The sequence below is a fragment of the Ambystoma mexicanum genome, chromosome 1p (genome assembly GCF_040938575.1).
Source record: "Ambystoma mexicanum isolate Mex_15411 chromosome 1p, UKY_AmexF1_1, whole genome shotgun sequence".
Taxonomy (NCBI): domain Eukaryota; kingdom Metazoa; phylum Chordata; class Amphibia; order Caudata; family Ambystomatidae; genus Ambystoma; species Ambystoma mexicanum.
In genome coordinates, this window is record NC_090921.1 from 318991807 (window position 1) to 319135985 (window position 144179).

At 48.3% G+C, this 144179-nt stretch overlaps 1 protein-coding gene across 1 annotated transcript; it reads right to left on the bottom strand.

Annotated features, from left to right (window-relative positions):
* Positions 1 to 43595: 43595 nt before the first annotated feature.
* On the bottom strand, positions 43596 to 107399 carry FGF22 (fibroblast growth factor 22). The gene is made up of 3 exons (XM_069612324.1): positions 107267 to 107399; positions 61776 to 61879; positions 43596 to 48096 (listed from the first exon to the last, which is right to left on the bottom strand). Exons 1-3 carry the CDS (start codon positions 107397 to 107399, stop codon positions 47884 to 47886), a joined length of 450 nt encoding a protein of 149 aa, XP_069468425.1. The 3' UTR covers positions 43596 to 47883.
* Between the last annotated feature and the right edge of the window lie 36780 nt (positions 107400 to 144179).

Below are 144179 nucleotides of genomic sequence, written 5' to 3' on the forward strand. Positions count from 1 at the left end.
TATATTGACTTGGACGATTGTGATATTTGAAATCATTCACTGGTGATGATTGCTTAAACTTTGTGAGCTAGCAGGGCATCCAACAGGTGGAACAATTACTGTTTTTGTTTGACGTGGAGTAGGTTTGAGGTGCTTACTTGTTCCACAAGTGTGCAGCAGCTAGAACTAATGGATTCAAGTGGTTTTCATATATTGTGACACGTTCAAGCGCCTCCATAGTCTGGCATACCTCAACAATACGGTTTATTGTAAAGAGACTAGTAAAGTCAATTTAACTTTACATGCTCTGGGATACAGCAGTCAGTCCCAGAGAAAGTATTTAAACCTTGGGAAGTCTGAAAGACATCCCCATGTCACTGCACTGAAGGTGCTCTGTGACACACAGAAAATGATGATGCCTATGGAGTTGTTTTAAAACTCCATAACCAAAGAACACAAAAGTAAAACACACATCAAAATACATGGAAGAGTGGGAACAAGGCTTACACTCTTCCCAGGTAAAAAAAACATGAAATCCTAGAAATCCAACAAAGTTGCTGGGTGTCTCAAAAGGTAAGGGAAATTAGCACATTCTTGAGAATTCTCCCTAACAATCGCCCCCCCTCCAGACTAAGGGACTGGAGGATTTAATTCACTCCTGGATGAATCTCCTTACTTCAGTCGGTCAAACATCCTGGAGAGACCATCAGCATTTTGGTGGTGACACCCAGACCTGTGTTCAATGGTGAAATCAAACCCCTGCAGGCCGATTGACCATCTCAGTAGTTTAGGGTTTTCCCCTTTCATTTGCATCAACCATTTTAAGGGTTGGTGGTCAGTCTGAATCACAGAAGTAGATCCATAAACGTATGGTCCAAATTTCTTCAGTGACCACACAATAGCAAAACATTCTCTTTCAATAGTTGCCCACCTTGGCTCAGGTTCTTTCAGCTTCCTGCTGATGAAGCAAATGGGGTGCGCCCTACCTTTCTCATCCAGCTGACTCAGAACTGCACCTAGACCTGTATTTGAAGCAGCTGTCTGCACAATTAAGGTTTGGTTTTAATCAGGAGCTCTTCTGACTAGAGCTTGACAAAGGGCTTTCTCTAGCCCTTCAAATGCTTGAATGCACTCCTCATTCCACCTGACCTTTTTCGGGAATTTGGTAGAGGAGACCACATTCAAAGGAGAAGCTATGGTCCCATAGTTCTCTATGAAATTCCTATAGTAACCAGTGAAACCTAGGAAGGCTCTCACTTGGGTTTGAGTAGTAGGGGTGGCCCAGTTTTGTACAGCTTGTACTTTGCTAAACAATGGCCTGATTTCACCTTCTCCTACCTCATGTCCAAGATAGTTCACTTTACTCTGACCAATTTGACATTTACATGCCTTTATGGTCGGATGGGCCTGCTCAAGAGCCTGCAAAACATATCCTAAGTGGTCAACATGTTCTTTCCAAGTAGGGCTGAACATTGCAATGTCATCCAGGTATGCCATGCAGAAGTACTCCATCCCATTCAGAACCTGGTTAACTATCCTTTCGAATGTAGCAGGTGCATTCTTTAGTCCAAAAGGCATTACCTTAAACTTGTAGAGGCCTGCTGGGGTTGAGAATGCAGTTTTCCCCTTGGCATCGTCTGTCAGTGCTATTTGCGAATAGCCTGACGTGAGATCAAATGTACTGAGGTACTTGGCCGAACCAAGTCTGTCCACCAGTTCATCTTTCCTGGGTAAAGGGTGGGCATCAGTCTTGGTGGCTGCATTAAGAGCTCTATAGTCCACACAGAATCTCAACTCCTTGGATCCTGCCTTTGGTACTAGAACAACTGGACTAGACCATGGACTGGTTGAGGGCTCTATTACCCCGAAATGAAGCATCTTGTTGACCTCCTCCTTTATGTGGGATCTTATATGATCTGACATCCTGTAACCTCTGATTTTAACAGATAAACAGTCACCAGTGAGAATATCATGCTGGCCCCAAGGGGTCAAGCCTGTTGATAGTGAAAACAGCGGGGCAAAATCATTTAACAGAAACTTGCACTCCTCCTGTTGTTCAGGCGTCAAATTACAAGAGAGATTAACTCCTATTTTCTCATCTAAAGGCTGGCCTGTGAGTAGGTCAGGTAGGGGTTCACTCTCCTCTTCCTCTTGAGCTGATGCTAGAAGCAAAGCTCCCACTTCTGGTCTTGAGAAATAAGCTTTTAGACAGTTGGTGTGAAAGACTCTGGGAGCCTCCTTGGGATTGGCTAAGTCCACCAGATAGTTGACCTCTCCAAGTTTACCCACAACCTTGAAGGGTCCTATCCGTTTGTCCTGTAAGGCCCTCTGCCGTGTAGGTAACATAACTAGAACTAGCTGATCTTGAGTAAACTCAACCATGTTGGCCTTCTGGTCATGCCAATGCTTCACCAGAGCCTGACCTGCTTTCAAGTTATCTAATGCTTCTGCCATCATGTGTGACATTCTCCTCCGGAGACCTATCACATAGTGAATCTCACTGGCTTGGGGAAAGGAGCACTCTCCAACCCCTCCTTAATCAGGGCCAAGGGGCCTCTAACTGGATGGCCATAGAGAAGTTCAAAGGGACTAAATCCAACTCCCTCCTGACGGACTTCTCTATAAGCAAATAGAAGGCATGGCAGTAGAAGGTCCCGCTTTCTTCTAAGGGGTTCCTCTAAAGCACCTATCATGCTCTTCATTGTACGGTTGAACCTCTCTACCAATCCATTTGTCTGAGGATGGTAGGCAGTTGAGAACTTGTAAGTTACTCCACAGTTGTTCCACATGGCCTGCATGTAATGGGACATAAAATTGGATCCCCTGTCAGAGATAACTTCCTTAGGAAAACCTACTGTAACAGTTCTCATAGGTATTGCTTCAGGATACCTAGTAGCATGGTCTACTACAACCAGGATAAACCTGTTTCCTGAAGATGTTGGAGGGTCTAAGGGACCAACAATGTCGATTTCTACCCTCTCAAAAGAGAATCCCACCACTGGGAGAGGCACCAAGGGTGACACATCCTTGGCTCCACTCTTGCCAGAGGTTTGGCAAGTGTGACAGCTCCTACATAATTTATCTACATCCAACCCCAATTTAGACCAGTAGAAATATAAAGAGAGCCTTTCCTCAGTCTTCTTGAAACTCAAGTGACCAGCCAAAGGTATCTCATGCACTAACTGTAGGAACTGGAGTCTGCTTTCAAGAGGCACTACAAGTCTTCTGTAGTCCCCTGGGATAGACTCAGTTGGTTCACTGTAGAGGAGGCCATCTTCCTAGTACAACCATTGCTTCCCTGGCTCTTGCCCATCCAGCTGGGAAGCTGACTGTTGGTGAAGACCTTCAAGAGTAGGAGACTTTGACAACTGCTGAAGTCTGCCCTACAGGGTCCTCTTCTGCCAGTAAAGACTGCAGCTCAGGATGATCTGCAGGATCCAGATCTCCAACAGGAGCAAAGTCCTCTTCCAGCTCTGATTCCTCAGCAGCTGATTCAACCACACAAGGTTGTTCCACACTCTCAGCCTCAGCAGGTGGAGGAGTCACAGGTGTGGCTTTGGACAGTCCTCTCAGGGATGTCCTTGTTGGTAGCACAGGAGTGCTGGCTGGTTTCTTCCTGGAGGTTTTAGGTTTCCCCTTTTCCTCCTTTTTCCTTGAAATTGCAGTCAGTAAGTCCTGTGGACTGTGAGTTATAGTTTGCTCTATAATCTCCTCTTCAGAGCCCCTTAAGGTAATCTCTCTGGCCTTCTTAGTGTGCTCCTGTTTCCTTTTGCTGGGAGACCTGGGGGTGCCTGATAGAACTCCAAGAGTTGTTAAGTCATTCCCCAACAAGACTCTCCCAGGTACTTCACTCTGCACACTTACAGGTATCTTGACAGTCATGCCATTGCACTGACTGGTAACTTTGGAAGCATTTGGAGAGGGCCTCCAGCAAACTTAGTTAGGTGCCTTAGCAACATCCTCTACCTTGGAAAATGATTCATCAACTACGGTTATGCTGGCTCCAGTGTCTCTGATGGTAGGGGTCTCCTGACCATTCACAAGAACGCTGTCTTTGTAATACTCTTTAGTATTGTCTGGAATGGAATTGTAGACATCTAAGTTCTTCTGTTCCCACAGACCCAGGGATACTAAAGAAATACTGGCTGAGACTTTCATGGGTTCCTTAGTCAGTAAGTGAAAGTTTCCACTTGCCATTGGTACTTCATCCTCTGGGGAGAAGGCTAATGAGAAAGTGTGGATCCCTGAAGGTTTACCCTTACATCTGGGATCCCCTTTCACATGATCAGTTGACCCACAAGCATAACATTTTCAAAATGTCTTTATGAATGAGGGTTTGTTCTGATCTCCTTCTGGTTTTGGTTTTGCACCTGGAGGTACACTAGCCTGTTTCAGTTTCCGTTGTGACTTACCCTTGTTATGTTTGGGGCCCTCTTTTGGAGTGGAGCTATTTGAATTCTCTTTGGTATTTTTCTTGTGCTGCTTTCCCTCCTCCTTTTTCTGAGTTACCCCAGAATTCTTGTGAGTAGCCCTGCTGGCAACCCACAAGTCAGCAGCCCTTGCTAACTTCTTTGGATCAATTTCCTTAGAGTCAGCCAAGTGCTGTCTCAGCTCAGGGGAGCAGGCATCATAAATAGATTCCAACATAAACAGATTTCTCATACCGTCATAAGTGTTAACTCTGTAACCCTTAGCCCATCCATCTAAGTTTTTCAAATATTCAGTCACCCAGGTAGCCCAGGGGGTACCATCATGCTTTTTGAGGGTTGTAAACCTCTTAAGATACTGAGAAGGGGTCTTCCCAAACCTAGCTATCAAAGCTAGTTTCACAGTTTCATACTCCTTTCTTTACATATCCCCCAGCTCCATTAGCGCATCAGTTGCAACAGGGGGTAGCCTAGAAAAAAGCCAGGGAATCAGCTGATTCCCTGTAATGTCTTGAATCCCATGGTTATATTCAAAAGCAGCCAACCAATCCAAAAATATCAAGCTTAACCTCATACATACCTACTGCTTCTTTGAGCATGCAAGGCCTCTTAGGACTGGAAGACCCAGAAGACTCTGCGAGAGAACCAGTTTCAAGAGAAAACTTTTTCATTTCAAGTGCATGATTCAACTGCATTTCTCTGAGCTTACGTTCTTGATGTTTGCTTTCAGTTTGGGATTGGATTCTTTTAAATTCTAACTCAAGTCTCATTCTTTCCAAAGAGACAAGTTCGGGGCTTAATTTTGGACCTGGTGGGGTCCCTGTGGTCAAAGGTTGAGGACCATGAGCAGGTAGGGGTAAAACAGGGCCTACATTGTGATACTCTTCTGCCTCATCTAACTCATCCATAACATTAGAGCTGGGCTCTGACATATTATCATCCTCATCAATATTTTCCACATTTGCTGTAGGGGTGGGTGTTTCAGACCCACTCCTCATACTTTGGTATTCCAACAACTTTTCTATCAATTCTACCTTTTTTGCCTTTTACAGTGAGGGTCCTAGCTTTACACATAAATGTCAATTGATCAACTGTTAAAGTAACTAGGGTCTCCTGTCTGTAGCTTTTCAGGCATGATAAAACAATTGCTTCTCTAGTGTTGCTTAGCCTTGTGAGGGTTATTTGAACAAAGGTAACAGTAGCACTCTAAATGTAACAAGTATACTTTATCCTCAACACTGTACACCAGTGTTAGGCAGAATCACATGCAGTACCCTTGGGGAACACTACATGCAATTAAGACTACAAGTGTCAGTACAATTTCACCTTTGGTACAAGCCTGTACTACACAGTAATGTGGTAGCAGTGGCTGAGCAGCCAGACTTATCTCAACAGTAAAGTGAGCAGCATAGCAAGTTACACAAAGGACCTACAAATACAGTGATTCAAACAAACACATATTCAAGGTTTCTTGTTAAAAGAATATACATTTATTTACACAGTCAGTTTGAAAACATTACACTACCAAGAGCAGCTCAATATCATATACTACAATACTACAAGTACACAACCAATAAGTTACTGAACAAGTTCAGCTCCCCTGAAAAGGGAACAAAATGGCACTTCACTTACTTTAAAAAGGGGTAAAAAGACAAGGTTATAAGAATCAACGGCACAAATACTTTCATAGGCAGGGCAAAGGTTTACAGTTAACTACAACCAGCAATTCAGTTCATAGGTCTGGGCCAAAGTCAATGGTTCAGAGTCTTTGTATAGGATAGCATAGTTCTGGTAGTAAACGGTTAAGTATTCGCCACGGATCTTAGAAAAATTTGGTAAGACGAAAAGTTAGATGTTGGTTTAGGGACGGATAAGCCTTCAAAGTCGGGAAAGTTTCACAAACGTTCACAGTGGGCGAAAAGATTTCCGGAACGCGTTTGCACTGTAGTTTTAAGGAAAGAAGAGCTGTAGCTGAGGCAGTTGTTCCTGGCAGTTCGAGCACATCTCGCTGTTCCTGAGCTTCAGTCATAGGGACAAGAAGGAGGACGTCGGGAGGTTCCTGTACTGCCCAGGGAAGAGGCCACAAGCTTGGCAAAATGTCGGTTTAAGGTGTGAGTGCCTTAAAGTCCACAAACTGGTTTCCTTCCCGCTGGCTATCCGGTTTTCAACAGCACTCTGAAGAAAATTCGACCAGGAAGGGGACGTTGTCCAGGTGGCTTGTGAGATGGTTGTTCCCAGCAAACTCAAGGGAAGAAGTTAACCTTGAAGGGCTCGTCTGTCGATGGAGTTTCAGGCAATTCGGACCTGCAGCAGGGCTTCACCGGTCGTCCAGGAGTTGCAGCAGTCGTCTTCCTTCAGCTAGTCTTCGGTTCTTTCGTTCCAGTGGTAGACTCTGCTTTCCAAGTCCCAGAGACCTGCTTTTAAACAGTTTTCCCCCATTCATTCCAACCTGGCTGTTAATCACACAGCAGGGTGGCTGTCCTTGCCGGACAGCCAGCCGGCCAATCAAGTCAGAGTGCATTCAGGTCCCCTAGGAGACTAAGCACAGGAAGTTTCGGGCACCTCCCCCACATCCTGTCCACCCCAGACACTCAGGCCCCAGAGGAGGGCTTCAGCACTGAAGTCCACCAAAGGCCAACGAATAAAGGGATGAAACCTGGTTTGGCACGCAGAGTTAAACACAAGAAGGACCTTTCCAAAAAGAAATGGCGAAAGAATTTGTCCGGAGTCCGTTTTTACAGATAGGTCTTGGGCGCCAGATTGAAAAACATGGCTGACCTGATTTTTAGCTACCGTTGTTCGCGGTCGGGAAAAATCATGGTAGTTTTATCTAAACCACTGCCACCAGCCATTTCAAGTAGGAAAGGGTAATATTTGACTGTTACATGAGTGTTTTGACTCAGTGGATGCTAGGCAACCCCTCCAGCACTCTATAGGAAGATAGTGTCTGCTGGGTCTGTAAATTTAAATAGACTAGTAAAGTTAATTTAACTTTACATGCTCTGGGAGACAGTAGTCAGTCCCAGAGAAGGTATTTAAACCTTGGGAAGTCTGAAAGACGTCCCTGTGCTACAGCACTGAAGGTGCTGTGTGACACATAGCCAAAGATGGAGTTGTTTTAAAACTCCATAACCAAAGAACACAAAAGTAAAACACACATCAAAATACATCGAAGAGTGGGGGTACACTTTCGCTCACCCCACTTCTGTCAAAGGGGACCCCACTCCAAAAAGACTCAGATGGTTGGTCAAGTCATCCATTTATTCAATTTCAGCATTCCCGAATGGGCATGACTTCCTGCACATTCAAAAGACTGCGCAGGAGTGAGCTGATAAGCATTAGGTCTGCATGGTTTATATACATTTTCAAATATCATTGGTTCCAATCTCTAGCACGTGCACAAAGAAGGAGTTTACATAAGCATAGCTGTTAGTCAAGTAATCTTCCCCCCCCCATCCCGCCTTCGTGCAGAAGAGTTCCTCGTAAACACACTCCTGGGTGAGCTGATAAGCCTAAAACTGCACAGTCATCACACCCTTCTCTGCATCTCAGTGGCACTCTTCGGGAATTCACTTCTGCTGTTCATGACTATTTTGTATCTGTCATGTCAGGCCTTTACCACCCTGTGCCCTTCCCTTCTTCTTGGAATTTGACATCTGATTAACAAGAACACAAACTTTGCAACACTGCCTAGTCGCACGCAATCACCCTTTTCTGCTCTGAGGCGCTACAGGATTCATCTTGCTACAACATGGGCAAAACCTTACTAATTTGTGTATCCCCAATTTGCCCCTTTTGCTTATGTTGAGCAAGATTATACGTCAATCTTATTCAAATCCTCCATTTCCTTCAACCACATTATCCGCAAATGCTCCTTTTCCTGATGAGAGGGGTATCCTGTACCTTGCGGGCTGTCCTGCTACAGAAATCCATACAACCTCCAATAAGCATTGGAGAACATTGTATGCACAGTCAGCAAACCAGGGCTAATCCTATCACTACCAGTATTGGGGTTAGCAACTTCCAGCCAAGATCTTTCAGTAACTTCACCCACCAACTATCTCCGACCCCTCCCTCATAGTGGATTGTCTCAGCTATCTTATGTAACCTGGATATCCCGGACAACACTCCCTCACTTGCATCGAGAAAATACATGCAACATTGGGAACCCACCATAGGACAAAACTCTGCCCCTTTTTGCTGTCAACACATCCAACAGGTACCTATTCTGTAATGCAACTAACCGTATTACCTTCATCTCATATGTAATATTAGTGAGTATATCAGCTGTTTCACTAATCATGGTCTCCACTGCCCTACTTAGTCTGCGTACCTCTTGGGAGTTTTGGAATATTCCTACAGGGAGTGTCATTGCCTTTACTGTGTCAATAAATATATCCAGATCAGAGTCTGATTGGTCAAGCCCTTTCCTTATCTCTCTCTTATACCGGTGTTTAGCATACATTTCTTTTGGGTTATAGATCATAGCAGCAGGTATTATCCTGGCAAAATAACATCTTCCCGAAAAGTTCCTGGGAAGCCATAGATAAAACCTTTTTATTACAAACATAAGCGTACCCTTCAAGCTCACCTATACCCCTACTATACCTAGAAAGATCGTATATTATACTACATCCCAAAATAGTTTCTCCTTTCATTCCCTTGAAACAAATACTCTTCCTTGAGTACTCTCTGGTTACCATCAAGGGGGGTGGAGGTAATTTCCCTACCCTTGCCTGACCTACAAGGTCTTTTAAAGAGTAGGTTACTCCCTCCTGTTTCATATTATGAACTATACCTGCTGATATGTCTGACCATTCCATTGTAAAGCACCTGGAAGTATTTGGCATATACTTGTCTAGTGAGAGAACCCTCACCCAAAGCAAAATACACCTGTCAACTTCTGGTACCGCAAAATCATACATAGGTATTCCATCTCCTGCATGGCGGGGAACATGACTACATATCCAACAATTTGACAAATTCAACGCCTTCTGTGTTGCATTCATTAAGCGTATATATGCATTCCTACTATACTCTTCATCTTCATGACCATCATGCTCATGCCTGTCTCTACTATATACATAATTGATATTGGTATCATTTGAGGAGTTTGCCACGGGAAACATATTCTTAAATTCATACATTGAAGGGTGTTCCAGATACCATAAAAAATACACCAAGCCCTGTTACCACCAGGACACCTGCCATACATAAAACAGTCTTTTTTTTATTATTATTTATTTGTTTTTGGTTTTACCAGAAAACCTTTACAAAGCGAAAATCAGGATTCAAATATCATATAGAAAACAGTATTTTACGTTTCATACTTAAAAATAAAATAGAATAAAGGCACAGAAACCAGGGATTTAACTGAGTCTGGTCCAAAATAATCGAGGAAGCTCACTGTTTTAGCCTGTCTATTATTAGTTCATTAATATGAAAAAAGTCTCCAGAACTTTTACTGTCGCAGCAGTGAGCATAACTTCTTGGCCAGAGATCAGTCTATCCCAGAATGCATCTTGGACTAAGCTCTCCTCTCTAGTGACAAATCTCCCCAGTGATGACACTCTAGTGAGCCATGTACCTTTGCACTCCATCAGCAGATGTTTGAGAGATTGTAAGTTCGGAGAGTGGCAGATCTTACAGAGTCTCATTGCCTTCTCTCCCTGGTTTCTTTGAGCCAATATTACGCCCGTGTGGGCTATGTTCAGTCTAAGAAAATTGTTTCTTATTCTTTGATCAGGAAACTTTCCCAAATAGCGTGGAATGGTGTTGAGTTTTCTGTCCTCTTTCAGGAAATGATTTGGGGGAAAACAGTCTTTTTCTTCCTTGTACACCCATATTTGTCCACCTTCATCCATCCTTGTGGGTGGGCAGGCAGAGCTAAATCCTGCAGTTCAATCTCACTTATCATTGTTTCTGCCACCTTACCTGAGCTTATGCTGACACTTGCAGGTTAAGTTCTGTGGCTTGGCTGGGTCCTAGCGCCTAGCATTCTTCCCTAGTGAGCAGCCTCTCACTCTTACAGCTTACGTTCCCAACCCTATTTAAAGCTCCAGTGTCTTTGTACCCTAAACGTACAGGGTGCACCAGCAGCCCTTTCACCAATCTGTCCCACGCCTCGTTTTGCCTTGTCCAGGAGGGACGCCGGAGGCCCTTCAAGCAACTGCTCATTGTCTTCGGCAAGGCTGTGCACTGCTCTGACCGACAAGAGTCCGTGTCTCTGTAACAATCAAAGTTCAATTCACAGTCCTTACTCGTTGCCTGGCATATGTACTTTCCATGAACTTAGGTTGTACCTGAGGACATCCATTGGGAGAGGGGTCTGGGATGATTCCAACAGGCTCGTTTGTACCCCGGATGATTGCAATGGTTCTATAGCAGCAGCTTTCTTCACATGACTTGCATGTTACCAGTGTGGTTTGCCGTTAACTTTCAGTGCTTTCTGTGTTGTCAGCAATACCTGGTAGGGTCTTTTCCAGCGCGGCTGCAGGCCGCTAGTTCTGTCAAAGGCTTTAATTACAACCCAGTCCCCGGGTTTCACATCATGGCCTAGCCCAATTGGTGGTACTGGGGCAGCATTTTTCACCTGCGTATGTATAGAAAGAAGCCTGTTAGTCAATGCAATACAATATTGTTGCAACGCTGGCCAGGTTTGTTCAGACAATCGTTTTGGGTGTTCAGTCCATGGGTGCGTTTGGGCACAGCTCTCATGCTCAGCAATGCCAGGGGCAAGGCATCAGGCCACTTCAAAACTGTTTCTGCACATACCTTTACAAATTTGTTCTTAAATATTTTATGTATTCAATAATTCCTGCTGACTGGGGGTGAAACATGGCATGGAATCTTTGATCAATCCCCAGTGCCTTGCATACCTTTTCCACCACCTTGGCCATGAAATGCGGCCCATTTTCTGACCATAGATAGGTGCGGACCGTATACAGCGGTACCCAATGGTTCAATATACACTTTGCAGTGGAGGCACCCCTCCTGAATTTCATTACCAAGCAGTAAGCAAACTTGTTTACAGGTTCCAGATGTACATAATCCATATACCCCACTTCAAAGGGTTGTGGGGGCAGTTTACAGTGCCCTGCTGGGGCCGGCACACCCTTTCCAACATTGTACATTACACAGATTTTGCCCTGCTTTGCCCATTGCCTGCAATAGGGATCAATTATTGTGTTCTTCCAGACAGTTTTTAGCACACTTTCAGTGTTCTAGCATTTACATGTGTTGGTCCATGTACCACGCTTACTATAACAGGGAGGTATGCATCTGAGAACAACCAACTCCTTGTGTTCACATTTGCCCATGCCCCACTCTCCAGTTGTCTTATATTTTCATCCGAGTGCCAGGTTTTCCTTTCTTCCTCTGTTGCATCTTCCTGGATTCTTACTACCTGCTCCCCCACACCCAATTCCCCTCCTTCAGTTTCACAAATATATTGTCCAAGTGCCGCTGCCACCGCCCTCATACATGGCGGTAATCCTCGGACAACTGCATCCAATCCAGTTGAGAAGTAGGCACATGGCCTTTTCCTCCCACTTTGTTCTTGGGTTAATACAGACACAGAACACCCATTCACCTCATCCATAAATAAATAAAACATTTTCCCATAATCGGGTGTCCCCAGATCTGGTGCGTTACACAAGGCGCTCTTCAACGCCACGTACCCCTCTTCCATCTCTTTGTTCCATTCGAAGGGTACGTGGTGTTTCTCATCCTTCAATGTTTTTAACAGTGGTTTAGCTATTACTGAGAATTCTGGTATCCCAGTGCCTACAATATGACAACATTCCCCACACCTTTCATGTTCTGGGAATCGGCATAGACTGAATCAACTCTACTCGGTCTGTTGACAATGACCGCCCTTCTTTTGACCAAACATAGCCCAAATAGTCAACTCGTCGCTGTACATATTGCATTTTTGCTAAAGGCACTTTGTGATTATGTTTTACCAGGTGAAACAGTACCATAACAGTTGCTTCCCATATATCATCTATGTACTGGACCGAGGATGTCCCTGTTGGTAGCATTTACCCACTCAGCAGATCTTCCTCACATCACCAAGCTGCACAATGGCTTCGCTGGCTCCTGTAAGCACCATTGCCTCACCCCAAAACTGTGTTTTGCAATGACAAAAACGGCTGCACCACCTGGCCAAGAGCATATTGCACAGGATGGAACAAGGGGGCACTTTGAAAAGGCTTGCCAGGGTGTCCTTACATGTACAAAAGAAGGGGAGCGAAAAAAACACAGCGCCGCTCCACTGCAAGCCCAAAATTCCCATTGAAAAAGGGAATATTTCACAGTCAAAATAATGCCGCTCTGATGCCATTTGTCCCTGTCCTTCATCACACCACCTTTATAAAAACCCTGTCATGCCCAGCCATATTCACACTGTGCTCCATCAGAAAAGATCCTTATTCCTGAAAGACAGACTGTGCCAGCCAAACCTGAGAAGATCAACAAAGGCTTTCCTTTAGCTACATGAGAAATGCTTAAATTGTGCTACAAAATGTAAAAATCACTGCTTGAAAGAAAGTCATAGCTTTCTGTGCACATGTCATTTTCATGAAGACATTTGCCTTGTACAGACTGTTGTGTAAAATAAGCTCACTACAGCAACAACAAAGCTGACCATATTTCACTACTAGGCCAAAGCATAGCTGACTCCACTCCAGCAAAGGCCTAGTTTAAGAAAATCGCACAAAAAAATACCATTAAAAGAAAGGGGGGGGGGCAGACTGTGGTACCTTAGCATCCTGAGACCAGACCGGCTTGTCCACTACCTGTGCCCTCCAGTGTCCCGAATTGCCCAGCCGCCTCTCCACCAAGAGAGTCTGCCACCCGGCGACCCGAGCAGTGCAGTGACCAAACCCTGCTGACTGCTCCAAAATTCCCAAACCCCAAGCGTAGACTGTGAGCATCCCACACACCACAACACACAGTTTACCCCATCCTGATCCGTGTGTCCCTGTTCCACTTCTCCAAACAATCCCATCCCCACCCCGGAAACCCACTTAAACTGCTAGAATTCTCTGCGCACCCTGCCGCTGAATCTCCCAGCGCCAGAGCCACTTTCCTATTTTCCTTTTGTTCTGCATAAATCATAAGTCATTAACGATATTTTGTCCAAACAAATCAATTCTCCACAAAGAAAAAGGAACAGACCGCACAAAGGGCCACAACTGCAGCGCCCCCTGATATTCGCAGGTGGTGCCCCTGCCCTCCCAGCCACCAAATCCAATCCAAGTAAAACCCGTCCTTCACCTTAAAACTGACCCTCTCTTCTTTACTGCGACACCCTCCCCCAAACAAACCTCACTCCACCTTCCAAATCTCCCTCAAACCACCAGCTAGAGATCTATTTCCATCTATTTCCACCTCTATACCATCCCTGCGATGTACATCTATCCCCCAGCCCAAAAACCGCATTAAGAATTCAAGTATTTCACCCGTTTTCCTCAAATTCGTTTGTGTCATTTTTAAACGGGAATTAGGTAAATTGCAAGTTTTCCAACGTGTCATTTGACTGCTGCATGTTCTAAACTTTCTACTTGTTTTCAAATTGTATGCCTTTTGCTGATCGTTGCCTTGTGGTTGCCAGTGATACAACATACCTGCTATTGTGATAAAACATATGTATATCATAATTTTGACCACACACTAAGTAATTATTTGTAAAATTTGAGTGCCATTTTAGACCTTTGCAAAGGGTTTTGCCTCTTATTGTATGAGGGAAGGTCAGATTTTGATTCTGTTTAGTGCCTCCTATTCCTGACTACCTGCTGCTTCTTTCTATCCACTCAGAATTTGATTACTTGTGGGTTGAGGGAACATTGCCGGGGGGAACCTTAACTTGGGTGCTATCTATCCTAATTCAAAAAGTGCTCCTATTCACTTGTGCTTCATATATGTTTCAGGAGAAGGTCAATTAAGTGCATTGCTTCCATTTTCATTGTAAATATCACCCCATTGGTGATTGCTGCCCCACCACATAAAAACTGCATGATTTCTTTGAATTATTATTATTTTTTTATAAATAAATATTGTTTTTTTTTTCAGCAACCAGCCTGGTTCACGGTCCATTGCGACCCGGGGTATTTGAAAAAGGGGTGTAATACGAGTTGTGTACCATCTCAAATTGAATCCGCATAAAAATAAAGAGAAAGGCATCTCAGTTGTGCGCTACATACTAGGCTGAGACCAAGGTTTCACACATTTGAGACAAGGTACACATTTGAGGCATCCTGTCACTGTACCCTGTGGCTTCTTATGACTGAACCGCATTGGGACTTTACCTTGGATCCACTTGTATGTAACTGATAAACGTGATTGTATCATTAGCCTACTCACATATCACGATCCCTGTACAATACCTATCATGCCTGTACATAACTTTCAGTACTTTCACCTTCATATGCCTGTAAACCTACCTCACTGCAATGTACTTTCATTTATGGCATGTATGTAAACTACCTTTCTATAACATGTATCTTATGACATGCGCCCAGATGCCTTTGGCCAGGCGCACTATATAAATAAACAAAATACAAATACAAAATAAAAGGCATGTTACCTGATTGAAATACTTAAACTTAACAACAAATTCCCCATGACTTTTGTTTCACTTGTAACTTCTACATCTGGACCGGTCCTTTACATCAAACATCCATCCTTCCTTTCAGTCTTCACAACAGACCTCATCATTAATACGTACCATACAACTGATACTCTTGTCCCAAAGGCCTTACCAACCGTTTCTCCTACCTGCACTCACCTCTTGTGGGGTCTTCGCTTCGAAGTCTGCTGGACGCAAAGAGCGGCAGCCTGCCTGCTGTCCTGTCGTCCGGCGGGGCTGGCGGAGGAAGGGTAACGCGTCTGTGCAGTCAATGGTGCTTCTTCATTCATTGGGGCCCCGATACCATTACTCCTCCAGCCTCGCCCTGGAAGGCCTCTCCTAGTGAAGGGCTGCCACACCTTTGGGTCCCTTCGTGGTCGCCAGTAAATGGGGGTACACTTTTGCTCACCCCACTTCTGTCAAAGGGGACCCCACTCCAAAAAGACTCAGACGGTTGGTAAAGTAATCCATTTATTCAATTTCAGCATTCGCGAATGGGCATGACTTCCTGCAAATTCAAAAGACTGCGCAGGAGTGAGCTGATAAGCATTAGGTCTGCATGGTTTATATACATTTTCAAATATCATTGGTTCCAATCTCTAGCACGTGCACAAAGAAGGAGTTTACATAAGCATAGCAGTTAGTCACGTAATCTCCCCCCCCCATCCCTCCTTCGTGCAGAAGAATTCCTCGTCAACACACTCCTGGGGTGAGCTGATAAGCCTAAAACTGCACAGTCATTACGCCCTTCTCTGCATCTCAGGGGCACTCTTCGGAAATTCACTTCTGCTGTTCATGACTATTTTGTATCTGTCATGTCAGGCCTTTACCACCCTCTGCCCTTCCCTTCTTCTTGGAATTTGACATCTGATTAACAAGAAAACAAACTTTGCAACACTGCCTAGTCGCACGCAATCACCCTTTTCTGCTCTGAGGCTCTACAGGATTCATCTTGCTACAACATGGGCAAAACCTTACTAATTTTTGTATCCCTAAGAGTGGGAAAAAAGGCTCACACTCTTCCCAGGTATAAAAATCAAATCCTAGAAATCCAGCAAAGTTGCTGGGTGTCTCAAAAAGTAAGAGAAATTAGCACATTCTTGAGAATTCTCCCTAACAGGCCCATAGGCCAGTGCCTACTTTGCCTATTTGATAATACAGACCTGAGCACACAGTCTTTGCTCCATTGGCAAGTAGCATTTATAAAAGCAACTGTTGCCGGGATACTGGTGCTTTGCTCATCAGCACTGTTACCAGTTTCTTCACCAGAGAATGTTGGGTCTTTCTGTCTCGTATTCGTGACCTCTTTCCCTATATTTGCCATGAGAGCCAGCAGGGTGGCTTTGGTAAAGGGCCGTTCCTTTCTTTGGATGAATAGGGGAGGGGGGAGACTGGACCATGCATATTCAGAGCTCCACTTGTGCTAGGCCAGGCAATCACCCCCACTCACAATGGCCTAACCGGTTGGGACTCGCACTCGACAGCAAAAGGGTCTAGGTCATCAAGGGCAGGGTCTCTGCAACCTCTGCAACCTCTGCCTACTCAACTCGACAACTGGTGCAGACATAATGATGCTGTGTGGCTAGCAGCTTCAAAGGAGCCTCAAGCATCACCCTCAGACCCTCAAAGCACTACACTGGGTTTTCTTCAATACTCACGAACCACCTTCAAGGCCGGCTTCCTCTGCCACGTGCACAGTTATGCACGTGAGGGCCTACAATTACTGCAGCAAGAAAAAAGCAGCACAAACCGCTTCTACTCCAGATACCACTGAACGTTTTGCCAGTTAGTAACACCACTTTTTCCCAGACTCTCAGTCCCCTCTTTCCCCTCTTTGATTCTGAACATTTTAGGTTTGTGCTCACAGGCAAATCTTACAATCTGCTTCTCTTTTCTCTTGGTTCGTTTTTAACATTCAGTTTTTTTGTCATTTATGGTCCACTCATTTGAAACGCTGCCTTGGTTGTCCTGGAAAATGCCCGTTCCCGATGGACACGTGAAATTCCTGCTCTCGCTGCTCACAGACCTGACCGATGTTGGTGCATTGGGTAGTTGGATCTCAGAGCTGACAGACAGACAGCTGCGCTTGATTCCCACTGATGAGCGCCAGTGGATGGAAGCTGGTGTTGCCTTTGGCGGGACACATCACAATGGCTGACATCCCATCCTCTAGTTTCATAGCCTGACACTGAGCACTGTAGGAAAGTTAGCACTCATCTTCTGGGCAGAGGCTAGGCCAGCCCTTAAACAGTGTCAACCATGAAATGGTGTCCCACGCCTGCCATCGACATTCTTAGCGCAGGCTTGGCAGTCTGTCACGATCTTTCTACCCATAGAGAGTTGAGAGAGAGAGTTGAGTAGTCCTTAATTTCCTTTTAAACTTTCTTCTGTAACGTTGAACTAAATGATATAAACACAGAGGCGCTCATTATGAGAATTGGGCAATATTGAACATGTGCGGGAAGTTTCAATGTTGCATGTTTATGGGCTCTGCTCAATAACAGTATTTCCATTTGTAAACCCTCAACATGTATGAGTGCCAGAGTGCCGTGCTTGCATCATTCCGTTATATCAATGGAATGAGCACTTCTGCATTAATAGTGGACCGCATGTGAGGGCCAACAATGTAGTATACCTGATAGGACAGGCTGATGCTGGTTGGTTGCCTGTGGGGTTTCAAACAAAGCTCTGACCACAAAAAGTGCTTGACACTGACATGAAGAAAACACAGAGTTTCACAACAAATCAGTGCTCAGTCTATATGATGCGTCATTCCGCTAAACACTTCAAAGCATGGGGTGCCAAAACTATTTTAATTCGAAGCTATGCTTAGCTTCCTCATGGGGTGAGGGGGACCTCAAAATGTTACAAAGCATATTTATTTGGGGGGGGGGAGATAGCCTAAGTCACGAGGGAACTTGCATAAGAGATGTGGCCTATGGACATTAAGGAGTGGCCAGACATTGTTGTACATTCTATCTCTTAACAAATATCCCTTGAATGAAAGTGAACAAATATTTGCGAAGATCTCATGAGACTTTATAAGACGCCCTTCGCTATTGTACTTTATGCAGAAAAGAGCATTTGACGAACTTGAATGGGAATTTCAGTGGCCTTTACTCGATCATTAATCACTGCATTCGAAGATCTGTGTCTTAATTAAAACAGATGTGAGGCTTTCCCGAATCTACATGGTCCTATCAGCGTTGCCCATTCTCCACTTATTTTTCGTTTAGGCTGTTCGGTGGTGTCTGCGCCACCTAAAAGCCGAAACTTTTCCATTAGAGTACAGATAGGGAGAAATGGCATATGAGGAGGGACACGAAGCTTGTAGTTGTGTGCTTATTTGCCCACCCATTGACTGCCCATGGCCATGCTAATCCATATGGCCATTCCCACCCAGTTCCTGCTCCTCCCCACCTAAACCACTGCCTCATGGAAACTCTTTTTAGCTAGCTTCATTCAAGCCTTACCATCAAACGGTGCACTCAAAGTGTCTGCCAATGTTTTTTCAAAGCAATCTTCCGAGTTAATTACTTAATTGGAGCTGTAAAAGTGCTACTGGTGTAATACAAATGCCTTAACGAGGTGTGCCTTCAGCCACTTGATTCATAAGCACTATGCATGTACTTCACTGAAGTCCTGTTTAAAACGAGCACTGGCAAAGCCAACAGATTTGGCTTGTGTATAAGTATTAGGCATTTACCACATACTGCTATTAGATGCCCAGGTACTTGCACCATGTTCTTACCTGCTACCACCAATGGCCAGTTAATACCACTATGCCTTTCCCATGCCTACACAAAAGCCCAAACTGTTGGCATTGCCAATGCTTGTCTCTTTTCCCATTGAGCTCCTGACCTTTCAACTGTTTATAGACCCAGCAATTCACGCTTGTTCTATACCCAGCACTCTGGTCACTGAACGGGTCAAGGTTTTTATAGGTGGCATTGCCATTCTTACTTTGGCTCCTGAATCTGTGCTTAAAACCGTGACATCGCCGTTTGGTTCTGTGTCCAGTTATAAACTCAATTTGAAAAAAAAATAAAAACAAGCCCCTGACCATCAATCTACCCATAATCTCCAATACCCACGGACTATAGGAAGAAGTTCTCTAGGCTTTGTCACTGTTCATCATCATCGCAATCCAGAACTAAATAAAATACCCAGCTGAGGAATGGAGCGGGGTCCTTCATTTCCACTGGTTATGGGGAGGCTGACCTAGGCTAGAGAGCAGGGCCATCATCGGCACCGGTGAAAGTGGGAAGTCTACAAGAGACAATCTTTGACCTGCCAGTGACGAGAAGCTCCCTGAAGCGAGGCTGAAGAGGAAGGTCCACTCGCCACTCCATGGTGGTGCCATTCAGTGTGAAAGAGTGCGCACACGCCGCTGAGCAGAGAAGGAATCACAGACCATCAGCTGAACACCTGTGCCAGCGCTGCAAGATCCAGACATGTGGGAAGCTGCAAAGGAACCCCTTCGCCGCATGGAGAGGGGGGGGGGGTATGCCGAAAGGAGAGGTGAGGCCACCACACCCTCCTACAGAGCCGATGGGAGAAACATAAGCAACAACGCCGACACCAAGCCTGAAAACCAAAATGGCAGAGGGAGTGAATTTTCCTCATGTCAAGGAAGTAAAGCGGAGTAATGGGAATTAGGGGCCTTAAGACCCTTGACCCACTCAAAGGCAGTATGCTGGCAAGTTGTGCGAGTGGGATGGTGCGTGCAGGGAACATGAATACAGAAGATTTGAAGAAGAGGGAGAGAGGCAGAATCTCCCGCTGACCCGGAAGTGCAAATGAATAACAAGACTGAGGGGTCCGAAGCACTAACAAGACTGAGGGTACCCGAAGCACTAACAAGACTGAGGGGTCCGAAGCACTTTGACCAAACCCAGTGCCACCTTGACAAGATGAGGGCATGGAACGCGACCTGTTGGTACAGTGACTGTGAGGTTCGATCACATGAAGGACGAGAGCAAGACAGACTCTCTAGGAAGTCCTGTAAAGCTGCGTAGCTGCATTGAGGAACCCGAAGCACCTTTACCCAGAGGAGTATGGGGGCAGCTGCATGGAGGAACCCGAAGCACCAGTACCCGGAGGAGTATGGGGGCATCTTCATTGAGGAACCCAAAGCACCATTACCCGGAGGAGTATGGGGGCAGCTGCATGGAGGAACCCGAAGCACCAGTACCTGGAGGAGTATAGGGGCAGCTGCATTGATGAACCCGAAGCACCTTTACCCAGAGGAGTATGGGGGCAGCTGCATGGAGGAACCCAAAGCACCATTACCCGGAGGTTATGGGGGCAGCTGCGTTGAGGACCCCGAAGCACCAGTACCCGGAGGAGTATGGGGGCAGCTGCATTGAGGAACCCGAAGCACCAGTACCCGGAGGAGTATGGGGGCAGCTGCATTGAGGAACCCGAAGCACCTTTACCCAGAGGAGTATGGGGGCAGCTGCATGGAGGAACCCAAAGCACCATTACCTGGAGGTTATGGGGGCAGCTGCATTGAGGACCCCGAAGCACCAGTACCCGGAGGAGTATGGGGGGCAGCTGCATGGAGGAACCCAAAGCACCAGTACCCGGAGGAGTATGAGGGCAGCTGCATTGAGGAACCCGAAGCACCAGTACCTGGAGGAGTATAGGGGCAGCTGCATTGATGAACCCGAAGCACCTTTACCCAGAGGAGTATGGGGGCAGCTGCATGGAGGAACCCAAAGCACCATTACCTGGAGGTTATGGGGGCAGCTGCATTGAGGACCCCAAAGCACCAGTACCCAGAGGAGTATGGGGGCAGCTGCATTGAGGAACCCGAAGCACCAGTACCCGGAGGAGTATGGGGGCAGCTGCATTGAGGAACCCGAAGCACCTTTATCCAAAGGAGTACGGGGGCAATTGCATGGAGGAACCCGAAGCACCAGTACCCAGAGGAGTATGGGGGCATCTGCATTGAGGAACCCGTTGCACCAGTACCCAGAGGAGTATGGGGGGCAGCTGCATGAAGGAACCCGAAGCACCATTACCTGGAGGAGTATTGGGGCAGCTGCATGGAGGAACCCGAAGCACCATTCCCACGGAGGAGTATGGGGGCAGCTGCATGGAGGAACCCGAAGCACCATTACCTGGAGCAGTATGGGGGTAGCTGCATGGAGGAACCCAAATCACCATTACCCAGAGCAGAATGGGGGCAGCAGCATGGAGGAACTCGAAGCACCAGTACCCGGAGGAGTATGGGGGGGCAGCTGCATGGAGGAACCCAAAACACCATTACCCCGAGGAGTAAGGGGGCAGCTGCATGGAGGAACCTGAAGCACCAGTACCCGGAGGAGCATGGTGGCAGGAGGAACCCGAAGCATCAGTACCCAGAGGAGTATGGTGGCAGCTGCATTGAAGAACCTTGAAGCACCATTACCCGGAGGAGTATGGGGGCAGCTACATTGAGGAACCTGAAGCACCAGTACCCGGAGGAGTATGGGGGCAGCTGCATGGAGCAACCCGAAGCACCAGTACCCGGAGGAGTATGGGGGGCAGCTGTATGGAGGAACCTGAAGCACCAGTACCCGGAGGAGAATGGTGGCAGGAGGAACCCGAAGCACCAGTACCCGGAGGAGTATGGGGGGCAGCTGCATGGAGGAAACCGAAGCACCATTCCAGGGAGGAGTATGGGGGCAGCTGCATGGAGGAACCCGAAGCACCATTACCCGGAGCAGTGTGGGGGTAACTGCATGGAGGAGCCCAAATCACCATTACCCAGAGCAGTATGAGGGCAGCTGCATGGAGGAACCCGTTGCACCAGTACCCGGAGGAGTATGGGGCAGCTGCATTGAGGAACCTGAAGCACCAGTACCCGGAGGAGTATGGGGGCAGCTGCATTGATGAACCCGAAGCACCTTTACCCAGAAGAGTATGGGGGCAGCTGCATGGAGGAACCCAAAGCACCATTATCCGGAGGAGTATGGGGGTAGCTGCATTGAGGACTCCAAAGCACCAGTACCCGGAGGAGTAGGGGGGCAGCTGCATTGAGGAACCCGAAGCACCAGTACCCGGAGGAGTATGGGGGCAGCTGCATGGAGGAACCCCAAGCACCAGTACCCGAGGAGTATGGGGGAATCTGCATTGAGGAACCCGTTGCACTAGTACCCGGAGGAGTATGGGGGCAGCTGCATGGAGGAACCCGAAGCACCATTACCTGGAGGAGTATGGGGGCAGCTGCATGGAGTAACCTGAACCACCATTACCTGGAGGAGTATGGGGGCAGCTGCATGGAGGAACCTGAAGCACCAGTACCCGGAGAAGCATGGTGGCAGGAGGAACCCGAAGCATCAGTACCCGGAGGAGTGTGGTGGCAGCTGCATTGAAGAACCCGAAGCACCATTACCCAGAGGAGTATGGGGGCAGCTACACTGAGGAACCTGAAGCACCAGTACCCGGAGGAGTATGGGGGCAGCTGGATGGAGGAACCCAAATCATCATTACCCAGAGCAGTATGGGGGCAGCTGCTTGGAGGAACTCGAAGCACCAGTACCTGGAGGAGTATGGGGGGCAGCAGCATGGAGGAACCTGAACCACCATTACCTGGAGGAGTATGGGGGCAGCTGCATGGAGGAACCTGAAGCACCAGTACCCGGAGAAGCATGGTGGCAGGAGGAACCCGAAGCATCAGTACCCGGAGGATGTGGTGGCAGCTGCATTGAAGAACCCGAAGCACCATTACCCAGAGGAGTATGGGGGCAGCTACACTGAGGAACCTGAAGCACCAGTACCCGGAGGAGTATGGGGGCAGCTGCATGGAGGAACCCGAAGCACCAGTACCCGGAGGAGTATGGGGGCAGCTGCATGGAGGAACCCGAAGCACCAGTACCCGGAGGAGTATGGGGGCAGCTGCAGTGAGGACCCCGAAGCACAATTACCTGGAGCAGTATGGTGGCAGCTGCATGGAGGAGCCCAAAGCACCAGTACTCGGAGGCTTATGGCAGCTGACCATCCCTTGTGGCGCTTTCCACCATGACGCCCCCCCACAAAGTGGTGGTCTGTGGAGCTTATTGAGGACCCCGAAGCACCAGTACCCGGAGGAGTATGGGGGCAGCTGCATGGAGGAACCCAAAGCACCATTACCCGGAGGAGTATGGGAGCAGCTGCATTGAGGACCCCGAAGCACCAGTACCCGGAGGAGTATGGGGGCAGCTGCATTGAGGAACCCGAAGCACCAGTACCTGGAGGAGTATGGGGGCAGCTGCATTGAGAAACCCAAAGCACAAGTACCGGAGAAGTATGGGGGCAGCTGCATTGAGGAACCCGAAGCACCAGTACCCGGAGGAGTATGGGGGCAGCTGCATTGAGGAACCCGAAGCACATTTACCCAGAGGAGTATGGGGGCAGCTGCATGGAGGAACCCGAAGCACCAGTACCCGGAGGAGTATGGGGGCATCTGCATTGAGGAACCCGTTGCACCAGTACCCAGAGGAGTATGGGGGCAGCTGCAGTGAGGATCCCGAAGCACCATTACCTGGAGCAGTCTGGTGGCAGCTGCATGGAGGAGCCCAAAGCACCAGTAATCGGAGGCTTATGGGGGGCAGCTGCATTGAGGACCCCGAAGCACCAGTACCCGGAGGAGGATGGGGGCAGCTGCATTGAGGAACCCGAAGCACCAGTACCTCGAGGAGTATGGGGGCAGCTGCATTGAGAAACCCGAAGCACAAGTACCGGAAGAGTATAGGGGCAGCTGCATTGAGGAACCCGAAGCACCAGTACCCGGAGGAGTATGGGGGCAGCTGCATTGATGAACCCGAAGCACCTTTACCCAGAGGAGTATAGGGGCAGCTGCATGGAGGAACCCAAAGCACCATTATCCGGAGGAGTATGGGAGCAGCTGCATTGAGGACCCCGAAGCACCAGTACCCGGAGGAGTATGGGGCAGCTGCATTGAGGAACCCGAAACACCAGTACCTGGAGGAGTATGGGGGCAGCTGCATTAAGAAACCCAAAGCACAAGTACCGGAGGAGTATGGGGGCAGCTGCATTGAGGAACCCGAAGCACCAGTACCCGGAGGAGTATGGGGGCAGCTGCATTGAGGAACCCGAAGCACATTTACCCAGAGGAGTATGGGGGAAGCTGCATGGAGGAACCCGAAGCACCAGTACCCGGAGGAGTATGGGGGCATCTGCATTGAGGAGCCCGTTGCACCAGTACCCGGAGGAGTATGGGAGGCAGCTGCATGGAGGAACCCGAAGCACCATTACCTGGAGGAGTATGGGGGCAGCTGCATGGAGGAACCCGAAGCACCATTCCCCGGAGGAGTATGGGGGCAGCTGCATGGAGGAACCCGAAGCACCATTACCCGAAGCAGTATGAGGGTAGCTGCATGGAGGAACCCAAATCACCATTACCCGGAGCAGTATCGGGGCAGCTGCATGGAGGAACTCGAAGCACCAGTACCCGGAGGAGTATGGGGCAGCTGCATTTAGGACCCCGAAGCACCAGTACCTGGAGGAGTATGAGGGCACCTGCATTGAGGAACCCGAAGCACCAGTACCCGGAGGAGTCTGGGGGCAGCTGCATTGAGAAACCCGAAGCACAAGTACCTGAGAAGTATGGGGCAGCTGCATTGAGGAACCCGAAGCACCAGTACCCGGAGGAGTATGGGAGCAGCTGCATTGAGGAACCCGAAGCACCTTTACCCAGAGGAGTATGGGGGCAGCTGCACGGAGGAACCCGAAGCACCAGTACCCGAAGGAGTATGGGGCATCTGCTTTGAGGAACCCGTTGCACCAGTACCCGGAGGAGTATGGGGGCAGCTGCATGGAGGAACCCGAAGCACCATTACCTGGAGGAGTATGGGGGAAGCTGTATGGAGGAACCCGAAGCACCATTACCCGGAGCAGTATGGGGGTAGCTGCATTGAGGAACCCAAATCAGCATTACCCGGAGCAGTATGGGGAAGCTGCATGGAGGAACTCGAAGCACAAGTACCCAGAGGAGTATGTGGGGCAGCTGCATGGAGGAACCTGAAGCACCAGTACCCGGAGGAGCATGGTGGCAGGAGGAACCCGAAGCATCAGTACCCGGAGGAGTATGGTGGCAGCTGCATTGAAGAACCCGAAGCACCATTACCCGGAGGAGTATGGGGGCAGCTACACTGAGGAACCTGAAGCATCAGTACCCGGAGGAGTATGGGGGCAGCTGCATGGAGGAACCCGAAGCACCAGTACCCGGAGGAGTATGGGGGCAGCTGCATTGAGGAACCCGAAGCACATTTACCCAGAGGAGTATGGGGGCAGCTGCATGGAGGAACCCGAAGCACCAGTACCCGGAGGAGTATGGGGGCAGCTGCAGTGAGGATCCCGAAGCACCATTACCTGGAGCAGTCTGGTGGCAGCTGCATGGAGGAGCCCAAAGACCAGTAATCGGAGGCTTATGGGGGGCAGCTGCATTGAGGACCCCGAAGCACCAGTACCCGGAGGAGGATGGGGGCAGCTGCATTGAGGAACCCGAAGCACCAGTACCTCGAGGAGTATGGGGGCAGCTGCATTGAGAAACCCGAAGCACAAGTACCGGGAGGAGTATGGGGGCAGCTGCATTGAGGACCCCGAAGCACCTGTACCGGAGGAGTATGGGGGCAGCTGCATTGAGGAACCCGAAGCACCAGTACCCGGAGGAGTATGGGGGCAGCTGCATTGAGGAACCCGAAGCACATTTACCCAGAGGAGTATGGGGGCAGCTGCATGGAGGAACCCGAAGCACCAGTACCCGGAGGAGTATGGGGGCATCTGCATTGAGGAACCCGTTGCACCAGTACCCAGAGGAGTATGGGGGCAGCTGCAGTGAGGATCCCGAAGCACCATTACCTGGAGCAGTCTGGTGGCAGCTGCATGGAGGAGCCCAAAGCACCAGTAATCGGAGGCTTATGGGGGGCAGCTGCATTGAGGACCCCGAAGCACCAGTACCCGGAGGAGGATGGGGGCAGCTGCATTGAGGAACCCGAAGCACCAGTACCTCGAGGAGTATGGGGGCAGCTGCATTGAGAAACCCGAAGCACAAGTACCGGAAGAGTATAGGGGCAGCTGCATTGAGGAACCCGAAGCACCAGTACCCGGAGGAGTATTGGGGCAGCTGCATTGATGAACCCGAAGCACCTTTACCCAGAGGAGTATAGGGGCAGCTGCATGGAGGAAGCCAAAGCACCATTATCCGGAGGAGTATGGGAGCAGCTGCATTGAGGACCCCGAAGCACCAGTACCCGGAGGAGTATGGGGGCAGCTGCATTGAGGAACCCGAAACACCAGTACCTGGAGGAGTATGGGGGCAGCTGCATTAAGAAACCCAAAGCACAAGTACCGGAGGAGTATGGGGGCAGCTGCATTGAGGAACCCGGAGCACCAGTACCCGGAGGAGTATGGGGGCAGCTGCATTGAGGAACCCGAAGCACATTTACCCAGAGGAGTATGGGGGAAGCTGCATGGAGGAACCCGAAGCACCAGTACCCGGAGGAGTATGGGGGCATCTGCATTGAGGAACCCGTTGCACCAGTACCCGGAGGAGTATGGGAGGCAGCTGCATGGAGGAACCCGAAGCACCATTACCTGGAGGAGTATGGGGCAGCTGCATGGAGGAACCCGAAGCACCATTCCCCGGAGGAGTATGGGGGCAGCTGCATGGAGGAACCCGAAGCACCATTACCCGAAGCAGTATGAGGGTAGCTGCATGGAGGAACCCAAATCACCATTACCCGGAGCAGTATCGGGGCAGCTGCATGGAGGAACTCGAAGCACCAGTACCCGGAGGAGTATGGGGCAGCTGCATTTAGGACCCCGAAGCACCAGTACCTGGAGGAGTATGAGGGCACCTGCATTGAGGAACCCGAAGCACCAGTACCCGGAGGAGTCTGGGGGCAGCTGCATTGAGAAACCCGAAGCACAAGTACCTGAGAAGTATGGGGCAGCTGCATTGAGGAACCCGAAGCACCAGTACCCGGAGGAGTATGGGAGCAGCTGCATTGAGGAACCCGAAGCACCTTTACCCAGAGGAGTATGGGGGCAGCTGCACGGAGGAACCCGAAGCACCAGTACCCGAAGGAGTATGGGGGCATCTGCTTTGAGGAACCCGTTGCACCAGTACCCGGAGGAGTATGGGGGCAGCTGCATGGAGGAACCCGAAGCACCATTACCTGGAGGAGTATGGGGGAAGCTGTATGGAGGAACCCGAAGCACCATTACCCGGAGCAGTATGGGGGTAGCTGCATTGAGGAACCCAAATCAGCATTACCCGGAGCAGTATGGGGAAGCTGCATGGAGGAACTCGAAGCACAAGTACCCAGAGGAGTATGTGGGGCAGCTGCATGGAGGAACCTGAAGCACCAGTACCCGGAGGAGCATGGTGGCAGGAGGAACCCGAAGCATCAGTACCGGGAGGAGTATGGTGGCAGCTGCATTGAAGAACCCGAAGCACCATTACCCGGAGGAGTATGGGGGCAGCTACACTGAGGAACCTGAAGCATCAGTACCCGGAGGAGTATGGGGGCAGCTGCATGGAGGAACCCGAAGCACCAGTACCCGGAGGAGTATGGGGGCAGCTGCATGGAGGACCCCAAAGCACCATTACCTGGAGGAGTATGGTGGCAGCTGCATGGAGGAACCCAAAGCACCAGTACTCAGAGGCGTATGGGGGGCAACTGCATTGAGGACCCCGAAGCACCAGTACCCGGAGGAGTATGGGGGCAGCTGCATTGAGGAACCCGAAACACCAGTACCTGGAGGAGTATGGGGGCAGCTGCATTGAGAAACCCGAAGCACAGGTACCGCAGGAGTATGGGGGCAGCTGCATTGAGGAACCCAAAGCACCAGTACCGGGAGGAGTATGGGGGCAGCTGCATTGAGGACCCCGAAGCACCTGTACTGGAGGAGTATGGGGGCAGCTGCATGGAGGAACCCAAAGCACCATTACCGGGAGGAGTATGGGGGCAGCTGCATTGAGGACCCCGAAGCACCTGTACCGGAGGAGTATGGGGGAAGCTGCATTGAGGAACCCGAAGCACCAGTACCCGGAGGAGTATGGGGGCAGCTGCATTGAGGAAACTGAAGCACCTTTACCCAGAGGAGTATGGGGGCAGCAGCATGGAGGAACCCGAAGCACCAGTACCCAGAGGAGTATGGGGGTATCTGCATTGAGGAACCCATTGCACCAGTACCCGGAGGAGTATGGGGGCAGCTGCATGGAGGAACCCGAAGCACCATTACCTGGAGGCGTATGGGTGCAGCTGCATGGAGGAACCCGAAGTACCATTCCCCGGAGGAGTATGGATGCAGCTGCATGGAGGAACCCAAAGCACCATTACCCGGAGCAGTATGGGGTAGCTGCATGGAGGAACCCAAATCACCATTACCCGGAGCAGTATGGGGGCAGCTGCATGGAGGAACTCGAAGCACCAGTACCCGAAGGAGTATGGGGGGCAGCTGCATGGAGGAACTCGAAGCACCATTACCCGGAGGAGAATGGGGGCAGCTGCATGGAGGAACCTGAAGCACCAATACCCAGAGGAGCATGGTAGCAGGAGGAACCCGAAGCATCAGTACCCGGAGGAGTATGGTGGCAGCTGCATTGAAGAACCTTGAAGCACTATTACCCGGAGGAGTATGGGGGCAGCTACATTGAGGAACCTGAGGCACCAGTACCCAGAGGAGTATGGGGGCAGCTGCATGGAGCAACCTGAAGCAGCAGTACCCGGAGGAGCATGGTGGCAGGAGGAACCCGAAGCACCAGTACCCGGAGGAGTATGGGGGCAGCTGCATTGAGGAACCCGAAGCACCAGTACCCGGAGGAGTATGGGGGTAGCTGCATGGAGGAACCCAAATCACCATTACCCGGAGCAGTATGGGGGCAGCTGCCTGGAGGAACCCGTTGCACCAGTACCCCGAATGGGGGCAGATTCATGGAGGAACCCGTTGCACCAGTACCCGGAGGAGTATGGGGGCAGCTGCATTGCAGAACCCGAAGCACCATTATCCGAGGAGTATGGGGGCAGCTACATTGAGGAACCTGAAGCACCAGTACCCGGAGGAGTATGGGGACAGCTGCATGGAGGAACCCGAACCACCTTTACCCGGAGGAGTATGGGGGCAGCTACATGGAGGAACCTGAAGCACCAGTACCTGGAGGAGCATGGTGGCAGGAGGAACCCGAAGTGTCAGTACCCAGAGGAGTATGGTGGCAGCTGCATGGAGGAACCCAAAGCACCAGTACTCGGAGGCGTATGGGGGGCAGCTGCATAGAGGAACCCGAAGCACCAGTACCTGGAGGAGTATGAGGGAAGCTGCATGGCGGAACCGAAGCACCAGTACCCAGAGGAACATGGTGGCAGGAGGAACCCGAAGCATCAGTACCCAGAGGAGTATGGGGGCAGCTGCATGGAGGAACCCGAAGCACCATTACCCGGAGGAGTATGGGGGCAGCTGCATGGAGGAACCCAAAGCACCATTACCTGGAGGAGTGTGGGGGCAGCTGCATGGAGGAGCCCTTTGCACCATTACCGGGAGCAGTATGGGGGCAGCTGCATAGAGAAACCCAAAGCACCAGTACCCAAAGCAGTATGGAGGAAGCTGCATGGAGGAACCCGAAGCACCAGTACCCGGAGCAGTATGGGGACAGCTGCATTGAGGAACCCGTTGCACCAGTACCCAGAGGAGTATGGGGGCAGCTGCATGGAGGAACCTGTGGCACCAGTACATGGAGGAGTATGGGGGCAGCTGCATGGAGGAACCCATTGCACCAGTACCCGGAGGAGTATGGAGGCAGCTGCATTGAGGAACCCGAAGCACCATTACCCGGAGCAGTATGGGGGCAGCTGCATGGAGGAACCCGTTGCACCAGTACCCGGAGGAGTATGGGGCAGCTGCATGGATGAACCCTTTACACCATTACCCGGAGCAGTATGGGGGCAGCTGCATGGAGTAACACTTTGCACCAGTACCCATAGTAGTAGGGGGGTAGCTGCATTGAGGAACCCGAAACACCAGTACCTGGAGGAGTATGGGGGCAGCTGCATTGAGAAACCCGAAGCACAGGTACCGCAGGAGTATGGGAGCAGCTGCATTGAGGAACCCAAAGCACCAGTACCCTGGGAAGTATGGGGGCAGTTGCATTGATGAACCCGAATCACCTTTACCCAGAGGAGTATGGGGGCAGCTGCATGGAGGAACCCAAAGCACCATTACCGGGAGGAGTATGGGGGCAGCTGCATTGAGGACCCCGAAGCACCTGTACCGGAGGAGTATGGGGGAAGCTGCATTGAGGAACCCGAAGCACCAGTACCCAGAGGAGTATGGGGGCAGCTGCATTGAGGAAACTGAAGCACCTTTACCCAGAGGAGTATGGGGGCAGCTGCATGGAGGAACCCGAAGCACCAGTACCCGGAGGAGTATGGGGGTATCTGCATTGAGGAACCCATTGCACCAGTACCCGGAGGAGTATGGGGGGCAGCTGCATGGAGGAACCCGAAGCACGATTACCTGGAGGAGTATGGGTGCAGCTGCATGGAGGAACCCGAAGCACCATTCCCCGGAGGAGTATGGATGCAGCTGCATGGAGGAACCCGAAGCACCATTACCCGGAGCGGTATGGGGTAGCTGCATGGAGGAACTCGAAGCACCAGTACCCGAAGGAGTTTGGGGGGCAGCTGCATGGAGGAACCCGAAGCACCATTACCCGGAGGAGAATGGGGGCAGCTGCATGGAGGAACCTGAAGCACCAATACCCAGAGGAGCATGGTAGCAGGAGGAACCGAAGAATCAGTACCCGGAGGAGTATGGTGGCAGCTGCATTGAAGAACCTTGAAGCACCATTACCCGGAGGAGTATGGGGCAGCTACATTGAGGAACCTGAGGCACCAGTACCCAGAGGAGTATGGGGGAAGCTGCATGGAGGAACCTGAAGCAGCAGTACCCGGAGGAGCATGGTGGCAGGAGGAACCCGAAGCACCAGTACCCGGAGGAGTATGGGGGGCAGCGGCATAGAGGAACCCGAAGCACCATTACATGGAGGAGTATGGGGGCAGCTGCATGGAGCAACCCGAAGCACCAGTACCCGCTGGAGTATGGGGGCAGCTGCATTGAGAAACCCGAAGCACAAGTACCGGAGGAGTATGGGGGCAGCTGCATGGAGGAACCCGAAGCACCATTACCCGGAGCAGCATGGGGGTAGCTGCATGGAGGAACCCAAATCACCATTACCCAGAGCAGTATGGGGCAGCTGCATGGAGGAACCCGTTGCACCAGTACCCGGAGGAGTATGGGGGCAGCTGCATTGAGGAACCCGAAGCACCATTTCCCGGAGGAGTATGGGGGCAGCTGCATGGATGAACCCTGAAGCACCATTACCCGGAGCAGTATGGGGGTAGCTGCATGGAGGAACCCAAATCACCATTACCCAGAGTAGTATGGGGGCAGCTGCATGGAGGAACCCGTTGCACCAGTACCCGGAGGAGTATGGGGGCAGCTGCATTGCAGAACCCGAAGCACCATTATCCGAGGAGTATGGGGGCAGCTACATTGAGGAACCTGAAGCACCAGTACCCAGAGGAGTATGGGGCAGCTGCATGGAGGAACCCGAACCACCTTTACCCGGAGGAGTATGGGGGCAGCTGCATGGAGGAACCTGAAGCACCAGTACCTGGAGGAGCATGGTGGCAGGAGGAACCCGAAGTATCAGTACCCAGAGGAGTATGGTGGCAGCTGCATGGAGGAACCCAAAGCACCAGTACTCGGAGGCGTATGGGGGGCAGCTGCATAGAGGAACCCGAAGCACCAGTACCTGGAGGAGTATGAGGGAAGCTGCATGGAGGAACCGAAGCACCAGTACCCAGAGGAACATGGTGGCAGGAGGAACCCGAAGCATCAGTACCCAGAGGAGTATGGGGGCAGCTGCATGGAGGAACCCGAAGCACCATTACCCGGAGGAGTATGGGGGCAGCTGCATGGAGGAACCCGAAGCACCATTACCTGGAGGAGTGAGGGGGCAGCTGCATGGAGGAGCCCTTTGCACCATTACCAGGAGCAGTATGGGGGCAGCTGCATGGAGGAACCCTTTGCACCAGGACCCATAGCAGTATGGGGGCAGCTGCATAGAGGAACCCAAAGCACCAGTACCCAAAGCAGTATGGAGGAAGCTGCATGGAGGAACCCGAAGCACCAGTACCCGGAGCAGTATGGGGACAGCTGCATGGAGGAACCCGTTGCACCAGTACCCAGAGGAGTATGGGGGCAGCTGCATGGAGGAACCTGTTGCACCAGTACCTGGAGGAGTATGGGGGCAGCTGCATGGAGGAACCCATTGCACCAGTACCCGGAGGAGTATGGGGGCAGCTGCATTGAGGAACCCGAAGCACCATTACCCGGAGCAGTATGGGGGCAGCTGCATGGAGGAACCCGTTGCACCAGTACCCGGAGGAGTATGGGGCAGCTGCATGGAGGAACCCTTTACACCATTACCCGGAGCAGTATGGGGGCAGCTGCATGGAGTAACCCTTTGCACCAGTACCCATAGCAGTAGGGGGGCAGCTGCTTTGAGGAACCCGAAACACCAGTACCTGGAGGAGTATGGGGGCAGCTGCATTGAGAAACCCGAAGCACAGGTACCGCAGGAGTATGGGGGCAGCTGCATTGAGGAACCCAAAGCACCAGTACCCTGGGAAGTATGGGGGCAGCTGCATTGATGAACCCGAATCACCTTTACCCAGAGGAGTATGGGGGCAGCTGCATGGAGGAACCCAAATCACCATTACCGGGAGGAGTATGGGGGCAGCTGCATTGAGGACCCCGAAGCACCTGTACCGGAGGAGTATGGGGGAAGCTGCATTGAGGAACCCGAAGCACCAGTACCCGGAGGAGTATGGGGGCAGCTGCATTGAGGAAACTGAAGCACCTTTACCCAGAGGAGTATGGGGGCAGCTGCATGGAGGAACCCGAAGCACCAGTACCCGGAGGAGTATGGGGGTATCTGCATTGAGGAACCCATTGCACCAGTACCCGGAGGAGTATGGGGGGCAGCTGCATGGAGGAACCCGAAGCACCATTACCTGGAGGAGTATGGGTGCAGCTGCATGGAGGAACCCGAAGCACCATTCCCCGGAGGAGTATGGATGCAGCTGCATGGAGGAACCCGAAGCACCATTACCCGGAGCAGTATGGGTAGCTGCATGGGGGATCCCAAATCACCATTACCCGGAGCAGTATGGGGGCAGCTGCATGGAGGAACTCGAAGCACCAGTACCCGAAGGAGTATGGGGGGCAGCTGCATGGAGGAACCCGAAGCACCATTACCCGGAGGAGAATGGGGGCAGCTGCATGGAGGAACCTGAAGCACCAATACCCAGAGGAGCATGGTAGCAGGAGGAACCGAAGCATCAGTACCCGGAGGAGTATGGTGGCAGCTGCATTGAAGAACCTTGAAGCACCATTACCCGGAGGAGTATGGGGGCAGCTACAATGAGGAACCTGAGGCCCCAGTACCCAGAGGAGTATAGGGGCAGCTGCATGGAGGAACCTGAAGCAGCAGTACCCGGAGGAGCATGGTGGCAGGAGGAACCCGAAGCACCAGTACCCGGAGGAGTATGGGGGGCAGCGGCATGGAGGAACCCGAAGCACCATTACCTGGAGGAGTATGGGGGCAGCTGCATGGAGCAACCCGAAGCACCAGTACCCGCTGGAGTATGGGGGCAGCTGCATTGAGAAACCCGAAGCACAAGTACCGGAGGAGTATGGGGGCAGCTGCATGGAGGAACCCGAAGCACCATTACCCGGAGCAGCATGGGGGTAGCTGCATGGAGGAACCCAAATCACCATTACCCAGAGCAGTATGGGGGCAGCTGCATGGAGGAACCCGTTGCACCAGTACCCGGAGGAGTATGGGGGCAGCTGCATTGAGGAACCCGAAGCACCAATCCCCGGAGGAGTATGGGGGGCAGCTGCATGGATGAACCCTGAAGCACCATTACCCGGAGCAGTATGGGGGTAGCTGCATGGAGGAACCCAAATCACCATTACCCAGAGTAGTATGGGGGAAGCTGCATGGAGGAACCCGTTGCACCAGTACCCGGAGGAGTATGGGGGCAGCTGCATTGAGGAACCCGAAGCACCATTACCTGGAGGAGTATGGGGGCAGCTGCATGGAGGAACCCGAAGTACCATTCCCTGGAGGAGTATGGGGGCAGCTGCATGGAGGAACCTGAAGCACCATTACCCGGAGCAGTATGGGGGTAGCTGCATGGAGGAACCCAAATCACCATTACCCGGAGCAGTATGGGGGCAGCTGCCTGGAGGAACCCGTTGCACCAGTACCCCGAATGGGGGCAGATGCATGGAGGAACCCGTTGCACCAGTACCCGGAGGAGTATGGGGGCAGCTGCATTGCAGAACCCGAAGCACCATTATCCGAGGAGTATGGGGGCAGCTACATTGAGGAACCTGAAGCACCAGTACCCGGAGGAGTATGGGGACAGCTGCATGGAGGAACCCGAACCACCTTTACCCGGAGGAGTATGGGGGCAGCTGCATGGAGGAACCTGAAGCACCAGTACCCGGAGGAGCATGGTGGCAGGAGGAACCCGAAGTATCAGTACCCAGAGGAGTATGGTGGCAGCTGCATGGAGGAACCCAAAGCACCAGTACTCGGAGGCGTATGGGGGGCAGCTGCATGGAGGAACCCGAAGCACCAGTACCTGGAGGAGTATGAGGGAAGCTGCATGGAGGAACCGAAGCACCAGTACCCAGAGGAACATGGTGGCAGGAGGAACCCGAAGCATCAGTACCCAGAGGAGTATGGGGGCAGCTGCATGGAGGAACCCGAAGCACCATTACCCGGAGGAGTATGGGGGCAGCTGCATTGAGGAACCCATTGCACCAGTACCCGGAGGAGTATGGGGGAAGCTGCATTGAGGAACCCGAAGCACCATTACCCGGAGCAGTATGGGGGCAGCTGCATGGAGGAACCCGTTGCACCAGTACCCGGAGGAGTATGGGGCAGCTGCATGGAGGAACCCTTTACACCATTACCCGGAGCAGTATGGGGGCAGCTGCATGGAGTAACCCTTTGCACCAGTACCCATAGCAGTAGGGCGGTAGCTACATGGAGGAACCCACTGCACCATTACCCGGAGCATTATGGGGGCAGCTGCATGGAGGAACCTGTTGCACCAGTACCCGGAGGAGTATGGGGGCAGCTGCATGGAGGAACCCGTTGCACCAGTACCCAGAGGAGTATGGGGGCAGCTGCATGGAGTAACCCTTTGCACCAGTACCCATAGCAGTAGGGGGGTAGCTACATGGAAGAACCCACTGCACCATTACCCGGAGCATTATGGGGGCAGCTGCATGGAGGAACCTGTTGCACCAGTACCCGAAGGAGTATGGGGGCAGCTGCATGGAGGAACCCGTTGCACCAGTACCCAGAGGAGTATGGGGGCAGCTGCATGGAGGAACCCTTTGCACCAGTACCCATAGCAGTAGGGGGCAGCTGCATGGAGGAACCCAATGCACCATTACCCGGAGCAGTATGGGGGCAGCTGCATGGAGGAACCCGTTGCACCAGTACCCAGAGGAGTATGGGGGCAGCTGCATGGAGGAACCCGTTGCACCAGTACCCAGAGGAGTATGGAGGCAGCTGCATGGAGGAACCCGTTGCACCAGTACCCGGAGGAGTATGGGGGCAGCTGCCTGGAGGAACCCGAAGCACCAGTACCCGGAGGAGCATGGTGGCAGGAGGAACCCGAAGTATCAGTACCCAGAGGAGTATGGTGGCAGCTGCATGGAGGAACATGAAGCACCAGTACCCGGAGGAGAATGGTGGCAGGAGGAACCCGAAGTATCAGTACCCAGAGGAGTATGGTGGCAGCTGCATGGAGGAACCCAAAGCACCAGTACTCGGAGGCGTATGGGGGGCAGCTGCATGGAGGAACCCGAAGCACCAGTACCTGGAGGAGTATGAGGGAAGCTGCATGGAGGAACCGAAGCACCAGTACCCAGAGGAACATGGTGGCAGGAGGAACCCAAAGCATCAGTACCCAGAGGAGTATGGGGGAAGCTGCATGGAGGAACCCGAAGCACCATTACCCGGAGGAGTATGGGGGCAGCTGCATGGAGGAACCCGAAGCACCATTACCTGGAGGAGTGTGGGGGCAGCTGCATGGAGGAGCCCTTTGCACCATTACCGGGAGCAGTATGGGGGCAGCTGCATGGAGGAACCCTTTGCACCAGGACCCATAGCAGTATGGGGGCAGCTGCATAGAGGAATCCAAAGCACCAGTACCCAAAGCAGTATGGAGGAAGCTGCATGGAGGAACCCGAAGCACCAGTACCCGGAGCAGTATGGGGACAGCTGCATGGAGGAACCCGTTGCACCAGTACCCAGAGGAGTATGGGGGCAGCTGCATGGAGGAACCTGTTGCACCAGTACCTGGAGGAGTATGGGGGCAGCTGCATGGAGGAACCCATTGCACCAGTACCCGGAGGAGTATGGGAGCAGCTGCATTGAGGAACCCGAAGCACCATTACCCGGAGCAGTATGGGGGCAGCTGCATGGAGGAACCCGTTGCACCAGTAACCGGAGGAGTATGGGGGCAGCTGCATGGAGGAACCCTTTACACCATTACCCGGAGCAGTATGGGGGCAGCTGAATGGAGTAACCCTTTGCACCAGTACCCATAGCAGTAGGGGGGTAGCTACATGGAGGAACCCACTGCACCATTACCCGGAGCATTATGGGGGCAGCTGCATGGAGGAACCTGTTGCACCAGTACCCGGAGGAGTATGGGGGCAGCTGCATGGAGGAACCTGTTGCACCAGTACCCCGAGAAGTATGGGGGCAGCTGCATGGAGGAACCCTTTGCACCAGTACCCATAGCAGTAGGGGGGCAGCTGCATTGAGGAACCCAATGCACCATTACCCGGAGCAGTATGGGGGCAGCTGCATGGAGGAACCCGTTGCACCAGTACCCAGAGGAGTATGGGGGCAGCTGCATGGAGGAACCCGTTGCACCAGTACCCAGAGGAGTATGGGGGCAGATGCATGGAGGAACCCGTTGCACCAGTACCCGGAGGAGTATGGGGGCAGCTGCATGGAGGAACCCGAAGCACCATTACCTGGAGGAGTATGGGGGCAGCTGCATGGAGCAACCCGTTGCACCAGTACCCGGAGGAGTATGGGGGAAGCTGCATGGAGGAACCTGAAGCACCATTACCCGGAGGAGTATGGGGGCAGCTGCATGGAGGAACCTGAAGCACCAGTACCCAGAGGAGCATGGTGGCAGGAGGAACCCGAAGCATCTGTACCCAGAGGAGTATGGGGGCAGCTGCATGGAGGAACCCGAAGCACCATTACCCGGAGGAGTATGGGGGCAGCTGCATGGAGGAACCCGAAGCACCATTACCTGGAGGAGTGTGGGGGCAGCTGCATGGAGGAGCCCTTTGCACCATTACTGGGAGCAGTATGGGGGCAGCTGCATGGAGCAACCCTTTGCACCAGTACCCATAGCAGTATGGGGGAAGCTGCATAGAGGAACCCAAAGCACCAGTACCCGCAGCAGTATGGGGGCAGCTGCATGGAGGAACCTGTTGCACCAGTACCCGGAGGAGTATGGGGGCAGCTGCATGGAGGAACCTGTTGCACCAGTACCCAGAGGAGTATGGGGGCAGCTGCATTGAGGAACCCGAAGCACCATTACCCGGAGCAGTATGGGGGCAGCTGCATGGATGAACCCAATGCACCATTACCCGGAGCAGTATGGGGGCAGCTGCATGGAGGAACCCAATGCACCATTACCCGGAGCAGTATGGGGGCAGCTGCATGGAGGAACCTGTTGCACCAGTACCCGGAGGAGTATGGGGGCAGCTGCATGGAGGAACCCGTTGCACCAGTACCGAGGAGTATGGGGGCAGCTGCATGGAGGAACCCTTTGCACCGGTACCCATAGCCGTAGGGGGGCAGCTGCATGGATGAACCCAATGCACCATTACCCAGAGCAGTATGGGGGCAGCTGCATGGAGGAACCCGTTGCACCAGTACCCAGAGGAGTATGGGGGCAGCTGCATGGAGGAACCCGTTGCACCAGTACCCGGAGGAGTATGGGGGCAGCTGCATGGAGGAACCCTTTGCACCATTACCCGGAGGAGTATGCGGGCAGCTGCATGGAGGAACCAGTGGCACCAGTACCAGGAGGAGTATGGGGGCAGCTGCATGGAGGAACCCGTTGCACCAGTACCCGGAGGAGTATGGGGGCAGCTGCATTGAGGAACCCGAAGCACCAGTACCCGGAGCAGTATGGGGGCAGCTGCATGGAGGAACCCATTGCACCAGTACCCGGAGGAGTATGGGGGCAGCTGCATGGAGGAACCCGAAGCACCATTACCTGGAGGAGTATGGGGCAGCTGCATGGAGGAACCCGAAGCACCATTACCTGGAGGAGTATTGGGGCAGCTGCATGGACGAACCCGAAGCACCATTACCTGGAGGAGTATGGGGACAGATGCATCGAGGAACCCGAAGCACCTTCATTGGGGTGGTGAGGGGTGCATTCTTCTGTGCTGAGTGGGAAGATCCTGAAGTCAGAACAAAGGAGAACCACAAATGCCGAAGTTGCCAAGCAAGCAGGTGACCTCCATCTCCTAAATCATCTCCTCTGTGGGATCCAGTACTGCATGGGGAGGATCCCAATATCAAACCATTGCATGCGAGTCCCTTCCGTATCCTGAGGAGTGTGCAGTGAACGGATCCGGCCACAGGAGCTTTTCCGCTCTAGCCGCTGGTGACCCTAGAAAGGCAATGGACGGAGGTAGCAACTGATGAAGGAGTGTGCTGTACCCCAGGGGATCTCCAGACGCTGATCTGTAACGGTCCTTTTTGGGCAGGTGCCTGAGCTTGGCCACTTCCCGACGCCCTGCACAAGGTAAACCACGCTTTGGCTTCCAGGGCTGAGGGGACCCGGCCCACATTATAGTACATCAGGTCAGGAGGATATATTTGCTGGAGCCCGAAGCTGCAATTTGTCAGCTAAATACAGTCAACCAAGTTTACGGAGTAAACCCCAACCTCAAATGTGACTCCTGCTGCCACTTGGAGTAAGTGCAGGCAGACCCGAAACTGGAATCTACGACCAGATTAATGAGCCCAAAAAGGAGACTGACTGCTGCATTCTGAGCCTATTGCAATGTGGCGAGGCTGAACTTCACAAACCCTTATAAGGGCATTTAGAGAAACCCACGCCCTCTGCTGGGTAACCCTAGCAATGGCACAGAGAGCGATGGGGAAACCCAGGGGAGTTGCTAGGTCTGGAAAAGACCCGGGGCTAAGCTGCTGTCGGAACTGTTGGGACTGGGGGCTAGCTGGTCTTTTGGCTGTAGCTCCTGAGATTCTATCCGGGGCTACAACCAAAAGATCAGGGGCTATAGCCCCCTTAGCCCCCCCCCTAGCAACGATGGCTGCTCACCATATCCTGGAAGACTTACCTATGATTCCTGACCATGGCGTGATAACCCCAGATCACCCATGCTGCCCACCAGATCCCCGCAGACTGACCTGAGACTCCTGGAGTGGACACCACAGATCACTCATGCTACCCACCAGATCCCCGCAGACTGACCGGAGACTCCTGGAGTGGACACCACAGATCACCCATGCTGCCACCAGATCCCCGCAGACTGACCTCAGACTCCTGGAGTGGGCACCACAGATAACCCAAGCTGCCTACCAGATCCCCGCAGACTGACCTGTGACCACTGGAGTGGTCACCACAGATCACCCATGCTGCCCACCAGATCCCGCAGACTGACCTGTTAATCCTGGAGTGGACACCACAGATCACCCATGCTGCCCACCAGATCCCTGCAGACTGACCTGAGACTCCTGGAGTGGACACCACAGATCACCCATTCTGCCTACCAGATCCCTGCAGACTGACCTGTGACCCCTGGAGTGGTCACCAGAGATCACCCATGCTGCCCACCTGATCCCCGCAGACTGGCCTGTGACTCCTGGAGTGGTCACCACAGATCACCCATGCTGCCCACCCGATCCCCACAGACTGACCTGTGACTCCTGGAGTGGTCACCACAGATCACCCATACTGCCTACCAGATCCCCGCAGACTGACCTGTGACTCCTGGAGTGGTCACCACAGAACACCCATGCTGCACACCAAATCCCACAGACTGGCCTGTGACTCCTGTAGTGGTCACCACAGATCACCCATGCTGCCCACCAGATGCCCGCAGACTGGCCTGTGACTCCTTGAGTGGTCACCACAGATCACCCATGCTGCCTACCAGATCCCCGCAGACTGACCTGAGACTCCTGGAGTGATCACCACAGATCACCCATGCTGCCCACCTGATCCCCGATGAACCAGACTTGAATCCACCGCTTTGCTTGCCATTCAGAGATGTAAGTTGTGAATAAACGCATACATTTGCCATAGATTAATATAACAGGCATCCCAACATCTATCTTTAGCCATAACTCTTCCTAAATCAGTAGTTCACCATGTGAACCACAGTATTGTGCGTGTTTTAGCTTGTATCAAAAATCATTACTTTATGATTAAACACTGTTGATGTAGACCTGTCCTATTTATTAATACTTGGGTCTCACGTGTGTCTTCTGCATCCTTCCTGGTCCTTTCTCTGCCTGATCTATTAAGACATGTCTCGCCTGTTTTATTCTGCTACCGTGGCAAACAGAGGCGTCCTGAAGCCTTAGAGCCACTATGGAGGACGAGGATGGATTTCAGCATCCCCAGCCGGCTTCTGCGAGACTCAAGGGCACCCATGAGTGGGCTAGCTATGGAATTAGACCGAAAAACGACCTGAACCGACCAATCAGAGAACATTCGGATGAAGGATGTCCATTCAAACCCATACGAAATAATGACCAGACATTTACAACAGCAAACTAAGAGAAGGCCTGAACTCTCAACGTCAGGTTCACATGCTGGACAAGTGCTTTGAAGTGGAAAGATGTCAAATGTAGTATTAAAAAGATACCCAAATAACAAAATGAATATTAAGCACTATCCCCCATGCCAGCGAGCAATACAGCCTCTAATATGCCTACAAACCAACGCCTGGCTCTAAGCAAAGGGCGCATAAGGAGGACTGGCTGTCACATAGAAGGCTAAATTGCCTGCTGATGTGGGCAATATAATTCCATGAGCACCTGGGGATACGGTGGATACGGCCCGGTGTATCTGCCTGCCCCTTGGCTCCATCCGCAAGTCATAGAAATGGAGAACAGAAAAGGTTCTCAGCCGCTGAGCAAGGGAAGTCCGTTCTCCATTTCTGCAGCTAGTGGGCAAAGCCACAGGAAATCCATTGGGAAGGAAGGCCCGCCGGAGTGGAGAAAGGAGTGGCCAGCGAGCATGGGTGGTGCTGTAACGAGAAGGCAACTTTTGGGGAGAGGACAGGAAGCGTGTGCCCGAGCGAACCATGGCCACATCCGAGAATATTGCCCAAAAGCCCTGGGTCCTGACTGGCTGTTAGGATTCCAACATTGTGGGCAATTCCTGCTACAGTCACTGATAAAGTTAATTACAATTTGATATGCCCATTTTTTGCAGAGGATTTCTCCAATTATAGATGGTTCATATTTTAACCAGAAGGTTCGATGTATTGGCTTAATTGACCATTACACATCCTTGGACATTGACAGACCTCGTTGAAGCTCTTCCTTCTATCAATCGAAAGTCTCCTGCATCAGCCTGGATGTCCCTAAACATGGGGGCCATGGGGCACAGCTTTAGATTAATAGCACCAGTCATGTGTCCAGGCTCTTATCTGGGGTGGCCCAAGTGGGGCTCTGGCTTATGCAGGGGTGGCATGAAGTACGAGTGGGCACACGCGCACACATTCCTGCTAGATAATGATAATAGTTTAGGATAAGGGGGTGGCACCTGGGGTAGCCAATCAGCTTCCAGCTGTGGCACGTGCCACCCCCAGCCCACTCCCTGGACACGCATATGAATAGCACACGACATCCTTTCAAAGGATGCCGGCTGCTGACAGAGATTTTAGATTGCATTCTGAAAGGAATAACTGGAGAGGGTAGTGTTCCTTGGGAGCCAGTCGATCTCCCCAAGCACACATCCTCCCTCAATGGCCTATGTCAATGTCCCAGTGTCTTGTGTGCCCAGGATTCCAACATCCACACCTACCTACCTCAGGTGGGGAACAGAACACCGAAGACAGCAACCTTTTCCTTTTAGTCAGAATCTAGTTGTGGCTGCTCCAGAGTTGGGCGGTGTTGCTGCCCCCATTATCGGAAGGCACTGCTTCTTGAACATATGAGTCTTGGGCTATAACAGATGTCAATATCTCATTGGCATAAGAGGCAGGTCCCGGAAACTGCACAGGCACCTGTCATTAAGCGACCTGCCCCCATCTGTACTAGATTTGCCAATGGGACCTTTCTACCCGATAGCTGCAGCTCATTCTATGTGGTGCGGTGACCTTAAGTGGTCCGTCCCTGCTAATGGGCATGGGCACTGTTACCATGAAAACAGTGCAGAGCCTTAGTGAGTCTAGCATGACCCCATAATGACTTTTTGTAGTCCTTGGCATAGCCCTTACTCTTTGATGCCCCCTTCTCATTTGGAAGAGCCCGTCATCACTGAAAGCTCCAGTGGGAGGCCTGTTGCTACCCCGTAAAAGCCCTTGACCTGGACAAGTTCTATGGTGATTTGGCAGCAAATGCTAAGAAGGGCAGAGTACTGTGCCTTGGGTGAGCCCCAAATGCTAGCCCCGTCTCCCCAGTTGGGACTGTGAAACTTCTGGTAATCTAAGAGGCTCATCCATTTGAGCACTTCCACTCCCTGCTTCATGAGATGTCTTGACCCAGCCAAAAGGAGACCCACCTTCTACGGATGAATCCCAAAGAGCCACTGCCCCGCAACCACATGTGCTTCTATGGCAACAAGATGCGTTTTATAGGAAAATACGTTCAAACCTTAATAGATTTCGGCCCCAATTGCCTATTTAAGTCTATAAAGAAAAGAGCAAAAAACCCTCCACTTTGCAGCCATCTTCCGCTATCTTATATCAAACCCTTCTTTCCCTGTATGACCTCCACACTGTGGTGCATGCTCTCATGATCTCCAACACTGACAGGGGAATACCCTCTTAACCGGGCTCCGTGCCACGAATCTGGACCCACTCAAGGCTGCCACACTGTAGCCTACCTCATTACAAGCGCCCACAAATTCGACCTTGGTGCAAGCTCCTGGTTTGAGTAGAGTGGCTGGGTTGGCAGAGAAAGAAGATGTCCTCCAGATTAGGAGCACACAGATTGTCCACATCCCTATGGGCATATCAGCTCTTGTACTGCGGATACAGGGTCTCACAATGCAAGGGACCCACTGGAATACAGGATAACGGGCTTTGCAATGCAAGGTGCATAATACAGGGTGTACACATTCGGTTAGTCAGTGAAATGTAGGCTGTACCTTTGATGAAGACACTCGATTCAATAAAGAGGATGTATGGCAACTGGCGCATATGGAATAATACTTTTATTAGTTATCTTGCCATTTCAGCACATGTAATAAGTATTTCCGCTAAGTACATATAAAAACAGGATCCGTCAGTTTGCTGCAGGTCGCGCAGATCCTTGCCCACCCAAGGATTCTGCCATCCTTGAGCGTCGATATCAAGTCCTTATCCTTGGGGTTGAGGGGTGACACGATCCGGTGCCAAGGCCTGTACGTCTGTGGCAGAGAGCGCCCAAGTACCTCTGCCTTTTCTGCAGCCCGTTTTTACAACGAGTGGCAAATGCCATCCTTGCCAGCACTTGCTCAGCGTATGTGTAGTGGGTCAATATCAGCTCACATTCGAGCAGCGTGTCTTTACTTCTGCTGGGACAGTAGCGGGAATCCTCACCAGGGCCTCTAGGCTTGTCATGTGTGCAAAAGAAAAATATGCAAAGTACATTGTGCACACTTAAAAGATTTTTTAATGTAGGGAATTAGTGTTTAAACCAGAAAAGATTGCCCCTTCTGATCAAGAAGTATTTAGTACAGTATTGTTGTTGTTTTTTTTAGGATGTTTTTGGGTCTGGAAAGGGATTTTTTTAGTATATGAAATGTAATGAATTTTTATTTGTATATTTTTAGTATTAGTGTTTCTCGGCAAGGCCTGCGTTTCTCGAGGGTTGTGATGCTTTGAATGGAGCAGTACTGGCTCGTCTGAGTACGGCTGCTATACTGTTAATAGGACAGTACCAGCACTTCTCCGGTTTGGCTTCGAACAGGGTAGCACTAGTACTGTCATTTCATAGTAAGACACCTGTACACTGACTAGGACAGTAGCAGCACTTCTAGGCATAGCTTCTGCAGTTTGAAAAAGGCGGTACTGGCACTTCATAGCAAGACGCCTGTACATTGAATATGACAGTACCAGCACTTCTCGGCATGGCTTCTACAGTTCGACTGGGACAGCACTGTCACTTCATAGTAAGACACCTGCACATTTAAAAGGACAGTACCAGGGCATTTAAAAAGGGTGTCTACTTGAGATAAGATACTGCGTGAGAGCTTTTCAGGTGGATAACTCACAAGTTAAGTGCTGGTCTCTCACATGTCTGAAACCCGCAGAAGCGCCGACTCAGCCCTTCATCTTTCCAGGGTCAATAAACTGAGTAGTAATACATGGGAGAGTAATAGCACCTGTTGCACTATAGAAGAACACACATGATTATAATTATAATAGAACAGCAGCAGGCGTATATAGGGCAGTACCAGCACTTCCTGGCAGAACGTTAGCAGCCCCTTAAGGAAGGCCCCAGCTGTTCTCAGCATTGTTTCTATACCAGCACTTCCTGGCAGAGCTGTAGCAGCCCTCCAAGGAAGGTACTGGCCATTCTCAGCATTGCTCCTATACCAGAACTTCCTGGAAGAGCTGTAGCAGCCCCCCAAGGAAGGTACCGGCCATTGTCAGAATTGCTCCTATGCCCGCACTTCTTGGCAGAGCTGTAGCAGCCCCCCAAGGAAGGTACCGGCCATTCTCAGCATTGCTCCTATGCCCGCACTTCCTGATAGAGCTGTAGGAACCCCCTAAGAAAGGTGCCAGCTCTTTTCAGCATTGCACCTATGCCAGTACTTCTTGGCAGAGCTGTAGCAGCCCCCTAATAAAGGTACAGGCCCTTCTCAGCATTGCTCCTATGTCAGCACTTCCTGGCAGAGCTGTAGCAGCCCCCCAAGGAAGGTACTGGCCATTCTCAGCATTGCTCCAAAACCAGCACTTCCTGGAAGAACTGTAGCAGCCCCCCAGGGAAGGTACAGGCTCTTCTCAGCATTGCTCCCATACCAGCACTTACTGGCAGAGCTGTAGCAGCCCCCCAAGGAAGGTATTGGCCATTCTCAGCATTGCTCCTATACCAGCACTTCCTGGCAGAGCTGTAGCAGCCCCCCCAAGGAAGGTACCGGCTCTTTTCAGCATTGCTCCTATTCCAGGACTTCTTGGCAGAGCTGTAGCAGCCCCCCAAGGAAGGTACTGGCCATTCTCAGCATTGCTCCTATGTCAGCACTTCCTGGCAGAGCTGTAGCAGCCCCCCAAGGAAGGTACATGCTCTTCTCAGCATTGCTCCTATACCAGAACTTCCTGGCAGAGCTGTAGCAGCCCCCCCCCCCCCAAGGAAGGTACAGGCTCTCTCAGCATTGCTCCTATACCAGCACTTCCTGGAAGAGCTGTAGCAGCCCCCCAAGGAAGGTACAGGCCCTTCTCAGCATTGCTCCTATACCAGCACTTCATGGCAGAGCTGTAGCAGCCTCCCAAGGAAGGCACAGGCTCTTCTCAGCATTGCTCCTATACCAGCAATTCCTGGCAGAGCTGTAGTAGCCCCCCAAGGAAGGTACTGGCCATTCTCAGCATTGCTCCTATACCAGCACTTCCTGGAAGAGCTGTAGCAGCCCCCCCCCCCCAAGGAAGGTACCGGCTCTTTTCAGCATTGCTCCTATTCCAGGACTTCTTGGCAGAGCTGTAGCAGCCCCCCAAGGAAGGTACTGGCCATTCTCAGCATTGCTCCTATGTCAGCACTTCCTGGCAGAGCTGTAGCAGCCCCCCAAGGAAGGTACAGGCTCTTCTCAGCATTGCTCCTATACCAGAACTTCCTGGCAGAGCTGTAGCAGCCCCCAAGGAAGGTACAGGCTCTTCTCAGCATTGCTCCTATACCAGCACTTCCTGGAAGAGCTGTAGCAGCCCCCCCAAGGAAGGTACAGGCTCTTCTCAGCATTGCTCCTATACCAGAACTTCCTGGCAGAGCTGTAGCACCCCCCAAGGAAGGCACAGGCTCTTCTCAGCATTGCTCCTATACCAGCACTTCCTGGCAGAGCTGTAGCAGCCCCCCAAGGAAGGCACAGGCTCTTCTCAGCATTGCTCCTATACCAGAACTTCCTGGCAGAGCTGTAGCAGCCCCCCAAGGAAGGTACTGGCCATTCTCAGCATTGCTCCTATACCAGCACTTCCTGGAAGAGCTGTAGCAGCCCCCCCAAGGAAGGTACCGGCTCTTTTCAGCATTGCTCCTATTCCAGGACTTCCTGGCAGAGCTGTAGCAGCCCCCCAAGGAAGGTACAGGCTCTTCTCAGCATTGCTCCTATACCAGCACTTCCTGGAAGAGCTGTAGCAGCCCCCCCAAGGAAGGTACAGGGTCTTCTCAGCATTGCTCCTATACCAGCACTTCCTGGAAGAGCTGTAGCAGCCCCCCCAAGGAAGGTACAGGCTCTTCTCAGCATTGCTCCTATACCAGAACTTCCTGGCAGAGCTGTAGCACCCCCCAAGGAAGGCACAGGCTCTTCTCAGCATTGCTCCTATACCAGCACTTCCTGGCAGAGCTGTAGCAGCCCCCCAAGGAAGGCACAGGCTCTTCTCAGCATTGCTCCTATACCAGAACTTCCTGGCAGAGCTGTAGCAGCCCCCCAAGGAAGGTACTGGCCATTCTCAGCATTGCTCCTATACCAGCACTTCCTGGAAGAGCTGTAGCAGCCCCCCCAAGGAAGGTACCGGCTCTTTTCAGCATTGCTCCTATTCCAGGACTTCCTGGCAGAGCTGTAGCAGCCCCCCAAGGAAGGCACAGGCTCTTCTCAGCATTGCTCCTATACCAGCACTTCCTGGCAGAGCTGTAGCAGCCCCCCAAGGAAGGTACTGGCCATTCTCAGCATTGCTCCTATACCAGAACTTCCTGGAAGAGCTGTAGCAGCCCCCCAAGGAAGGTACCGGCCATTGTCAGAATTGCTCCTATGCCCGCACTTCTTGGCAGAGCTGTAGCAGCCCCCCAAGGAAGGTACCGGCCATTCTCAGCATTGCTCCTATGCCCGCACTTCCTGATAGAGCTGTAGGAACCCCCTAAGAAAGGTGCCAGCTCTTTTCAGCATTGCACCTATGCCAGTACTTCTTGGCAGAGCTTCTTGGCAGAGCTGTAGCAGCCCCCTAAGAAAGGTACAGGCCCTTCTATACCAGAACTTCTCAGCGGGTCTCTCTTAGTAGCATAGTACCAGCATTTATGACCAGGGCTGCTGTATTTCTTTTGTGCCATAAAGGGCACCCCTAAACAGGGCTGATGAACCTTTAATGGGACAGTACTAACAATTCCTAAATGAGCTTCTACGCTTCGGGTCGGACCATAGCTGCATACACTTTTAATGGAACTTTATTGGGATGTGCTGTTTCTATTTAACCCACTCTAATCCGAGCAGCGGTGTTGGGTTCTATTTTCCTAAGCTGTGTTACATCCAGTGTAGCTGACCAGATAATATATTTAAATTCTTAAATAAACATATAATAAATATTAAAAATATATAGATTTGTTTAAAAAAGAGCATAATGTCAGAAAGCGAAGGGTGTTGCAGACACCAACATGGGCAGGAAGTGCGCAGAGACGTGCTTGCGTCGGGTCCGCTGGCCACGCCTAGGGGCTCCTCGCCCATTGAGGGATACAAACATCTGTCGTCCCTGGTGCCTCCAGCGCCAAGAAGCATATGTGTTGTAGCCGTTCTCCTCGATGCGCTCCTTGAACCGGCAGCTCGGGCTGTACTGCTTCTGTGGGGAGGTGGGAAGAGAGGCGAGAGTTTATGATTAATCCAGTTATCGATTACGGCACCTGTCAGTACAGCAGTCCACATATAAATACATCACCTCACATGATCATCCATCAATCCACCTGCCCATTTAGCTTCTCAGCAATCTATAGAGCACCTCGCCTGTCAGCGTATCACCCCCGCGTGACCACCCAGCCCTCTGCCTATCCAGTCAGCACCTCAGCTGTCCATCCAGCAACTTGCCTGTCAATACATCACCCCCACGTGACCATCCAGTTAGCACCTCAGCTGTCCATCTAGTAACGTGCCTGTCAATACATCAACCCCACGTGACCATCCAGTCATCACATCAGCTGTCCATCCAGCAACTTGCCTGTCAATACATCACCCCTACGTGACCATCCAGTCAATACATCAGCTGTCCATCCAGCAACTTGCCGGTCAATTCATCCTCCTCCCCCCACATGACCAGATCAGCAAGATATCTGCTTAAGCCGGCAACTACTGATTGGTCAGTCACCAGTCACATGACCTACCAATCCATCCATCCACATATATGTCGATCCATCCTTCAACTGACATGCGCTTTCATCCATCATGAGACCCGTCCATCCATCAATCGACCAACCAACCTGTATAACCAACCACTGATAAACTGGCCTTTAAATCCATCCATTGCTGACCTGTAACACCATCCCACCCACAACTGACATGTGAAACCATCAATTGACCCCGCAGTTCATCACTTGAACTGCCAATCCATCTATTCGATGACATGTCAATGACCCCATTAACCACCTGTTAATCCATTAGCTCTATATAAATCCATCAAGCAACAGGTTACTTTACCCTAAAACTAATTTTTCAAGCCACTAAATGACTCAACTACCAATCCACTCATCGAATGACCTGTCAATTCACCATGTGACCTTTGAATTCACCAGCCAGCCTAATTTTCAATCTGCCAACCAACTGGCATGTTCATGCAATAATCAGCTGGCCCTAACACAACATTCATCAGCTGCCAGTCTCTCAGCTGACCTGTGAATCGAGGTGATATATTGACTAATCGATTAAAGGACATTTTACCTCTTATTCAACCAGTGAATCAACACATTATCTAACCAATAAAACCGTCCGCCAGCCGACTTGTCTCCCTATCTAATGAAATTTTGAAACCATCCATTTCAGATCCGTCCATCCGTCCGTCCGTCCATCCATCCAGCCACTCATCGATGTATCCATCACCTTAGCTGTCATGCCATCTGTTAATTGAACTGCAACTTCATCAACACATCTGTTAACCCATCTCCCAACCAACCAATCATCCTATTAATCAACCAATATGTTTAACAATCTATGCACAGACCTACCAGTCCAACCAGCAAAGGCCCTGCCAACCCATCACCTAAATGGCACCTTAATCCATCCATCAACCTGTTAAGCAATCTTACACTCTGGAAATAAGATCTGCTGTAAACCCTTGATCTTGGAAGTCACCCTGCTAAACTAACACATTATCAGACATTCCTGTTTCAAACTACCAGTTAACCTAACCACACATAACTGTAACGAAGTGTCTATCACCCAGCCTACATATCACTCCAAGAACCACCAGTGATCTTTTCAATCAGCTGACTAGTCCGTAAACATAATAATCAATCAATCAAGTTATAAAACTGCTAGCTAATGTGTGGTATTATCTTATCCCTGCATAGACTGTGCTCTCAGTTAGTGGCAACGCATCCCTTGTGTCAGGCCGCCTTTTGTGTACAGTTGCACCAGTAGTTACTAGATGGAGGGACACTGGAGGGGCGTCCTTCATAAACCCAAAAGGCCTAACTGCACCCGAGGCGTAAACATGCACTTGACAAGGATTATAACCCAATCGTCATCTGCCCACTTTTCGTGAGAGGCGTCAGATGTCCAGGGCCTGCGAGCAAGAGCCCCTTTTTTCAAAGGACACCTTAGCAGAACTAACTTAGGCACAAAGGTCCTGACATTATTGTTTTGTTAAAATTGCTTTAAAGAAATAAAGCTCCCTGTTCTAAAACTCAGCGGTTTCAGCACACTGGCTGCATCCTTATCCTCGAGCATTGTGAAGCTGGCACGACCCCAAGTCCAGAAGACATGGGAAAGGAATGCAAGGCCAAGGTTACATGGAACCTCAAGGTGTCAAAGGTCACATGGAGCCTCGAAGTATCAGAGGCCACGGTGTTCATGCTTTAAGATAAGGGGACCCGGTTTCAAAAGCCAAGTTCGCCCAAAACAATATTTCACCGTGAGCCCTTTACCCCTGCTAAACAAGAACCACAAGGCAACAATGTTCTAGAGCAGGACCTGTTTCCAACCATTGGCTCTTCAGGTGCTTTGCACTACGCTTCCCATGATTCCACACCATTGACTGGGTGGGCAACGGCTGATTGGAGGTCTATTCCAAACATATGGAGAGCGAAAGGTTGCAACAAGAGTAGCACAGTGGAGCCATTCAAGGGCCAGCTGTTCCCACTCTGGTCAGAACTAATAGATGTTCTGTCTCTCCAGCCAACAACTGCCCACCAATCACTTGTAAACAACTCCTGGATTTCCAATTGCTTGCCTATACATTAAAGCGCATATTGAATAGTTCTCTACAAAATTGGTAATCTTACTGGGGCATTCCAAACTGCATTTTTCACAGAACATTCGTTAGCCACCCACCCGCCGAGGAACATCAGAGCTATCTAACTTTGGGCTCCTTTACAACAGGTCATCACAAACTATAAGACAATTGCAGTGCAACAACTCCATCCCTTCACAGCGACTCATCATCTTCTATGCCATAGATGGGCCGGATACCCCCCAAGCCGCCATGTCATTGGATGGAATCCTTAAGGACATGCATCTTGGGTGACCTGAGACAGGAGGTGGATGCTAACGATGTCAGAGCCGTAGTGCTTCCTGATTGGTCAGTAGCCTTTGAGACCGTCCTACTACTCTCCAGCCTTTACGCAAACTGAATATGAGGATTGGCATACAATTGGGGTAAATACTGTATGTCTGAAAGACATCAGGGGGAGTCCTTTTGAATCCCAAATCAATCCCATCAGTTGCAGGATGATGTAGAATTTAAACCCTAGCGCCCTGTAGCATTCTGCATGCTGAATATTCAGAATACAGAATGCAGAATGCTGTGTTAGAACTGTGGTGATGCGCGTCTTCCATTAGAATGTGTATCTTTGAAAGGAAGAGCAAACAGAAGTAAACCTGTGAAGGTACCGGGGTTGGGGAAGGACCCACGTGTTTGCTGCTGGAGTCTGCATTATCACAGTCTGTGCTGTGACCTCTGGTCTTTGAGATTGTACTTCTGTGGATCTTCGGGCGTCTATCTGCATCGGCCTACTGTGGCTGGTCTTTGTGTTTGTGAGGCTAGAAGGTGATTGTGGACAGCCTGTGTTGCCAGCTGATGCAGTACCTGCTGTTGGCTTTGGTTTGATCGTGAGCATTTTCGGAGCTAATGTGGCTCACTATGCTGGATCTGGAGAGACTTTCTGCTTCTCGAGTGCTTGCAAGTACTTCAGTACCCATAATTTCCCCTGGCGTTCAATTGGGGTGCTAAGGCTTCCTTTTGGGAGTACGGATTTGGCACAAGCAGTCTGGGACATTCAAGCTGTGTGGGCGTTGGGTTGCCATGGTGACTGGAATGGACGTTAAATAAAGCACTGCTCAATGTGCCTAGCGTGGCGGCCATCTTGTTTCTATAGCTACAGCCATCAACATTGAAGGAAAGCAGCCCTCGACGTGCCCAGTGTGGTGGCCATCTACTTTCATTTTTCATTTTCAGATTGCGATTTGGTGCAGATTCTATTGCATGACAGGAGGCTTCATATTATGCATTACAATCTTTACTTCTGAACCACAGCAGGAAAGAAAAAACTTTTACAAACAAAAAAGTTTAAATAACAGAACATAATACAGTTCACGGTCAATGTAAGGGGAGCTCCCCAACATGGAGGACAGTTCATGCCCTGCAGGTGACCAATGGGCAGGGACCCTGTTCTATATATGTCCTTTTCTTTAATCTCAACTCCTCTTTCTTTGCTGCTGACACCACAGCTAAGTCACTCCTTATAGTTGTGCTTTGCATGCTAGTCAGTTTTGGCATAATACTTTCTTTATATTATGTAGTACATTATTATATGGGTGTTTTATTTGGTAATAACGTTTTACTGCTTTGATTGTTTTAAACAAGCTCTTTCTTGTTGTCATTATGGAATGTTAAGGTCGCGTGCGACCGCCGATTGATTGTGGGAGTTTTGGGTCCCTTTATTTAACAACTCCGCTTTTGACAGAGTTATTTTTCCTTTGTTTCCTTGACGCGCGCAGGCCGATCGGAAGCTTGTCCGGCTTCATATCTGACGCGTGTGGGGTTGTGGGCGCTTTCCAGCACTGGACGAGTAGCGGAGCGGGTGGCCCAATCACTCCATGCCGAACACGCGCGGGTAAGCCTTTGGCTTCAGGCCCGTTGCGTGTGGGCCTTTGATGTTGTTTGGAAGAGGCCCGCCCGCTCCATGCCCAACGTGCGCGAGGAAGCCTTTGGCTTCAGGCCCGTCGCGTGTGGGCCTTTGATGTTGTTTGTAAGACGCCCACCCGCTCCATGCCCAACGTGCGCGAGGAAGCCTTTGGCTTCAGGACCGACGCGTGTGGAGCTTGGATGTTTGCATGCGCAATTACCACTTGTATCGGCTCCGGTGAGCAGCCCGCCCCAGACTCAACATGCAAGGCCTGTCGGAACCTTTGCTCCAGGCCCGACGCATGTTGGGGGGGGGTGGGATTTGCATATTTTCATATTCACATTTTACATTTATATTTCAATGGATTTTAGTTCATATTTCAGTTTATATTAATTTATTTTTATTTTAATGTATTAATATGTTTAGATTAGGTGTACCACCCACCCCGGCCCCAGGTGCAAACCTTTCAAAAGCTTTGCTTCAGGTTTGGCACACAGGGGGTGGTTGTTTCTAAGGCAACGTTCGGTCTTGGAAGCAAGACCACACGGGACAACAGGGGTGCGAATTCCATACCCGCGCTTAGAAACCCAAATAGTAGGGGTATTAAGCATGTTTTAAGAAAGATTTAAATGTAGTTTTAACATTATGGCATTTGTTTCTGGAAACTATTGCCACAGCTGTTCGCCTTGCTTTAAGGCACACCAGGGCCTGCTCGACATCAGGCTTTGCCTGAGTTATAATGCAAGATTCTCCTCCTGTTGTTAATGATTGTAAATATATTATTTTTGTATGTAGTATTGTAAAAGTTCTTTATGGACTAAAATACAACAATAAATAAATAAATAATGCCAGATTACTCCTTGTGTGCTGCTGAGTGCCACACCCGGCTAGGGTGAGCAGCTTGGATGTGCGCTTGCGCAGTATGTTTTTTCCTATGTTTCCTCTGTTATGGCGAGAATATGAGATGTATTTGAGGAACATTAACCATTACCTGCTAGGTTTGTGGTTATGTAAAGTGGATTGGTAGAATTTATTTCTTCCAATAAAAGTAAGAGTTAGGATCTAGCCATTGATACCGCAATCAGTCTTCATTGGACAATGTTTGGTCGTTTCTTATTTTCCTCACTAGTATCAGCCTTAGGGGCCTATAAAAGAGTACTTCTAGTTAGGTTTTTTCTGCTTTTCAGATCAAGCTCCCTTTAGGTACATTAGCATATCCAATCAAGTTGCAGGACAACTCAGTCCGTCCCTCCTCTTCTCCCTCTACCCCTACCCCATCCCATAGTAAGGGGTCAGGGAAGCGAGTCGGAATAATACTGACAGTCCCTGTCCCTTTTTTGGATCTGTTAGATGTTTCCTGGAGTTCCTGTTTTTCTTCTATTGATAACCCAGTGGTCTAGGTTTTGCCTACAGAAAGGAGCAAGATAAACTTCGATCTCCCATTTTCCTCCACAAAAAGGGGAGAGGGGTAACATTTTTCATCATTTTTTTCTTTTTTAAGATGGCCTCTTCCAGGAATCGACCACTTCATGGTATCCTTTTGGTTCCAAATAAAGGGAACAGGCCCCAAAAAGGGGCTAGATAAGGCCTTGAGGAGTTGTCAAGGCAAGTTATAGAACGTGTTGGGTCAGGTCACTCAGGCTTAGGTACGGGCTTTGCCTGTTGATGTGCGAGTACTGCGGAATTGGACTTTAGGAACGGTTTGCCTGCTCGGCATCACTTAACACCTTCATTTCTACAGAATGGCGTAAGTCCTTTCCCATGTGACTTCATCCCAATTGGTCATTAGACAAGCTTGCTTTCATTGAGATCTTTGCCCCTCAAGGGAATAGAGCCCGCTCCTTTCACTGTTTTTTCACCCAGGGCTCTACCCATCCTCGACAAGGCACACCAAGAGGTGCACATATTTACTCCTCTGCTCGAGGGGCTTGAACAACATTTTTTGACTCCTTTGGAAAGGTTGTGTCGGCAGGGGTCCTGCTAGACCTAGGGTATCTCCTGTAATGCCTCATGGGCTGGCCAGGGTTTTTTTCTTGGAGGGCGTTCCCCTCAAATCCCCGGGGGTTGCAGTAAGTTAAAGAGGGTTCATTTTGAGTATTTCCTCTCTTTGTCCGTTTATCCCCTGCCTCCTCCGCCAGTGTTCAGTATAGCAAGCAGAATGATAGTGTGGAAGTCAGTGACCTCATTTTCTTGAAGGGACGGTGGTACCAGTGTCCCTCACGGTTTCTCAATTGTGAACGCAATAACTATGCTCCCGCTACATGGGGGTGGAGGGGTGGGGGAGGGTTTTGCCCAATAATTAACTTGCATGTTCTAACATCTATTCTTCAAAATGAAAAGGTATATTGCACCCATGGGCACCCTTCTCCCGGTGGATTGTATGATCAAGTTAGACCTCAGGGATGAGGGCTAGGTGGTTCCTGTTTTTGTTCCTCATCAGGAGTTTCCTCTTCAGTTCCATTGATGGGTTTGCACTTAGCAATGACCCTCCCTTTCAGTTTTGGCCTTTCCCATCAGCCCCCTGGTGCTCCACCAGGTTAATGAAGCTGGGGATAACTCACCTCAGTTCCAAGGGGTTTTCGGATAATTGTTTCAGATTTTTTTTTCTTTGGCGACAGTTAATGGTGTCCCTTCTACAATCATGGGATTTGGTTTTTGCTATAAATACAAGAGGTTAAAGTTCTGCATCTTTATCCTTTCGGGTGACAGACTCTCCTTCGTAAGGAAGTAATCCATCTTCTCCCCCTGAAAGGGAGGATTTCCCTCAGTTTGCTAACCTGCACGGGCATATGGTCAGTTCCATCCGAGTCATAGTTCCAAACATCTTCGTAAGAATCTGTCTCTCTCACAGTTAGGTCTCTGTTCCCCGAGGTCACATTGGCGCTCCTTCAGTGGCTCAGGCTCAAGAATGCCTAGAATGGCACGGCTCTTTTTCGTTCCCTCTCTGGGTGTCTTTCCGGGGAAGATACCAGCAGATTGGGCTGGGGTGCCTGGATAGGAGGTTTTAACAGGTAGAGGTGGTCCACTTTAGTGACGAAAGTGCATGTCAGCAGTCTGGAATTGTTAGCGAACTCTCTTGCACTCAAGAGCTTTTTTCTAGGATCAATGCCAGACATCTCCGGGACAGGAGCAACATAATGTTAAGCAGTACTCTCTCTTTGCCAAGATCTTGTACTTTTGGTTTCCGATTTAGTGGTTCTCTTTCAATTGTCCCTTCTATGCTAGGTTCCCCGGCTCTGCAGTTAGAATGTGGATCCCAGTGCACTTCCTTCAGACTGTTTCCTCCGGGATTGGTCAGTTCCTTGTGGCATTTTTTTCCTCCTTTGGATAGCAAGAGTTTCTGGTTCAGCTACGCATGCAGTCGACATACCTAGTGTTGGCCTTCGCGGAGGTGGATCCCAACCCTATAGGAAATTACGGTGGATATTACTAGTAAAGTCCCTCTCCACCTGTGGGCTTTCTCAGCCCCCACAAATTTTTTCTCTTATGAGTGGGTCCTTCAGGGACCCCCCTCTCTCTTATTTGTTAGATCTTTTTCATCTCTTCCTGGTGCTTCCGAGGTCTTTCACAGGACTCTATCTGTGTCATCAAGGACTTCGGAGCAGCATTTAATAAGTAAGGGTACCTTTCAGCTTGCAACCACTGGGTTAGTAGGTGTGTGGCTCAATTTTTCAGTTCCGTTTCTCCCTTGCAGTATAGATAGGTAGCTTCTGGTGGAGTTGTTTTGAAAGGTTAACATTACATGTTGATGGAAATATTAACTGCCATTATCTCAACCAGAGGTAGTGTCAGTAAGGGTGAAGACAGTGGATAGGCAGTGCTTGGTGCGTAGGGCTTTCAGGTCCATTGGCATTGGGGTTCCACCTAAACTAGGTGTTTTCTTCTAGGGGACATTTACATCGTATTGGATTAGTGTGTTTTGTTTTTTGCTAATGAAGGGTTGTCTGTGCTACAACTGTTTTTCCAAGTTATCCATGTGGAATTGTCTTTCCTGTTAAGATTTTTTTTCTGATAGCAGACCATTAGATATGGACAGTTTAATGTTTCTCCCCAGGGGGGTGGGGGGGGGTAGAGGATCACGGTCTTTGTTGCCAGAAGGGGTAAGCATATGGTTTCCCCCATCTATTATCCAGGTTTTTCCAGAACATTTTCATGTATGAGTTATAAGTGTTTTAAAAATGTTTAAGTGGGATACAGAGGCTCTTAGCCTCCTAATACTTCTCAGCTGCTATTCCGGTGGGAACACTATTGCAGGGTCCCTTGCCCCCTTTGACCTAATAGATTAAGTATGTTTTGCAGAAAGAGGGAGTTAATGCTCCTTTGGTTCTTCAGTTAAAGGTGCTATGGTGTTCAGGACGTTCTCCTGGGGGGGAAAAATTATCAAAGCAGCTGATTGGTCAAGGGAATAATCATTGGAATAATTTTATTTTATCACAAGTGTATTGATCATGTTGGGGTTAGGGTGACACAAGAGCTTCAAACTTGCATAATCTGAAGCCTCCTGTCATGCCATAGAATGACTAATCCCCCGCACTAACGTGAGAGGGGGTTTAGATTCTATTAAAGACAGGAGGCGAGTATTATCCCACCCACCATCCTCTTGTCTGTTTTTTTATTCTACCCACCCACCCTGTTCTGTTTCATATTGTTTCAGCTTCGGGTGAGAGGTACTATACAGAAGAGATTGTTGTAGTGTCCGGCTGCGGAGAGTTTGAGATCCCGTTAGTTTCTCTGGATCCTTTTTTCTCTGCGCTTCGCAGTTGGATCGATGCAATGGGAGTCTGGTGCAAGACAGCTGCAGATAGAAGAGTTGGGATTAAAGTAAAGGACATATATAGAGGAGAGTCCCTGCCCATTGGTCACGTGCAGGGCATGACCTGTCCTCCATGTTGGATTGGGGAGCTCCCCTTACATTGACTGTGAACTGTATTTAGTTCTGTTATTTAAACTTTTTTGTTTGTAAACGTTTTTTTCTTTGCTGCTGTGGTTAAGAAGTAAAGATTGTAATGCATAATACTCGCCTCCTGTCTTTAATAGAATATAAACCCCCTCTCACGTTAGTGCGGGGGATTAATCATTACAGCTGTCAAAGGACAGGGTTAAATCGAAGCGGCCTGAGTGTATCAGTGAAAATCTTTGTGCGGTCATATTGCAGTGTCTGTTAACTACAGCGATCTGTTCATCAATCTGTGGACCACTGCAGCTATTGCTTCCATCCTGCACTTTTCTGAGGATATCAGGTTGTCAGTTTATTCTATGCATTGTTTCCATTCCAAAGTTACGGCAATTGTAATTGCTTTGCACAGTGCAGTTTCCCAATTGCCTAGTGTGAAAAAAGAAAAATGTTTCTCCACACATGGGACATTCATTCTATAATGTACATTACTTTTATTGTGTCTTTAATTCTTTGTGTCACATTGTATATGTAGAGTGTGTGTGTTTCGCTGGGCTTTATAGAATAGACCTCATTTGTGCAGTTTCTTGTTTTTTTTATTGTAGTGAAAGGAATAGTGTACAGTACACCAGTACAAAATTCAAGGAGTACTGCCTCCTAATTACTCCTGAGGAAGCTTTAAATTGGTCAGAAGCAGTTAAGGTAGTGAGAAGTACACACAGGGCTGTTAAAACTTCCGATGGTAGGGTTTGGAATAGTAAAAGGGTTTGTCAGAGTACGACCAAGAGTTCTACTGATGAGAAGTCTAGACCCAGCAGTAGTAGGCTTTGTCAGAGTATGACCAAGAGTTCTACTGATGAGAAGTCTAGACCCAGCAGTAGTAGGCTTTGTCAGAGTATGACCAAGAGTTCTAATGATGAGAAGTCTAGACCCAGCAGTAGTAGGCTTTGTCAGAGTATGACCAAGAGTTCTACTGATGAGAAGTCTAGACCCAGCAGTAGTAGGCTTTGTCAGAGTATGACCAAGAGTTCTACTGATGAGAAGTCTAGACCCAGCAGTAGTAGGCTTTGTCTCGACCAAGAGTTCTACTGATGAGAGGTCTAGACCCAGCAGTAGATGTGACAATAAGAGAGTGGTGTCAAACAGTTTGCAACAAGTACATGTCAATAGGTGTGGTCGTCCAAGAAGGGAGTGTTGCAAGCCTTATACCTGAGGGAATATGTTGACAAATGAGTGGGCCAAAAGAAAAAAGATATTGATGTTCTCAAATGTTGTTTTCAAATCCAATGCACAAATTAATAGGTGCGAAGGGCAGTGAAAGCTATGTTTGGTGAGGTTATGTGTAGTTTTATATGTGAATTATATGCATAGTAGGTAGATGTTCCTTACGCTTAGTTCCTGGTTCTAATACGATGCTCAGAAGGATAAAACATACATCAAACACTGACGAATTACAAAAATGTGACACAGTCTGAATCAGAAATTATGTGACGATACCTTCAAGAACCAGGGAAATTACTTTGTGGGAGAGCATTTTAAAACTCTAGGTGGCATAAAGCAAGGGCTTTAAGTGGGCTAGACCCTGGCAATCTCAGGAACACCCATGCTGGGGCTCTTCCTGGGCCAATCCCTGACTAGCACCAGCCACGCCGACACCTCAGGCAGTCTGTGTAGTCGAAGTGCTGCACGGTTACATGGGATGCCTGCAGGTGTCAGCACTTCCGATTAGAAAAAAATATTTTTCTAAACTGAAGTACTGACACATGCAGACAGCCTGTGTAACCATGGCTTCGGAACACGGGATGCCAGATGACTCTGCACTCAGAAACAGGAGGGCTGGAGGCAGGGTTTTAAGTAGGCTGGGGCTAGCCCAGGCAGGCTCCGAAAATTGTGTTTGAGACAGGGCCCTGCCGGGACCCATGACGTCTCGTGCTAACCCCGGCAAAATGCTGGTATTAGGCAAGGCTTTTTTTGTAAAGTCTGCATGTAAGCAAGAGCTTCAGGCTTTAGAAAAAAAAACATTGCCTTCTTGTTTTGTCACCATCCTCCCTGCATCTCAAATGAAAGGTGTATCTGGCGGGGGTTGGTGACACAATCAAAAGGCACGTATTTTTTGTAAAGCCTGAAACTGTCACGTACAAGCGAGAACTTCAGGCTTTACAAAAAAAAGCCAATTTTTTCATTGCATCTCCAACCCCCTACCAGGCACCTCTTTCATTAGAGATGCAGGGGATCCTCAACTTCCGTGAGAGGGTGACGATCCCTGCATCTCCAGGGAAAGGGGTGCTTGTCAGGGGGTCAGCGCCTCAATTAAAAGATGAGGAAACCGTACCTGACCTGAAGGGTGTTTGTTAGGCTACTCCCCTTGCCCTTTTGCAAAATCGAGCCTGGGCTCTTACAGGGGCATGACCTAACGGCAGCATTCAGGTGAGGTATGTGTTGCCTCCTAATTGTGGCACCAACCCCTTGCCAGGCAACGGCCCCTAAGAGCCCGTACTTGAGTGTGTTATGTTATATGAATTTATAAAGCGCATGTGCAGCGAAGGCAACTTGGCGCTGAAAAAAGTACCAACAGGACAGTAGGATTTCTTGGGTTTTAGAGGGGCTAGATAGATGATCGCCTACAGGCTGAAACAAGACGCTCAGAAAGAAGTCGACAGACTCAGTGTTATCGCATTTCCTTTGACTTGAGGAGTGTGCAGGCCACTTAAAGCACAGGCTCCCCTAGTTTTTCTGAACAAAGAGTCGTCAGGCAGCATGAATACCCTTTAACCATGCGGTTAAATGGCTTTCATGCTGCCTGATGATTCTTTACTCAGAAACAATAGGAAAGCCAGACCCGCCAGCCCGCCTCCTGTTTCTGAGTACAGAGCCATCACACAGCAGACAGCTTATGTTTAAAAAGCACGGGCTCCTTGAGTGAAAGGGCTGCCTGCTGTGTCCGAGAGCTGGGGGGCATTGGTATCACAACTTTGGTGCACCTAGCCCCAAATTTTGTTTAAAAAGGAGGGTCTGGGCGCTCCAAAGTAACTAATGCTAATAATGCCAGTGCGCCCCAGCGCCCCTGCTTTCGCCAACCCCCCAACCCCTTAGTCGAGGGGAGTTCTCGTTAGGGGTAGTGCCTAAGTTGGACACGCCCAGTACCGAGAGTGCTCCCCTACCTCGATTTAGCATCCCACTTAAAGCACTACATAAAGCCCAGGGTCATCCTCCTCTATTATTGTTTACTCCAAAACAAGCAGGCCCAGATATCTGCCAATGGCCTTTTCACACCCGCTGCTCCTTCAAGGGAACAATAGTTGCACTGGTGCCTCCGCGGTATGAAGTGACGTGTGCGTGGCATGTGGGGCATTTTCAGGGGCAACACCTTCAGCCAGTCCCGGCTGTTTTACATGTTGGGAATCAGACGCCATGCTTAATTATGAGTAAGGCAGCAGTGGGGAAACAGGGAGAGCGGTAAAACAGGCAGTGTTTTGAATACCGTCTAATTATTGGTTTCGGCATTGAAACCCATAAAAAAGCACCTGCATTTCAGTCGAATTAACAACCTCCACAAAAATGTGGTATGGGGGTAGCATTGACACATGGGGGATTACCACGTGTGCGTCTATCGCATTTCCTCAATGGGGCTCTAAAATGGGGAATAAACACACCAGTAAATTGCCGTTACTGCATGCGCTAACAGTAATTGTGTTCATTGGTATTACCAGAGGTAAGGCTTCGAAACTCATATCAAGGTCCTTAAAATGGAGGAAACAAGACTACAAGATGGCAAAGTGAACCTGCCATCTAAGGGGTATGGGTGGGTAGGGGGGGGGGGTTGCTTATTCCAGCAGAGGCATGGCTATTCATCATGAGATCAGCACAGAAGACTTGTCCAGAGTAGGGTGGAACGGGGAGGAGGCGGCCAGAGGCCTAAGGTAGTTCACACAAAGAGGAGGGCGCAAATTAGCACCAGCATCCAACAAAGATTCAGAACGTCCGTGCTCTTTCCTGTGTGCATAGCATGGATCTAGCACCAGGGCACAACCAGGGGAGGAATTGGGCCGGAACAAGACAGAGCTACGCGTGGCTCCTGCAAAAACGGTCTTGTCGGAGGGCCGTTCCATTTAGACCATAGCACTTCACATCATTAAGGCAACAACAGGCTTGAGGCAGACACAAGGGAGTCACAATACTGTACAAGCAAAACAAGAGTCGTAGTCGATATGGAAATGCTCAGTTAGTATTTTTGGCTGTGGATAGTGGGGTTCGGGAAGCAGTGTGAGTACAGGAGATGAGGGGGATACTTACCGTCCCGAAGAGTCTCCCCTTTTTGTTCATGGCCAAGTAATGGCCGGTGTGCACAGATTTGATGACGACCACCCCTACCTTCACAGAGCGAATCTCCAGGACACCTGAGAAGAGAAGAAACAGAGTATTAAAGAGGGAAAGTGGGAGAGTTGGCATCAGCCCTACATATCATTGTCGATCTGCTGACTCCGCAAAACCTGTGTTCTTGTCATGACTCGCTTGGACTGCCTCTCAGAGCCTGATACCCTGGCATCTCTCTTTTGTGGATGGTGATGGGGTGCAGAAGCAGTAGATGCTAGCGGTAGATCATGACACTGTTTGGCACATAAAAAGACTATTGCAGTTGCCCAAACCTATGGTGTCCACAATACATGTAGAGCTAAACCATGGCAGAATATTTTCCTTCAAACATAATAATGTCCAACCTAATGATAAAGAATTTCAAATGCTACGGAGAATACTGATTTTAGATACGGAGTATACCGATACTCAAAGAGATGACTTGATTGGCTAGATCAAACTTTAAAAGCAATCAAGATAATATTGAGGCGAAAAAGAAGAGCAACATTTATTTTAATGAGTGTCATGTTACAAAAAGAGACAGGGTCTGTATTTAGACCAAAAAATAAATAGAAAATGCATATGTGATCAATGAAAACATTGTGACATTTATGGGGTATAAAGGGAACGCTAAGAGAGCATGGCCTGTGAATGGCAGCTTAGGCATGGACTAACTCTGCTGTGCAACTGCCCTCCATAGAGGAGGTACACAGTTATGTAGTGGCCACTTGCTAGCAGCCCTTGATGCTGGCCTCAGCCTTTTGGATGTCCATCGACTATAGGAACATGAAAAACCTGCCTGCCCGTTGTGAGGTCTTCCAGACTTTAGCTGGCTCTGGCTGTTTGCACACACTAACGTTTGAGAAGGTGTAGAGCGTGATTGCAGGAGCCTAAAGCGCTTGTCTGTTGCAAATCAGTGCACCAAATGAATTGAAACCAAGAGTGATTAGACACTAAGCCGCAAGTGTCAAGTATGCAAACCTGATCAATGAAAACACAACCACAGTGCGCTGATTTCGAAGTTAATTGCAATTCTTTTGTGTTAATAAACATCAGTAGTAGATGCTGAGTAGGTGCAGTCCTGCAGTCTACTCTGGAGCAGTCTGTTTGCAGTGTCTACTGTGGGTGGAGCAAAGCAGAGCAAATTCAACAGTCAAAAACTCCATTCTCCAGCGGAGCGGAGCAGAGTAGGTGCTGAGTAGGTGCAGTCCTGCAGTCATGCAGGAAGGAAGGCATGAAGGAATGATCCCTATACCTTCTGTGTGTGAAGCTGAAGATGACATCAGGAGACTACGCAGTTCTCGACTACGCCTAAGCTCGGACGTTGTGATTGCCAAGCCAGTCTCTGGCAAAAGAGGTGAGCGATCACAATTGCCTCATAAAACTGTTATCACGCTACCTAATGAAAGCACAAACCATTAAAAACTAACATTGTCACCCATGCAAAGCGCGATACAGACAAATGTCCCAGCGTATCCCCCCCTTGTCCAATCAGCATAATCCTGCGCTGCCCTCCCCCAGCGTGGCTGGCGACCCAGAGCCCACCAGTCCGGGGGCTCTTAACTTGGCGACAGTTGTGGCGGTAACTGGGACTGGCATATGGAGAGAAGAGGAGGGGAACGGAGTGGAGCTGGCAGCAGAGGAGGACGAGGGGGCGACAGGGGGGGCTTCCCCCGCCTGGATCCGCGACCCCAGGAAAATGCATCTCGGAAGCCGCCCGAGGTGCAGGGAAGGGATAGAATACCCATCAAGGAGTTTATGCCATCGAGGGCCGTGGAGGCTTACGAGGGGGGGCTGCCCCCTAGAGCCCTGCCTCCAAACATAAACTGGGAGGAAGGAAAGGAGCTCTTCCCGAGGGCCCCTCCTACAAATCCAAAGAAAATCCAGGAGTTTGCAGGACGAACAGTCTTGATTGAAGCCATGATCCACCTTCCCCAGATACCCTGTGAGGTCAGGGCCGACCAGGTGAACCAGACGGAGAGCGAGCAGGAGCTAGGAGCCCCAGACTCCCTGGTGGTCGAAAGAAACAAATGCCTAAAAAGAAAAAGGCAACAGGTTGACACAGTAAATAGGGAAAAACCTAGGAAAAGACCGAATAATAGGAACTCTTTGAGTAAAAACAAAGCCGCACCAAAAAGAAATTTAAAAGGAAAAGTACCAAATCGAGCGATATCCCGCGGGGGGCCCCAAAACAATAGCATGCTCAAAGAGCAAAATGGGGATCGAAATGAAAGAAATAATTTAAAAAACTATTTCCAACCTTCCCACAAAACACACAGGCCATTGATAGAGGAACTTTCAGACGCAGAAATCCTCCAGGCTGTTAAGGATTGTTGGCCTTTTTTTCGAAACATCGTAGAACGAATGAGCCAGAGCCTCAAACAAACTTTACTCCTCAGGGAGACCCCCCAGACATAACAAGAGGAGAAGAAAACACGGGACCCAAGGAATTAATGGAAAGGCCTTTGATACCAAGCAAGAAAGTGGGATCAAAGTTGAGCTCTGCTCCAACCAGCCAAATCGACGATGTAACACCGTCAAGGGGCGATGCGACAGCCCAAACAAAAGCAGGCCCACAGACAACAGAGGAAGATCTTACCACACACGTAGCCCCTAAAGACTCATCCCCCATAGCGTCCCGCACGGAAAAACGCAGCTGCGAGGAAAACAGATCGACAGGAGCAACCACAGCACCCTTCCAAAGCCCAGGTCCTGAAAACTTGAATTCACCTCCAGAAAGTCAAAAAGATCCTGCGATCATGACACAAAACGACAAGCCCCTTACTGAAGATCGAATCGGTGAGAAAAACATGAACACAGGAACAAATACAACAGCTGTGAAAAATTCAGTCACGAACAAGGGGACATCGACCCCAGTAAACTTAAAAGACCCTGCAAGTTTGGAGAACCTTCAACAAAGACCTCAAAAAAGTAGTAAATAAAATGTAAACTTACCTTTAATAGGTTCTTCAACCATAAATGAAAATGTATGACCACAGGATCCTCGAAGACATTCTTTTGGGGCAGTGGGGAGCCAGGGCATCTACCAACCGATGAGACAGCCCAGGATACAGGAACTCCAAGAGAAAATAAGAAGCAATGGCCAACAAAACCTGTCACCTCCAGACACACCAACGAAGAAAGGTGACATGCTTTTGATAATGTCAGAAATTACAATAGCTTTAAATCCTTTCTTAAAGCTATATGAAACAATCAGTGACAGTTTAAAAGACCACACTAACATTCAAACTACAATGAACAAAAAACTAATCTGCCTGGAGGCTCATATCCTGGCACGACTGCAACTGGAGGCTGCGCTGCTCTCAGGTAGGCTAGTATCACGCTCCTCTGACAAATCCACGCAAGGCGATCTGACACACCTGGAAACTCAAACATCTAGAAGCACTCAAACAGAAATAAAAATTGATCTGACTGAGGAGACTTACAACGTGTGTACAAAAAATTCAAGTATCTGGGGCCCGTGCAGTAGCAATATGAAGGAATGTATTACAGAAGAGTCGACAAACAACAACCTAAGTGCAATAAAGTCTCGAAAAGTAACATTGGGACAACGTGTTCAAACTACCGGTGAGAAAACAACAAAAGCAACTACGAAAGAACGTACAAGTACGATCGTGCTGGCGGGCAAAGAAACTCCATTGGCCCCAATGTTTAAAAAAGTGCCCATCACGAAGGCTACTAGATCCTCTACACCTACAGTTTGTACTTCCAACAAAGGTGATCCTAAACCGACCATGGATGAGAAGAAAGACATTGAATCACAAACTGAAAATCCCAAGGTCATTCTTAGACCTGCAGCCTCCCCAAGGTCGGTAGAGGATTTCCTGGCAGACAAGGAAATGATGAACTTAAGCCAACATATAATGGATGAAAATAGAGGGGAGGCTATCTCATCCCCCACACTTGTGACCTCCTTACAGAAAAAGGAGCCTAGAGAAAAAACTAAAGCTGACGGTTTCTTAACATTGGAAGATCGATGTAAGAAGACAGCTAAGAAGGATGGATGGTCTCAAGGCACATCAGAATACCACAATCGCATGCAAGAAGCGAGACCACAAGAACCTATCCCGAGGGAAATCAGGAGGAAGTCCCGGGAATTACATCAAAAGGAGAACCCTCGAGAACGGAAACGGTCTAACAGAGCTTCGCCAAGTATTTATCACACGCATAAAGTAACAGGTGAAAACAGGAGACATGAGAAGAAAAGGGGAAAGGGTCAGCCTCTAAGAAAAAAGGAGAACATCAAAATAAAGGAGACTGACCCCGAGAAAAAGAGATGGGTGATCAAATTGGAACAGATCCCAGGGAACGAAGATGACGTGATTCTGAATAGAGGGTCAGTTCTAAGGCTCTTTGCCTTTATCCCGAAACTAAGATCTATTAAAACGGATGACCTATTGATTGTCGACCCCAGCAAGATACATCAAAAGGCCATATCTCACCTATACCTCTCTTCCAAAAGGGTGCGCGACCTGTTAAAAGAAGAGACCAAATCGCTGTTACGAATGGGCTATGACATTGCTGACTCGTCAAGGTCGATAGCCTTGATGCCAAAAATTAGGCGCGACGAGGAGCTTAAATCAAGAACAAGAAACTCCAAGTCAGTTCAGCAAGGGACTCGACATGGAAAAAGGTCTCCTACCAAATCTGGAAACCAAGAGGAAGAGATTCCGGCCCAAAAAGACAGAAACGAAACAGTACTTCAAGGACCTATCCAGGATCGTCACTTTGTACAATTCTCAGAAGAAGATGACAAGAGCGTGGACAACAATAAGCATGAGACACAAGAAAACAGAAGTGCCAGAAGAGGGAGTGATAAAAGCAAAGTAATTACGATAACAAGAACCATAAAGAAAGTAGCAGCCAAAGACAACAATGGACCTAATCTAGAGTCAAAATTGTCTCACAGCATTTGGTCCTGGCAACCTAAAGCCCTCCAAAGGCAATCTAAGAGATAGCAACCCAACGATCAAAATCTAAAGAGTGGCGTCAACGACAAAGAAGCAACACACAGGCAAATTTTCCATATAGGCTCATGGAACACCAGAGGCCATACTCATTTGACAGCACAAGGACCTATAAAATTAGCAGACTATGACCTACTGTGCCTCCAAGAAACGTGGTTAACACAAGCACCAACATTGGATGGCTACGAAATAGCGTTCTCTCCAGCAAAAAAAGGACCAAGGGGACGACCATCTTCGGGGCTTCTGATAGCCTGCAGACAGGGAAGTGGCTGCACTTTGGAAAAAACCTTGATCAGTAACCCTTCTTTGCTATTGGTCAAGGCCATATGGCTAGAGGGTATCAAGAAAGGAGACAAAGGCAAGCCACCAGTAATTATAATTGCAAACACCTATTGGAACCCGGCGACCCTCACTGATTTAGAGTACCTGGGAATGCTGGAAAGTGCAATTGACGAAGCCATAGGTGTCCATTTGGCACCCTACCTTATGATTTGTGGTGACCTCAACGCCAGGTGCATACAAGATTCAAACAAGCTAGCACCCCACGATTCCATGAGCGCAACAGCTAAAAGAGGTACGGCTTGGCTCAAATTGATGAAATCTAGAGAAATGCACAACATAGACAGTGTTTTCCCAGATCCCTCTCGCTTGCCAACCTTGAAAAGAGAGGCTACAAGGGCCACAATAGATTACATTTTCATATCCACAACCTTGCTATCAGTTGTGACAGCATTTGAAGTAATCGAAACAGCAGCAAGTGACCACAATCTCCTCTGTGCAACGTGGCCCAGAAAAAGGACGGAAAAATCTACGGGGGAATTACCACTATGTATCGACAATCAACGCACAAGACTGAAGCTATCAGCAGCAGCGATCTGTGACCTCAGGTCAAAGTATAACACCGAGTCAGAGCTTACCTCTGAAAAACAGATCGACTATTCTCCATTGCTACTCGTATACAGCCATAAAACTGGAAATAAGGATCCCAAAAGATCACATGTTCATAGGTATGACCTAAAAGTGGCGACTAAAAAGAGAGAAATGCAAAAACTGAAACGACAAGCCAGTAAACTAGGTACACGACTCGCAATCAAGGCAGCGAACGAAGGTCAACGAGAATATAAAATCTGGGTTCATAACCATCGTTTGGCCTTATACCAACAAGACGCCGAGAACATCATAACTGCAATAACAGCTAACAATACCCGAGAGTTTTGGTCTCTCTTAAAAACGGCCTCTTCTCCATCTGAGCCAGCGTTTATTTCAAACATCGGAGAAGGGACATGGGTGAATTTCGTCCAAACGCTTTTGAGAAGACGCAAACACGGCCAAGACCAGCTAAAGAGACCATTCCAACAGCGTGGAGACCTCTAAATGACAAAAAAGAAATAACAAGACGAATAATGAAATTGAAAAATTCTAGAGCTATGGTCCAGACGGCGTAACCAACATAGATCTTAAAGCCTTTCCAGTGGAGTGGGCAAGCCTCTTGAGTGATATTTTTAAGAGATGTGCAACATTACACTCTATCCCACCCTCATGGAAATCCTCAATTGTGGTACCTGTCTACAAAAAAGGGAACAAAGCCGACCCGGCAAATTACAGGCCAATAGCCTTATTGGACTGTATTGGAAAAGTCTTTGGTTCCCTGCTCTTGGAGGAATTTAACTTATGGGCAAAATCAGCTCCGTGCAGCGATTACCTTCAAACGGGCTTTAAAAAAACCTGGGGACTTCAGCTAACATTCTGTTACTGAGCGCCCTAAAGAGCAAAGTCTTAGAAGGGGGCCCAAGGCTGTTTGTCATTTTCATTGATCTTACACAGGCTTTTGATCGTGTTTACCGAATTCTTCTGTGGAAAAAACTGTAAGCCTGGGTATGTCCACAAGATATCCTGGACCCAATTAAGGCGCTATACACAGGTACCACCATGAAAGTGAAGTTAACTCCACAAAGCCTCCTTTCTAAAGCTATTCCAACGGCCATAGGAGTCAAGCAGGGGTGTCCCCTGGCGCCTCCGCTCTTCCTGGCCTTCTTGGGTGATTTACAAGAAGTAAATTTGTCGACTCAATGCTTTCCGCCCAAAATAGGAAGCGCCCATATAAATAGACTTCTATATGCTGATGATCTAATCTTAATGGATCACACTCCAATTGGATTGCAGCGGCAGCTGAACAGTCTGGAGGAATACATGAGGACAAACAATTTGGAGATAAACGAAAAAAAAACAAAATTCATGATTTTCTCAATTAGCTCCAAAAAATCGGAAAAGATATCACTGCACCTGACGAAAGAACCAATTGAAAAGGTGCCGGAATTTAGATATCTGTGAGTGATCTTAGACAGCTCGAAAAAAGAAAATGCAATGCAGATGCACTTAAAACTGAAGGTAAAGAAACTGATTGGGCAAGGCAAAGCCATTAACAGGAAATTTGTCCGCTTTTCGTTACTGCCTGTGTTGGAATTTTACAAAAAAAAGGTTGTTCCATCATTAACATATGGGGCAGATGCAATGCCAACTCTTCCAACTACATTTTGGCGGAAACTTGAAGCACAATTCTGGAGATCAATACTAGCCCTGCCGGATTCCACCTCTATGGCAGTGATAAGACAGGAACTAAGTTTACTATCTCTGGAAGGCACAGTAAAAATCAATTCCTTGATGCTATTTCGCAAATGCAGAATGGCAGAAGATCAGTCAATTCATAACTTGATACTAAGAGAAATTAAAAGTGGAACCAAAAAAATGTTAAAGGTCTGGTGTACCCGGAATTGTGAATATCTAGCATCAGTGGAATGCGACGAAGAAACTCTGTTCGTAAATCCAACAAAAATACAAAAGAAATTGAAAGAACTGGACTGGATCAAAACTAAAGAAATAGCATCGCAAAACAAACTAATCCAGCACTTGCCACCAAATACAAGGAGGTTAAACGAAGTGCAGCCTTACATTAAGAAATTTCCATCAAAACCAGCGAGAGACCTGATTATGAGAGCGAGATTGAACCTCTTACAAACTAACGAAATCCTATTCATTAGTGGCTTATCATCGAAAAAAGAATGTCGCTTTTGTACTGATCAATCAGTAACGGAATCAATTTGTCACCTGATCCTTGAGTGTCCCAGTACCAGAGGTTCAAGATCATCATATCTTCTGGACATTCTAAGCGAGTTTGCTTTAAGCGACCAAGAAAATTGTTGGGCTAAGTTAATAGGGGGGGACAGAACACAATGGCAACTGGCAACCTTTAACATCGTAAAATATGTAAACTCTGTACTACTGCCACAAAACCCCCCTTGTCAGACACCTAGCAACTAAAAGAACTTCTCTTTTGCTTAAAGAATCTGTGAGAAAGAGAATCTGTTTCTCAACATGATCACTTTGTAAAAAATCTTAAAGATTAAACACAAAAAAATAAAAAAAATAAAAAATAAATAAACATCAAACAGCCGACACTTGTCTCTACCATGGGTCTTCCTCTAGGCGGAGTAGTCCCACAGCGTTATTCTGACAATGTGGTAAGGTTTGACCAATTGCGTCATATGGCTGTTGCTTTAGGGAATTATTCCGCAGCGATAGACAATCTTTGGAATTTAGCCGTCCGGCACCACAGGAGGGGTCACCGGCATGTACTATGTACTGTATGCATGGCATTGGAAGTGTAGTATTTAATATAATTTGGCACAGACAAACCAGACATGCCTCCGAATTTCAGTGGCCAGTCAATGGTAGTTTTGAGATCCCTCGTATTGAATATTTAGAGTCAGTCTTGTTAAAAAAGAAGGCCAGACCTGCAGCATTTGATGTTTTGCAAAATTGGAAAAGAGAAGCGTTGCAGCAGCTTAAAAGTAGGGAAAACCATGTGCGCCGTCATAAAACAAATGCTGAAAAGGCGTTGTTATATGAGTCGGTTAGGAATATGGACAGGGCTTTCTCACTCGGTATTCAGAAAATCTATCCTTCTAAAGATCTTCATGTTTCTGATGAGTTTATCGACAAATTGTTAAATGAACGAAGGCCTGGTGCCTCTGCACCACCTCCGTATGTTCCTCTTCCTCCTGCTGTACCTCTTCCTGCTGTTATTCCTGCTCTTCCTGCTCAACCTGTTGTTCCTATTCCTCCGGTTGTTGTTCCTCCACCTGCTCCTCTGCCTCTTCCCATTGCACCAGTAATAGTACCTCCATTGAATTTGCCTGCACCCTCACTCCCAAGTAGTTCTGTACCGCTTGTAGTTGATCAGGGTGCGGGGTCGAGGATTATTACTCGTAATACTGTTCCTACAGAAAAGAAACAGGATTTGTTTGCATGGGCTAAGCATTGTATGGAGAGAGATGATCGAGCTAATGTTCTTGCCATACTTTCTAATATGGATAATTTTCCTGAGAAAAATGTTTTCATTGAAGGTTTAGGGATTCATTTATGTGTAATGTGGGGTAAGTTAAATAATGCAGACCTCCCACGAGGGTTCAGGGACCTGAATACTTTAGCGTTTTCAAGAGACACTGTGGAGAAGGCATGTTGAGAGGATATTTGAGTATAGAAAGGAGTTGGAAAGGTTACGGAATGAGGATGACGAAGAAGAAAGTATGTATGTACAGAAACGATTTCTTCCGTGTCGTAAATCGACATCTGAGGAGGCGCGAATTTGTACAAAAGATGCGATTAGATGGATTGACATATCGATAACTCCAGTTGAGGTATATGACACATACAGTCAATATACGCTAGAAATGCAGAGGAAAGTGATACAGGTAATGGTAGAGTACCTGCAGGATGAATGTTTAAAGAGAAAGGTTAGTTGTCCCACAGAGTTATTGAGCATTTATAAGAGAGCTTTTTCACTTGACACTTCTTCAACTGCTTTAGCGCTCGACTTAGCTCTGTTGCTTAGTAAGCGTTCGGAGTTGCCTACATCTCAGTTGCCTATGAGAGAGGTTCCTCCGACATTTGTCCCAAAGGTTGAGATTCCTGCTAATGCTGCAGCAGGTACACCTGCTGTGGACATTCCTGCACATTATGTATCGCAGTTTGTTCACGTCCCGTTTTCACGACAGGAAGTGAATACTATTAGACAAACTATTCCTGACATTAGGAAAAATCCGACAGGGTTCTATAAAGAGATACAGTCCATTTTGCAGTCCTCAGTGTTTACCCTAGGCGACATTGATTTGCTATTCCCTGTACTCCTGCCTGTAGATTTGTGGAAACAAGTTAGAACTATAGACGATGTACCAGGGTTGGGAGATACATGGGCTAACATAGTTAGGCTTGATGGGGAAAGACCAGCTGGTGAGAGACCACCTCAGGTGATACTAACTTTGCCTGACCGAATCATTTAAAAACTGAAAACTATAATCCCCGAAAAGAGAATTATTTGGGACAAGCTTACGGCCTGTGTCCAAGGAAAATCTGAGGGTGCTACCGAGTTCTTTAATCGGTTCGAACAGGTATTCTCGGATTTCAGTGGACAAGACTTGGGAAAAGATTATTTGTGGACAAATTTGTACGTGGATTGCTGCCTGACATCCAGTCACAAATTATGTCTTCTGAGAGCGCTTGGCAGGCGAAATCCCAATCAGAAGTACTGCACATGGCTCAGTACTACGAGAACCGTGTCAATAATGAAAAAGATTGAGTCGAGAAGAGAAAAGGTGATTTGAAGACTAAAGTATTATTACAGCAAATTGTTAGAGGCCCCAGAGGGGGTAGTTCGCAGATTAGAGGTCAGTATGTTCCACAAGGGAATGTGCCCTTGGGTCCTGTGAATATTAACCAGTGTGCCTATTGTCGCCAGGAGGGTCATTGGCGTGCACAATGCCCCGTCCTTCGACAGAGGTCGAATAACACATTTGGAAATATGGGTAGACGATCCAGAGGTCGCCCGGGTGTAGGGAGCCCTAGTAGAGGCCAGTTTTCGCAGGATCCCCAACAACCTTTTTCACAGGATAATCAGACTTCGAGTGTGGATACTAGAAACATATTTGATCATCCTTCTGCTGCATATCTATCTGAAGAGCTTCCTTTTGATGATATTTTGTTTCGTTAGGATTGCCCGAAGCAGGGTTTGGAACCTACACCTATTCCTGTTAATCAGAAAGGTCCCTACGTTGAAATGGTAGTGGGAAATAGGAAACCTCAATTTTTGATAGACACTGGAGCACAGAAGTGCTCCATTGATCATTCCCGGGTTCCAAACATTCCACTGTCAGGGCAAACCAATGTTTCTGTATGGTTTTCTGGCACACCAGTTGTTTGTCCGGTTTCTTCACCGGTACCTATTTCTTTGGGTCCCTTTACGGACCACTGTCCATTTCTCTTGACTTCGAATTGTGGAGAGAATTTGCTGGGGTTGAATCTGTTGAAGGAATTAAATGCGGTAATTCATTGTTCTTCTGATGGAGTGCGTTTGACGATTTCACCACAGCAATGTTCTGTTTCGCAATTCTTGACTAGACCTTTTCCGCCAGAATTCAGTAATGTACCAGAGTGTTTGTGGGCAGTTGATGACAATGATGTCGGTGTTTTGCAGATTGAGCCTGTTAAAATAGTTTTGAAACATGGAATTAAGCTGCCCCGTATTCCACAGTATAAGATCTCAGTTGAAGGCGAGCGAGCTTTGAAGAGCATTGTTTCCGATTTTGTGCATCGTGGGGTGATTGAGGAGATTGCATGAAGTTTGTGCAATAGTCTGATTTTACCCGTGTACAAAAAAGGTGATAATGCAATTCCATTTCGTTTTATAATTGATTTACGTGCCAATTGTGCCTGATGTGACGACAATATTAACCATGATTCCAGCTACGGCTACTCACTTCAGTGTTGTGGACCTAAAGAATGCTTTCTTCAGTATTCCTATACATGAGGATAGTAGATACTTGTTCGCGTTCACCTTAGGGGGACGCTCATTCACATTTACTCGTGCACCTTAAGGTTATACTGAGAGTCCTAGTATTTATAGTAGGGCTTTGAAAGAGCAGCTTGATACCCTTGGATTGCCCCCTACTTGTACGTTACTTCAATATGTTGATGATTTGCTTTTAGCCGCTGACTCTGAGAGCTCTTGTAAAGAGGGCACTGTGTTGTTGCTCATCCATCTAGCTAAGCATGGTCACAAAGCTTCGCTTAAAAAGTTTCAATATTGTTGCCAGGAGGTCACCTATTTAGGCTATCTCCTGTCAAAGCAGGGAAGAAGATTGACACCTGAAAGAATAAAACACATTTCTGGCATGTCTGTCCCAAATACAGAAAAGGAAGTTAGAGCCTTGATAGGTATGGCTTCTTACTGTAGGTTATGGATCCCAAACTTCTCACTAGTGATAAAACCGATGTTGGCCTTGACGAAGAAGGGTATTTCTTCGCCATTGCCATGGAATACGGAGCATCAACATTCATTCGAGTTGCTCAAGACTGCATTATGTTCGGCGCCAGTTTTGGGCACACCGAACTATGAGAAGGCCTTTGTGTTGTTTGTGCATGAATGTGATGGATGTGCTTTGGCTGTATTAACGCAGGAACATGGAGGGAAGAATAGGCCATGCGGTTACTACTCTTCCGCCCTTGATCCTGTTGCATGCGCTTTGCCAAGAGGTTTGCGCGCTGTCGCTGCTGCTGCTGCGTCTGTAAAACAGAGTGAGGAAATGGTCCTAGGCCATGATTTAACCCTGATGGTGCCTCACTCTGTAGATATTCTATTGAACAAAACCCAAACGCAACACCTCACTTCCGCACGACTGACAAGATATGAATTAATCTTGTTTGCTCCCCACATTCAAATTAGGAGGTGCTGCGTTCTTAATCCGGCCGAACTCCTACCTTTCCCGCAAAATACTGTTTGCGGTGACGAAGAGTCACATGACTGCCTGTATACTACTGAACAAGATACAAAAGGCAGAGTTGATTTGAGGGACACTCCTTTGGATAACCCACAAGGGGAGCTGTTTTGTGATGGCTCCTGCTTCAAACTACTGGATGGTACATCCACAGCTGCTTCTGCAGTCACTACATTGAGTACGGTTGTGGAGACCAAGAGAATTAAGCATAACTCTGCGCAGGCCGCAGAGATTATAGCATTGACTCAAGCTTGTGAGCTTTCCGAAGGGCTAACAGTAAACATATATACTGATAGCCAGTATGCCTTTGGGGTGGCTCGCAACTTTGGGAGACTTTGGTCAGAGAGAGGGTTTTTAACTTCGCATGGCACCAAGATCCAACATGGCTCCCTGATAGTACAATTGCTTTCAGCGCTTGCGCTCCCTAGTCAGTTAGCAATCATTAAGTGCGCAGCACATCACAAGATTATAGATGATGTAGGGAAAGGGAATGCTTTCGCTGATCAAATAGCTAGACAAACTGCCTCTGATCTCTTCACGGAGATGTATGTTTCAAGGGAGACTGTAGATGACTATGCAATGGATGAGGGTGTTGGGTCTGTACGGGATATCCAAGCCGATGCCACATTAGAAGAATCCAAGAGGTGGGCTGAGGGCTTGGGGAAACTCGATGATGATGGGTGTTGGGTGGCCTTGGTTGAAGGGAAATGGTTGCTTCCTATTGCCTATACAGTAATGATGGTTACCATGGTACACGGTCCCACACATGTGTGCGCTCAACAGATCACGAGAATGTTAGAGAAAGTGTGGGTAAATGATGAGATTTCAAAAATTGCCCAGCATTATGTCCAAAATTGCATGATTTGCCTAGAACACAATGTGGGAAAGGGGACAGCAACTCCAAGAGGTAGCTTTGGGCCTCCTTCTGTCCCGTTTGAAGCGATTCACTTTGACTTTATTGAAATGGAGCGATGTAACAATCTAAAATATGTCCTTGTGGTCATTTGCGCCTTTAGTAAGTGGGTCGAGGCTTTCCCTGTTAAAGACGCTACAGCCATGACCACTGCAAAGACCATGTTAAAGGAATTCTTCCCACGGTTCGGTTTGCCGAGAGTTATCTGGTCGGATAATGATCCGCATTTTATCGCTGCTGTAATTCTACAGATATGTACGGCATTGCAAATTGACAAACGATTCCATTCGGCCAGACATGCTCAGAGCGCCGGATTAGTGGAAAGACACAATGGTATCATAAAAAACAAGCTCGCTAAGACGTGTGCCGGCACCAAACTAAAATGGCCGGACGCCTTACCGATCGTGTTACTTTCAATGCGGACAACCCCTCAAACTAAGACTGGGCTCTCTCCCTTTGAGGTGGTAATGGGGAGACCTGCTAATATTTGGGTTTGCCTAAAAGCTGCGCATTGCACGATGTAGAAAATGTACTTCTCTCCGACTATTGTAACCAATTGACTAAAAACCTGTTTTCAATTTATCATCAGGTGCGAGAGGCATTGCCGGTGAGGTACGAGGGCCCCGGTCACAGTCTACGACCAGGGCATTGGATCCTCGTTAAATCCTTCGATAGAGCGTCTTGCCTCGCACCACGTTGGAGGGGCCCCTACCAGGTGCTCCTGGTCACTCAGACTGCGGTGCGGGTAGGAGGACGTCGCCACTGGATCCACAGCAGCCACACCAAACGGATCCCACACCCAATGCCATACGATACAGAAGACGCAGAACCCCTTTCCGACATTGAAACCAACGTACCCGAAACGGCAGACGGTGAAGAGAGAGTATCGGAGGCCGTTCCGGAAGTTGTAAGGCCCGACAAAATGGCCATCTTGCCTCCTTGCTCTCCCACTGCATCGTTTGTGGATCATCCATCTTCTGATCCAACTTCCGCTCACTCGCCACCTCCTGTGGGAAGTGAGGACATCCTGTCTGCTGATTCTTTTGCACCGGAAACTGTGAAGTATAATCTCCGCCCAAGGAGATAGGTTTGCAATACGGCTCTTGCTGTACAATTGAAAGAATTTGAGGGCTTGCCTTTTTTTTGGCCCAATTGCATAAAGGGTTCTGCTGGCTAAGGGTTGTGGGAAAAGACATTAAGAAGACGCGCGACCGGAGTCGCCAGCAAATGAACAATTGGTGTTTCTCGATTGAAGACGACAATGCCCGCATCCACTACCGTTCGTACTGAACTTTTGGACAAAAATGTGACTAGGAGAGACAATGAGCAGATTTTTATGGGGGCCCCGAAAACGTTTTGTTGTCTACTCGTGATAATCACGGGACCTTTAGTAACTGTTGGTTCTGGGTTTTGGTATTTGGAGAGAATGTACCCTTTGAATGATTTTGTACCTGTTGAAAATATAACTGGTGTTCCCACTCCTTCTGTGCAACTACATACCTTGTCACCTAGAGATCTTTTGCATAGACGGAATTATCAAAATAACACTCTACTTCTAATTATGAATGCTACCCATGCAATCTTTAACAGAACATTTACCGCAACATGGGGATAAGGGGCTAGGTTGGTATATTCACCCTTTACCTTTGACAACTCCTTGTTATGCTTCACTTAGAGCACTGTTCTTTGGCCGATGGAACGATAGCATCTCGGGGAACTTTGATGGCACTAATTTGAATAGTTTTGAGAAACGTGTTCTGACTCCCCTGGGATGCTCGCTTTTCGCAAATAGGAGTAAGCTCAATATTGCTTCTATTAGGCCTTCTGATAGACTGTCTCGTCCTTTCCAATCTTTGATTTCCTTTAAAATGGCTCCGATAGGCAATAAGGATGCTGTGCCTCCTTTTTATACTGTTAACCATAGCCCCGATTCAGTTTCTTTCTGCATGCAGAGGAATGGCACCGGGTCAATGGGAGATTTTAAAGGTTGTGCCAACGTTGCAAATTTGACTGGGGAAGACAGACCTTTGTATGTAGGCAAACCTATCTATTTTGTTTGCGGTAATGTAGCATTTCCATGGTTGCCCAGGGATTGGCAGGGAACTTGTTATCTAGGAATCCTGTTACCTGGGGTGTTTATAGCAAGTACTGTAGAGGTTTCAAAGGCTCGTCCACGGCGGGACGAGAATGGCGACACTCCAGCACAGGTTTTAGGAGATGTAGCGAAATCATTCCTTCCATTCTTTGGGCAGATAGCGAATTCCGAGGATATCAGGAAACTAGCGAGAGTACTGGAGAGAACCATCAACCGGACCACAGATATACTCTATAATATGACTTTAGAGCAGAAAGCGATCAGATTGGTAGCGCTTCAGAACCGGATGGCATTAGATGTCATTCTGGCTGAACGTGGTGGAGTATGTAAACTAGTGGGGTCCGCTTGCTGTGTTTTCGTACCGGATTCCTCCCCAACTATTTTTAAGGCAATACAGAATCTGCACATTCTTAGTTCAGAAGTGCATGTTCCCGAGGGAAATTGGGATTTTAGCGCTTGGTTCTGGGACTTCTTGCGGTCTTGGGGTTGGAAAGTGCTTTCAGTCTTGCTGACTATTTTGGGAATTCTGCTATTTCTTTGTTGTTGTATCCAATGTCTACCAAGTATATGTTCAATGCTAGGGGGATGTTGCGCTCAGGCGATAGGTACTATAGGACATAAAGTGTATGCCCCGGATAAAACCTCTAAGGAGTATGTACTCAAAGAGATCTTAGTAAAAGATCTAATGGCGATAGATATTTCTGACAGCTATTCAGGGTGTATGGACGATGACACATGGAGTTATTTGCAGGGAGATCAGAAGTAGTTTAGCACTTGGCATAGGCCAAAAGGAGGGTTTGTCAAACTAGAAATTATATCGTGCCTCCTATTGCTATGAATGTATGTATATTGGCCTACGACAAGCTGCTAACAAGCTGCTTATAAACTACATGTGAATAAACTCGCATTGCAAGGTCCTGACCTTAGAAACCATGTAAACTGTCATTTTGGGTCAAGCCGCCATTTTAGGTTTTCTTGCTCTATAAAGTCACCATGTGAGCTAAAATGGTAGCCTATGTTATTCAGAACAGAACTCGATTGTCATGACCTCTGTAAAGCTAATGTATAACTTGCCTGCAGGCCACTTGTTAGGGTCATGAGCTGAGACCTTGTCCTTCTGCTGACCTGTGTGCAATGGATTACCTGTATCACCGAAACTGATCTATAATTGAATGAGAACACCTGCTTAACTATATTGTGTAAATTAAGTCCCGCATTGTAATGTTAGGCCTAGAGCATACATTATTACCATTTCTTCTTGTTAATGTATAAACCTAAGATGAACTAGATTTGACCTGGCAAGGGACCCTAGAGCAGTAACTTATTTATGGAATGGTTAACCCAAAGGAGGGCTGAACAGCAGGCTTGAAATGTATAAAAACCTGACTGTTTCAATGAATATTGGCACTCACTGAGCACACCGAACCACGCCGGAGTTCGCTGTGTTGTACTGAGGGTCGATAGCTATCTGAATTTTGTTCTGTTCTTTTGTAACTGGATTCAGTATAAAATAAAGTGCTTTGTATGTTCCTTTGTAACCTGTGTTTGGTGTGTTTCCTTTTTGGTTACCCTGCCTCATATTATTTCCTTGTTTTCACACTGGGGGAGACTACCCCGGACAAGATAAAGCTGGACAGAGTGCACAGAGTGGGCCGCCTCAGTGGAAGCCAGGGCGGTAGACCCAGAGACGTCCTGTCTGCCTTTGCGAGATATGCACAAAAGGAAGCGGTCCTGAGGGCAGCCAGACGGAACGAGCCAATTGTATATAAGGGTCAACGAATCGAACTACATCAAGATTTGTCTAATAGTACCCTTCTAAAACGACGCCAGATGGGGCAAGTAACAGCAAAACTCAAAGAGCAAGGGATCAAATATAAATGGACATTTCCATTCGGATTGTTATTCGACTGGGATGGCACTCAGAGGTGGATAACCTCGCTGCAAGAAGGAGTAGACATTTTACACTTGGAGCCGGACCGCGACCAGGAGCCGGCCCGGGCAGGGAAATCACCCGAGTCTGGAAGAGGGACAAGACCCAGACCATGGGATTGGTCAATGGTGGGAGAAGGGAGAAGAAGGAAATCAGCTCTGCGGGGCCCCATCGGGAAGGAAAAAGGCAAAAGAGCCGACCACGAGAGAAAGAGCGGAATTAGGGGGGGAATAATCCGGATTGCACATAAGATCAACGTGGTGGTGGCCAACAAGGAACAAAATGAGGAATGGAGGAGTGAAGAGCAAACGTCATGGGATCAGAGAGGGCAATGGCGCCCGAGGAGAGGGTGGAGATGGGAAGTCCCAAAGTCAGGGGCTTTAGGGAGGGGGGGAGTCCAGGGGAAGGAGGGAAAAGGGGCACGGGGTGGGAATGGTGCCAACCGGGGGTACGAGTGGGGAATCAAAGCCAGACCTAGGGTCAATGTTACACAGAGGAGGAGGAGCATCAATTGAGGAATTCACAAGGGGAGGGGACAACCAAGAAATCCGCATTCAAGTGGGTGACTCATAACATTAGGGGTCTGAACTCCCCACTGAAGAGGAAAAAATTAGATCTCTTCACGAAAAGAGAAAAGCCAGATTTCCTGGGGCTACAGGAGACACATTTACTACATAAAGACCAGAGCCGTCTTAGATTACGGGGCTTTGATCAAATCCTCCAGGCAACAGGGGTGACTAAAACAGGAGGTGTGGCCCTGGCCATCCGGAATACAGTGAACTTCAGGGTCGGTGAGACCATAAGGGACAAAGAAGGCAGGTATCTAATGGCAATAGGCAAATTGGGTGACGCAGCGTTTACGGTGGCGGTTATCTACGCACCCAACTCTGGTCAAGACGTGTTTTTGCGGGCCTTCCTGACGAAGCTGGAGGAGCAAACACAAGGGCATATAATTATATTGGGGGACCTGAACATAGCCTGGGACAGAGCCAGAGATAGATTGGGGAAAATGGAAACAGGGGGATGGGCTATGGCCACGCCAGAACTCAGGGAGAGAATGTCTGGTTTGGGATTAAGAGATGTGTGGAGGGAAATTCACGGGAGTGCAGAGGTTTATACCTTCCTCTCAGAGGTGCACGGGATGCACTCAAGAATACATTATCAATCAAGAATAGATTATATATGGATATCAGCGGGTCTGGTGGGTAGAGTTCAGGATGTAGGGGTGGGCCCTATGAGGATAGCCGATCATAAAATTATTACAATGCAACTAGATCTGGGAAGTGGAAGGGGGGGTGGAGATGGAAATTCCCAGAACATCTAATGAGAGACCAAGTGCTTAGAGAAGAAATAGAGGGAAAGATGAGACACTTCTTTGAGAACAACAAAAGGGGAGATACAGGGGACGATGCCAGATGGGACGCGTTCAAAGCCACAAAGAAGGGGGGAATTTATAGCAGCTAAAGCAATCAGACGCAAACAACTTCAGGCCCTGGAGATTCAGCTGGAGGGGGAAATAGAAGGGACAAGGAAGAAGGTGGTGAAGGCTCCAACTAGGAATAACCAGAGGGAGTACATAAGGGCGGTGGGTCAGTTGGGATCTTGCGAACTAAGAAAGCGGAAGGGGCCCTACTTAATGTGAGACAAAAATATTATGCAAAAGCAAATAAGGCTGATGCCCTGTTGCCGCGTCTCCTCCGGGGGGCAACGTCAGGAAACATAATCACGGCCCTAAAATCGGAAACTGGCGAGAGAATCACACGACTAGAAGACATTCAGGAGAGTATGGTCAAATTTTACGTGACACTCTATACATCACTGGCCCCCCAAGCTCAGGTACAGGATGACTTCCTGGGAAAAATACAACTACAGATACTAAGTAGGGAAGCCCAAAATATTTTAAATCAAGCGACCTCGGAGGAAGGGTTGAGAGGGGTCAGAGCAAAATTGCCCCCGGGCTTTGGCACAGGGCGCTGACGGCTATTCAGTGTCTTTTTATAAGACCTTCTCGGGGATAGTGACACCACAGCTGACCCACCTCTTCAGCTCCTTCAAGGATAGAGGCCAAATAGCTGCATCTATGAAGGAGGCCAAAATCTCCCTGATATTGATACCAGGTAAGGACCCTGCGGAAAGATCATCCTATAGGCCGATAGCCCTCATTAATGTGGACGCTAAATTATACACAAAAGTCCTGGCCAATAGATTAGAGGGGTTCCTCCTGGACCTGATGCATCAGGATCAGGCAGGATTCATTAAAGGGAGGCAAACTGCGGATAATATAAGGAGGTTGGCTCACCTTCTTGAAAAGGTTGACAAAACAACCACTACGGCGGCCTTACTATCACTGGATGCAGAAAAAGCGTTCGACCGGGTGGAGTGGTCGTTCCTCTTCAAAACCATGGAAAGGATGGGGATCAGGGGATCCTATTTACTAATGGTAAAAGCGAACTATGAGGGCCCTCAAGCACGGATAATGGTAAACGGTATGACATCTTGATCATTCCATCGGCAAAGGAGAACGAAGAAGGGCTGCCCGCTTTCCCCACTCCTGTACGCCATCTAGTTAGAACCTTTACTACAAGCTATTTGGGAAACACAGGAAATTAGGGGTATTCCGTTTGCAGGGAGACAGCACAAAGTGGCGGCCTTTGCCGACGATATGCTGCTTACCCTCACTAGGCCATCTGAGTCCAGCGGAACATGTAAGGCACTCCTAGAGAGGTTTGCGGATTCCTCTGGGTTGCGTATCAATATTGGAAAATCGGAATTGATGTATCTAGCGCTGGGGAAAGAGGAGAGGGACCAGCTAAAAGGAACAAAGCCATTTGCCTGGCACCCAGGAGGGATTACATACCTGGGGATAAGAATTACACCTAAACTCGCAGGTTGGTACGCTGCGAACTACCTCCCACTGATAAAGAATATTAATAAGGACCTGCTTAGGTGGCGAAACCTCTGCATTTCCTGGCTCGGGAGACTAGCAACAATAAAAATGGTGATACTGCCGCGGCTCCTGTACCTGTTCCAGGCTATCCTCCAGGCAGTCCCAGCACGCTTTTTTAAGGAGCTCCAAACTATAACAAATGACTCCATTTGGGAAGGGAAAAGAGCGAGGGTGAGCGTGCTCCAATTTACAGCCCCAAGGTCAGAGGGGGGTCTTGCCCTACCCAACTTCAGACAATATTATGAGGCAACTCAACTCAGGGTTGCAAGGGAATGGCTCCATAAGGGGGAAGAGAAGTATTGGGTCAAGATGGACAGGGCAGTGGCAAAGTATGACTTTAGGGAAGTTTTGTGGCTCCCGAAGCAACACCGACCGTCACATATGTATGAAAGCTCTATCACCAAATTGGTAGCAGATAACTGGGACCGGCTGGTGAAGCATAAGGAGATCACAACATTCCCCTCCCCCTTTACGCCACTATATGACAATAAAGATTGTACACCGGGTCTCGAGAAGGGAGCTTTTAAGCATTGGAGTGACAGGGGCTGCCAAAGGATGCGGGACATGTTGACAGGAGGAGAGATTAGCTCCTTTGTGGACTGTAAAAGGGACTTCGCTTTGGGGGCGGGGGAGAGGATGCGGTACTCCCAACTACGCCACTGGCTTCTGCATCCCAAGAACAAAGAGGCAGCCACGAGGCCATTAACAGCCTTCGAGAAATTTCTAGCGACAAATGATGGATCTAGAGGGCTGATCTCACATCTGTATAAGATACTAGACGGGGCCACCCCGAGGCAAAGTTGGGCCTACATGGGGAGATGGGATCAAATATTGGGCAGAGGTATAGAAAAGAGGGATTGGGAAAAATTGTGGAAAAAGATCCCTAAAATAGCAAGAGCCTCCCAAACTCAGGAAGCCTGGTATAAAATCCTCTATGGGTGGCATTATGCAATAGCTTGTTTGCATAAGATTTACCCAGGAACATCGGGGGTCTGCTGGAGGGGCTGCGGGAAGGCGGGTACGGCGGAGGCACATATGGTGGAGGTGCCCCAAAATAGAACCGTTTTGGAAAGAAATTCAGCTGGTGCAGGAACAAGCATTTGGAAAAGGGTGAAGCAGGGCTCCGGAATGGACATTATTGGGCATCAGGAGCGGGGATGAGCTAGGGGACCCAAGAGCTAGATAAAGAGCTCAAGTATTGCTAACTATAGCAGGTATGACACTTATCGCCCAAAGATGGAAAAGTTAGAATATTCCAACGTTCCAGGACTGGCTGCGAAAAGTGTGGGAGTTAGTTGCGTTGGAATGGGGCTCGTATGCTATGAACAATGCCCTACAGAACTTTGCGAGGGAATGGGGGGAGGTTTTGACATTTCTTAGGGACGATTACAGGATTGGCTGGCGGCCGCAACGCCTTAGACTTTTGGACCTTTGTTGAACCCCTGGAGATAAGACGGACCAAAATGAAAGAGGAAATACTTAAAATGGCACCGAGGTGGGGTGGGAAGGGAAGGGGGACGGGGGGATGTTGGAGTTGTATTGTTTGTTGTTAAATAACCTAATAAAAAGAAGTAAAAAAAACATACATCAGCGCAGTGTGGTTATGTTTATATTGATCAGTTTCACACACTAAGGTGTACCCTTATGCCATAGCCAGCAGCGATCAGAACTTTTGTAAATCAAGGAATTGCTTAGGTGGTTAGCATATGGACAAGCACTTGGCACATCTATAGAATACGAGATCCCTACCCTGCATTCCATGTTCTTAAGAACCTGGGGTGTGCCATGTATTTGGGGCTCTGCTGTTGATATTAAAGGAATGGTGCCAGAGATGCTACAGTTGTGTCCAGAGGAGAAAGCCCTGCATGGGGCAAATGCAAGATCCTGCTTAAAGGGTGGCAATTACAGTTAAAATTACAGCATCAATGTCCTGCAGGGTCTCTGCCACCCCAAACCTGGGACGTTAACAGCACATCTTAGGTAACATGGCGATGTAGGGGGTCAGTGCACTACAGGCCCACTCCTGCACTGAGGGTAAAAGGGCAGTGGTGAGAAGAAGGGATCAGTCCCCCCGCGTAATCCCTTCTACACCAAGAGGGCAGGAAGGTGTATGAAGCAGGTAAAAATGGAGGATGTTGAAATGAGTGCCTGACACTCCCACACTTGAGGCGAGAGTGGAGTGAAGACAGTCTCTTCCACCCCACTCCTGACCTCAAGCATGGACTTTGTCACAGGAGTTACCTGGACTGTGGGTTCACTGCATGTGTTGACACACCACACACACAAACCACAGCCAGTGAATCAGCAGGTGCCTGGAAAATTGCACCTGGTTTTCTTACATCAGCATAACCCAGATGCAATGTGTCATTTTCAATATTTAATGAATGTACTGTCAATTGATGTGATTTTGATTAAGATTAATCCATGGTATCTTGCCCTCATTTATGATAAAGGGGTGGACATGACTGGTTCTAGAGGCATCTAAGTACTCACCATTAACAGAAAGGAAGGAAGCTGTTTTGTGGGATTTTGCATATCTCCTGTACAGTGAGCCAAAACACTCTAAAGGCTAGGGCACCAGATGGTTGGTGATCCCCAGTGCCACAGGAAGTTCCTTTTGGATGGCTCACCAAATTCTTTTAGCGAGCCACTTGGGAATGACTAAGAAATCGGACCAGTTGTCAGCACACTTTTATGTTATGTTATTTGTTGTGTTATTTGGCATTCATATAGCGCTTTATATATCATTTGTATGTCCTCAAAGCGCTGGTAGGTTGAACGCCCTCAGGAACCGTAGTTCTGGTCAGTGGAGAGAGATAGTGGCGTAGGTTGCATGAGTGCACCAGATATGTGTGCAGCTGGTGTAATTGCCGGTTGATAGCTGCGTGAGTGCGAAGTGTATTTTTGAAATGAAAAGTAACTTTGCACTGACAAAAGACACTTTGCACTGTTCCATGAGTCAGGGTGTTTGTTGACAGTGCAAAGTGACTTTTCACCACTGAAAAGTCACTTTGCACCGTGAATAAATTCGATGAATCAGGCCCCAAGTCTTATTGGGGAGTAAAACAAACTTGTAATCTTTTATTCCCGGCTGCACTAATGGTAATCAAATGGGCCACTATTGGTGCTGCTAAAACCACCAATTTCGTAATGAGGCCCCTAGCCTGAAGGTGCTGCAATGCGCTTCACAGGGGACATTGTATTATAACAAGAGCATCTCGAACAAGATATGTGGGAAATAGAAGTGTGTGGTGTCTGGGGTACGGTTGCTTAGAGAACTTACAATATGATGGGCCTCATTACACAGAAGGCGGTAAGGGTTAACGGTCACCGGTAATGGTACCGGTGACCGTTAACACTTACCGCCTTACTACGAGGTCCCTTTGCGGGTTGGTACATTAACGCCTGCTTTTTAGCAGGCGTTAAAAACCAACCCGCAAAGGGACCAGGGTGCTAATTACGGTACCGCAATTTGCGGTACCGTAATTAGCACCTTCCCCACTCCCATTATGCCCTATGGGGCAAAAATGGGAATGTGGAAGGTCAATGGGGGAAGGGGGAATTACCACCCCGCCAACCTTGGAATAGGGCGGTAATTCCCCTTTCCTCCATGGCTGTGCCGGTATTTTACCTGCATGCACCAAGGTGCTGTTAGCACCTTGGTCCACCGCCTACCGTGTAATGAGGCCCGATGTCCAGAAACATGTAACTACAACACTATTAGGTGGGACACTATGTGGCACCTTTCACACTCCCATAAAATAAGACACGGGAGCCTCCGGTTATGTGTCTCCTCTATTTATTTCCCCAATAACTAACTGACTTCCTCTCTTCCTGTTCCTCCCCTTCCTCCCTCCTCCTGCCTTTCTCCCCACAGTCACAGTCTGTCCCTCTTAAAGGGACTGCAGTCTTTTTCCTCTGCAACAACTCCCCCTTGCTTATAGGGAGGTTAATTATCTACATTTGTTTGATGAGGTGTAGGGGTTTCCGTATGACTCGTGGGTGACCAGGTGATAAGTCTGCCCAGGCCCCTCGGTGTCTAGTAGGTTGCTGGCTCCTTCAGCCCTGGGTTCTTCCTCTTTGCTTGACACCTCCTCCATCAGTTCCGGCTCTTCCACGTGCAACTTGTGGAAGAAAGAGGTATTCCGGGTTATCTGACCTCCATCTCCTGTCGCTGTGACCATCTAGCTTTCACTTTGGTAATTAGGAGTGGCTCTGGGCTGTATCTTGAGTCGGTCTTCCTTTGCTGCCTTTGTCTTACTAGAACAACTTCGGAGACCGGGAGTTGGTGTTCTTTTGCTCGCCTCTTTCAGTCTGCCCATTCTTTGGGGTTTTTTTTCTTCTCTGCATCTCTTTTCCGAATTCCTCATCTTGCTCTGGTGTGTAGTCTTCTACTTGACGCAGGCAGGCTTGCATTTTATAATTAGCTCTATGGGCGTCCGCCCCGTTCTTTCATGTGGCGTGTTTCTGTAACACCTTAGCATTTGGCATATTGCGTGCGGTAGTGAAGTGTGATCGGTGGTGGCCTTTTGTCGGGGTCATGGGATGGTGGCCATGAATCGTTCCACCATGCCATTAGCTTGTGGCCAAAGTGGTGTGATTCTTTGGTGGCGAAAACCCAGGTGAGTGCTGAAACTGTGAAAGTCTTGTCCTTGGAATGGCGGGCCGTTGTCGGTCTTTACAACGTTTGGCATCCCCCATTCACAGTTCATCAATCACTCCCACGATGTAGTGGAAAGATGTGGACTGTATATGTTTTATCTGAGGGAACTGTGCTTACTCATCTATTATTTTAAGGAGGTGTCCTCCTCCTTCAAGTGGGCCGTAGAAATCCATGGCTATTCTTTGCCATGGTCTGCTTGGTAGCAGTACCACTTGCAGTGCACATGGGGGACTGTTAGCTGCCGTCTTTTGGCAGGGTACGCAGTGGGTGAAGGTTTCTATGATTGTGTCCATGCACAGGAACCACACTGAATTTCTTAGTGTCTTCTTTGTGTTTGCAACCCTGCGGTGGCCTTCATGGGCTATGGCCACTAGAACTTTTTTCAGGACTTTGGGGACTACTAGGCGGTTTCCTCGTAGCAGTATCCTTAGGTCAGTTGTGGCAAGTTCATTTTGTATTTTCGCCATATTGTAGAGGTCTTTTTTGTCCACCTCTCCATTCCCGAACTGTTCCGTTTTCAGGTACTTCCATTTATTTCTGTTGGTGAGAAATATTTCCGCCTGTATCATGGGATCAGCTCTGCTTTTGTTGGCGAATGTCTTCGTCGTGATAGCAGGGGAGAGGGCGTTAAGCGATAGGTATGATATCTAGTCTTCTGCCTCTTGTGTCATTGAATTCTCCATCTTTCCTTCCGGTGCATGGACTGATAGTCTGCCGGGATGGCCTCAACCCCGGGATTGTGGATAATGTGCAGTCATACTCTTGGAGTCGGATGCCGCACCGTTCAATGTGTGGGGGCATTTTGGTCTTGGGGTTGCCAAACAGGGAGATTAGTGCCTGGTGGTCCGTGATGAGGGTGAATCTCCTAGCAATAATGAAGTGGTGGAACTTTTCACATGCCCACACCGCTAATAGACTTCCCTGCTCAGCTTGGGAGTACGCCTGTTCTGTGGGAGACAGGGCTCTGCTAGCGTACGCTACTATATCACGCTTTTGTGGGTTGCTGGGGTCTGTCTGGGCCAGTATGGTGCCTAGAGCAACGGGACTGGCGTCCCCAGTAATTACTGCTCCCCATTGTGGGTTGCAGTAGGCAGGTTGGTGATTGTTGGCGAGTTCCTCCTTGATGGTGCGGAAGGCTCCTTGGCAGCGTGTGTACCATTCAAATGGGGAGTCCTTGTTAAGGAGTCCCCTGAGGGGATTCGTGAGGGTGGCATAGTCTGGCAGGTAGAGAACACAGTAGCCCGCCATCCCCAGGAATTATAGTAGTTCTGCTATTCCAGTGGGTGCATCCAGGCTAACTATGGCACTGATTTTGTCGGGGTCAGCTGTGATGCCCTGGGTCTGTGAAAATGTGTCCAAAGAAGTGTAGGCTTCTTTTTTTGATGGCGCATTTGGGGCCATTGCGGTGAGCCCTGCGCCATTAAGGATGCCACACACTGCTTTCAGAGCAGTGTCATGTTGTTCTTGGGTGATCCCGAAAATAAGGATGTCATCGCTGTAGTTAAGAGTGTTTACCACCCGAGCTTGTTTGCTGAAATATTTCTGCTGCGGATGATATCCCGAAGTTGAGCCGCTTGTAGCAGAGCAGCCCCTCGTGCGTTGCAAAGGTGGTGATTGGTCTGGAGGCAGGGTCAATTACCAGCTTGTGACACCCCTGATTTAAGTCAAGTATAGAGAAATGGGTGGCTTGATTGAGCCTTACCAGCATGTCCTCAATATTGGGTCCTGGGTGCCTCTCTCTGGATTGCAGTGTTCGGAATGCGCATGTCCACGCAGAGATGCAGGTGGCCATTATCCTTGGGCATGGCTACTAGGGGGAACACCCATGGTGTGGGGCCGTCCACTCTCTCGATTATGTCATTGTCGAGGAGGAGCTGCAGTTCGTGCATGACCTGAGCTTGTAGGTGGAAGCCTACCCTGCAAGGGTGTTGAGGCACTGGGCGAACTCTTGGGTCAATATGGAGGGATATGACAGTGCCTTTTAACATTCCTACCCCTTTGAATAGTTTTGGGAAGGTGGACTTCAGTTCCTCAATGTTCCGGTCTCGGCACGATATTGAGTTCAGGGTCTGTGTGCCTGGGGTAAGGGGGTAGACCTTGTACCACTTCCGAAGGGTTGTATTGGATATCGATCAGTTCTAGTGCTCTGGATGTCAGTAGCTGAGGAGGCATCGCCCTGACATTGGGCTGTGGATGACATGAATGGTGGTGGGCACTCTCCTCCCTCCCTGTGGAGTAGGTTGCACCGAAATTGGACCTTGGAATGGAGAGGGTGGCCCGCTCCCCACTGGCAAATGCGGGCTCGAGACGGGTACAGTGGGTAGGTGCAATGACATGATAGGTACCCTCATTCATGACGTTGACTGTCACCCCGGTGTTTATGACGAATTGGTTGTTTACCCCTCCTATTTGGACCGACACTTTTGGCACTGTGCTGTTGTCCAACGTGTCACTGATGAGTCTGACATATTCCTTGCTGTACCTGTCGTGAGGGTAGTACTGGTCCTCTGCTTGGTGAGCCATTTTGTTTGGCTTCGGGTTTTCATAGGGGTCACGCACATAGTATGGTGTTGAATATGCGTGTACGTCATATTCTTTGTGGAGTTCTTGTTCCGGAGTGTAGTCTGTTGGAGGATTGGGTGCATAATTGTATTTATTGGTGGTTCAATGCTGAGGTCTTCAATTGCCCTTATGAACCCTGGTTGGGCGGAGCCTTGACAGTATGTGATGATCTTGGAATGTTTTTGTGGTATCTCGGTCCGGATATGGTCAAGGACCCGGCCCTCTCGGGTGATCCGGCCTCCTAGCAGGGGCAGGCAGTGGGGTTAGTCTATATGCGGCAAGCAGTGGGGATTTTTCCCTGCACCTCGCCTGAAAATGGTTCTCTTGGTCACACCTCATGCATATTTGTCCTATGGCCGGACACTGGCCCCGGTGGGAAAATTTGAATCTGTAGCACTGCTTCTCACCTTGGATTCAACAGTGTGGGCTCCAGGATTCTTGTCTGCTTGACAGTCTTGTGTGGCGGGTGTATCCTTGGGATCCGGGGCCACTGCTGCTATGGTTTCACTTTTCTTTGGGTTCTCCATGGATGCTGCCTGCGCGTACCCCTTTCATATATCCTAGCCAGATTGACGATTTCTTGTAACGGAAGGTGTTTTTTCAAGAGATGTTTCCTGAACTTTGAGGAGGTGCATCCTTCGATTACCCTGAGTCTGATTGCTTTGTCGTCGTTAAAGTTGGCAAAGTCACATTATATTATAAATTCTCCCATCGTTTCATGTGGTAGCTGTACACACTGATTGAATGTGTACCTTTCGTATTCCCTGTTGGGGAAGATTATTAGTTTCCTGTTGATGGCGGTGGTTAAGTGTTGGTAGGTGGTCTTCTTTTGTGTTGGGATTGTTTTCATGATCCCTTTGATTTCTTTTCCCGGAAGGTTTGGCGAAGATGTCTGTTTTGTTGAGTGAGTCTTGGTCACCAATAGCCCTCATAAAGTCCTTGAACTCCTCCATCCATTCTTCCCACCTTTGACCTTGGTCATAATGTGGTTGTAGTGTAAACAGGTTGGGGCACCGTAGGAAGTTCGCCTTAGATGTGGGTCCTTCCCCGATGGTGCCTTGGGCCTCCACTCGTGCACCTGAGGCTACTTGTGCTCCTTCTGACATTTTGGTGGGTTGTTAATTTGTGCTTGTGGTTTCAGCTTATTTAAGCAGTTGGCCCGTTCTCTGTGACAGGTTGGTTGTATTTAATGTGTTCTTGTTGTGCGGTTATCTTCTTTTTGTTTCACTTTCACTGTGATAGTCTGTAGTGTTCCTGGATTGGTAGCCCCCATTGTGGCGCTGTATGGTGAGCGCATGCTCTAGTGCCCCCTGTCAGGTGTACGCGTTGGCATGTCGCTTTGTCACCCTTATCTAGGTAGGCCTGGTGCAAGTCTTTGTTATCTTCCTTTCTTATGGCGTTGCTCTTCCTGCTGGCATTCATCCCTCTTGTGGGGGCTGCGTCCTGGGTGGTCTAGTGGTATCTGTGTGTATCAGGGCCGTTCTCTGGTTTATCGTTTCCCTTCACCTTTTATTTGTATGCAAGGCAACGTGTACTACGTGCACTAGGCGGCCTCGACTAATGTGCATGCCATGTGTGATAGACGGCTTGGTTTAGTTTTCCTCCGCCTCTCCGCTCTCCCTCCTCGTGCCTCGCTGGAGCGGGCCTCCTTACCTTACAGTTATGCTCTGTCAGTGCTACAGGACTCTAGCAATGCAAGCCTCCTCCAGACAGCAGTGAGCGGTCAGTGCGACAAGGCTTTACCAATGGAAGCATCCTCCAGACAGCGGTGATCTGTCAGTGCTACAGGACTCTAGCAATGCAAGCCTCCTCCAGACAGCAGTGCTGCAGGGCCCTAGCATTGCAAGCCTCCTCCAGGCAGCAGTGAGCTGTCAGTGCTACTGAACTCTAGCAATGCAAGTCTCTTCAAGATAGCAGTGAGCTGTCATTGCCAAGGTACTGTAGCAACGCTAGCCACCTCCAGACAGCAGTGAGCTGTCAGTTCTATGGGGCTATCGTAATGTAAGCCTCCTCCAGACAGTAGTGCTGCATGGTACTAGCAATGCAAGCCTCCTCCAGACAGCAGTGAGCTGTCAGTGCTACAGGACTTTAGCATTTCAAGCCTCCTCCAGACATCAGTGAGCTGTCAGTGCTACAGGACTCTAGCAATGCAAGCCTCCTCCAGACAGCAGTGAGCGGTCAGTGCGACAAGGCTTTACCAATGGAAGCATCCTCCAGACAGCGGTGATCTGTCAGTGCTACAGGACTCTAGCAATGCAAGCCTCCTCCAGACAGCAGTGCTGCAGGGCCCTAGCATTGCAAGCCTCCTCCAGGCAGCAGTGAGCTGTCAGTGCTACTGAACTCTAGCAATGCAAGTCTCTTCAAGATAGCAGTGAGCTGTCATTGCCAAGGTACTGTAGCAACGCTAGCCACCTCCAGACAGCAGTGAGCTGTCAGTTCTATGGGGCTATCGTAATGTAAGCCTCCTCCAGACAGTAGTGCTGCATGGTACTAGCAATGCAAGCCTCCTCCAGACAGCAGTGAGCTGTCAGTGCTACAGGACTTTAGCATTTCAAGCCTCCTCCAGACATCAGTGAGCTGTCAGTGCTACAGGACTCTAGCAATGCAAGCCTCCTCCAGTCAGCAGTGAGTTGTCAGTGCTACTGGACTCTAGCAATGCAAGCCTCCTCCAGAGAGCAGTGCTGCAGGGCCCTAGCAATGTAAGCCTACTCCACACAGCAGTGAGATGTCTGTGCTACAGGACTCTAGCAATGCAAGTCTCTTCAAGATAGCAGTGAGCTGTCATTGCCAAGGTACTGTAGCAACGCTTGCCTCCTCCAGACAGCAGTGAGCTGTCAGTGCTATGGGACTATCGTAATGTAAGCCTCCTCCAGGCAGTAGTGCTGCATGGTGCTACCAATGCAAGCCTCCTCCAGACAGCAGTGTGCTGTCAGTGCTACTGGACTCTATCAATACAAGCCTCCTCCAGTCGGCAGTGAGCTGTCAGTGCTACTTGACTCTAGCAATGCAGGCCTCCTCCCGAGAGCAGTGCTGCAGGGCCCTAGCAATGCTAGCCTACTCCACACAGCAGTGAGATGTCTGTGCTACAGGACTTTTGCATTTCAAGCCTCCTCCAGACAGCAGTGAGCTGCAGGTGCTATAGGACTCTAGCAATGTAAGCCTCCTCCAGCAAGCAGTGAGCCATCAGTGCTACAGGACTATCCACAAAAACAATTACGCAACTAAAAAACAAACAATTCCTGTAACAGCGCCTCGATGCCCGCGAGCTGTGTGAGCGTTTTAAAAATGCAAATAAATAAAACAAATACATTGCAATGTAAGCCTCCTCCAGACGGTAGTGGTGCAGGGCTCTAGCAATGCAAGCCTCCTCCAGCAAGTAGTGAGCTGTCGGTGCAACTGGACTCTAGTCATGCAAGCCTCCTCCAGCAAGTAGTGAGCTGTCAGTGCTACTGGACTCTAGTCATGCAAGCCTGCTCCAGTCAGCAGTGAGCCGTCAGTGCTACTGGACTCTAGCAATGCAAGCCTCCTCCAGACAGCAGTGCTGCAGGGCCCTAGCAATGCAAGCCTCCTCCAGACAGCAGTGAGATGTCTGTGCTACAGGACTATAGCAATGTAAGCCTCCTCCAGGCAGCAGTGAGCTGCAGGTGCTACAGGAGTATAGCAATGTAAGCTTCCTCCCGACAGATGTGAGGTGTCAGTGCTACTGGACTCTAACAATGAAAGTCTCTTCGAGATAGCAGTGAGCTGTCATTGCTAAGGGACTCTAGCAATGCAAGCCTCCTCCAGACAGCAGTAAGGTGCCCGTGCTGCAGGACTGTAGGAATGTAAGCCTCCTCCAGACAGCAGTGAGGTGCCAGTGCTACTGGACTCTAGCAATGCACGCTTCCGCTAGTCAGCAGTGAGCCGTCAGTGCTAATGCAATGCATGCCTCCTCCAGACATCAGTGAGCTGACAGTGCTGCAGGACTCTAGCAATGCAAGCCTCCTGCTGTCAGTGCTGCAGGACTCTAGCAACGCAAGCCTGCTCCAGTCAGCAGTGAGCTGTCAGTGCTGCAGGACTCTAGCAACGCAAGCCTCCTCCAGTTAGCAGTGAGCTGTCGGTGCTAATGGACGCTAGCATTGTACGCCTCCGCCAGTCAGCAGTGAGCCGTCAGTGCTACAAGACCCCAGTAACGTCTTTCAGCAATATAGGGCCAGCAGTGTGAGTCTTCTTCCGGCTTTTATTCTGTGGCACTACAATGGCTCAACTGGGAGAATAATGATGGGTTCCAATATCGTCGACTGTGCACTTTTTTCAAAAGGCTCACACTGCTGAAGTTGTAAATCCTATAGGATGTCATCTGTAAGGGGTTTATCCTCATTCAAACCTTGCGGCCGAAAGTAGATTTCAGCCACATTTGTGAAAAGAAAAATTCGCACATTCCTGAGGTTTTTCTCCACATTGGGAACTTCTGAAAATGGCAAGCAGATAGTTAACATAATCCCAATGTTGGTAATGTCACACTGCATCTCTAAGTATCAGGGCCGGCTGGGTCAGCAAATGTGGAGCCATGTGAAGAGGATGTGATGGGCCTGCCATCCAGAACCCCGCATAGAACCGTAATGACAGGAGGATTCAGGGCCCTGAGCGGTTAAAATGTTCACAGGGAGGCCACAAGCGCTAGACGTCTTTACAGAGGCCTTTTCAAAGGCGAAAGGTTGCTGAAGAGCTATGTTTTTCTATAATGTTTTTTTTAATGTATGTATTATTCGTTTAACGGTTTATCTTACCCTTATGCGTAAAATACATAACATTCATGCAAAAGAGTAAAATGTATTATTCCATAAATTGATACAATTAATTCATACTTTTCTTTTAACCATATTAAAATAATTACTGAAAGTATTATCATAGGTTGGCATCGTACATCATCTTGCATGTATGAGCAAAGCCTGACTATTGTTATTCTCTTTCTAGGAGTGCCACCTTTGTTGAGGTTCTCCCAATAACTTGTAACATGCATTTATGATATGATAGGTTATTTATAACGCGCTTGATACCCAGAGGTTTCTAAGCGCAGACCCGGGGATCGAACCTGTGTTGCTCCATGTTGTCTTGCTTCCAAGGTGAGCACGTTGCCACTGAGCTATCCTCCCAAGACTATGAACTGAACAGTTGCCAAGTAAATGCTCTGACGGTCTCCAGTGAAAAGGTGGCCACATCATTTGTTGTCTAAAATCTGTAAATGCCTAAACAAATCGATTTAGGAATTGATTGCGTATATTGGCAGTGTCTTTACAAAAAAGGCACAAATGTTTTCAATGTTCCATCATCCCCGGAATCATACATTAACGACATATGTTTTCATTGTTGGGTATATCCTTTCTTGGACCCAATACATCTACGGTAGCGTAAGGGTGCAGAAGGCGGAGACTGACACACAGCTGGGCATGCTGGTTATTGCTATAAACTTTGATTATTAAGGAAAAATAAAGAGAAAACCTAGCTTTCCCAATCTCTAAGAGGGGGTTTCCCTGACTCAACTAAAACACTAAGGATCCTGTCAGAAAGTCTGTATAAATGAATAGTCCCCCGTTCTGTGTCAAAACCCCTACTTCTTGCCCTTACACTTAAAACTAAACGTAAAGTAGAACTTGTTGGTCCTGAAGAATGTCTCCCTTCTTCTGGACTGTGGATAAAAGTTCACTTCCAGGTTTTGGATTATGCTTAGGGGAATTGCTACCTTCCCTGGGTGACCATTGGTCCTCCAACACAAAAAACAAAGTTCCAGAACCTTTCTTCAGCAGAGACACTGTTTATCCTTTAACAATTTATATCAGAACGTCTTTTCAGCTTTGGTTACTGGGAGAATGGCTCACTTCTCTTAGTATCTGGATGCTATAGTTCACCACAACCAGGGGCAATGACTCCCTTCCCCTGGCCTCGGTTACCAGGAATATGACTCCCTTCTCCTGGTATCTTGACTTTAGAGTTTGATACAACCAGCGGGAATGACTACCTTCCCCTGGCCTCGGTTACCAGGAGAATTACTCCCTTCTCCTGGTATCTTGAATTTAGAGTTTGATACAACCAGCGGGAATGATTACCTTCCCCTGGCCTTGGTTACCAGGAGAATTAGTCCCTTCTCCTGGTATCTTGACTTTAGAGTTTGATACAACCAGCGGGAATGACTACCTTCCCCTGGCCTTGGTTACCAGGAGAATTACTCCCTTCTCCTAGTATCTTGACTTTAGAGTTTGATACAACCAGCGGGAATGACTACCTTCCCCTGGCCTTGGTTAACAGGAGAATTACTCCCTTCTCCTGGTATCTTGACTTTAGAGTTTGATACAACCAGCGGGAATGACTACCTTCCCCTGGCCTTGGTTACCAGGAGAATTACTCCCTTCTCCTGGTATCTTGACTTTAGAGTTTGATACAACTAGCGGGAATGACTACCTTCCCCTGGCCTCTCTTTCACTTTTGATTCCACAGTTCAACACATTTAGTCTTTCCTTGTGAGGGTCCCAGACCTAGGCTTCCCTGTTTCCAGACTGGGCCAGACTTAGTTCACTCCTCTGCCAAGTACTGCCATGAGAAAGATGGTTTATATTCTTCGTGTGGGTGCGGTTCCCAGACCCGTATTTCTCTACCGCTTTGATTTGGCAGACTTGGTTCACTTTCCTGCCAGGCACTGCCACGAAGAAGATTTGTAGGGATTTTCTTTTGTGGGTGTGGGTGCCAGACCCATGTTTCTCTATTGCTATAGTTGGGCAGGCCTGATTCACTTTCCTGCCAGGTACTGCCACAAAGACGATGACTTGTAGGGATTTGTTTTTGTGGGTGCCTGTCCCAGACCTCACCTCTTTCAGTTCTGACTCTAGCGTTCTCAGGGTTTTCTTCTCCCCCAGGGGCTTCCTCCCCACCCCAGCTTTGTTGGTTATGAGTCTCCCAAGACCCTGCTGTGCCCCCACCAACTGTTCCAGCAACCCCTGTACTTTTAAGGTTGCTGCTGTTGTGTTCTTGTCGGTCTCTGGCTCTTCTGCTTCCTGTTTTGTGTTTCTTGTGGCTTCTTCACCGTTCTTCATGGTGCAGCGGCATCTCCGTAGCATTTGGCTCTCTGCAGAATACATATCTTCACTTGACCGTGCCGTCCCATTGCGTCACACGTCTGGATCTCTGCTTCTACCTCTTTCTGGTTCGTCTATCCATGCTGGACAGGATAGGTATGCATTTGCCTGCCCATTAGACTCTCAGTTCACAGCCTCTTCAGTTCCCCACGCCTGACGACTCCTATGCATGCGGTTCCTCCAGAAACGGTCTGACAACATGGTATGTACTCCTTTCGTTTTTATCGAAAGCGGACATAGAAGACAGACTGTTCATTCAAGTTCTCACCATTACTCTTCCTTGTTCCGCACCTCCTCCTTGTTTCAGCCCTTGTTAAATGGCTCTCCCTATGGTAGGCCTTGCTCTTCTTTGTCCCAGTAGTCATTAAGTATTTGGACTCACAAACATGCGTGGAAATATGGGATATGGAGTTTAGTTTCGTGGGATAGGTAGGTGGGCAGGGTGTGGGGGCTGGGTTGGCATACAGCGTTCTCCAGAGATGTTCTCCTTTGTCTACAGAGGGGAGGTTTCTTCCCATGAGATCCTTCCGCTGAGTACCACCCCCAGGGGGGACTATCAGGTAGCAGCCTCACCACCCTAACCTCATGGGAAGGGGCTCCTATCAGAAGCGCATAAAGGCCTGACGATATGCAGGACTAGCTAGCCACATCAGATAACCGAGAAGTGCATCATTACATTCCTGTATTCCTTCAAGGAACTGTATTGTACCAGCCTTTTGCATTGTTTTATCCAATCAAATTCTTTCATTTTCCTTTTAATTCTCTGAGGGGTTTGAAATTATCTGCTCCCCGTTGCCTCCTATTTCAGTTTATAATATAGGTTTAGGCTCAATGGCTCCTATTTATTGACATAGTTCGTAGCTCTTTATAGAGGGATGGTTCTGGAGGATTTAATAGCCATGAATGGATTGAATACCAATAGGATCATTATCACGGTAAAACACATATAAATGCTGCTTATACTCAAAGAAAATCATAAGGTCTTTTTCAAGAATATATGCCAGCGCGTGTCCCCTTTCTTGTTGGTTTTTCTCAAATATTGGAAGATTTCTCTCAATGTTCTCATACCACCCAGTAGGTGAGTGTATGCCAAGCTGGTGATCCGATATTAATTGAAGATAATGAATATTCTTTTCTCTCCAGGTCCTGAATCCAGTTCATTTTGGCACAATAAGAGGCTATTTATTCCAAACACAATTATCTTAACTCCGCATTACTGAGGGAAAAGTGGTTTTACATGTTGCACATTCTTTAAATAAAGCTATTGTGTGTGCAATTAAAAGCTCTTTCGCAGATTCTCTTACCTACATTATTCATATTGTACAGACCACACCCTAGCTGGATTCCCTTGAACAAGGATCTTCACCCAATTGGGAATCATAACATATCGGGCTTCTTGAACACAATAAATGAAGGATAGTGATTACATTATAAGATTGTAAATATGTGCAGCCCTTGGCTCTTGGCATCCTCGTGTGAATAGGAGTCTAATTGGTATGTGCTCTGTTTATCTATCACTGTAATGTTTTCACTGGTAAAAACCAATTAAAAGAAGTGTCTTAACAAACCAAGTGGTTGCTTAAGTGCATAGACCTATATGTGTGTCACCTCACATAATATACGTGAAGAGAATTATGCGGTCTTCCTCAAGTATATGTGCTAACACTTGTTCCCCATTGCATGCTGGTATTGCCCAGAAGAAATCATTCATAAGGTTGGTTTAAACAATGTATGCTGGCATTGCCACTGTAAATTAAATTTTAAGCGTTGTGTATTATAAGAAAATCATGATTGCTATCTCAACAATATATGCCTGCAGCACCATTTTGTGGTTAGGCCGGGAAATTGCCTATGTGACACCGGATAAATGTGATAGGTATGGCTTTATTTAGCATTATGTCCACGAATTAGCGGGACAAAAAGCCTGCACAGAAAAATCTATAAAGAAACACGTTCTTAAAGTAAGCTGTGTCAGGGATAGGACAACACAAACTGAGATTTTCTCCAGGTGACCCACACCTCCAAGGAGGAATTTGTTGTCTCTCCAGGTACACCCTAGTCTACAAAATAAAGTCCAATGAAGCATCCAACAAAGTTCAAAAACCTAATTTTAACAGTCCTGGCTACCCTATGCTAGATGAGTTCACAAATCCTACTATCTAATGTCCAGCTCTAGCCTAGCAAAACAAAACAGAAAACGTCAGCTAGGAAGTGTTGTCCAGGGTTACTCATTCTATGGACCCTCCTTTCGTCTCCCTGCTTTCACGATATCTCGACAGGCCTCTTCCAGGTTTCAGGCCTCTCTGGGGCCTGGAGGAAGAGAAATATCTAAAGATAAGCAGTGCATGGTTTTACATGGTGGCTCTTGAGATTACACAGTTATACAGACATACGCCTTTGATGTCATTTAACTGTCAGCCTGGGGGATAGGCAACCTTGCATGAAAGGGCTGGGGGTGTATTCAGTTTGTCTGGGCTGAGTTTTACCCAGGCATCATTATGGTGTACTTCAAGAAGACCTACCTTTGATGCTCCTGAGAATGGTTAACATCTCCTTTTCAGAGCAGGAAATCTCTCCTGTGGGGTTAGCTTGGAACCAGTGCTTCAAAGGCAGACTGCCAGGATACAATGGCCACCCCTCACCACAGTGATAATTACCAAAGACTATTTGAAGTAGGCAGAGGGAATAAGGGGGTGGAGTCCGCACAGCCCATTAGAGAATTACAGTCCCCAGAAGGGTTCCCCCAGCTTGGATCTTGCTGGGGCCAAACCAAACTCCCTGCCCCTTCCCCACTTCCAGTGGTCGTATGTGGGTGGGAGCGGTTGGGAGCATTGCTGCTCTACTTTTTTTTAATTACGCTTTACTGTTCCTATATTTATATTTTAAAAAGAAACCGTTCTGGAATGGTTTTGTTTTAATGTAAATGTGTAGGAAGAAGTTAAAACTTGCACTTCAGTGAACTGCACTGAATGTTCCCTTAAACAGCAGCTGCATTTGTTTGGGAGGTTTGTATTGTGCGTGAGAGGGGGGGTGGCGATGTGCTTTGTGGGGTGGAGGGAACATAGTTCCACTACTTCATTTCGTTCACTTAGACCACTGCCCACTTCCCATAGAGAGAGCACTCTGGGTATGACATGAAAGGGCAAAGGACATTTGACACAGCAGCCATGACAAGAGCCCTTACACATGGCTAGAAGGGAACCAATCAGCTGTGGCATTTTGACCACATAAGGTGGGAAAGACCCTTCCCTTAATTGATCCATCTTTATACTCTTGAAGGAAGAAGAATTTCCTGGAACCGGTTTGGGAGAATAGTCTATTCCAAAGTCCTCTGCCATAGAGGTGTAGAGCAGAGGCTTCTGAGCAACAGGCAAGCTCCTTCCCTCAACCATCCCAGAGGAACATTTGGGTGAAGACGCTGTGGACCAAGACCATCTGCTGCCTGCACACTGGAGCCAGGAACCTGCTTACTGGATGGAATTACCCTTGCAGGTGGCGCACAGCCTTCCTGGAGTCGAACTACTGAACTGGGGATTCACCTTGGCCGTGGCTACCCTGGACTGGGTCTCCCAGCACCTCTCAAAGCAGAGGTAGCCCAGAACACCCATGTTTAGCTTGAAATGCTTTTTCGGCTAGCTCGACCCTGTTTGGCACACTTAAAGCCGCAACAGGATTAGTGCTTTTGGCACTCTAAACACTTAGAGCTGCCTATTTGCGTTTTTTAGTTGTTTCAAACTGGCTCGACTAACAGAAGCCAATTGCTCAACTTGACACTCGTAGCAGCAGTGGACTAGCCACATCTTGACCACCGATTCGAACCAGTGCAAGCCAACACCTTCACTCCTCCCAACGCTGACTCGAACTACTAGAAGCTATCGGCTTGAGCTGTCTCGACACCGCTCCGATCAATTGGCGGCCCCTGTCTCGAATCATCTTGGCAATGACGTGTCATTGGGAAGAACGTTGCGACATGCAGTGCAGTCCCTAGAACCCCAGCTCGACACTGTTGGGCCCCAAAGACATGTGAACAACGTATATGCAGTGTTCCTGTTGCCCTGGCCCACCTTTGAGGGCCCCAGTGACTTGTGCGATTCCACTCTATACCTTTCCCAAAGACACACATTGCTGCTGAACTGTCTTTACCTGTCTATCTCTGTATTCGAGACCCAGAGTGCCCCCTGTTGCTAGAACGTCTGCATTATCCGTCCGTATTCTCTCTTGCAGGGGTGCAGTGTTAGTGTTTTATTAGATGTGTGCATTTTAAGTTTAGGTAAAGGTTACTATTTTTCTTGAATTTTGATTGGACATAAGGCAGTGGTCGAAGGGTACGAAAAGAAGTTGGGCCTGATTCCAGAACGTTTTCCTATGGCATTGCACCATTATAAAACACTTCCATGAATCAGGCCCGTAGTGTAATTATGTTCCCTGCTGACCTGCCCGCGCTCCCCACAAACTCCATCGCCACACGCCCCCTCGCATCCAAACCCCCAAACACACCTGCTTTTCAAGGGAATCTTGAGTGCAGTGCACTGAAGTGCAAAGTTCAACTTCTTTCTACACTTTTATTTTAAAACTAAACGATTACGGAATGGTTTCTTTTTAAAATAAAAGTATAGGAACAGTAAAACATTTTTTAAAAGGTAGTGGAGCACCGCTCCCAACCGCTCCCTCCCACTGACATAAGGTAACATTGCGACTGAATATCCTATCATATATCATGATAAGGCATATTGTGACATAGCTTGATATAGAACATAACATGTCATATATACCATGGCATATCACATGACAGCATGAAATTACATAACATGACCTATCACAAAGCACAGCGACTGATCATGAGTCAGCATAATCTGTTCAATCGTGATAGGTCTTGTGCAAACAGAGAGTATACAAGGACTGGTCCACTGGGAGCACACCAGGAATGTCCAATGTTTGCATTTGGGTCTCCCTTTATGGCAGGCCTGCATAGCTGGTTGTAGAACGGGTACACTAATCATGTACCCCCTGGTCTTAGCACTGTCACAATGGAGAGATTTGTATTAGTGGTAGGGCTAGCACAGTGACTGCATTTGCTCTGATGCTAATGTCATTGAGCTGCGGCGAAGACCAGCCATTTTGTATTATTTTGAAGGGGCTACACGTGTGTAAGAGCCCAATGTGTGCTGTCTTACCACTTGTTTTAAGACAGAAACTGGATGCTACTTCCATCGGTTGCCGTACTAACAAATGGCTATTGGGAACCCATCCATTTTTGGGATTTTCACTGGCACTGCAACCAGCACAAATTCGGCCCCTGCCGCAGCACAGACAGCAGAGCAGAATGGGTCACGGTTGTGGTGATGATATGACTAGGAATCTAAGACGCCAGGTGCCATACACAAGGTCCCACCCAGCGGGAAGTGCTGTCAAATCTGCCTGCTTGGGTGCTGGCTGAGGCAGTTCAACTCACGAGCCAATGGGGGAGTGTGTTTGAGGTTCAGTCCACCACTGGTGTCAGGCTCGCTGCCCATCAAGGCATTAGATCACCAGTGAGAGTCTGGCCTCCCTTCTCCTCATCAGCAGTGACAGAAGGGAAAGGGCATTTATCATCGGGCAAGCAGCGGCTAAGTGAACATAATCCAGGAAGTAGGGCCTAATGGAAGCTGGGAATTATAAGTGGCCATAGTGTAAACTAGCAGTGAGTATGCTGGAAATCTACCATAGTGTGCCAACTGTGCATAATGGAAACTGACAATGGCCTGGTAAATGACTTGCTAAGCTTGTTTGCTGCAAACCATCAATTACCTGCTAGCAGGGAATATTATAAACCTCTAATGATGTGCTGACTAGGGTCAATTATGCATGACAAAATTAAACGTAGAGAACACTATTTGCTCATGAAATATTTGGTGCCTATTAGCGGAATTGATATTTGGATATGCCGCTGGGCTGTGCATTATGTGCCAAAGTCCTGATGTGCACTGATAGTATGATTTTCCATTGAGATCTAGCCTAACGCCGTCTCATAAAGAACCTGGGATGCCCAAAGCCATGAAAATCATGGGCACAGTTGGTTTTCTTTGTGGGTGATAGGGCTAGATTCTAACCAAATAATCATTAAATGCAGAGTGGCAGATTTGTTTTAAATGCTATTATTGCGGCCAGCTGTGACAAACCAACTTCCGGGGCACCAGTAGTCCAGGGATGAATATCAGTTTCTAAACCATGTATTAGCTCCACACCTCTAGTACACCAGAAGGTATCAGAACAGATTGGAAACACAAGCAAATGATAAACCTCCTTGTCCAATTTTGGTAACGTGGATGGAACGGCAGGTTTATCTCCGCAAGGTCGTTGATTGTTGGTTAGTTGCAACACAGCAAAAATACAATTATTACCAAATGATAAAAGGTACTGCTCAGTCAAGGTGTGCACAGATATCTACTTTATTATTATTCAACAGACAGTTCTAGCACACTACAAAATACAACCCACCCTGTAAAGGAATGCAGAGGACAGACAGTTTTAAGAAGTAAAGGGGATGCACTCTGGATACTGACAGGAGTGTAGTCAGTACAGTAATTAATCGCAATAGTTCAAGCATACTTAGTTTCAGCACAAGGGGAGCAATGGGTTGTAAAATGTCACTAGGAGCCTTTCGAGAAGGGCCTGGGGGACAGAACCGCAATGTACCTTGTGCTTGGAGAAGATCTTGATGCTTGACAGGGCTGAATCGGTTTCAGGGTGCTTTGCAGCTCCGGCGACAGAGTAGAAGACCGGAGACAGCTGCGGGCATCATGCGGCAGGCAGTTCGGCGAGTGAGGCTGGACGGACGGCTGCAGGCTGGCCTACACAGCATCAGGAATCATTGTCTCGGTGCTGGTAGGTGGGTCTGAAGCACTGGTCGAGGTGTCTCGGACGACGCTATCAACTGTGGTGTGACAACAGTCAGTAGTGCAGTCGGTTACAGCTTGAGGGGCTCGACTGGCTCGGAATTTCCTTTAAGGCGGACACTGGTTGATGTTGATGCACTCCTCCTAGTTTCTTCACTGGGCTTGTGTCGTCCTTTAAGGCGGATGGCCCAAAGCTGATGAGAGTGTTGGTTCAGAGACTCTATAGCACTTCCCACCTAGGAAGCTTGATTGCGGAGCCTAGCAGGGAACACTCTGTGTGGTTTGGGTACCGGTTCTGGAGCTGCTTGAGGGTCCTCTGGATTCACTATATCACTCTGTTCCCTGAGTGATGTATAGGGAAGGGATCTTGCTTCCCTCTTTGGAAATCCTGGCCTTCCTTCACTGGTGGAAGCTGTAAGGCAGACTGTACCTTCAGCCAGGGTCCAAATCAGTTCTTCTTGTTACTCCTTGCGAAGTCTTCAGATGACCTGCCCAAAAGAGGGGCTCAGCGCTCTTAAAGCCAAATGGGCCACAGTGATTGGTGTAGGCTAGGACTACCTTAATGAACCAATCCTGGGTCCCACCAACAATCTCATGTATGCATGAGGTCATAACCAGAGTGCTTTGCAACAGAAAAGGTAAAGAGGTGAAAACATGTCATACTAAGTCCCACCCATCTTCCTGTCTGTTGTGGATCAATGGGTCTCTCTGATTAATGGAATTTTCTGTGGTTCCTGATTAAAGCGGCAGGTCTCTCTTGAAGCTGCAGCGAAAACAGACTTTCTCCATCAAACCACATGCTCCTACCTTCTGATTGGAGTCCCTCTGCAGGGATGACTACTGTAAATTCAAAGTTCCAAACATGACAGGTCACTGCCCTTGATACTGAGAGGCGGGAGCTGGCTTCAGGTTGACACAGTGCATATCAAAGATTGTTGGGGTTTTCCTGACCTTTCTTAGTACTCCGACCAGGCCTCCTGTGAGCCTGTTTGAATTAACTCTTATTAGTATGCAAGGCTGCCACTAGCAGCTAACAAAGGAAAGGGTGAATCCATGGAGCCTTTATTAGTTAATTGGGCTGACCATGGTGGTCATATTCCAACTAAATATGACAGGGGGCCTGTAAGCTGTGTCCACCCAGAGTACACAGGTCTATGTGAATGTCGTGCCATGAGCATAGGAAAATGTGTGTGGACTAGCCCCACACATTATCCGGATGTTGATCTACCATCGTTCATTTTCTTTTAAAATTTTAAAAAACCCAGGCGAGCGCACCCCCACCGTGCGGATGGCCGAATTCCTCACACCAGGATTGCACGTTGGGATTTCAGAAGGTATTTTTAATCCTGATAGTGTGTTCTTCACTGTGTGCCCACAACACCATGTAGCATCCACAGGATGTATTCACCCTATTCCTTTTTAAACAAAGCTGGCAGTGGCAGCATGACCAGCGGTTCCCAAATTGGTTTACCAGCAGAACTATTTAAAAAGCAGTCGATTATGAGTTTGATTTTTCTAGAAGGTATATCAAACGTAATGTTGATCACCCAGAGCTCTTCGTTCTTTCCAAGGTGAGATAATGCCCTTTAGTTGAGCAGGAACCCGGGTATGCTGCCGAGAGCCCGGGACCAGGGTAGTATTGGCACTACATTGGTCTCTGCCTTTGATCCCACTGCCTGGAAGATGTAGGTAGCCTCTCAGTAACTATTTCAAACAGGAAGAGGAAAGGTGACAGATGTCACCATACAACTTCCTCAAGAGGTCACTTGCCTGATCTGTAGTAATGGGTGAGGGGCAGAGAGGGTTGCTTACTGATTCTTAGTATTATTAATGTATTGATAGAGCCCAGATCTAGCTTCGAGAAGGAAACGGGAGCACTTTACAAGCTTAGTGGGAACAACATGGGAGGGGAGCAGAGACTAGGCTTACTAGGATAGGCTGAGCACTGCGCCAATTACAGCGCTGAACACAGGATGCTGGAACATATCTCCTGAAGAGCTTGAGAGACCCTGGGTCCTGAATGAACTGAGGGTCTGTGCCCAGGCCTTGGGGAAGCCAGTCTCTGGATGCTGCCTCCAAGCAAAGGGAGACCTCTGCTTGCACATGTGGATCTGAGTTTGCCTTGTGGTGCTGTGCTGAACAGTCTGACAGTCACTCAAAATCGAACACAGGAGGATTCTGTACAAGAGGTCTCTGTGCTAAGGCAACGGAATCAGAGCGCCGTGGTCTTGCGTCACCGCGCTCACGTGACCTGGATCTTGGGAGAAGCTCCGTTGATGCTCAACAGGGAGCGAATGAGTCGTCTTTTTTTGATTCATAATAACAGCGCCCCATGTTGACAACATGAACCGGAGCATTTATTTTGGGGGCCGTGCGATATCTCAATACATGTGCTGGATAGCCCCCTTGCATGCAGAGTCTCCAACACCTACACGGGTGCTGTGAGAGAATTTCACAGTGGCGTTGCTGGGGGTTTCTGGGGGGCGAAGGGGTCTATAGAACCCCGTCTTTTGGTTGTAGCCCTGGATAGAAGCTCCAGGGCCACAACCAAAAGCCTAGCTAGCCCCGAGTTCAGACATTAGTGTAGCCCAGGATCTTTTCCAGACCTAGCAACACCCCTGCTGGGACATGCATGCAAACGTGTCATTGTCAAATCCAAGCAAAAGAAATAACAGTGTATCAATGTTTAAAGGGTAGAAATGCAACGAATACGGCAGCTGCTCACACCGCTGGTGTCCTGGGTAAGAACAAAGGCACCTGAGTGTCAGAAATTACCCTTCTATACATTGTGCACAACCCTGCACCCGTTTACTGAAACGGAGAGGGTTCCCATACGAATGCATTTCACATCTCATCCCATTTATGTGCTTGGATGTGCTTCTAAAACGCCTGGAAAGGCCCCTATTGGCCAATGGGTGTGCGCCTGTATATTAAGCATGGCCAGCGACTCGTGCTGAACCGGGTTAACTTTCTTTCATCATCCCTTCCCTGGTGTTCAAATGGGGGGGCCGGCTGCATTCCCCACAGGCGTCCCTGCGTGTATTCCGATCCTGCATCGTTAAGGCCCCCTGGTGAAAACTCGCTTTCACTGATTTTAACCTTTCCGTTTAGGTCGGTTTTTGGGTGAAACGATTGTGAGAGTCACAACCCCACACGTCGCTCACACACATCACAGGGCATGCACAGCACGGGTAGCGGCAGTACTGACCTTTCCCACGTAAAAACCAGCACTGTGTGAGCATATATCGCATGTGTAGAGCGCACACCTAGCTGGCTAGCAAGAGAGCCCTGGCGGGGGGGGGGGAGTGTCCAAGCTGCAGCGCAAATTTACTTCCCGAGCCACACACCAGCAGGGGACAGCTGGCACAAAAGCGAGACCAGTGCTGCTTTCACAAAAGGACGGCTCCACTAGAGTCGAGAGCACGGCACGGAGTGCAGCAGCGCAGGCTTACACACGCACACGCACGAGCGCGGGATAGGTTCAGCCCAGGCTGCGGCAGTGCACGTTGGCATCACATACCTAGAGCTCGGGCAGTGCCGTGCGTAGAGGTGCAGGTCACCAAATCTCCCCGCGACCTTGCCGCTATTCCTCCCACGCGCGTGGGAGCCACACCCACGCTGTGAGCACAGTGGCGCTCACGTGGCTGTGTCATGGATGACAAACTGCTGTCTGGTCCACGGTGACGTAATTAATATGCGCGTGTCTATGCATTTCTTGCCTGTGAATACTGCCGGCGGAATGCGTGCAGGCAAGAAAATAATAACAGCACTAATATAGTGTGCGGTTTATTTAGTGCGTGTGCTGTTTGGCTGTGCTGTGAATAGCAGGCGGTATTGCCCAACTCAATAGTACTCCCTTCTGCGTCCTCATGGGGATGCCAGGACTGAGTAGGCACTGCCAGTTTTCAAACTGGTCATCTATTGTATATGTAATGTTGGCTGCTTGTATGGCGCTTTACAGCTGTGCCGGACCATTTCAAAGTACCGGGGACGAAGAGATGAGAGGTCAAACCTTTCTGTAGGGCACTTCAGGCCTGCGTCAGAGCCTTAACCCACCAGGCTAAATAAAATGTCCCCGTCTAGCACACGCTCTGATATGGTTATATTCCGGGCAGTGGGCGACTTCCGTGCCACACACACGCGCCCCATGTGCTCAAGAGACAAGAAATGCGCTTCACCAGTCCGCGCGCCGCTCAGATAGTTCGTAATCTGCTCACAAGCACGAGCCACTCACTCCACTCCCTCCTCTAACGCGAAAGCGCTCCCAAGTGGCCCGGAGGGGATGTTAAGCGCTGTACAAGAAACCTCGATGGATACAGAGGCGAGCACAGAGCCTTCGGGTCCGTACAGCCCCCATTCCAATGGCGTGTCCGTCATACTGGCACCCGAGAAGCTCAGTGCAGGACCCAACTTCTTCAGCTTAGGGTCGGCCGATTAGAATACCACTGCCCGTACCCTGGGACGCTGGGAGGGCATTCTCCCCCGAACCATGAGATCCTTGTCCAACCGAAAGCCCTTTGTACTTAGAAAAATGAAGAGCTATTCGCCTGGCAGTGCCCCCTCCCCCCCATTCAGGAGAGAGCTGGAGAGCAGGTGGAGTGGGCAGAGCTGCTGTCCTGGGTCCTGAAAGCCTGGGCCATCCGTCCTCCCCCCTAGCTCACCGTGCCCCCTAAGATCTAACTCACTGTCAGGCCCGGTTTCTTCTCACTCTCCCGGTCACCCCCAGCCTGCTCCCCCCCCCTTCTCCTAGCACGCCTGTCTCCCCTCTTCAGGGCGCTTTGAACCAGTAAACAATTGCCCACATACACGATGCACACACCCACCCATGCATGTTCTGTACTCACTCTGCGCGATGTCCCCCCAGCGACGTCCCCGCACCGCTCCGCTGCGGTCGATGTGGAGGAAGTAGTTGGTGGAAGAGTAGAGCCATCGCCAGCGCACGTCGCCCTCCAGGTGGGTATAGCTGCGCGGCTGGCGGCGCCCGGCCCAAGGAGGAGTGAGCCGACAGCGAGGCGACACGGCCGCGGTGCCCGCTGCGAGGGCAAGGAGAAGGCAGGAGGGCAACCAGGCTGCAGGGCCGGAGATTCTGCAGGGCACGGGGCAGTTGTGCGGTCCCATGGCAAGAGTAGCGCCTAGAGTCCACGCCTAGAGGCTGTCTCGGCGTCTAGCATCGCCGGTACTGGGCAAGCGTCTTGAGCCCTCACAGAAGAGGCTTCAAGGGCTGCGTCCCAGCCAGCGCCACGCGGAACCAACCCAGGATATAGAAGGCCCACCGTGACCCCTGATGCGGTTCTTGGGGTCAGCGCTGTGGTGGTGTCATAAATCCGCAGTTCTGCAAATTCATAAATGTGGCCACCGCTAAAGTGCAGCGCTGCAAACAGAGTCTCATCTGGCCGCCCTCGGGTTCAAAAAGTGCTTAGAAGTCAAGGTTCGAAAATGAGTGGCCTGGGATTCCCGTAGGTTGGCCTGCGTCCTGCCTCGCTGTGGCTGGTGGTGCCCAGAACACCTGACTACGCCGATCGCTAGGCGCCAGGTGGTTGGCTCCGGCGCGGATGCTGGAGGCCGCGGGTGGCAGCGTGCAGTTGCTGGTGCTTGTGGGAGCTGGTGGTGGGCGGCGCCGATGCGGGTGCTGCGGTTAGCGTTAGTGTCACTCATTGGTTGAGGCGCGAATGGATTCTGCTCGTCCAGGGGTTTTGGAGCTTGTGGTGCGTGCGACGATGGTTGCCGGCGACTCCGGTACTGGTGGTGGAGGTGAATGCGCAGGTGGTTCTGTGGATGCTGATAGTTGCGAATTTCGGTGGTTGCAATGCAGTTATTGCGGATATTAAGGAAGTTGCGGTTCTAATGCGGATGTTGCAGCTTGCCGATGCTAGGGGTTAAGCCTTGGTGTTGATGTAAGCGGGGATCGTTGGATACTCCGGGATCGTGCCCTAAGACATGTCCCCGGTGCTTCCTCTCTCGGGGTTGGTTTGCTTTTTCCCTAGCTCCAAATTGGCTTCGCCTGCCTTCACTCGCTTAGTTGCGCCCGCCCTTCTCCCTCGGAGATGTCTTCTCTTTCGGTGTTGCTTGCCTTCCTCACTTGGAATTGCGCACCTTCCTTTCTCGGAGTTTGCTTTTTCTCCCTCAGAGTGGCGCACGACCCTCTCCTTCAGAGTTGTGCGCCTACCTTTCTCGGAGTTTGCTTCTCCCTCGGAGTTGCGTTGTTTCTCTCCCTCAGAGTGGCGTTCCTTCCTTTCTCCGAATTGCGTCTGTCCTTCTCCCTCGGAATTGTCTTCTCTCTCGGTGTTGTTTGCCTTCCCTTCTCGGAGTTGCGCCCGTCCCTCTCCTTCAGAGTGGCGTGCCTTCCTTTCTCCGAGTTGCGCCCATCCTGCTCCTCCTGAGATTAGCTGTATGTTCCGTCTTTTCTCTCGGTAATGCCCGTCTTTCTTCCTTAGAGTTGGTTTCTCCTTTTTTCTGTCTATGTGTTGCGTGGCTTCCTCCTCTTGAGTTGCTCGCCTTCCTCCCTTGGATATGTGTGTCTTTCTCCCTCGGAGTTGGCTTCTTCTTCTCCCTCGGAGTTGCGCGTCTTCTTCTGCCCTCTGAATTGCCGATATGAGCTCCCTATCGTGAGTCGGCTACTCGGTGCTCACGTTGCAACCCAACCTCCTCCCCCTCCCGCCGGCTTCAGATGGGCAATCGAAGCTGGCGATCGATCCTGGCGCATCCTATCTAGCGTTCAGGGGACCGGGGTCGAGCTGGATGGCCTCCTGCGGTGGGGGAAGGGGACATGCCAATAACGGCTGATCTGATGCGAGTCCATGGGTGGGACCTGTCGCCTGCACAGCTGTTCTCTGCTCAGAGTTCCTTCACCGGGAACACCCGACCTGACCTCTGCCAGGGACGGTGTCCGGTCGGCAGGGCGCGCATGCCCCATTCTCTCGTAATTCAACGTGCCGCCTCGCCCACCTATCCGACCCCTGAGCCTTGTTACCCTGGTGCATTGGCGCCAGCCCGCGCGCGCTCCCTACACTGCGCCCAACTTAGTGCCAAAACCATCAGATAGCCCCCTAACTATCTCCGTATTTGAGGAGGTCGGTCCCCAGACTAAGGGCTGGGGTGAGGGCAAAAAAGGCCCCCTGCGCCCTCCTTCCCATCCTGGCACCACGGTAACCTCGGAGCAGCTACATTCTGCATCTGCCCAGGCACCCAGACCCTGTACCCACGGTTCCATGTGTTAATATCCCCGCAAAAATATCACCATGCAAAAATATCGCCATACAAAAATATCGCCATATTTTTGAAACAATATTAAGGCATGGACCCAGCTGGGGACACCCCCGCAACACCCGCTCCCAAAAACCCTCAAAATTACCCCCCCTTAAAAAAAATCACCTATGGCCGTTCCAGACACCCACCACATCCCCGCCCTCCGGATCTCTCACCCAGGAATACGGTTGTAGGTCAAATGGTCGAATCTAAATGGTCGACAGGACAAATGGTCGACACCAAAAGGTCGACAGGTCAATTGATCGAATATTTTTTTTTAGTTTTTTCACATTTTTTTTTTTTTTTTGGGTGGGGTCCTCCCCAACCCCCTTTTTTTTGCTAAAAACCCCCTTTTTTCCCTAAACGAAAACCTAAAAAAATATATAAACTAAAAAAAAAATTCGATGATTTGTCCTGTCGACCAAATTGTCTGTCGACCATTTGACTAGACACCCAGGAAAACCTCTGCCTAGACACCCAGCGATTAAATCTTGGCACCCTACTCAGCCTCATGCGTCCGCCAGAAGACAATGCATTTTACGTAACGCCCCTTAGCCTCGCATATCGACCCCGCTAGATCATGGCCTTCAACAGACATGAATGGAGGTGTTGGGGGTGTGGGGGGGCATGTATGTGCACTGCTGCCCAGGTACACAAAATGCTAGTACAGACTTGGCATCGCCCACAGAGAGAGAGAGAGAGAGAGAGAGAGCACCTTGTTTTGGCCATGCACTGGCAGCCAGGCCCCTGCCTCCCACTAGACCCGGATCCTTACACAGGCGATTGGGGTCCTTCTCTCTACCGCCCGCTGGCAACCACAAACCCTGCGCTACAGCCCCGGAACCCATAGATAGGACACTATCTGTCCCGTTACACAGGCCTCCCCAACGCTTGCCCCGGACGCACCCCTCAAACCCATGCATGTATCAAGAGCCCGCTGCCCCCCAGACCTGGTGTCTTTATTAACAGTGATATAGCGCAGTGATATAGCGCACCTGCTTTTTAAAAGTTCTAATCCAGGCGCAACTGACCGAGTCTGCCGCCCCTTACCCTTCCCCCCAGACTGCCCTATTGCGACCATCTCAGTTGGGGAACAGTATAGTAATTCACTTCATTGCATGGTTTAAAAACTTTAGAAAGTTAATTTCAGCATACAGACAGTACACGCAGCTCGTCAACCTGAGTATGCTCGTCCCCTTTTTGCATAGACTTGCCGAATAGCCTGGCACTTAAGGGGTAAAAACAGCGCACACATTATGTCCGTACAGAACTTTGACAGGTCATCAGGATGACATCCCTGTCCACCACCCGCTTAAAATATTTAGACTTGAATCTTCGTTCCATCCTTTGGGCCAGGGAGGTGGGGAGACCCCCTTTACGATATGATATGGTATGATATTTTATTTGCATCGCGCTCGTACACAAGTGTTTCAGAGTGTGACTAGCCAAGGGAGGGGAACAAGGGAGAGCACAGCACAACATAAAAACGATCTTGACATTGAGAACGTGCAAGTGCATGGGAAAGGGAAAAGGGAAAAAGGGCATGGAAGGGGGAGAAGTGGAAAGTGCAGAAGCCGAGGAGCGCAGATAAATAAAATAAATAGAAAATTGCGACAAACTGTGGTAGTGCAGCCAGCAAGTGGCAAGTGCTGTTTTTAAGGCAGCAGACTGCATGAGTCTGAATAAGTGCAAAAAAAGAAGAAAAATGGGGGGGGGCTGTATGGATACAGATACAGTCCCCAGTGCAAGGGATGGCCAGGAGGCAGTGCACAAGGGTGGCAGGGTGAGCAGGTACCTGGGCCCAGGGGGCAAAGGGTGGCCAGGTGCACAGTGCCAAGAGAGCAGATCTGCAGGGAAGAAGTGGAGCGAAGGCAGAAGCAAAGAGGCAGAAACACTTCACCCCGCCATAACCTATTCCCTTGCCCCACCCCATAACTATATTTAATTAAAATTGACATACATTCTCAAAGAATTCTAACAAATAAATTAGGTCAATTTGGAAAAGGTCAATTGGGCCACGATCAAGAATGCTAATAAGCCCCATATTAAACAGTGCTGGCACAATACAGTGCGTCTAATGTTGCCACTGAGGATACAGCCATCTCATGTCTGTTATAGCATAGGTATGGTCAACATATGGAAGTTATAGCTTTATATATTCAGTTGCTTCTTTCATATGCCATGTGCATCCTCAAATGTCCAGCAATGCCATTCAATGTGAGTTAATTCCCTGAGATGAAGTCAGAGGAATAGCCAACTCAAACCAAACCCCAAACACTGGAATAAGTAACAAAGAACCCATTATTTCTTCTTTATACCACAGAAAGACTATCATAATGTCAAGTTTATAGAGGCATTATCTTTCAACACCAGCAGTGAGCACTAAACCCGCTGAGCTAACGTACCAGCTATTTCTTCTTAAATGTGAATACCACAGCATTTGGTAATGCATTGGCTCTGGTGGTTACGTGTCTTATTAATGTACACTTATATTCCTACTGCTTCTAAGTACAGTAATGATGTCATGGTCCATGAAAAACCTGATAATAGTAGTGATATATTTTCTTTTAAGAAGGACACAGGAGAGTGTGATGGGTAGATATCCTGATTAACGTTTTTAACAGCACAATTGATTTATCAGTATTATGTGTCGCAATTGGATAGCTCAGCAAGTTAAAAGCTCATCTCGACAAGTGCCAGCCTGCACTTTCCATGTTCATATTTCAGCACAGCTTAATCAGTCCTTCATCCTTCTAAGGTTGATACAGTAAGTGCTATTACATTTTGTACTGATAACAACTATTTTTAAAGCACTTAAAAGCAGGAGGTATCAGGAGTTAGAAACAAAGTGATATACATACAAATATCATATAAAACAAATGATGTTACTTGAATATGGGAAACTCTGGGCCACAGTAACTTCAAAACATGGAGTTTTTTGAACAACATGACAGGCCCCAGAAAAATAAAACAAACACGTTGACTCTAAATAAGTAGCTCTTCATCCGGAGCATTCAGTCAACAGTACTCTTCAGTCTTGCCTTTGTGAATATCACACATTAGAGAAAGCCAAACTTCAGAGTGTTATTTCCAAAAATAAAGCAAGTTCTAAGAACCCACTTTATGTTTGTTTCCACACTGCCAGTGGTAGCAGGTCAGTTTTTAAATTGGTGCTGCATACATTTTTTCCACAAATTTGCAACAGTGACCGACCATTGCGAGGAAGCCTGAACCAACCAAGGATGCTCCAGCGGGTTAGGGGGGTTATCCCCCTGTGATCACTGTCTTTGGTTAAAAGGCCAGACAATTTGCAGCTATTTTTATAGGGTCATTTATGAAAAAATCCAATAGATGCAAGTCACAGACAGTGCACAGGAGCATTTCTCATCGCATTTCATGAGGCCTTTCCCCACAATATATGCCAGTATAAAAAAACATGTTCACATTGCCTGCGGCAACATTTTTTTTGCTGACTGCACCTATATATGATAGTATTCCCATATAATATGACGTGATAAGTAATTTATAACACGCCTGTACACATGTGTTTCTAGCTGCGACAAGACAAGGGAGGGTACGGAGGGAAGACAAGATAAACGATCTTACTAGGCCTTGTGTCATTCAGATCATACAAGTGCGGTAATGCAAAGTGCACGGGAAGAGGGAAGTTTAAGTGGGGGGGAGGGGGAAAGTGCAGCCAGGGCAGCGTGGCTCCGGGCAAGTGCAAGGAAGTGGGGGGCTGTAGAGGTTACAGATACAGCCCCTAGTGAGTGACAGGCCCGGAGGCAGTGCGGCGGAGACCAGTCAAGAGGAGCCAGGTACCCAGTTAGACTTTGAGGGTAACCAAGCAACCAGTCGGCGCAGCAGGCAGGAAGGTCATATGGGGAGGTAGGGAGAAAAAGCAGAGGAGAAAAGGAAGGGATTGAGCTGCTTCCGGAACTTAAGGTGGTCCAGCTCAAGTTTGGGGGCCAGGGAGGCTGTTCCAGAGGGCGGCACCTGCAGAGGAAAGTGATCTGCCCCCTACTCTCTGCCTGGAGAAGCGTCTGACCCTCAGAGAGTTGGGGGCAGCAGAGCGAAGGGCTTGAGAAGGAAGGTATTTAGGAAGAGTGTTGAATGTAGTGTGGGCCCCGGCCCCAGAAAGCCTTGTGGACGATGCATAGGGTCTTGACCTTGATCCTTGCAGCCACCGGGAGCCAGTGCAGAGATTTCAAGGCTGGAGAGATACGGTCCCTGGGCTTGAGGCCAAGGATAAGTCTCGCAGTCCTGTTCTGGATTAGTTGAAGAGGACGGAGAGTAGAGGAAGCCAGATTGAGAAAGAGGCTGTTACAGTAGTCCAACCTAGAGAGAACCAGGGCTCTGTTGATAATGAGCTTCTGGGGTGAAAGTGAAAAAGGAAGAGTACCTCTGAGGAGGTGCAGCTGGTAGTCGGCCTTCTTGTATCAAAAGTGGAGGAAAGGTCAAGGAGAATGTGGACAGAGGGGGTGCTGGTGTCGAGATTGGAGAGCAGATCATCACGTGTGTTCAGGAGAGCAGTTTCTGTGCCTGTGGCTGATCTGAAGCCAGACTGGTGGCCGTGGAGACAGTGAACAGTTTCAGTGTGGGGAGTAAGCTGGGAGATGGCCAGCTTTTCCAGAAGTTTGCCCTGGAAAGGAGTAATAGAGATCGGGCGATAGTTAGCCAGACAGGTAGGATCGACAGAAGGCTTTTTAAGGAGGGGTAGCACAAGGGATTGCTTGAGGAGAGAGGGGAAAGCACCAGTGGCGAAAGAGTGATTGCAGAAATCGGCTAAAGCTGGAGTGAGCGTGTCGATGTGGTCCTTGATGGTGCTGGAGGAGCAGGGGAGCACCTGTTTTGGTGACACTTTCATAGATCAGACTTGTCTAGAAACATTGTCAGGTCTAATCAGAGAGAAAGAGGTGAAAGGAGGAGGAGTGCGAGAGGCGGCCGGAGGAGGGCCAAGAGCGGCAGAGGGAGAGGATGAGGAGAGAGAGGCAGGATGTCCAACGTTTTAGTAGTGAAGTGAGAAGCCAGGGCCATACAGAGGATTTGGGAGGGAACAGGAGAGGTGGAGACTGCAGAAGGATTGGCCAGCTCCTTGCAGATTGTGAAGAGTTTGGCCGTGTTGCAGGTGGTGGCAAGGTAGCTAGAGAGGGAGAGGAGGGTGCCCTAGAGGAGGAGGGGCAGGGAGGAGGAGTTGCCAGAGGGGCCAGAGAGGTGCTAGTAGGAGTAGCAGGAGAAGGAAGGAAGTTGATAAGATGCGGGAAACACCTATAAAAAAGGAGGAGATTGGGCTGAGGGCCCTGGACCAAGACAGTGCCATTCGAGTAGACATTAATGATGGTCTTGGAGGAATGGAAGAAGGCCAAGAGGGCATCCCACCGACTGCTGCCATTAATGGGAAAGGAGGAGATACAGGGGCGGAGCCAGCCTCAACATTTTGGGAGGGCTGAAAGGATTTTTCAAAAAGTGGGTAGGGGCACACGTAATCATCGATAGCGCCTGCAAGGGCACCACCGGTTGTATCTTTGATTAAAAATGCATAGGTGACAAATTACTCTTGGTGATTAAGAACATTTTCTGCATGTGGGTGATTACATTCATGTAAGCTGAAGAATGTCTTTTACTGTGCAATTTGAAATGTGTCACCCTGGAACAATTACATTTCTATTACTTTTGAGTCAGTGAATGCTGACTGGACCAGGCGTTAAGGTAGGGACCCGCAAAGGGACCTTGAAGATAATTACAGTACTGCAATTTGCGGTACCATAATTACCGCCTTCCCCTTTCCCATTGAGCCCTATGGGGCAAAAATGGGAATGGGGAAGGGCCAATGGTAAATGGGGAATTACCGCCCGCCAACATTGGAATGGGGTGGTAATTCCCCATTTCACCATGGCAGAATCAGTAAGTTACCGACGTTAACCATGGCGCGCTAATAGCGCCATTGGTTAACGCCGGGGTTGTAATGAGGGCCAATGTCATGCAGAGTTTCAATAAGAAAAACACATTTCAATGTAGAACAACTTTTCCTGGATTGTTTATAGGGGTTTGACTAAAAAGGGCAAGTACTGTACAGCAAATATAAAATAGTTAGGGGATTTATGAAATGTTGTCCTCGGGAGGATCCATGAAGCATTAGTGTGGGTGGTGTCAGTTCAACATTATATAAACTTTCCTATACGCTCTGCCCTCCCACAAAACTCTTCCACAATGTTCGTAACATCAATTTTGGCTGCTCGATCCTTGCTTACAAACAGCCTTGCAAGTGATGCTAAGCGGCTGTTCAACATTGAACTTCTTAGGTGATTTTTTTATAAATTTCAAAGCAGAGACTGAGTGTTCGCAAGATGCAGAGGTCACTGGCAAAGTTAATACTGAGCGCATGCACATTTCCAGGGTGGGAAAATCCCCACTTTTAAGAACTTCAAGAATATCAGCTAAGATTTTAGCATTGCCATTGAGGATATTCTTTAAAACAGTAATCTCAGACATTAATTGAGAAGCACAAATGTCAAGCTCGGGGTACATTGAAATGATTTGCAAAATGGCTTCAGCACACAGGAAAGCTGCAGTCTCTGGCATAGTCAATGCCTCTACTGCTCTTATTAGACCCATGTTGTCTATCTTAAACCAGCGGCGTAACTCAGCCAAAAATCTATCTCCAACTGGCAGAAACACATATGTCTAATTCTTGTTCAATAGTATTCTCTAAATGGTTACACTGCCCGACAGTACTAGTTGTTACAAAATCATCCAAAAGTCACTTTAATTTTCGTTTCCTTGCACACGTGACTGTTGGCACATCTAAACCAATTTCTGTGCAAAAATCTATGAGCAGCTGCCAGATTCTGTTCCAATCATCCTGCATACTTTGCAAGCTGCTTATCACAGCATCACACAGTGCTTTGGCCTGTGCAGAATTGATTTGTGGCGACTGCAATTTTTCACTCAATCCATGAGTCAATAACAACAAATGATCAATTATTATGAGGTTGGCCACAAACTCAATAGCATTCACAATAGAGAGGAGCCCGTGCCCCTCTATACGCAGAGTGGCACTCACATGGACTCCAGACCCCACACTGGAAATGCTTTCTAGCACATCTATTATTTCTTTAAATTGCTTTTTTACAACAGTTACAGACTGTCGTCTGCAAGCCCACCATGTGTTCAACAGCCGAGCTAACTCTCGAATTTGCAGTTTACGGGCCTCCTGTAATTTTAGGAAGAGTACATGCACAGTGGGATGTGACATGTAAACATATAAACTCTGGAGTATAGAAAAGAATTCCTCAGCCGGCCTGAACATCGTGAACAGATTCCACCAACACAGAGTTAACATAAATGACCCTATAAAAATAGCTGCAAATTGTTAAGGCGATGAGCAGCACAATGAACACACCGTGCCTCTGGAAATGTCTGCAGCATCCTGGCTTGAACACCATTGTGGCTTCCAGACATAATGTTACTCACCGGACGGGAGGTATACCAAGTCGGTGGCCGGAAGGCACAGGACTGGACTATTGATTGAAGAGCTAGGTCGGGGCCTCCAACCTAGACTCCTCTCTGTGAGGGCAGTGTCAGTTTTCTCGAAAAGAATGCAACCGGATGAATCTCACCCGAGTCCTGACAGGGTTGCGACAGTATAGCTCCGATGGCCGTCCCAGAAGCATCAGCTTCCACAAAAACCGGTAGGAGCGGATCAGGATGTTGCAGCACTGGAGCTGAAGAAAAAGCAGCCTTTAAGGCCTTGAAGGCGGATTGCGCTTCTGGTGTCCATCGGTATGGCTGTTTTGAGCTAGTTAAAGCTGTCAAAGGAGCCGAGATGTTAGAAAATGAAAAGATAAAGCACCTGTAAAAGTTCGAGAACCCCAGGAATGACTGTAGGGCTTTGGTTGTAGTAGGAACAGGCCATTCCAAAATGGGCTTAACCTTGGACTGGCTCATCCGGATGCCCCGATTGGTAAGGTCATAACCTAAAAACTCAACCTCCGATGAATTGAAGATACACTTCTCGGCTTTAACGAAGAGACGGTTCTCTCTCAGCCTTTGTAAGACGAATCTCACATGTTCGGTGTGTTCACTCTTGGATGAGGAATACATTAGTATATCGTCTAGGTAGACCACAACAAACCGGTCCAGACAATCGTGAAAGACATCGTTCATGAAGGCCTGAAAGGTGGCCGGGGCGTTACACAACCCGAAGGGCATCACAAGGTATTCAAATAACCCGTACCGGGTCTTGAAGGCGGTTTTCCACTCGTCCCCCTCTCTTATGCGAACTAGATTGTAGGCACCTTGCAGGTCAAGTTTGGTAAAGATTATAGAAGAACCTAGCTGATCCAAGAGTACAGAGATCAAGGGAAGAGGGTACTGGTTCTTAACTGTGATTGCGTTTAATGCCCTGTAATCAATGCAAGGGCGAAGGTCGCCTTCCTTTTTAGGAACAAAAAACAGAGGAGACGCTGCTGGTGATCTCGATGGTCTGATGAACCCTGTAGCCAAGGCCTTGTCAATGTACTCTTTTAGCACTTTGTCTTCTGGCCGTGTGAGCGAATAAACCCTGCCAGCAGGTATTTTAGCCCCCGGTACAAGGTCGATAGGACAATCATAGGGCTTGTGTGGGGGCAACTGGTCTGCGCCACCTTTATCGAAGACGTCCCGGAAGGAAGCGTATTCCACAGGGATACGAGGTTCGATGGCGTTGGTAATGGCACCTATCAAAGCCATTGAGGCCACCAGGGCTTGACAGGAAGTACCGGAAATGCTACTGGTCTGAAAACACCTTTCATTACAGACAGAGGAAGGGAATTGTACCACCTTCCTGGCCCAGTAGATGTCAGGATTGTGGTGTTGTAACCACGGAATGCCCAAAATTACACGAAGCTGGGGGGCCTTAATTAGGTCAAATGTGAGTGTTTCAGTATGTCCATCGTCCGTCTGCATACGAGAGACGTGCTTTGAGTAACCAGACCCGAGACCAGAGAAGAGCCGTCTACCGCATGTACGGCTTCAGGTTGTGGTTTAGAAACCACAGGAACGTTATTGCTCATGGCATAGTCATAATCCATATAATTCCCAGTAGCACCGGAATCAATTATAGCCTGAGAAGAAAAAGAACAGTCAGTTGTAGTGGTAAATACCACTGGCAGACTAACAGGTATGGTAATTGCCACATTCGAGTCCAAAGGTAATACTCCCGGCGCAGGGACTCCTGCTATCGCCGGGTTCTGGCGTTTCCCGCCTTCTTAACAGGTCTTTTTGGACAATCCTTGAGTTGGTGCTCAGACGAACCACAGCACATACATAAATTGTTGGATCGTCGGTGTTCACGTTGTACAGGAGACAACGGACCACGCACTGCCCCTATCTGCATAGGTTCAGAAGAAGCAGAGGAAGGAGGATTAACGGAATCAAGGCAAAGGGGTACTGGAGTCACATTTTTCCGTTCTCCCTTCCTTTCAGATCGTCTAGTGTCAATTTGTAACACCAAATCAAGCAACTCCCCGAATGTGGTAGGGATTACTGGCACAGTAGCCAGGATGTCTTTTAACTCCTCAGACAATCCTTTGTAGAATACCGCAGATTTCTTCTCTTCTGGCCAATCCGTCTCGGCTGCCAACTGATTGAACCTAGTGAGGCATGTAAATAAGGAAGACGTACCCTGACGTAAATTCAAGAATTCTAGGTCCGTGGCCTGTGACTTGTATCGGGTATCAAACACCCAATTCATGGCTGTGATAAGAGCGTCACAGTCATACAAAACATAGCTATTAGATTCAAGCAAGGGATTAGCCCAGGCTGCCGCCGTCCCTCCAAGGTGTGAAAGGACAAAGGCCGCCTTCGTGGTGGGATTGGAAAAGGCAGAAGGGCGACAAAGAAAATGCAATTTGCATTGGTTGATAAATGTCCGGTACTGCTTTGGGTCACCGGTAAAACGTTCCGGAGGGGCCAATGGGAATTGGGTGGCCATCAGAACAGGGCCAGAAGTGAACCCAGAGGCGGAGGCTGAATGGGCTCCAGAGCCTGAGGCAGTAGCACCGGACGGATCAATCCCCAGAGTCTGGGGTGCAGGAAAGGGCCTCATGTTGTCAATCCGCTGGTGTAAGGCATCATGCGCGGCAGTCATGTCTGCCCGTAGTTCGGATACCAAATGAACCTGAGTGGCCAACGGATCCACTTCTTCCATGGCTTCTGATTTTGTTACTCACCGGACGGGAAGTATACCAAATCGGTGGCCGGAAGGCACAGGACTGGACTATTGATTGACGAGCTAGGTCGGGGCCTCCAACCTAGCCTCCTCTCTGTGAGGGCACAAGACCTTTTTAACGATATGACTCTCTGCTGGGTAGGACCAGGCAGAGGGACTGATCGCTCAAAAAGGCGGGGAGGACACGCCGCCAAGAACCCAGCTGTAAAGGAAAAACAAGAGGTGAGCAATTGGAAATTTAAGAAAGATCCCTTTCCCTCGATACTTCTTTCTAGTAGTACCTGAACTATGCCCTCCCCTTGTTTTGTTTCAAGGCCACCGGAACCATCTACAAGTAAGAGAGGAAAATGTAACCTATCCTGACTATAGTTGTCAATTAGATAAGGAGAATGGGTAATCATACAAAAAGAAAACCCTTACCACTGATGTGCTGTTAAATCTGTAATGTCCAAAGAGTTCATGAAAACGGAAGTGCAAAATAACAAATGGGTAGGTTAGTTAGGGAAACTAAACCCGGGCGGAACGAGGGCCGCACTAGAGTCGGGTAGGTGCACTATCCGCAAAGCGTCCCTGTGCACTACTGAAGAATGTCCAATAGAAGTCTGATTGTGGAAAGAGGATGGTACCAGCAACAATAAAGGACACAATTGAGTTGGAGTTTTGCAGGTGATATAGTTCAGCGGCAAGGTACAAAGAGTACAGGAAATGTGCTTGTTTGCAAGTGGTGAAAAGAAGAGTCTTACTGATGCCGTGATCACAAGGTTCCAAAAGCGGCAGGCAAAGGCAGTCCGTGAATGAAGAAACAGGTCTGGTACACGGGTAAGTCGTTTTCCAAAAGCGGCAGGCAAAGGCAGTCCGTGAATGAGGAAACAGGTCCGGTACACGGGTAAGTAGTTTTCCGAAAGCGGCAGGCAAAGGCAGTTCGTGAATGAGAAAACAGGTCTGGTACACGGGTAAGTAGTTTTCCAAAAGCGGCAGGCAAAGGCAGTCCGTGAATGAGGAAACAGGTCTGGTACACGGGTAAGTAAGTAGGATTGAAGACGGAACTTCTAAATACCGGGATGCAACTTTAATCAGAAGCAGCGTACCGCACGGTTCCGAGGTTTAAATCGGGAAGGAGAAGGCGGAACCGGATGAAACCGAGGCTCACGCATCATCGCCTCTGAGCTGACAGCGGGAGGCGGAAAGTTGGTAATTGTAGTCCAAACTTGCCGCAGAGTGCTGCGGAGGTAGCCGAAGCCACTATTTTCCAAGGCAGTTGCCAGTGGGCGTAGAATGGGTTTGCAATATGATGCATACCCTTACGGAGGGCAATAACCCTCCTGCGGGCCTGCCGAGGCGTAACACATAACGCTAACACCATCATAGCACTGCCCCATTACATTGACAACACACAAACCAGCTTTTTGCATAAATTCAAACAATGCATCAGGCTATAGCCATCTACATATTCAAGCGGTTGAAATGTAAGAAAATTCTCACGAACCTCAAAGCTATCCTCTTCAAAGAATGTGCACAACTGCTCAACGGCTCCACTTTCGACACACCGCGCGCTTCATCTGCAATAAGGCACATCATGCCAGCCTGCTGAATGTCATGCACTATATTCTGCAAGATTTTTTGATGCACAGATAGCTAATAATTCATTTTGAATCTCATGGCTAACATAATTGCTATTCTTTGTCATACTTTCAAATGTTGATGCAAATACAGGACCAAACCCCTTCACAAGCTGAACTAATTCCAGATAATTACCTTTACCAAGAGAATCATCAGATTCATCTATGCCTCTGATTGCTAATCCTTGTCTTGCCAAATAAATGAGACATTCACTCAGACGGCCTATGTATTTTCTATTCTTAGACACTAGCGTTTGGTGAGATTTTGACATTTTGGCTAAAATAATGCCATCTCTTTTACTTTGCTTGAAAGCCTCCCATTGAGCCATACTGTTGAAATGGGACTTACATAATGAGTGCTTCTCAAAACGGCCCAGCGAGTGCTTCCAGTTTCTAAAACCAATTGAAACAAATACTGCTTCTACACGGTCATGAGCTGGCGAGAACACACGGCATGCATAGCAGAAACGTGCATCTTTCTCAAGGCTGTACTCGAGCCAACAGTACTTTGTGTACCATTCTGGACAAAAGGACCAATACTGTTGGCCAAACAATGTTTGGGGGAAAACTGCAAGGTGAGGTCGTATTTGCATTCTCTTTAGTTGGTGTATCTCAACATTACTATCTGTGCTTTGAGGAGGTTATTTGGGCAAGTTTTGTCCTGTGCTCGTAGCGGTTGGCTGCATAGCTATTTGGGACAACATAGCTGCAGAGTCTTTTCTACTTTCCTTTGCTTTTGGTACATTGTCTACAGTTGATGCAGCAGAGTCAGTACCAGAAACTGTGGAAAGTCTGGCTTGCCTACACTTGCTTCTGCAATTTGCACTGTCTCCTGATTTGCCAGCAGCCATCATTAATGGTCACCCTCGTTGGCTGATTTTCCCTGGCTTTAGGGTAGCCTTTTCTGTGGGTCTCTGTTTTCCCCGGGGTTTCGTCTCACTCTGGCTTGGGTAACCAACAGTATGTATCTGAAGTATGCCTGCTCTCAAGTGACCTGAGAAAAATTGATAACAGCAATGCATTGGAGTTAATGCTATATCATTTGCTTTGGAAATCAAAACAATGCCATATCAAAGTGATTATGGTACGGGGGCTACATCAGGCGTGCACACAAGCACATGAAACATAATAGGTGTGCATCTATACAGACTGGCACATCCTCAGCACATGGTACAGGGGGCTACATCAGCCATGCAGACAAGCATATGAGACATAATAGGTGTGCGTCTATACCGACTGGCAAATCCTCAACTCATGGTATGCGGGGCTACATCAGGCGTTGGGGCGCTACATCAGGCATGCAGACAAGCATATGAGACAGAATAGGAGTGTGTGTATACACAGGCTGGCAAGAGCTCACTTCATGGTACAGGGGTGGGGGCTACATCAGGCGTGCAGACAAGCAAATGAGACATAATAGGTGTGCGTCTATACAGAGTGTCAAATCCTCAACTTATGGTATGGGGGCTACATCAGGCATGCAGACAAGCATATGAGACGTAATAGGAGTGTATGTATACAGAGACTGGCAAAGACTCACCTCTTTGTACAGAGGAGGCTACATCATACGTGCAGATAAGAAAATGAGACATAATAGCTGCATGTATATACAGACTGGCAATGCCTAACATCATGGCAGCTGCCATAGTACAGGTAAAGAAGAAATAGAGTGCAGTGGGTAGACAAAAGCAGAGAGGTCTCATCCAATGACATACCTTCAAAGTAATTGATGTATTAATATCAAATGCATGCAGGTTCAACATACAGTGAAAATAACATTATTGCAGGTGGAGTACATGGGGAATGTGGGCAGATAAAGAATAGTGGGTTTATGTCGGGCACATTGAGGGGGGAAGGAGTTATGAGCAGGCATTTGAGAGGGACGTGGGGGGACAAGTGTATTTTATTTCTGCATTGTTCCTAGGTTAGCAGGCAAACATATTTCCTTTTGGTGCTTCCAAATGTTGGAATTACAAGGAAACCTGCCCAGTCACATAGTCTCCGGCCCTGTCAGCCCTAGAGTTAGCACAGCTTGCTCCCTAGTCTTTGGCCCTGTCAGCCCTAGTGTTGGTGCAGCTCGTTCCCTAGTTTCCCTCCCTGTCACTCCTAGTGTTAGGTATGGGCCAACATCGTAATACTGTGTATATTTTTTGCTTTTAAGACTGTATTCAACCATGCACCTTTTTTTTTTTTTTTTTTACAAAATGTTTTATTCAATTCTAGGTTAAAATAAGTTCACATATAAAAAACAATTTCTTTAAACATAAAGTGCAAACTAATAATGATCACATCTAATTTTTAAGTATACATCAAAGAGTTATATAGTGGGGTTGGTATGTGAGTATGGTACAATGGTGCTCCATTTGGCCAAAACAGAGTGTCTTCACATGAAGAGCACTCATCAACAACCTAACAGTTCCAGTTTAGAAAATAATCATTAAGTTAAGCAGAGAACATTGATAAGAAAATCTGCACATTCCAGACAGAAGCAATCAGTTTAGAAGTTACAGCCCGGGTCCACGTGTAATAAAATACAGTACCATGATGCAGAGAACATCGACGGGGTGTTGAGATTTAGTCATGATGCCAAGAAATATTCTGTCCTGAAGAAGGCCCGATAAACTGCAGTCAGTAAACGTTAGGAATAACGCCAAAAAGACACAGGGGCCGAAACATATGTCGACAATCCGCAAGGCCACATTCAAGAGCTTCAACCACTTCTGAGGCCATACTCAAAGGGCCTTTGACAAACCTTGTGTAATGACTTTCATATGATTATGTTTTCTCGTGTCACTATCTGCAAAAAGGGAGTATTTTAGAAAAAACAAGGTATTTGCTGTACTTTCTATATTTCTTTATGCTCAATTAAAAAACATTGTATGTGTTGAACGAGAACCATAGTCACGTACTAACCCCAATATATAACTCTTTGATGTATGCTTAAAAATTAGATGTGAACATTTTTTGTTTGCACTTTATGTTTGAAGAAATCGTTTTTTTTTCATATGTGAACATATTTTAACCGAGAATTGCATAAAATTTGTAAAAAAAAAAAAAAGGTGCATGGTTGAATACAGTGTTAAAAATAAAAATGATACACAGTATTAAGATGTTGGCCCATGCAAATAGTGTGGACTTAAGGGATGGTAACCAGCTCACTCTTACGTTCTATACACTTTTGCAGTCTTCCTGCAATTGAACTGGTCCCCTGAAAACAAAACAAACAGGGAAGTACCCAATCATAGATCACCCCTAGTGTTAGTACAGCTTGTTGGGTGTCGCCTGGGGAGTTCCTAGTTTCAGACCTTGGAGTTTGATTATTGTACACACTTTAATTAATTTCACAGAATGGATTATGCCCAGAGAGGCGGCACTGATCCACCAGAATCTTAGGAGGGCAGGCATCTGTCCCACTTGGAGGGGAGGGGGCACAGGGCATACTTTAGGAGTCTAAAGGCCCCCAGGGAGCAGAGGGGCCCTGGATAGACCACTGCATGTAAGTAAGGGGGCTTTGAGCCAGTGTCACTTAATGCAGACTCAGCAAACGCGTAAAACAGGAACTCCAGCGCATAGAAGCGCAGGTTCTTGGGAACTGATTTTGGGTGGGCGTGGAATGTAAGCGCTTTACATCCGCTTCTTGGGACTCGTGCATTACATTTTTAGCGACTTAGGGGCAGTTCTAGCTTGCGTGTGTTTTGTCGGAATAAACTAATTGCTGGTCCAGTTCATGGCTGCAAATTGCGGAGGATATAGATTAAACAACCATTGGCAAAGCCACCCGTTTGGGCATTTGCTAGGCAGTGGTAATACCTGGCTATGAAATTGCAACAGCTGGAAAAGGGTATGATTACATAAACATAGGACAGCAAATGCTATCTAATACCCAGATCAAATGCGAGCTGCTGTCTTTGTTAATGCTGGTTTTTACGAGGGCTTCAGTGCAAGGAAGATATACTAATCGCGCACTAAGCATACGTGTATAAGCGCTTTACAAATAAACAATTACGATCAAGTGGCTGAAGCCGCACTTGAGACACGTTTATTGCACGATCCCACTACAAAGTGACAACAGTTTACACAAACGATGGCCGATGGTGCCTGTTAGGGGAGTGTATACATTTTCAGCACAATCTGGGCTGTAGATCTGATAGGGGAAAAAATTGCGCAGGTAAACCTCCCGCCCTGGGTTTAAATGTTAAGTGAACTTCCCGCTCATGTTGAAGAGCTCTGTAGAACTGCAGAGGAAACGGCTCTTCCCGCCCATCATGACCAGCCTCCCGAGTCCCGCCTCGAGTACGTCCCCAAGCAGTGCACCCATACCTGTCTACATTCTAAAATGAAAAACCCTGAGATCCGCTTCGACGCAAGGCCACGCCCATACATTCAGAAGCCACGCCCACATTTTCGCAAGGGTTTAGTGATATGGCAGCGCATGGGGCTGAAGTGTAACCTTGCCATTTTTAAATGAAAGTGGACATATTAATACATGTTGCGCACCCATTACAATGAATGCATTGTGAACGCTTCATGCCATCCTGTTTCCATGATAGTTTATTCCCATGCGCTACTACGTTTCCTCTTGTTTGGCTCATTGGGATAGAAACATGCACCCCCTTCCTGTGGCTCTGTCGTGCCCAGAATCCATTCCGTCTCCTTTGTTTGGGTCATTAACGTTGTCTGTCAGGCTTGGCTTACGATGGGAGGGGGCTGGAGCAGCTCCTCACATTGTACTCTGCAAAGTCCCCTTAAACAGAGTCAGATCTTCCAATGTCACCTGGGGGGCTTTATGAGATCACCCCCCTCTAAAAGAAATTCTCTCTGGGCCTTTAACCCACGTCGGCAACATATGGAGAAGTAGATCCTGGGCGCAAAAAGGGAAAACATTAGGAATAGGGGAATTATAATTGCACACAGTGCCGCTCCCTCTTTCCTCCTCCCCCCATCATCACTGTACCCATGCAGGATGATGGAAGCAGCGCTCTGAGTCCACAGCACACCCACCGGGATCAGAGGAGCTACAGGGAGAGAGCAGGAGGGATGGTGCAGAAGACATGAGGGAATGCCAGAAAACCCGGAGACTCCACGCTCTTCCCCGGACACCCGGAGAAGAGAATGAAAAACATGAGTCTCCAGGTTAAACTTGGAGGTTAGGAAGTTGTGAGTGCACCACGAAAGTGAATGTATCTGCTTGAATCGCTGGCTGGCTTTTAAATGCGCTCCTGGCTTCAGTCCTGCTGCTGGAGGGGTCTCGTCGGCTGGCTGGCATCCAAAAGCCGACACCAACATCAGGAGTCCTTTTATGCCACCAAGCAGTGGAGTGGCGCGAAAGCTGATGAAATGGTGACCGCAGGGCACGCAAGTTACTTTCAACGTAAGCACATCAGAGGCTGTACCAGCACCTGCTGCTGACGTGAGCGGAGACGCTTCGCCAGAGCCAAGAAATGGATCTATGTGATCACTACGAAGCCCAGAATTCAACAGCCGAAAATGCCGATTTTTTTATTTTTAACCCCCTTTATATCACATACATTTGCGGGGGACACCCTACAGTCCCCCATACTACTATTAAATCCCATACCCTCCAACACACATATGTGGTGTAAGGGGGGTAAAAAAAAGTAAGAATTTCGGGAGTCGGAATTCTGAGGGCAACATTTTGGCCCATTACCCCAAGAAACGGGCCTGGATTGGCAATCTGTGCCCATATTTTAGGAGGGCTTCAGCCCTCCCAAGCCCATGTATGGCGTCGCCCCTGAGGAGATAGGAGAGAGTCCCGAGACTATATGAGGGATCCATAGGTCCGGTGAGGGAACAACAAAGAGGATGACGGTGAGGGTCTGTCTGGAAGAAGCACTGATGTAGGTATCAGCAATAGGGAGACCAGGCTTGGCAACCATGGTGTCCCTCTTGAACCTTTTCCTTCCAGACTTAGTGAGAGGGGTAGGATAAGAGATAGAGTAGCAGTTCGAGAAGATGGGAGAAACAGAGAGCAACATAGAGGGTGCAAAGGGGGAAGGTGGGAGGAAAAGGGCGCGAGAGAAGAGAGAGCGATGAACAGCCCAGTGCCAAACAACATAGGATGTGCAGAGGCAGGGGTTTGTGGTTACAACCAAAAAGGGGGGCGACACAATAGGGAAAACACGGGAGGAGAAAAAAGTGACACACAACGGTACAGTGGCACCCCTTGCGGGGTGTGGGATCTGGACGAGGGAGAGAGCATAATGGGATGCGCAGGGGAGGGGGTCACACAATAGGGAATGCATGAAATGAGCAGACAGGAACACTCAGCAGTAAAGGTACTCCCACAGGGTGGGGACCTGGAGAGAGCCTAAAGCGACACAGCTAACAGTACAACAGTTACCGCAATGTAAAGCACCCAGATTCAACTTTCCTAAAAAGGGGGGGGAGGCCTAGTTTTTAAACACAGCAGAAATGTAAAAGCACCAAGATTAAACTTTACTAAAAAAAAGGGGGAAAAGGCCTTGTTTTTAAGCAGAGCAGCAATGTAAAAGCACCAAGATTAAACTTTCCTGATTTGTCGCAGCAGGTTGACGGTTGCTAGCTTCCTGCTTCTCCGGCAGACACCATCTGGAGCTGCTTCTAGAGGAACTGTCCTTTGCCACGGGGTCCTTCGCCACAGGGAGCTCCAACTGGCAGTGGGCTGCCAGAATGCACAGTTAAAAGAGCCAAAGCGCCCAATCAGGGTAGGAGGTGGGCAAAGGGAAGGAGCAGACGGAGGCTCATCAAGGAAGGGGAAAGGGAGCCGGAGCTACTACGAGCCTCAAGGCGGCAATCAAGCAAAACATATACCTTTTTTTAACGATAACCTAGTAGGTGGAAGTGGAATTATACACACAAGTGAGCACAGTGCTCAGCTCCTTAGTGTGTCCTGGCCAACGGGTGAAGATCTGTGGGACCTGGAAGAGGTAGAGACCCATTAAAGAAAATACTCATGTTGTGCATAATGCCAGTAATACTCCTCGTAGCTTTGCCATTAAAAATGCCATGCCACAATAATAAAACATGTTTCAACTGGCTGCTCCAATTCAGGCCAGTCCGGATAGATAATAACACTCATCATGTTCGACTTCATCGTAGATGATCAGTAAAAAATGCCATGCCACAGTAAGATATGATAGCTAGACTGGCTGCACCAAAATGCCAGTCTAGTCATGCAATATCGTTTATCATGCCTGCTTTATCATAGATGCCCAGTAAAAATTGTCATGCCGCAATAAGAAATGGCATGACTGATTGCATGAAAATGCCAGTCCAGCCACGTAATAACAGTTTTCATGCTTGCTTTGCCTTCTCATTCTGTGTTTTTGTTGGTCTACTGTTCTCGGCTTCCCTTCTGCCGTATACAGGGATTAACGTTAGGAAGCTGTTCGCTCTCCCAGTTGCTTTCTCCGATGGTGTCAGCGTGTTTCATCAGGTGTCCTGCCCACCACGATATGGATGTGGTCTTGCCACCACATGACACAGAACTCTGCTTTCCTGTTTCACAGCGGCTCGTCTGTTGTGGAGTACACCAGGCCTCCAGCGTTTTACTCTAGAGTTCTGCAGCTCTTCAAATGTTGCGGGCTCTTCGGCTCATCTCAGGTCTGCCTTTCCAAAGCGTGCTCACGTCGGGGGGCTACCCCGACGTAGAATACTCTCTGCTTCTCCATGTTCCTCCCAGTTAAGTATGCGTCTTCTCTTAAAGGGACATTCACCTTTCCTTCTCCAGTCTGGTTGGTTCCAGCATTACTGTCAGCCAAATATGTAGATGTTACAGTCTTTGTAGCAGATCGGCCCTGAATTCTACTATGCTGTATAGCTTAGGGAGTTCCACACAGGAAGGTGAGTACTTGTCCACTAAGGGGACATCTTGCCCAGAGGGGTCCCACTTGCCCAGACCCTTAGGGAGGGTATTGTAGAGCGGGCTCACCTCCCTAGCCTCAAAGGGGGAGTCTCCTCCTTGGGATGAAGGGACGAATGCCTTTGATTCGTCACAAAACACAGTGCCATCTCCTGTGCACAGTCTTTAGCAGGGCAGCCACACTGAAAGGAGTATCCTTCGAGCATCAGGGATTTACCAACCAATAGGACAGACACCACCATCCAATGCCCTGCATGCGATCTGAGATTTAAAATAATCGCGAACCCTAAAGGTGTTGCTGCCATTTCATTTGAAGGCACGGCACAGTTCTTAAAACATGAAAGGTTTAAGCCGGTTGTGCTATACCATGCATTCTTTGTCCCTTAAAGTAATTACTCAAAGAAGTAACCCACTTAAAGCAATCACCCACAACAAGTGTTGCCACCATCTCACAAAAAGGCACTGCGCAGTGCTTAGGAAATGGTGGCGTTGACCGAGGCCACTGTGTGCACAATAGAACACACAGGCTTCCTCAATGAATTTAAAGTAATTACTCCACTAAAGGCATGGCTGCCTTGCATAGGGCCTAGGGCATACATATGTATGCCAAAGGAGTGGATGAAATAGCATATCATTTACATTTTGAACACTTACTTTGAATAATGTAGACCATCTCTGGAATCTGTAGAATACAAAAAAAGATGGCAGGCTGACTATTGAGTCTTTATCACAGCATCGGCTACATTCTTTGAGTTTCCATTGAGTTTCCACGAGAACGCTTGCTCTCTTAGGCACGTGGAGTAAGTATTAAGCTTGGAGGCCATGCACTCATCACGAGGTGGCTGGCCTGATTTCAGCTGCCAGAGCATTCAATCGTCCCGGGAGGATAGCTCAGCGGCAACGTGCTCGCCTTGGAAGCAAGACAACACGAAGCAACACAGGTTCGTTCCCCGGGTCCCTGCTTAGAAATCTCTGGGTATTTAAGTGCGTTATAAATATGCCGCTAAAACAAAAAAAACAATTACACAACTAAAAAAACAAACAATTCCTGTAACAATGCCTCGATACCCGCGGGCTGTGTGAGCGCTTTAAAAATGCAAAAAAAAAAAAAAAATCTTTATGCATGGGCAGCACTATGAACTGGCGATGTCCACAGTGTCTGGAGCACATAGGAAGTAATTGTAACACATTCTCTTTATTTCTGAGAGCGTGCAGACCGTGTCTAAAGAAAGAAAAGAAAAACTGTGTACACTACTTCAAATGCAAAAATTGAAGTCTTTGGAAATGATTGCATTTCACATTATTTGAAACAAGATGGAATAACAACGGGGCAGATGTAATGATTTTAAGGGCAATGTGACGCCTGGGGCCCTGCTCTAGAACAGAGTTATTGTTGCACTGGCCCTTTTTCATCCCATGTCACTTCATTTGAAGGACACAGCTATAGACTCACCAGCTCGTCCTAGTGATCTGACAGCAGCAGAACCAACATTTATTGTCTCGTCTGCTGCAGCCGGTCATGGATGTTGCGTGGCATGTCCAGAGTACTGGCCCCACAGGACTAAACCTCTTTGATATGCCTTGTTATGTTATTGAGTCTTGCACAGCACACCTTCTGCCATTTTCACAATTTGTCAGAGCTGCAGGATTTGTAAGGCCCGGGGCAGGGGACTAACGTATTAGTAGGGTGAGCAGGGCAAGGTTGCTTTTTTGCAAAATGTGTGCAGCTCTGAAAAGATAGGGCTCTCTGGGGTATGTACATTTGATATATTTTGTGAGTTGTCTGGAGCAGAGGTTAATGTGTGCAAAGGAGTGTTAATGTAAATTGATTGTGTGGTTGTCTGTGGTGTATGTTAGGGTGAGGTTTATGGAGTGTGGAGAGTTGTACTGATGCATACATTGTGGGCTAGTGCAACAAATGGGGACGTTTTTCAATTTCGAAACAAAACAGTTGGTCGTATTTATTGGTTTAAATCAATGCAAAACATTCGTTCTCCAGCTTTTATGTCTTAATTTACCATATTATGTGATGTTAGGATAAGTGATGCTTATATGCCATGGTACACATTTGGGGCTCCAGTTTCGAGTCAGTTGTTAGAGGCCTCCCTTCTGACTGCCCACTGAAGCATCAATGCCATTTTAACAGCAGCCCAAATCAGGCTTAAATGGATTATAGTACAAGCAAGCTGGAAATGCACCATAAACTAGCAACGGACAAAGCCAACCATGCACCATATCACAAAACAGCATTATCATGCGGGCAGGTACCATTTTGTCCTTAAATCCTATTAAATGTTTTTCAAGATCACTGGCAAAATGTGCCCACGCTAGCCATCATAGTCAATAGTGAGGGGTCATGCGGGTCATAGCCCAAAACATCTGGAGAGCTTCAGATTGCAGAACCAAGTTCCAGAGAGAGGCAACACAGTGTGACCTGGGCTAATATATGCTTTGGGATTCCAAATCAGTTTTTTAACGAGCGAGAGAGAGAGACAAAGAGAGAGACAAAGGGAGACAAAGAGAGAGAGAGAGACACAGAGAGAGAAAGAGAGAGAGAGAGAGAGAGAAAGAGAGAGAGAGAGAGAGAGAGAGAGAGAGGGAGAGAGAAAGAGAAAGAGAGAGAGAGAGAGAGAGAGAGAGAGAGAGACTGATATATCTACTAATGTATCCCACTCCTGCCCTCTTTTTTAGTCACCCATCCTTCCACCAATAGTCCTAATCAACAGCCCATCCAACCTAGTTCTGCCACCTGCCCGGATTTTGTTCATTTCTCTGGATGAAAGATAATACACCTCTCACCCATAGGACTGCAGGTGGAATCCCAAGAACCTTGAGCCCCTAGAAAAAGGCTTTGAACTTTGCAGTTAGGGTCTCTCAATTCCATGTGAATCCTGTGGCTTAAGTTGGAGCTGTGGTTTTACAGCTCTATGGTCAGGTAAGGGGTGTCCAGTATGGACCAATTAATGGAAAATGGGTAATGTGGAAAAGTTAACCTTCCGTGACCCTTTCATGTGCAAAATTCCAACTCTTTGTGGAATGTGCTAATGTAAGAGCCGTTACTTGTGATGGGCCTTTTATATTTTAAAAACAGGTTTGTGGAAGAAAGGACCGGACAGAATAACAGAGTAACATAGGAACGGGATGGTGGAGGAAGTGCTATATTAAGGATGGATGGTGACGGAAAAATGAGGTCGCTTTGCCCGTGAGGGTAGTGAGAGAGAGAAGTAGAGTGATTGAGTAACATAGAGTGCTAGAAAACAGGCTCTTCAGAAACGAGGAGGGCTTTGAGGTTGGATTTAAAAATTGGAAGCGTTGGAGTAGTAGGGAGAGGGAGAGAGGAAGAGCATTCCAGAGCAGAGCAAGGGAGCCAGGAGAGGAAGAGAGTGAAAATGAAAGGGAGCACAGGGGGCTTGATTAGTGGCAAGGAGGTGATCTGAGGATGAATGCAACATGTGAGGGGGAGAGCAGGGAGTGAGATGCGCAGATAGGTAAGATGGGGCAAGTCCATTGATTGTTTTGAAGATGCTGAAAATAGCCAGCTAATCTGGCGACTGGCAGAGGAGATAGGGGTAAAGTAAGAAAGGTTAAAAAGTGTGCAGACCGCAATAATGTCTTTCAATGAAAAAGCATAATTGGGAAGGCCATGGAGGAGATTGGCACAGTCGTCAGATGTAGAAAAGAACTAAGGAGCAGATTAGATGTTGTACTGAAAGGAAGATGACAGATTCTTCTGATATTGAGGAGGTGGAGTCTGGCCGAACTGGCAGACTTGGAGAGTGAGAAGTTGTGAGATGGGTCGAGGATGACGCCAAGGTTACTAGCAGAATCACAGTAAGGAAGGTAGTTAGGAGAGAAGAGAAGAAGAGGGTCAGAGTAAGAGATAGCCTGTTTGGCTGGGAAGTAGATAACTTCAGTCTTAGTGGAGTTGAGCATGAGCGAGTGAGACAACATCCAATACTTAATAGCAGAGAGACAGTTTGACATTTCTGACAACAGTTCGGAGGGAAAGGAGAAGAAGATATGAGTGTTGTCAGTGAAGAGTTGATAGGAGAAGCCACAATAGGAGATCTGGATGCCAAGAGCTGAAGTATAGAGAGTGATGAGAAGTGGACCAAGGACAGACCATAGGGGAACTCCAAGCGTAGGGGAGAGCAGTGGGGAGGTATGGCTGTTCCAGGACACCTGAATGTGTCTAGAGGCAAGGTATGAAGCAAACCAAGTAAGGGCCTTATCTCTTATGCCAAGGAGAGATAACGCAGATAGAAGGTCAGAATGGTCAATGGTATTGAAGGAAACAGAGCTCGAGAAGAATAAGAATAGATGAACGGTTCGCATGACGTGCAGAAGAGATGAAGTTGATGACACTGAGGAGAGCTGTCTAAGTAGAATTCAGGGGTCGGAATCAAGATTGAAGAGGGTACTGGAGGTGGTGAGCATCAAGAAACTCAATGAGTCGATTGAATACTACTCGCTTTAGACTTTTTGGAAGTGTGGTAGAAGAGAGACAGGATGGAATTTGGCAAGACAGGAGTGAGACTAGGTTTCTTAAAGAGAGGGATGACAGTATCTGACATATAGGATGAGGGAAAGTAGAATTATCAAGAGAAGAGTTGAAGAGGTAAGTAAGAAGTGGGACAACACTGTGAGCTATGTGCTTTACAGTGTGCAGGGACAGTGGGTCAGTGGGGGTACAGGAAGGGTTAGCCATGAGGAGTAAGGCAAAAACATCAATACGGGTATTGGGGGCAAAGGAGGACATAGTGGTGGGAGGGGAGGGTTATAGTGCTGGAGAAAAGTGAGCAAGAGGAGGGCATAGAAGATAAGAAGCAAAGGTACTGAGAAAGGTAAACATTTTAGAAGTGTTGCGAGGCAGGTTAATACGTCGTCCATAGCTTCTGCCCCCACCGTTTAATGTTGCACAGTTGAGAAATGTTACTCTCTAAGACAACCGTGCTGCCCTTATCCCAGGCAGGTAGAGCAGGAGATGGACATAATCTAAAGCTGAAGATGGTACAAGTAAAACCAAGCCAACGTTGTGAGAATACATGTGCATGGCGGGGCTGACTTCTTTCCTCTCTGACCGACCCTCCCAGGTTCAACTTGGGCCCTTCCTATCCGCTATTTTCTTCTCTACCTGCAGTGTCCCTAAGGGGTCTAACCTCTCTCCCTGGCTGTTCAACCTATACCTGGCACTTCTTGCCCACTGCATTGCCGCTCTCTGCCCCAACTTTCAGTGCTATGCGGATGACACTCAGCTCATTTTCAGGCTACCCTCGGCCACCTCTTCTCCATCTCTCATCTCCGACTATCTGTCTGCTATCCAGGAGTGGTGTGCCGCCAATGACCTCTGCCTTAATGCCAGTAAGACTGAGATTCTCCTCATTGGCACACCTGCTCCCTCCTTTCCTGTCGCTCTCTGGCCGGCCTCTCTTGGCCCTCTTCCTGCTCCAACCTGCGAGGCTAAAAACCTTGGGGTCATCTTCAACGCCACACTCTCCTTCTCTCCTCACATCTCTGACATCTCTAAGAAGTCACACTACCAGCTGCACCTCCTCAGAGGTATTCTACCTTTCCTCTCCTTCCCCCAGAAGCTCACTGTCTCCAGAGCTCTGGTTCTCTCTAGGCTGGACTACAGCAACAGCCTCTTTCTAAATGTGCCTGCCTCTACTCTCCCCCCTCTGCTACTCATCCAGAACAGGACTGCGAGACTTGTCCTTGGCCTCAAGCCCATGGATCGTGTCTCTCCAGGACTGAAATCTCTCCACTGGCTCCCAGTGGCTACGAGGATCAAGTTCAAAACTCTCTGCATTGTCCACAAGGCCCTCTGGGGCCTGGGGCCGTAATACCTTCAACTCTCTCTTCCTAAATATCTTCCTTCTCTAGCTCTTCGCTCATCCGACTCCAACTCCCTCAGGATCAGTCGCTTCTCTAAGCAACGAGTTGGTAGTAGATCTCTTTCTTTGGCTGGGCCTTCCCTCTGGAACAGCCTCCCTGCCTCCCTAAGACTTGAGGCTTCTGCCTTTTCTCCTCCTCTCCCCTGCTGACCTCCGGGCTGAAACTGAATCTGCACTGGTTACCTGGCCACCCGCTGATCCCGGGCCCAGGTCCCTTTCCCGCCAGTCACACACACCTGCACTGCCTGCCTAGACAACCCCGCACTTGGGGACTGTTTCTGTATCCCTACAGTCCCACTATCAGCACTTGACAACTGATGTCGGCACTCTCCTTTGCACTTGCCACCTGTTGGCTGTTACTTTTTTAAATGATTGTTATTATTCTATTCCCAGAATACCGTACTGCACTGTCGAAATCCCCTGCACTTTCCCCCTTCCCCCTTCCCATGCACTTGCGTGATCTGCATGACACCTGGCATAGTATGATCGTTGTCTGTCCTCCTTTGTTCCCCCTCCCTTGCCTCGTCGAGCCTTGAAACACTTGTGTATAGGCGCGTTATAAATGCCATATCAGATCATATCACGCATTACACATGAAGCAAATGTGCACCTTACATGAAGAACGCAAACACTAGGAAACCCATGCATTTTATACATGAAGAATATTAACAAGGCATCCATAAGACATGACGAATACTAACATAAGCAATGTATAAGCTAAATGCAATATGATTGTCACGCAAATATAGCTCACAATATAGTAATGAGCAGTCATCCTTTCCAAAAAGGAAGCCACAACACGATTCTACGTAAATGAAAGGCCTCAAGGCTTCAAGAGAAGTCAAAATGCTGAAATAAAAAAATACATATATGTGCAGAAGCTCAGGTAGGAGCGGACAACCCCAGCCAAGGTTGCTATGAATCAAGGGAGGGTCAGAATGTTGCAGTGAAGGCACGAGATAGCAATTCCCAGGAGGCAAGAAGGCTAATCCCACATTAATTAAGGTTTTATAAAAGTAAAACCAGCCTTTGTAAGCCAGGTGCGGGACAATTATAAGCCAAAAGAGTACATGAAGAATAACTCAAATGTGTCCTCAGTGGTAAAAGAAACCATAATACTTGCACCAAAATTAGCTAAAAAAATAATAAATGCAGCATGAAATAATTCAAAACACGGTCTCATCACACGGGACCCATAATTGAAGAACACAGCCTATTCATTAGCAAATGACACAGCTAGACTTCCTACAAATACACCCAGCAATGAGATGTCACAAAAGGCCAAATACAAAGGGATAACCCTGGCTCATGGCCTAGAAATGAGGGATGGTATCTTCTTTAATTGAAAGGAAAGCAGTCCATGGACCTCTCTCCCCTACTCCTGTGTGGCAAATGTCTTGACGACCTGTCAGTTGTCCATGGTTGGTCGGCAGAGTCAACCAATCAAAACCCCTGATATCAGACCACCCATTACGTATTATGCCAACCAATAGCTTATTGTAAAGATGATGGGCCTCATTACGAGTCCGGCGGTAACCAAGGCGATAAAACGCCTGGTTACCGCCGGACTCGTATTACCATTCTGCCTCCGTGATTCCCGGAATTACCGGGGCATTACAACCCCGGTTTTCCGGGAATCACGGAGGCGGAATGGTATTAATCCCCATTCCCATTGAGTCCTATGTTTGTTTGTTTGTCCGTTCGTTCATTCTCTGAGCCATTACAGGTATAGCAGCCCTGATGAGAGGGGATATATGTGATCACTGTGCCATTTTTACCAACCAGTAATTGGAGCATACCCATTTCATGGAGTCCTATGGGACTCAATGGGAATGGGGATCATGGAAACACCGGCAGCATCTCGTAATGCTGCCGGTGTTTCCTCGTCCGCCTGCAGGCGGGCGGTGTTAAACCCGCCAAGTCAAACCTGGTGGGAACATCACCTCCTGCCTGCAGGAGTCAGGATCAGGCGGTCCGGAAACAACGGTGGCGGCGGGTTTACCGCCACCGTTATTTCTGGACCGCCTGATTTGTAATGAGGCCCATGTCTTTTTACTGTTATCATTTTAGAAGTTGTTTCAGGAGGAGCCATCAGATTGTCATAACCCAATGAAATATTTTACACTTATAGAGTCAATGGGCTTCATTACGAATAGTACCGTCGGATTACCGGCATACTCGCCTTACCATTACTGGCGCATGATATCCCGGTGTTACCGAAATATTACGGATGTCAGAAACGGTTGTAAGTTCCCATTCCATGGAGTCCCATAGGACTCCATGAAATGGGTATGCTCCAATTACTGGTTGGTAAAAATGGCACAGTGATCACATATATCCCCTCTCATCAGGGCTGCTATACCTGTAATGGCTCAGAGAATGAACGAACGGACAAACAAACAAACAAACGAACGAACGAACGAACGAACGAACGAACGAACGAACAAAAGCACGCACACACACCACCCCCTCATATGGACTCTTATACTTGTAATGCATACACTGCTGGTAAAGCATCTGCATTCAAGCAAGTACTGCATCTGGCGAGCCACACCTCTAGCTCTATAATTCCCAACCTAATGGCCAAAAGTATGTTTTTGCACATCTAGAAAAGGAGCACTCAATGGTAAAGCTGCACTTGATTTGTAAATGGAAAAGAATTTTCAGCTTTTTAAATATTTATTGGTGCTATGTCAAAAGACACAAAGGAGAGAAAAAGCAACTCTGAATCTAAGCAATAAAGGAGAACAAAGTGAGGGGTGGAGGGAGAGGCTGCGAGAACAAAGAATGTATTAGACAATCCAAAACAGGAATTCGAGCAACAGGAAGAGAGAGAACAATGAGCTACATAAGAGAGCAACAAAGAAAGTGAGAAGGGAAACAGAGGTAAATAATAGGACACACACACAATAGGAGTGAGGGATAGAAGCAGAACAAAATAGACAAATAGAGACAGTAAAATAAGAAAACACAGATCAACAGCAGGTGGGGAGATCTGGATATGGAAAATCCAGTTTGGAGAAAATCAGGCCAATAAAATAAGAGGCAGTGCAAGAAAGATAATCGAGTAGCAACCACAACAGAGAAAATGAAAAAAACCGATATAGCCAGGATAATGACATGAGAGAGGAAGAGGAGTTATATCAACCAGTACAGCACAATATAGGAGGGAAACAGCAATAATAGATTGCAGAGATGGGAGAGGAAGAGTGACTGAGTAACATACCTCAAAACGTGGCATAGCAACACTGAAGTGAGAGGTAGAACATCAGACAGTGAAAGGTGAATCAGAGTAACAAACGGAAGGAGAGATGGAGCAAAAACATGTAGTGGCTGTCAGCAGGTAGTGCCAGGCTGCAACAGTAGGCAAGAGAGGCAAAGAAGCAATGCTGGTAGAGTGAGGGGCTTGATTTAGGATGTAACTAGCTAGCATCTGTAGTAGTTCTCAGAGTTTTGGTGTCCAAGTATAATAAAGATGAAGCTGGGTAGAACGCATTTACAAGTTCTTTGTCACTAATGTTTTCGAACACAGTTTCAATTTTACGCACAAATTGGATAGTTGTCAGACTTACTCTCTTGCAAAGGAAGAAACTCATTTTTACTCCCTTGAAATTGGATTTACTCCCCATTTCTAAAAACTGGGAGTGAAAAACTCTCACGCCAAAATCCAACCTGGAGCACTGAGTGGCTCAGTGGTTGGGGAAGTTTGCTGCACCTTCCTTGTGTTAAGAACTTGATGATTTGGTTAGACAACCCTGGAGGCGTTACATAATGAGGCTTTGAAAGCAAGGTCGAGAATCTGTGGAGGGGATGTTGGATGGATATTTCTTATGGCGATCCGAACTGCACACAATGGGCCTCATTTCGAGGTTTTACCGGCAAGGCAACCTCCAAACTCGCATCCGGGTCCGGCAACCAAGAATGGGCAATTACCAGCTATTCCGGCCCAGCAGGAACCAGTAATTGCCCTTTCGCAGGTGCCGGGCCTGATACATCCCCATTCCCATAGGGCTAAATGGGAATGGGGAGGGTGGTAGCACCGGTACCGTTAATAACAGTACCAGTGCTACCATCATGTTCTGCTCGCGGGTGCCAGTACGGCCACCAGGTCAGACCTGGTGGCTGCAAGGGCACCCACAAGCAGAACTCATAGTATGGCAGTACAGTAGCAACGATGCCGGTAGCGATACCGGCACCGTTGTTGCCTTACCGCCATACTTGTAATGACGCCCAATGACTTGTTGAAGAAGGGAAGAGATTAGCATGTTGATAAATGAAGTCAGTAATTTAAAAGAGCAGAATTTAGTCATAAGAGAGACCTTTGAAAGTGCAGTTATGCGAGGTGACGTTATGGGAATGAAGTGCTCTCATGCCCACTCAGTGGTGAGAAGGCACACTTTGGTTAGGAACAGTGACTGGGATCCATCCACATGGGATGGCACTGTGGTTGACAGCGATAAAGAAGAATTTGATTGGAATGTGCAAGTTGAAGTACGTGTTGCAGAGTTTGAAGTAAGTGAAGAAATTGACATATGGTTGTTAAATGAAAATGCAGTGCAGGGGAGACCTTTGATTACAAACACGTCAAAGGGGAATTTTCTGGGAGGAAATTTACAAAATACTTGTGTGGTTAGAGACTATACACAGAACGAATTTGTTGAAATAGCTTGCATGTTTAGACATAAAGCTGGCGAGTCCTTGGTTCAATGGTTGTTAATGTTAAGGGACACTGGGGCAGAAGGTGTACAGCCAACTCCAGAAGAATGGTTGTAAATAGGTTCAATTATCTATCATGCAATGTTAGGACCGATTTTGAGAGGGGTGCAGTGAAATAGAAATACACATTCTTTGCTAGAATAGTTGACTGTTGCTTTACTGACAGTGTACACTACTCCCATAGAATCACAAGAGATGTGGGGCCCGCTGAAATGTTTAGGAGAGGCAAATGGGCATGTATGCTGCATGTTATGCTGCTGGAAATAACCAGGGTCCAGATGTAGAAATGTTCACATCAGGAATGAGGGCACGCATGCTGAGAATTACCCCAGGACATGTGAAAGGAGCCTTGCTAGCTTTGCTGGGACCAGTGCAGGGCAGAACAGTGGGAGAAGTAGCAATGTTTTCCAGGCAACTGGAAGGAAGAGACTCTCATAATTGTCTAGGACAGTGAATCAGGACAAACTGAGCGTGGGAAATCTATGCAGGTGACCCGTAGACAGGTGTGGGTAGAGTTGCTGAAGGCAGGAGTTCCAAAGGAAGAGACAGACTCAAAACATACCCCTGTTTTGTTGGGTAAATGTGAGGAATTACAAAAGGGAATGAGAAAGGCAGTCAAGCTTTCAGCCCTTCTTGAATTAACTGCTGAGGCGGGCGAGGAAATGAAGCCTGAAAAGAAAATGTACCCTACCTTCCCTGAGCATTGGGTGGCTCCTGAGCCATTTGACTGATGGGATGGCACGCTCTTTGGGCTGCGGGTAAGAAAGATAGCCAACCTTGGAGATCGAAGATCCTTTGTTCCAACAACCATTTACCAGAGAAAAGGCACATGTCATGTTTTATCACTGTTGGACACCAGGGAAGAAATACCATTGATAAGTGATACCCCGACCAGACAACCAGGACCGCAAGTTATCATTAATGGGGTATGGAGGTGCAGAGACCATAGCCAAGCCCTTCCAAAACCAAAATGTCAATTGGGTAAGGTCCTCAATTCAATGCAACAGTGTTAATTGCTGAGGTACCTGAATACATTGTTGGTATATATTTGCTTTTGGGGCTAACAGCTGAAACAGATGGGGAAAGTTTGTGTTTGGAATTTGGAGTATTCATGTGAAAAAGGTTTCTCCCATGTTGGTGGGGCATGCAAAATGGTCTCCTTTACATTTGCCCCCACAACCTCAGCCAGTGCACATCAAGCAGTACAGAATACCAAGAGGGCAGAAACATAGGAGCAATAATTGAGTCCCTCTTGCAAGCAGCGATTATTAGACTAGCAACTAGCCCCTTTAATGTCACCACTGTAGCCTGTTGCCAAACCTGATGGGCCCTGGAGAGCAGTTGTAGACGTTACATGGTTGAATAAGAAGGTATCCCCTCTCGCAGTAGCTGTGCCCGATATTGTGACACTTGTGGAAACATTGAGTCGATAAGTGGTGGAGTGGCACGCAGTAGATAACCTCGCAGATGCCTTCTTCTCCATTGACATTGATGACACAAGCCAGGATAAGTTTGAATTTTATTTTTGTTGGGCGACAGGCAGTGGACAGTCTGAAAAATTCCCCCATGGGTTTGTACACAGTCCCATGTTTTACCATGGAATTGCTGTTTGTGATTTAGCCATGTTGAAATTGGAAGATGTGACAAATGTCACACTACATTGTTGATGTTATGATTACAGGAGAGACAAAAGAGATTGTGGAGCAGGCTCTAGAGAAATTGAATGCACACCTGAGGGGCAGGGTACAGGCTATTAATCCAAAGGAAATGCAGGGACCATCCAAAGAATTGACATTTCAGGGGACTAGATGGCCAGGACCTCTAAGGAGAATGCCCCAGACTGTGATCAATATGGTACATCAGCTGTCTCCACCAGGTAACAAAACAGAAGCCCAGGCGTTTATAGGGCTTATGGGGTTCTGGTGCAATCATATTCCTCATGTGAGTATCATATTGAAGCCCATTTACAAGATCACCAGGAAAAATAATGAATTTCAGTGGGAACATGTGCAAAAAGCATTCCTGCAAGCAACAGAGGCTTTAGAAAACTATTTTGAACTTCGGCCCGCAACAGGGCAGAAACAGAGTGCCACAAGGTTTCTGGTCTCACAAGCTGACAGAATCAGTGACCAGATACACTCCACTCGAGAAACACCTTGCTGCAGCACACTGGGCTCTAGTGGAGGCAGAAGGAGACACCGACGAGGAACCTGTCACACGCAGGACACAGATACCCCGCATGAGTTGGGTATGAGAGGGGGTGCTGGGACTAGAATCGGTAAGGGCGCAAGAAGCCACAATCGTAAAGTGAAAGTGGTACCTGCAACAGAGAGCAAAGCTAGGTCCAAACAGGGTGTCCCGTCTGCTAGAAAACATGCTGGGAGCAGTAAAGTATGACACTTTTTAGGAAGAGGAATCGCAAGTCACTGTGGCAGAATCTCCATTCCAACCTGCAACACCCTATGACACCCGGTCTGAAGCTGAAACACTTCGTTCACTGATGGAACAGCCACATTTGACAAAGGTTAAAGGTGCTGGCAGGCTGTCCTGTTCCAGTCACATCAAGAGAAGGAACCTATGGTTAGAGCCTGTATGCAGAGCTGCAAGCAGTACCTGCTGTCCTTGAACAAGTTGCAAAAAAGTGATGCAGTGTACCTCTTCACTGACAGAAGGGTTTGAAACTGGGGGGAGCTGGGAGCTATTTAGCTCCTGCTTGGAACCTTGAAAATCCTAGTTAACTTGAAAGCAGCAGGAGCTACTTTTGACTCCCCAGACCAACTGATGCCAAACAAACAAACCTAATAGAATTCTGTGCTTTTGGGACAATCTGTAAATAAACATTAGGACACAACTAAACCACATTTAAAGCATAAGGAGTCATAAAGAGT

Bases quoted from the DNA above. Each gene is read 5' to 3' on its own strand.
- FGF22 (XM_069612324.1), bottom strand. From the start codon at position 107,399: ATGACACAGCCACGTGAGCGCCACTGTGCTCACAGCGTGGGTGTGGCT. The intron at 61,880-107,266 runs GTATGTGATGCC...TTCTCTTCTCAG, and splicing joins CGGCACTGCCCGAGCTCTAG to GTGTCCTGGAGATTCGCTCT. The intron at 48,097-61,775 runs GTAAGTATCCCC...ACCTCCCCACAG, and splicing joins AGGGGAGACTCTTCGGGACG to AAGCAGTACAGCCCGAGCTG.